Here is a 143,253-nt window from a genome sequence, read left to right as displayed (position 1 = left end):
CGGGTCTTTCGCCGCGATTGGCATATTAATCTACTCTATTCCTCTTATCCTCGAGAGCCTGATCAACAGGCATCTCTCACACCTTGCCTTGCAGTGTCCTGGCTATGAGTGTGTGTGTGTGTGTGTGTGTGTGTGTGTGTGTGTGTGTGTGTGTGTGTGTGTGTGTGTGTGTGGGGGGGGGGGGTTATGGTAATATGTCTGTCACCGCGTCGAGGCGCTGATCTGGAGTAGATCTCGTCTGCTTGTACACGTGTCTCCCGGCAGCCGGCGTTTCAGGCGTGACTTTGGGGAATTCTTTCCCGCTTTAAACAGGTAATTGAAATTGTATAGGCACGGAGCACAATGCTCTGGGAATTAATTAGACAGAGAGATAGAGAGAGATAGAGAGATAGAGACACACATAGAGAGAGAGAGAGAGAGAGAGAGAGAGAGAGAGAGAGAGAGAGAGAGAGAGAGAGAGAGAGAGAGAGAGTTCAGCTGACCCACTTTTTAAGAAGTCCATAACAGACTTCCTTTTGGACTTGAGAACAGCTTCAGGTGTTCTGACACACAGAGGAAGGTGACCATTTATTAGTCTGGCTCGGGAATCCACAGAGAACCACACAGAACCCTGGAGGTCTGTAAGACAACAATTGCAATTTGTATCATTAACCATTATTACAGCTTTGGATAGTCCACATTCCCTTATGTCCATGTCACTGTATCAGTCTTTATAAGCTTGGTGTGAACTGAGTGAGCTATAAAACAGTGCATTATGTCATTAGACTATCATGGCTTAATCCCCCAGGGGCCCGACTCCTAGCTTGCTGGTGGCCATTGGCCCTCGTGTGAGTAGAATACAAAATGTCCGCCAGTACCACCCCCCTCTGAGGGCATATTATGGGAGGTACACCCCGCTAAATTAATCAAAAGCCGTTCATTAGGACTCTTCTTAGCAATTCAAATGGTTCTAACTGCATAAAAGCTGAAACACAGATTTGATTAGGTGGGTTGGGATTTAATGCCTAGCTAAACAAAGGGAGAGGGTGACCTTGTGCTGGAGTTTGTTGGCTGTGAGGGGGGATTGTGGTTCACACACGTGGGGATTGGTGTAACTCTTGCACTGTAGGAAAAACACATTTTTTTTGGAAGGCATTGACTTTGAGAAGTTGGTACTTCCTCCTGTGGTACAATTCGTTTTTTCTCAAATCTTCAATGACATTTGGGAATATTCATAGCTGCTGTATAATAACTGTATAATAAACCAAGAGTTTGACTGAGTAAGCATCTTTTTGGGGTGAAATAATGACACAATATGCACTGAAGATGATGGAAAGGGATCTAGAGATAAAGCAGAATGTAAACAAAGGCTTAGTCGCGTAACTGAAGGGAGCTGAATGCCAAGGTGTCAAATCAGAGGCCTCTCGAGACAGGTGCTCTCCCAGGATTAAAGAGAACACTCTATCAACAGACTTTACAAAGGATCACAAAGCAAAGTCTCAGCAGGGAGAATCAAAGAGCACACCTTGTATATTCATGTATTAGAGACAGACAGGCAGATAGATCACTGGAACACACAGACGCAGACCATATTTGACGAGGAGAACAGCTTTGTTAAGCACACTATATCTATTGAGGGCTGGAGGAGGTGAGAAACGACAGTGGAACAATATAACGGCAACGACATCATTAAGTCAAACTCATTCTCATGCATGTACCGTTCGGGATGCAAGTCTCAACATATCAAATATGCATCCTCCCTGCATATATTAATATTAAGGAGTCACACTACAACTAGTTTGTCAGCAAGTGGGAGGTTCATTCGATTTTTATATTTTAAATCCTGTCCTTTTACGACATCAGAAGTGGGAGTGTCCTTCCATACAAGGTTAGGTTAACCCTGGCCTACCAGGATGGGGATTGAGGAGGAGATCCCAACACCATGGGTGGAACCTCCCAATGCGTATACTCACAAACGACCACATCTTAACGACCTCACAAAGGGTGGTTATATAGAGGCCCTTTAAAAAGCTTGTTCTGTATTCCATTACAGTGTGCAGCATTCCATTCTGCGATCGATATCACAACACAATCCTCCACTGGGCTCTCGATTCCGCCTGAAATACTTTATGACATCACAAAGAATCGAGGGGTATGATTTAAGACGCATGCCAAGCCGTAATCAGCTGCTGTCTAGGAAATGGGATACGCATTCTTAATTCAAAAAAGCCCTTTCATTCGTGACAGCTGAAAGACCACGAGTTGATGGTTACAATTGCACATTTGTCCGTTCCCGGGCAGACACTGTCAAATATCACCCACTAATTTGTTGTAACACCAGTTGTTTTCGCTTTGAGTCACAATCATCATGTTCCTCTTCTCCTCTCTAACGAAGCGGCTCTCTCCTCGCAGCCGTCCTTAATGAGAGCGGCTTCTGCGACTGGCGCAGGAGTAATGGTTCATGAAAAGCGCCTTTCACTCTGTCAGCTGGGGAGACGAACTTCAGATCAAATCTGCACACCCAATTTACACTTCAAAGGAGAACCCTCCTTTTAATTTCCATGAAATTGTGTCTGCATGACACGGTGAGTCGGAATAAAAATAATTGATGGGGTGGGGGAAGATATGGCCATCGCACACCACACCGGGGAAATCGCCATGGTGATTTGTGATGGATTTTCTTTGCCTCTCGGGTTTACTCATGATCTAACATTATGCTCCGTGGCAGGTCCGAATAACCTACAGCTTAACTAATAATTACTTTTAATGTAACATAAAATCATCGTTCACTCTCGCCTTCAGCAACTCGGTCTGCAGTGCGAGAGAAAACACTCTTCTTGGTTCAATGTGTTGCATTGTTCTCTATCCTCTGTTAATAGCCCAGGAATTTACCTGCAACAATTCCACACATAATTATGTGTCTAGACATGGAGTCTCCTCCCCGACAGTCCATCATTTGCTACGTCTTCAGACTTTGTAATTTCCACGGACACGAAATTCACTGGATATTTTTGCGCAAAACCGGCACTAATAGCAAAACATTTAAGTGCAGCCTGTAACCATGCCCATGGCAGGCCATTTTCGTAACCCTTATTTTGTGAGTTTCTGTTATGTCCCGCTTTTGCTTTGAAGGGTCAGCAAGCTAACAGGTTCAAAGGGGAAATTGTTTGACCTTGGAAAGGGGCCAAGCTTTACATCGTCAGCCTCAGTCCTGGCCCTTCCTACTCCCTGACTAGTCGACTCACCCCTATTAACCACAGTGCTGGTTCGATCGCCTCTACTAAACGTGGTCAGCCCCATGAACAACACATCCAATCCAGAGAGAGAAGCGTGTGGAATCTCAAATAGCCCGCACAACGTACAGTCAAGTATACATTGACCTAAACCATGATGCAAATTGGGTCATTTATCCCGTTACCATGCAATGTAAAACAGTGCTAATTGTGTGAACAGGCATAACTGTACATGAATAAAGTGGAAAAACACAAACTACAAGGCATATGAAGACGGATCAGGGACAGATACTATATATACGGGTGGATGGACCCATTTGACAGCGATGTCATCATAGGACAAACACAGGTGTAGCGTATCACACTAATTATGGGCTGCTCCATTAAGCTCGAGTGAGTAGACTCCATCTTCACCATGACGGTGGTCTTGACACACATGCAGGAATCCTACCGGATGAGCGAATACTTTAAACTAGCGTTTTCACTATGAACTTCACAACCTCTTTCTGCTTTAATCAATTAAATGTGACCTGTTTCTTCATTTGTGTATGACAAATATTTAATCATGAAATAATCATAAAATAGTCGGCTCTCCTGTGTATCAATCCACCACATTAGCTTTCTCAGTGGGACAAACTGTTTTACATTGCACTGTTTGCAAAGCAATATCATGGAACAAACAAACAGCAGGTTCTCACTCAGCAGCACCACACTGAAGACGTTCATAAACACTCTCATTATTAAACATTGGAGAGGGGCCAAATCCATGAATATATATTGTAATACATTCATGATGGTAACTCAAGCGCCCTTATACATCAAAGTTGATACACACCATTCTAAGCTGTGTTGTGATTTATTTTGTGTTTTATTATTTTTAACGAAAAATCGATTATATTCTGCTGCAAATTGTAAATTATGTTCATACAGACAATGTATACAGTTCAAGAATATACAAAAAAAAAAATTGAACCCGGAAAATGTTAAACCCAGCAATGTTAGTAGGAGGGTTTGTCTATACATACAGTATGTCCCCATACCAGTGAGGCACAATGAAGCCTGTTCAGCACAGCTTACTGAGGAGCTGAGATAAGAAGCGTGGAGGATCAGAGATAGGGAGCTCCCAAACACAGAAACCCCCGGGACTTAAATGGGGAGTATGGGCTCTGGTCTGCTGCCCCCCGTCAAAACAGGCCAGAGACCTCCTGTACAAGGAGACCTTTAGTTGGTTTCTCAGCAAGGGTTTTACTGTTTGAGCTCTACTTGCATGTTCGGTTTTAGCCCAGTCCAGCACTTTTTTTTTTCCTTGAGATTGCTCAAGGGAATATCGATTAATACAATTAATTATGAGGATTATGATGACGATGATGATGATTCATGTTTATTTTTTATTTTATTTTATTAATTATTATAATTCCTTAATGAACCATTTAAACTACATATTTCCTCGTGGTTAATTCAGACTTTGGATGGGCTATCAATGCAATTTTATCTCACAATCTATATTCTTATCCTGTGTTCAGATGTTGTGCATGAATTAATTGATAATTCTTCACTAATGAGCTGCTGAAATGCAAGCTAGATTAATGTTTTATAATTATGATAAATATCATATATCCTAAATGTCATAAAAACCCACATCCAATGTCATATTGATTGAAGGCCCTTGTTGATGCAGTAGGCCTACGTTATTGTTCGGTTCTAGCCAGGCTGGATGCTGTGCATGCCAACGAGACATTATGCAATTCATCAGAGGTCATGGCATCCTTCTACATGTCAGCGTTTGCTAGCTTCCTCTAATTACCATAATTATCTTAATGTTGTGTATTGTCTTGGGTAATTACACGATTGTGATGTTTTTAAATGCATGCTGTTACTGTAATTGTGTTTGCAAGAGAGGCTGCGAAGGCTCATTAGGTACCGCCAACTTCCAGTGTCCCTGTGTGTGGCGTATAGCACAAGGCATCGACGTAGCAATAATCACGTTTTAATAAGAGACGATGAGCTCAAATAGGAACAATGCGCCGTTAGCAAGTGTGACATTTAACATTGAACTACTATAAGGCGTTTGAGTGTCTGCCAGAATCGTAAACGTGGACGTACGTCTTTATTGTAGCCTTGGTTGTATACGTTTGTGTTTATGTTGGCTTTGTTTATGTGTTGACGTGACAGGTAGTTGGCACGGTGACATCTTCTCTTGAATCATCGACTTAACGCTGCCATTGTTGATTCTTTGGCGGCAAACGAATCCTCTGCGAGGAAAAAGAAAAATACGGCTCCATTACTCCCGGCCAAAGAACTGTAAAATTGGTCACAGGAATGGTATTGATTTGCCCCTCAGTGGTGTTGTGCCTCGACTGTTAACACTGCTTTTGAATTGCTCCCATTCAGTGCTTTGCTCATTCCTAGCAGCAGAGTACACGGTGTGTTACCCAGACAAACTCTGGCAATATATGTCAGGCTCATTATATATATATGTCAGATTAGCATTTTGTTATCTTAAAATAACAAAAATGCAAATCTCGACCTCCTTCAAACCATCAAATCAAAATAAGCACATTCCTGGGAGAGGAAAAGGGAAATGCAGCATAAATGCAATCTTGGCCGTAAAAAACAAAAACAAACACATACAAATCAGTTAAGGAAGCATATTTAGGGCAGGGAGAAATGAACCATAAAAAAGTATAAACTTGTAGGATGGCTATGGCAGCATACTTCAAAGGAAGTCACATTTTTTTGCAGTTGCCTGAGACCAGAGATGTTCTTTGTGGACAAACTTGTTTCATACTGGTTACAGTGTCTGTTTGATCGCTGAACGTCTCATGAGGTAAGACCACTGAGGTGTCCACGTAGACGGGTAATTAAGACTGAAATAAAACACAGTAAATCAACCTTAATCGCCTTGAATTTCTGACCAATTACACACAATGTTCACACAGCGACCATCTGCAGACATTTGGGCAAGCTGCAAAATATCACTGGTTCAAGAAGGGCCGAGAATGAAGGTCCATGAGGTATGAGTTTCATTGCATTATCAGCAATCACTTCATTTAGTTCTTGCGACCTCGCAAAAATGTTATTCTGCAAGAAGTATCCTACCCGCTTTAACATGCCTCACAAGGAATGGTGTGACTGGTATGAAGCGTCCATGAATAAGATTGAGCCGGGCTAGGTCACCGAGGAAGGTCACCTTGCCGCAATCCAGAAGGTTCCTTCACGGTCATCTCCTCCTGGCCTGCAGCGTGATGGAACAGGAGGGCGAAAGCGGACAGGACGGTCAAAGCAACCGTGGCTGCGTGTGCAGACAATGACCAATTTCCAGGAAAAATGCCGGCCAACATAATGCATTACTACTACATAATTGACTTTAGTGGCTAACAAGATTTTCAAGGGCCAGCAATTGAGTGCCAAGGTCACCGTTTGTGTACGCTAGGGTTCATGTCTGCAACCATCAAGTGTAGATATAAGGATGTAAGAAAGGCGTGGAAAATAATTCCATCATTTGTGACCTTGCATACGGCCGCATCGGAGAACCAGCTACCGTACCCCTCCCCCCCTAGCCCTTGCTTTGCAGAGCCTCTTATTTAATAAAAACCTGTTATCTCAGATGTCCGGTGTTACTATCATCCCTTACGCTTAGAAAATCTATTTTTCCTTCTCCTGAGGATCCGAACGAATGGGAATATAATAAACAAATGAAATGGTTTTGAAATCATCTTTGTACCTGGTTTCCTTCCACTGAGGTTCACCTTGCGGTAAATTGAGCTCCTGGGGTTGTGAAGAAGCTCTACGGCTAAATGAGAGGCTTCCGTCTCTGTCTCTACGGCGTCTGTCTCTGGCCCAGTGACTGGGGATTTAATGTCAGCAGCCGTCCAGCAGCTGTGTGTCTGTCTCTTATGTCTCCCGGCCTGATTGATGGTCACATGACTAGTGTTTGGTGAACTCAGAGCCAGCCCACCGCCCTGTCACATGTCTGTGGTTAATGGCCCTCTTCAAAGCTCTGCTGACAGAATGGACAGCAGAAGTTAGCTGCATGGCTAAGCTGACATGAGCCCTGTCACACACACAGGCACACATGCACACACACACACACACACACACACACACACACAGGCATGCATGCATACACACATAACCCCGCACACACACACACACAAACTCTGGACCCAAAAACTAAATTCCCATGGTTTTAATAATTTAAATAATGAATAACTTGAATTATGTCCTTGTTACCTCTGTTCTAGCTTGAGATTTGGTAATGAATTAAAGTGAACATTGACAAAAGACATAAAAAGCTCCCAGACCACACGTACAGTTCACCTCTATAAACCGTGTAACCTCAAATGTGTGATTGTTGATTACGATCAATCAAACCAATCAAATCTATACTAAGTCTATTTTTGTTTCTTAGAAAAATGTACTTGGCTGCGACTCGACTCAACAAACTTTTAAAAAGCAACGCCAAAGAAGGTGTTGAATATTTCAGACGTTGGTCGTGGCGTTTGGACGGGGGTTGGCTGAAGCACAGTGAGAAGACCACCGCTGGCTGCTACTGAGACCTGTCAACACGTCTCAGAGAGAAGCCCAGAACCTGACAGACACACTGGGCCTCCATGTCCCTGTCCTCAGCACAACCTGTGGCCCTCACATCTCCCCCCCAGAGCTGCACAACAGCACAAGCTCAGTGGAAGTGGTGCGGCAGGGTGACTTCTTTCCTCAAAATCTTACCGTTGCCAGGTAACCGTGCGATAAGAACTACACAGAAGAAATGGAAGACGTATTTGGTCTACTTTTCTCTTGTGCTATTCAATTGGAGCCAAACACACTGCAAGTTACATACACATGCAAGCGGAGATAAATACAATACAAAGAATGTATAGAGGACTGGATGGAAACCACCATGACAAAAATGTCACTACAGCCACAAAGGGAAAAATATATATTGTATAATATCAGCGTGACGGAATTGTACAATAACGATTATAATAATGTTGATAATGAACCAGAGAGATAGGTTGGGGCATTATCAATATTGACCCTTAACAATTATTGATTAATGGTTCAATGTGTGGGGTATTCTAATGGTGACCTATGCTCTAAACCAGGGGTTCTCAAACTATATGGGGCCGGGGACCCCTCATAGGGCAGATATTTTTTCAAGGACCCCCTCATAACCGCGACACAAATGTAATCATACAGGCTCTTATCTATTTGTTCTGTTAGATGCTTTTGAACTATTTTATGCTTCAAACATTCAGTGCCAAAAGCCATTGATATAACAGACAATATAACATTGCACAAATAAAATACTCAATACATTGAGAGGCAATTGGTAAATCATGAATCATCGCTAAAGAGTGTGTGTGTGTGTGTGTGTGTGTGTGTGTGTGTGTGTGTGTCTGTGTGTGTGTGTGTGTGTGTGTGTGTGTGTGTGGAGGGGTGGGTGAGCAAGTAAAAATGAACTGCAACAATAGTGCAACAGGCTATTTGATAAGTATAGTATAGTGCTTAAACACAATGAAAATGCACGGATGCAGTAATAAGGCAATACAGATAGAGAGAGTCTAAGTTTTTGAGAAATACTTCATGTATTACGGAAATATAGGTTTAAAAAAGAGAGTTTGCTACAAAATATGTGAAAAATATATATATATTTTTTATTTTATTTTTTACATATTTTGTAGCAAACTTCACGTCCCGGGACCCCACTTTGAGAATCACTGCTCTAAACATCCAGCAAATAGTTAATTAACTCATATATATTGGCAACAATTCTCTGAAAATACAACCTCTGCAAGCGATCTCTATTCTATATAGAAAGCGTACCCCAGTTCAATCATGTTTTGTCGACTTGATCAACGCGTTCTTTCATTATTTTTGACACCAGCACTGAGATTTTGACACACATGCCAACCCACATGCCTTAACATGAAACATGAACACCGAAAACGTGCCATGCTACATAAACTAGATCAATCTCTGTGGACTGTGAGACTGACGGCACCTTAAAGTCTGTCGCGCGTGTGCCGTGCATGTGTGACATGTGCACCGCCAGTCGCACACAGATCTCCTCATTACGGACAGACAAACTGTCTCACCCTGAACAGGGAAAGTGGGCAAGCTCTCTGGCTTCGAAAACACCTATTGCATCTCTCGAACATAAGTGTTTTAGTAGAAGTTGTCTCTTGATTAGGGTGGCTGCACACGTTTCTGCAACCATTCTAAGTAGCTTAAGCGGGGGGGGGGGCAATTAGGCCATCGCAGATCCTCATTAGTCCAAATGCCTGTGGGTGCAGCAACTGATGTCCTTGTTATATTTTAATACATCACTTAAACGCACAACGACATAAATATTTGATAAGACCCCCTTTCCCTCCTCCTCTCTCTCTATGTGGCGCCGTGCCCTCTCCTCGCCTGAGACGTGGGAGCGGAAATGAATTACATCGCCATTAGTCAGGAAGAATCATGAATGGAACGGGAATTTGCGGGAATGTCTAATTATGATGCAATGGAGTTTTCCGTGTGACAGGCCGCACGGAAGCTCACCATCTGGAGGGCTCCCGGGCGTTCAGCGAACCAGTCGTAAACCCTCGTCACAGGCTCGGGAAAAGGGAAGCAGCGAAATGGAGTAGCAACTGGTAAAGCGAGGAGTGCCACATTAGCATAACTCTCTGCGATAAACTGCCAGCTACGGCTGTGTAAATAGTTAGCACTAGACAGGGATGCATTTAGGATTCGAGTAGTGAGCTGAGGGCTATGTTCAGTATTTGATGTTGTTGGGGACCAACATCCATCGAGCAATTCTTCATACAGATCTTGAACATTTCTCGATTTGTGTAACTTCCTCCCTTGGTTTCACCTTGCATTTCATTCAATCAATCATTTTATGAATATTGATTTGCATCATACAGGCTCCAGATGAATCCTATTTGTGAACAAAAAGGCTAGTGCCCAAGTGCATAGTGGTGCTTCACTGTCTTTCTCAATACTCTGGAGTCACAATAAACAGAAATGCAAAAAAAGTGGTTTCGGAAACTGTTGGAACGCCTCCCACTAGCCTCCCAGAGCCTCCCTGTTCTGACACGGCCGCGGTCAGATAGCCTTTTATAAATGATCTTCTGCTACAGAAGTGTTGTGAAGGGCAACGCAGGTGGCCGATGGAGATACGGAGAGACCTGGCCTTTATGTGGAGCCACTCAGGTGTCATAGTAAAGAGGAACTCAGATGGCTTCCTCTGATAGTAGGGTGCGCTCTAAGAACAGTGATTCAAGACACGACAGGGAGCCCTGAATATAAATTGCCCGGGGACGTCTCAACACAACGTTTATTTATTTTACTTTGGTTTCGAAATGTTGAATGATTTTCTTTTTTCTTCTTTGTTGTTTGTTTGTTGTTTTATTGGTTTATTGGAACGTTTTATTGTTATTTTTCTTTTGCTTTATTGATTAGATAAGTCTGACATAACATCTCTGTCATGTGGGATTTATTGAGCGTTTTAAGCTGCTTCCATCAGATTTTACCATTGTTTAGGTCAGATCTTCTTGTTCTGATTCTCTTGTTCAGATTTTTCATTACTGCTTGTACTGTTTTTAACAACTGTGCGTCATTTTCCAATCTTTAAACTGCATTTCCTGTTTTGCTTTTGCTTTGATGTATTTTAGGAAGTCTTTTTTAAGACCTTGGCCAGGGACATGATGAAAATGAGCATTTTGGCTAATTCTGGCATTTTAATACCGTATGTATTTTTTATTTATTTGCACCCTCCTTTCTCCCAAATAAATTAACAAGCTAACATACAGGAGAGCCGCTTAAAAAATAAAAGGAGGCTAACATACAGGAGAGAGGCTCAAATACAGGAGAGAGGCTAACATACAGGAGGAGGCTAACATACAGGAGAGAGGCTCAAATACAGGAGAGAGGCTAACATACAGGAGAGAGGCTGAAATACAGAGAGGCTAACATACAGGAGAGAGGCTCAAATACAGGAGAGAGGCTAACATACAGGAGAGAGGCTCAAATACAGAGAGGCTAACATACAGGAGGAGGCTAACATACAGGAGAGAGGCTAACATACAGGAGAGAGGCTCAAATACAGGAGAGAGGCTAACATACAGGAGAGAGGCTCAAATACAGGGGAGAGGCTAACATACAGGAGAGAGGCTCAAACAAAGAGACCTGAGCTCAAGGCCAAGTGCACTCTGGGTCACAGCGCCGTAATTATTTCACGTGTTTGTGTATTTGTTTGCATGTCTGAGAGAGGCCATTAGACTGAGTGCTGCTTCTCCATCACAGAGAGAGAGAGCGAGCGAGCGAGCGAGCGAGAGAGAGAGAGAGAGAGATGATACTCTATCTCATGTGAAGGCATGCCACCCATGAGGGTCTCCTCATTGCTATGCAGCGTGGTAGGTAGAGGAGGGTGGGGAAGCTATTTAAGCATCGAGGGTCAATGCCCATGTTGAGCTTGTGGCACGTCAAGGACAAACTGTTGCATCATGGGAAGTTGTTTATTTGTCACTGCTAATAGACAGCGGTTTATTCTATTTGGTTCATTTTAATAGTAGAGAAACTAGTCTTACAATGATAATGTGTGGCTTGGAAATTATGGAATGAAAAGATTTTGCCCAAATGTAATCACTAATAAATAATCAAGCATTATTTTATTTTGAATGATCTTGTCGAAATGATGAGCTTGGTACAAAATATGATTTCATATTGTTTTATTTAGAAATATTTACCAATCACATCCATGATGTTTGTGAATTGTCTTAAATTCTAAAGCCAGTAACAATGACTGGCTGGGCTGAGTGGGACAAGGAAAAATAAAGAAATAATAAAAGTCCTTAGAAATTGTCTATCCATGTCTTACACTCAATCACGTTTGGCAATCAGACATGCCTGAAGGGTTTTAATGTGTTGCAGTGGGAGGAAGATAACAGCCTGTTTGCATGTAATCTGTGGACGGCTCACTACAGCAAAACAAGAGACACATTTTGGGTAATAGGTGTAATAAAATGATAACAATATCCCTTCTGAGCGGTATTATATTATTTTGAATAATTATAGCGTTCACAAATTTCCTTGCCTTTTCTTCTTCTAATAATCAATTTGGCTTCTTTTGTGCGGGATCTTAGAGTTTAATACACAATTACACCGTAGAGCATAGGCTCATTTCCCATGGAAGTCATATTTAGACTTTTTTATTGGTTTATTTCTGACAGAATTTAAAGCAAAGTATTGAGAAAGGCATATAAAGGCAGCAACATTTGCTCTTGTAATTAAAAAGGGTTTTGATGATGCAGATATTTGAGCATTAAGTTTGACATGTGCCTTGAGTCATGTTGTGTTTGGATGTTGGCACTGTAATATGAAACAGTACCTACTATAGCAGTAGTTCAGAAACAAAAAGCTGTTTGCCTTTGGTCTAGTAAATCTTTCTTTGCTGTCCATCAAGGGTGGATTTTCCTGTCTGACTTAAAAAGTCTGTGAGGATTTAGGAATCTGAGGGTTTACTTATAAAGGAATTTATAAGTAAAGCTTTGTTGTGTTCTCTTTGACGATGGATTAAATGCATTTTAACAGAACAAACACAACCAAAACCCAACTGAAATCGATTTGTGTGCAATGTTAAGAACATTGAAAAGCTATAAAAATGAAGACTGAGAAAAAATAACTGAACTACACATTTGGCTTTGTGTTAAAGTGTTGCCAGGATGGGCCAACATGCACAGTGCACAGTGACATCTTCTGCAAGATACAGTGCGTCATTATGTATGCCCCATAATCCTGTGAATATAAAATCAACACCAAAAAGGTATTTAAATCAACATTATAATCCCTATATGCACGAGATTTTCTCATTTCCTCCTGTGTAATACACTGCAGGGTTATCCATGCAAATCCATTCCATGGACAGGAGCTGTCAGAGAGAGCAGAAACTGGTAGGGCCGCAATTACAAGTCGGATCACACTGCCTTTTAAAAGCAGTTCTGATCCAACAACGAGGGTGCACGTGTGGGCTGAGATGCACCACATCACAGCGTGGCCCTTTTGTTAAACCTGCATTGGATTGGACAAAGAACAAGCCATGGATTGGCTCTTTGGGAAATATGTCAACACAAAATGGTGGAGGACACATCTGTGCGGTAGTGGTTACTATGGGAAGACTATAGTTCCATAGTTTTAAATGAGACGAGACCCCCCCCCCGCCAACCCTTTCTGCTTACTTCCTATGATGGATGCCTTGCTTTTGTTGTGGTTGTTTACTCCCGATATTTGTGTTGGCAGTGCTGTCGAATATTGAAAAGGGGCTGTAGTGGACATGCTTTTACCCATGTGTCAGACTGACTTGGATAAACAAACTACTTTGCTATTCCAGTCTCCTACACTTCTTTTTTTTTGCCCCGTGGTTTTCATCCTCTCCGAAACACATCCGGATAGAGAATAAATCATTCTGCAGCTCCGCTGAAGTGTCTAGGAGGAAGATGTCCACACCATCAGCAGAAGCAATAGAAGTAAAAGAGATGATGGCCTGTTATGTCAGATCCAAACATTGGCATTAGCTGTATTTTAAAGCATTCATATGTTATTGTGCTACAGAAAAATATAACAGAACCGAAAGCCAGAGTGGGCTATTATAACCAAATAATATAATGTATATATGTTAGGTATGTGCTAGTTATTCGTTGTTTATGTAGTTTGTTTTTTAACGTTGTAATTTAGGTTGTTTTCCTGTAGAGGAAGACAACGAAGCTGTGCATGATTGGTTCTGAGAAGCTCTCTCTGGGTTCCTGAAGAAGGTGTCCTCGTTTCTGTTCTCAGCGGCCTCAGGGGGGCTTCAGTTCATATCCGCCTTCTCGACGGCCGCAGGTTTAAAAAACAAAAGCAATCCATAGCTACAGAAACAGTCATTGTGTGAAGCTGCACTGGTGTGGAGGAGGAAAACGCCCCCCCCCCCCCCCCCCCCCCCCCCCGTCAGAAGCACCTTGAGCAATAAAGACATTATGGCAGATTAGGACTGGTCTTTTAATCCGAACCAGAAACATGATATGGATCCCCGGGGGTTTACATAAATGCATTCCAATCTAGAGTAGGAATATGAGCACAGAAAGATAAGAAATAAGATATGTACAAATGTGCATTGCTACAATATATAAAAAAGGTATACAACGTATATCATATATAAGTGTACACATATTAAAAACCATTGATTCTGACATTTAGACGAAGAAATTGGTTTATGACCTAAGTCAGAGGTATGGCATTATATCAGGTTAGTTGCATGTTCTAGTCTCTCTCTCTCTCTCTCTTTCTCCCTCTCTCTCTCCCTTTCTCTCTCTCTCCCTTTCTCTCTCCCTTTCCCTCTCCCTTTCTCTCTCCCTTTCCCTCTCTCTCTCCCTCTCTCTCTCCCTCTCCCTCTCTCTTTCCCTCTCTCTCTCCCTCTCTCTCTCTCGCTCCCTCTCTCGCTCCCTCTCCCTCTCTCTTTCCCTCTCCCTCTCCCTTTCCCTTTCTCTCTCCCTCTCTCTCTCCCTTTCTATCTCCCTCTCCCTTTCTCTCTCCCTCTCTCTCTCTCTTTCCATCTCCCTTTCCATCTCCCTTTCCATCTCCCTGTCCCTTTCCCACTCCCTCTCCCTCTCTCGCTCGCTCCCTCTCCATCTGGGTTCCGGAATCAGGAGGAGCCGTGCTCTCTCCTCATCCTCTGGTCCCCTCTCCTCATAGTCTGTCTCTGTCTTCAGCACCGGGGCTTTGGTTAATTTCCGCCTTTTCGGCGTCGGTAGCTTTTCTATGGGGAAAAAAAGAACACAACAAACATAAGTGAGACGGCTCTTTATGGGCAACACATTAATCACAAACAAGGACACGTTTGTACCTGGTTGATCGTTAGACGCAGATTCGCCCCGGGTACTGCTGGCGTCGGTATCCGACAGGGGACCGCTTTCAGCGGAGGGATTGGCACAGAGGCTGGACTCCCCCCAGATCGACTGACACAAGTCGAAATACGTCCAGTCCAACCGTCCTCTACCCGTCTTGCCATTATAGTCGTTGACCTGGTGGAATTTTCTGCGCATATTCTTGAGTTTGCTCATCACCTGCGCCTTGGTCCGAGAATAGCCCCGTTCGCGATGCATCCTGGCGAGCTTCTCCAACACGGGGCCGTCCTTCACCGTCCCGGTAATGTGGCGGTGGATCTCGTCCATTGCTCGGAGGGCGAGCAGCTCCCGGACCTCGAAGTCACCCCAATTTCCCGACATTTTGGACACTATCGTTAGATTGCTTTACTGGTCTTGAGTTGTTTTTAAATCCCCCTTGGCGGGTCGCACACATAACACGTCATCAGAACGGAAGGCGTCGTTTCGGCATTGTTCTGCCTCCGCTGCCGTAACATTCCCGCATTGAACGGGCTATGTGACGTGTGTGTGGCTTATTGCCCCTTCTGGCATCCATAACACTGTTATGAAGCGGTTACACACGCAACACTCTTTCACTTTCGCGTCACATATCGCCAGGAGAGGAAAAGCTTTTCCACATGAGTAGTTGATGGATGCTGCAGGAATCGATGTCTTTAATAAAGAGAGCAGAAAGCAGCATTGAGTTTGTTGATGCTTTGGGTCTACTCATAACTTATTAGAGAATCCTACCAAAAGGCCCTCCCCGAGCTCCCCTTTTCATATAAATAAACATCATCTCCATGATGATCACATAGCCTACTTAACTATTTCCTGATTTGTTATTGAAGAATCCACCTTATTTCCAAAAGGAGGATGTTTGACTGCATCTCCTGCTACTGCAGGACTGTTTGTCATACATACTACAGGACTGTTTATCATACATGAATACATCTGCCACTGCAGGACACTTTGTCATACCTGACTACCTCCGCGACTGCAGAAATGTTTCTTCTCACCAAGGACACCTTTGAAAAGTATCCATATTAAATGGGACTTTGCTCAAACCCTATTACTCCTAAACTACCTAAAAGCAAGCAGTTCCTTCCATTAATCCTGACATATCATCATTTATTTTCTTCAGAGTCTGTTACACGCAAGTGTTTGATTGATGATTTAGCAACTGTTTCGTCATATTTATCACATCCCTTGACACTTTTTTGGAGGAACGAATGATCCGAAATATGTTCAATCAATCAATATCTGAATCCTTTTTTTTAGTTAGTCTTTTAATGTGGAAATTCTTAATACCACTAAAGGTGTTGCTTAGAAGTTTCCAAGGTGTGACTTTATTAATTAACTTAATACTTTTAAATAAATTCATGGACAGACAGCGTTAGTTATTGGAGTTTAAAGACAAATGGCCAAATTTGTAATCATAATTATCTCTTAATGCGAGTATGGCTATTACGTCCATTGGGTTATTCTTTTACTCTGACACCACCCCTCTCAGTCAACTCTCCTGTCTTTGGTGTGACAGGTACATTGTGTTTGAGAAAGTGGAGTGCTGATCAACTTTTTATGATTTTTTATAGTGGAAGTCGTCAAGTCATTTTTGTTACTCCTATTTACGGTAATGGATTGTCTCAATGGGCCTGTTGAATGGATGTGTGTTTGTGTACTCATGCATATTTATTCTGTCTGCTACAGACAGTAAACAAACATGTTATAGTTGATGTCGTTATTTTGAGTTGGAGGCCAAACAAAACTCCATGAGGCCAACATTTAGTGGCTGTGTGAGGGCTAAAACGTGCAAGGACTCGCAAGGACCATGTGCGAGTATGACCACCCTGCGATGACCAGTGCTTTGGTGGTTTTTACTTATTTCCGTGTCGGACCATGATATTATATATGGATAAAGATATGGATACACAACTGGGGAAATGGTTCATGTATGGTTGGTTCGATGTAACATGGGGTGGATTGACGTATTGGTTCCTGAGAGTGGTTCATCAAAGTGTTCATCTGACACACACACTCTCTCACCCTCACACACACACATACACACTCATTTGACAGGTAATAAGGTCAGCGGGATATTGACATTTTCATATGGATCATGGCTTACATAAATTCATGTGGCATATGCACTAATGACAGATCCATAATATCCGTATAAACAAGGTTAATATAATTTGTATATAATTGTACATTATAGTTATGATTGATATTTCCACGACAATAAGTATCTTTGATGGCTGGTTCTCCCAACACCTGGCCTAGACAAACCGATTTGCTTTGCTTGTTTACAGTGGTCCAGATAAGAACCAAGTCAGATGTGTGAGTAATGTTTACAGCTGCATTTATGTTTCACATCAGACAGGGAGTGGGCATCGTAACTGTGTTTTGTATGGGTGGATCAGTTCAGACAGCCTAGCCATTCTGAAGAAGTTAGGTTTATTTTGTGTCGCCGCTTGCACCATGGAGTCCAACAAAACCCCAGAGCTGGCTGCTTTAACGTCATTATTGTTCTGCTCCATTCAATTTCTGTCTTTAGTGTTGTCTTTTTTCTCTTAGAGCTTTTGTCTTTTTTATTTGTGTCTTTTTCATATTTTTTACTTTAAAAAATAAATCAATTCAGAATCAATGTTTAATATCAATGTTTTGTTTCACAGTTGGGGATTAATTGTCAATGATTGTGAAATCAAACAACCAAAAGTGACGGTATTCTCTAGCGGACTGCAGGCAGCCGCTGGCGTTCAGAGCCAGAGGCCATCGTTGTCGTCCAAAAGCACATTAAAACAAGTCACAGACGCGTACAGTGGTCTTGGCTTGCAGGATGTAGCCGAATGAAGCGAGCATTCTGTGGTCCGAGACAACAGATCTGATCTTTTGACATTGTTTGTGCACGTGTGCCCTCTTGAAGTCAACAATCATTTTAAGTGTGTCACACTGAGGTCACACTTCATCATAATGTAGGTGGTGCATTTGAAAATTTATTATGCAGAACGTCGTGTCACTGTTCTTGTGTGCTGCTCTATTCTCATGGAGATTTGTTTTTGAGAGCTCTTTCCCGGTCCAAGGGGAGCTCATCCACTAATCAGGATGAGCAAGTTGGCTGAAGTGGTGCTCCTCCCCCCGGGTTCCTCTTAGATGAATGGCATTTCAAGCATGCTCTTGTTATTCTGGATCTTTTTACTATCCCGGTCCAGTCAGGTTTGACTCCCCTGTTGGCACTCTCTTTTGGCTAGGCTACACTCTCCGTCCTCACCAGACCTCTGTAATGCATTCATAATCATTCAGCCTGTCTAACCTTCCTCCTCCCAGAATGGTATCATGTCAGCCAGTATTGTGTGCTCTTCAGCACCGTTCCATCCGCTTCCATCAAATCCATTTAATCATTTATTCAAAGGGTTCTCATGAAGTCTAATGCCAATTAATGTTGCAGAATACCTTACGGATTAGCTCATGGATGTCAATAGATCAATAGATATTTCATTAAATCACTTGTTTGTCATCAAGACTGACAGTCAATTACTCAGATTAGCATATCAGTGTTTAGCTGCATACACAACGTTTAGTCAGGTTCCAAACCTTGTTGTGTACGTTGTGCTCTTCTGCTAGGACAGGTCACCCACAACCGTCACTCAATCAAACGTGGACACTCCCCTGGCAGCCTCCAGGCTCAATGAGCTCCCCCTACTGGCTGATTGACTGAAATGTAATCTATAGTTAAGCCAGAATGTGACGTCTCATCTCACAAGGTTACACACCTGCACTGAATCAAAAGGTTTTTGCCATTATATGCTTATGTTACATATGTATATATATAATATGTTATATAATATTTTATATATATATATATATATATATATATATATATATATATACAGTATATATATATATACATAATTATCTTGTATGGAAGTATAAGTGTGAGTTTGGTAACACATTTTGTTACACAAGCCAAGCCGTTGATAAATAAATAAATAAATGTGAAGCAAGTCAGAAATTGATTACTGTATTAGCAGCCAGACGTCTGGCCTGCTTCAAGGAGACAAAGTTCAATGAATTGCACTCAGAAAAACAAACATAACCACATTAAAATGATGGTAATTTGTTACCACAGTGGGCACACTACATTTTTTCTATAATCAATATTTGGAATGGATTTCTGTGAGATTAATTTCAAGGTCATCCATACAGTATCATTAAGATTCTATTCAAATTCATTTACGAGACAGAGGAAATTATAAATTATTAATACGTGTAAAAATGTGCTTTGGTAAAATTCCTGATCGAAGTGCCTATAATCAAAAAGATGGCCATCATATTTCATAAAGGTCAGCCAAAACAACCTGTTGGCTGTGTTTCGATTTGTTCACCTTAATGTCCTGTGTGGCAACCGCCAAATACTGGATGAGACCTAGTGACATTCAAATGTATCCTAGTCATAGAAGAACATAAAAGGTCAATATTGGGAACAGTGGTTGCACGTTTAAGTGTGCGGTGCATTTCTGCCGAGTGCTATTGCACAACACAAAAGAGCCGTGGGTAATTTATGTATTTATGCTGTTTTGTCTTTCACGGTGAGTCTGGTAGTAGAGCTCCAGAAGGTGAGTTAATTGGATGCAGATTGGCTCTGTGCCTTTTAAAAATGAATAGAAAAAATGTTTCCTGGAAAAGCGACTATAGAGATATTGTGATTACATCTCGTGTCATCAGCAGGCGGCGTTTCCGGGTCTGCCAACAACACACACACACACACACACACACACACACACACACACACACACACACACACACACACACACACACACACACACAATTATGTGATAGTGAAATCGCGGTACATTTTCACAATACGTATTCCATGTATGTCCTTTGCATATGGAAATATGAGTGAGAAGCATTGTTGGTCAAAAAACAAAAATAAAAATTAATTAATAAAAAAATTAATAATAAAGAAAAACACAACAAAAAAACATTTGCCCACAAGTGAAAGCGCCCCAGCGGGACCTTGATACATGTGTCTGCATCAGACACCTGTCCCACGTCACAAGCGACAGATGAACTTTGAAAGCCTTTACATGTGATTTAATGTTATTCGGTCTCTTGGGGTTGACGCAAGGGGCCTTTTGACGGGACGACCTTGGCTCCACTCAGTGAGACAGCGACAGTGTCTATCTCCCCACCCCACTTTGTGCATAACAAGGATAGATAAGATACAGGCGTTCCCAGCAACGGACGGTCCAGACGCTACACACACACACACACACACACACACAGCCCCCCCCCCCCCCCACACCACCCCGGTCCACAGCCAGGCGCATGGTAGAAGGGGAGGGCAGGGAGTGGTCCAGGTTCTGTGCTTTTTTGCCTCTTTTGTGCTCTGACGCTCTTGGTGTGTGTGTCAGGAATCATTATGTTTTAATTGACTTTCCGTGGCTATTTATGGGGCTTTGAAGATGGGAGCAGTGGAGTATAAGCTTTTTGATAACTACTTGTTTCTGCTTGGCTGTGTTGCAGCCCAGGCAGAACCTAAATGCCATCGATAGTGTTTTGTTGTGCTTCATCATGTCAGCGTCTACCCTATTGAGGATAATGTGCCGCTGACTTAATAGTCTGTATAATATGTGTGGCACTCTATACACTAATTGAAATAAACATATATTTAGCAATGATTCTAAAAGTTACAAAAAAGTGCAACATAGCATGGGGTGGGCAAACGGAACAATTAAAAGTCTTAACAGAGTAAAGTAGGCCATACTTGTTTCTTGCTAATGAGCAGCCTTTCCCAGTTTTGTCCTCCAGATCGAATTCCAAAACACTTTCCCCCATTTCAATTAGCATTGAAAACGTTTTTAAGGGATTTCAATCTCATTTGAATAAAGGACAGGATAGAAAGTCATTTGAAAAGCTGAGTGTTTCTTCTTCACCTTCTCTGTAATCAGATTCATGATTCATGGCCATCCACAACCTTGAGCATGTGCACTGTAATATTTAAACATCTTATCCCAGTCAATGACATTTGAGGTAAGTGGTTGAGGCTTGAGAAAGGAGAAAACACCATTGCATTGAGGAGCTGGTCCCAGACCCAATGACACTTCATAATTACACTGTGATTCGATTCCAGTACCACGGCAATGCTCCACAGCATTTTCCACCCCGACACGGTTAACGGCCCCGGGGGAAATGCAGCTCTGTGGCCCGATCACATCTCGATCACAAAGTCTTACCTGAACTGCGTACGGAGGAACACTCAGTGGAGGAGAACGGTGCATTCAGATCACACAGAGGGCAGGCGGTGTTGTGGAGTGCCCTCATCGTGTTGAGACACTTGTTTTTTGTTAATTATAAAAGTAATCAATATTCTCAATTGAGTCTGTAACGGAAAGCTGTTTTTGCGACGCCATTGATGAGATTTTGCTTACTTCTTTCTGCTCGATTAGTTTTACAGATTGGAATTTTTCACTTGCGGCAATTGCTGATCCCTACTTTTATTTGATCTATGTTTCTCTAAGTATGTACCCGTTCCAACCCTCTCCTCTCTATATATAATAAGAAAACCATCCAAGTAAGACAGATCATACAGTCTCGGCTCTGGTTCAGCTGGCGCTTGAAAACACAGAATCCTGGAGAGCTCTCTGAACCTGTAATGTTCCAGCATAGTCCGACAGCCTCCAAGGGCTCCTCCGGGCTATATTTAGTACAGCCCAATCCCCAACACTCAGCCCGCAGACATTCAAGGTAAAGCTCCCCAAGAAACCCTCCGGGAAAAGGAGGAAACCTTGACAACGGAGCCATAAAGATGTAGCGGTGCGTTGTGGGCACGGCTCCCAGGGCCAGGTGGGCAGTTGGTCATCTGGAGTGGAGGTGGGTAGATACAAGATACAGAGAGCCACGTGGAGAAGCACTGCTACCGCAAATGAAAGACAGATAAATAACATGGAAACACACTTGTTATGCAGGCAAGGTTTTGCAATATGTGTGCCATATTCAATTAAAATAGTCACCATTGATCACAATTTAGATTTAATCCTTGCTCAAGGTTCAATTCATTCAATATTTTGTAGCAATCTTTTGTAATATCTTGCAACAATAATGACCCTTCAATAACAATGTCACATTATAACACACATTAAAGGTGACATATCATACCACCAGGTGTGAGTGTGATTAGCCATTACAAGCCATTCTGAAAATCGGTCTCTTCTGACATCGCAAGTGGGCGTGTCCACCTAGATGTGTGACAGATCATGGATAGATGAGCAACGTTTGCTATAGTCCACTGGGTAGGCTGGTAGAGTGATCTATACAGCACACATATAGGTGGACACGCCCACTTGTGATGTCAGAAGAGGCAGATTCTCAAAACGGCTAATCACACTCACACCTGGTGGTATAATATGTCACCTTTAATATTATAAGCTCCCCTTGAACACTAACCATGTATTCATGAAGCCACGCCATTGGCTGACGGTGCTTTGATAGCCAACACGGGGACCATGGGGATCACGGGGATCTATTCTAGGATGCAATCTCCCCCATTCCTTCCGCCCCATTCACTGTCCAGATAATGGAGACCCCGAGAAGTATGGTTCAGTGTCGCTGGTCGGCTTCTCCCACTGTAGACACAGAGAAGTCCACTGCATTCATCACAACTAACAGAGCCCCTGCTGGTTTGTGATGAGAAAACACCTGTGGAGCTCCGATGGGTAATGAATGCTGTCTGATCCGCTGGCCGTGATTCATGAGGTGTTAGGAGGTTGGTGGGCTGAGGGGTGCGGCGAGCAGGTCTGCCTGTTGCCTAACAGGAAAGCCGGTTTCTACTCCGTCATGCCATCGCAATCGGCTCACAGCTTCTCCTCCTCCATTACTGTCTGGTACCCCCTCGGCCACCCCATGGTCTTGGGGGCCGTGCCGCACGGGGACTTTCGCCCCATACAGGAGATAATGGTTTGACTGCTGCTCACCCCATCAGAGAGAGAGAGGGAGAGAGAGAGAGAGAGAGAGAGATGGGGAGGGGAGAGATGAAAGAGAGAGACAGATAGAGAGAGAGAGAGGTATATGTGGAGTAGAGAGGGAGAGAGACAAAGATTGAGAGAGAGAAGGAAGAGAGAGAGAGAGGGAGCGAGATAGAGAGATGGAGAGAGAGAGAGAAAGAGATGGGGAGGGGAGAGGAGGGGGAGCGAGGGAGGGAGACAGAAAGAGAGAGACAAAGATTGAGAGAGGGAAGGAGAGAGAGAGTGGGGGAGTCAGACAGAGAGAGGGGGAGAGAAAGAGGGAGTGAGACAGAGAGAGGGAGAGAAAGAGAAGGAGAGATTTGGAAAAAAGCAGGGTAGAGAGAGGGAGGGTGAAGGGGGACGAGAGGGAGAGAGAGAAAGATTGAGGGAGAGAAGGAGAAAGAGAAAGATTCAAAGTAGTTCAAAACATTTCCGAGGCTTGACTTGACATTATAGGGAGGCAGCTCTTAACTGCCCGACCATTGCAGAGACATAAGGCCAAACACTCCATTAGTGCAGGCGGTGGTCCTCCAGGGGAAATCTTGAAGAAGTGAACCGTAATAATGTTCACCCTGGAACGCAGTAACAATTTAAATATTTACAAATGTTGTTTTTCTCGCTTTTCAAGGATTGGGCATCCAACTGTAGTGCATAACCATATGCAGCTTTCTCAGCACTCTGTCTAACTCAGTGCTCTCTGCTCTCGCTCTGCCTCTCTTTGGGTCTCTGCTTCGCTCTGTCTCTGTCTTTTGTGTGTGTGTGTGTGTGTGTGTGTGTGTGTGTGTGTGTGTGTGTGTGTGTGTGTGTCTCTCTCTCTCTCTCTCTCTCCAAGGTGGATGAGTAGGAGTCACGTGTGCAAAAAATAAGATGTTTTTTTGTGAGGAGCAACATCTTTGTGTGTCTCTTGGATTTTCTGCTGAATATAGCAATCTATGTTGATGTTTTTTTAATCTTAAGTAAACTTTAAACTCAATGTTGCTCAGCAAGTCATCAAAACTGCAAACTTTCGTTATTTTTCTCTAAGAGAGGGGGTGACAGCTAAAGAGAGAAAGCATCAGAGAGAGCAACAGAGAGAGAGAGAGAGAGAGAGAGAGAGAGAGAGAGAGAGAGACATAGAGAGAGACAGAGCGAGAAATAGAGAGAGACACAAATCCACCACATATCCACCGGTTTGGGGCTGAAACTCCAACAGTCAATCCTGTTGGTTTTTCTGTTAAGAGTGATGTAAGAGAAGAAGGGGGGGGGGCTGCATTCAGGTGGGGCTCAGATGCGGCGGGCAGAGACAATCCCCTCACACACTCCGGGGGGAATAGACCTGTCAGTCTGCTAAGACCCCGAGAGAGCAGCCGGCGGAACCGTGCCCACCGTGGGCCAACCCTCACTGTAGCTCACTGCCGCTCAGACGCCCACCTGCTGACGCAGAGTGGATACAGGCAGGAGACAGGAGGCCATTTACATTCACATTCATATTCACATTCACGTTTACATTGAGGGCATTTAGCAGACGCTTTTATCCAAAGCGACTTACAATAAGTAGGCTACATTTGTGAGAAGAAAGAGATATAATACATCACTGTCTGTACATTAAGGATGTTCATAGAAACAAGTGGCAAGCGCTTACAATTGCTAGGTTAACCCATTCCCTGTATTCAACAAAGATAGCTAGGATAAGATGCTACCCGATGCAAAGTACTGTTTTTAAGGGCCAGGACGTACAACACACAAAATGTGTGTACATACAATGACTGCGAAAGAGGGGTGTTTTTAGGAAAGTAAGGGAGGAGGAGGGGAGGTGGGGGGTAAGGGGGGAGGCTATGCAGGTAAATTCTGAACAGGTGAGTCTTGAGTCTCTTGCGGAAGCTGGTGAGCGACTCTGCAGTCCTGAGCACATGTGGGATGCATGCCTTTTTTTCTATAGGTCATGTGTGTGGACATTCAAGGATTATGAAAGAAAAGTTTGTTTAACCTTTTTTCACCCGTTCAAATAGACATTTGTCAATGTGCAAATAAGCTGATTTGGGATCAAATTCAAACAACAGAATATGTTTAATGAAGCTATAACATCTAGTATTGCTTTATAATCCTAAATCATCATGAAAGCGAATCTGTGAGCCAATAACCACTCTCTCCATTAATCCTGGCGGCAATAATGTGGTGGTTAAAGTGCTAGTTTTTTATATTCCTAGTAATCAAAAGTGTTCAGGGTTTGTCTTTCAATAAACCCCACACCTTGAATTCCATCGTTAACTTGTTCATGAGACCACCATTTGCATTCAATAAATACACCAAGAAGATTGAACACACACAAGCAAACTACAAATACGTTAAATCAGATGAGGTCAACACAATTGTAGGTGGGCTAACTAGATTGTGCCTGGTGATCGGTGAATGATAGGGCATGATTGACGTGCGATGGGGTGGAGGGGAGGAGGAGGAGGAGGAGGCAGGCGAGGGGAGCGTGGTGGTGCTGGAGGAACGGAGAGGCAGGTGGGAGCAGAACGCCACAGCACCGCTGGAGAGAGGAGCGCTGCGTAACGGAGCGCGCTTCGAACCGACGAGAAGGGGGACACCCCCGATTCCCTCGAAGACCCTACCCAAGAAAATATTTCGATTTTCGATTTTTTTTAAATTGGCGCAACAGCTATTCACGGGAACGAAGTTCGACATATTCCCCCCGAACATTCTGGCGTTTTGATAAGAGGAGATGGTGAGAAGGGAGGGGAGAGTGAGATAGATGGACGAAAGAAAGCCAGGAACCTCACCGAGATTCTAAGAAATAACGCAGGGTGAGGATAGTTGATTGGGAACGATTTTTTTCATTTATTTTTTCGGATTTAATTAGCTTTTCTGTGATTTTTATATTGCATTTATTAAGTACAAAAGAATGTGGACGAATTCATTTGAAATAGTGTGAGCTCTGTCTATCCCTAGGAAGCTCTATGCGCACACACCATACTCTGCTCCTCCGAATAACTGCGCTTATTGGCTCCAACAGGCGGTCCATGGAAGCCAAAGCTCCGTCCAACACCTGAAGCCTGGTCCAGGATGATGATTTCAGGAATATTTTGAGATAAAGAAAGTAAACACCAGCTGCAGAATCTGGGAAGACCCCGTTTCTCTTCTATTTCCCCCCTGCAATATTCTACAAGAGAAGAACTGCAACTAAAAACAAGGCGACCACCAAACTCCGGGCAGCTATATGAAGATCGCGACACGGTGGCTGTTTTTCCCTTGCAGAAATGCCCGTGCGTGCGGTGACCACCAGGTTCATGTACAAGGGAATTTGCACTATTCCAGATGTCCTCTCCTATCGGCCCCCTGTCATACTGCCCGAGGACGAGGTGGAAGGTAAGGGCTCCCGCGCTTTGATCTAATTGGGTGGTTTCATTTAGGCTTCATTCATGAGAGCGGATACACTGGAGAAGGGCCTAGAGGAGACTCCAGAGATATTGAACTTAAACATCACAACAATAGCCTGTACTATATCAGTCTGGTGTTATCTCTGTGACAGCGTGTGAATGAGCATGAATCAATTTTTCTGCCTGGGTTAATTGAATATGGACTACTTATTTAATTGTATCTAGAGAGTCATTGCATTCATCATTGTGGCCTAAATGTAGTATTTTCTATAACAGAGTGTATATGTTAGCTTGAATATTGATTTAAAAATTAGGAAAGGACTATATATTCTTGAGAAGTTATAGTTCATTGTTGCCGTACCGCAATGAACTATAACTTCTCAAGAATAAGGGGGAGAATAGGCCTCAATCCATATCATTTGACCTGCCAAATGAAATACGTGTCTTTTAACTTGATGCTTGTAACTTAAGAAATTCAGATTCAAATTGAAATAAAACCACAACTTTGTTTACAAAGTAACTATACACAACTGAACGGCTTCAGTTGCGGGCCTTCGACAGGAAGTTGTCTTTTCATCTTCTCGTTGCACAATACAAAGCGGTTACAAATGAGTTTTGTTGAATCCAACGCCCCTCGCCATTAGAAGAAACAGCTGACAGTGATTTGGAACATAGCAGACTACAATGCTCAGATAAACATCAGATTTCATATCTCAAAGTCCTTTGTGCAAGGGAAATTCAATTTCCCCCTTTTCTGTTTTCCTTTTGCCATGAACCCCAGTTGCCCCTTTCGCCCTTGCATTGTGCTTTTCCCTTTTCAATGAAATAAAACACAATCAGCACGAACAACATAAATCTAATTAAACGGATGACCGATAGAGCGCAAGAGTGCAATTGCGAGAGAACCTTGCTTTGTGTGAGAGAGAAATCCACTAGGGCAGGGAAAGGGCCATTGGAACTTCGTAGGGCAAAGACATTGAAAACCAATGTAACTGACAACCCCATCTGTTTGTTAATTTGGTTAATTTACTCTGGGTAACAGTTCTCTGAGAAGACAATTTTTCCGTTGGAATGGCGCTGTTTCAAAGTCTCACCAAAGCGTTTTCTCCATCAGCGTTTTCTCCAGCAGGCACACAAAGGCCTTTCCATTTCACTGATCAGACTCGCTATGTGTTTCACAATACATTGCACCCTTTTAAACAAGTCATTGGGTTCAAAATAAATGTCTCAGAAAAGCAGAGCAGGCGAGCAACCAGGGGGTGGCGAGTTTGATTCTTGGTTATGGGAGTGAGGCGTCCCATGGGCAAGACACGCTGGCCGTTGCGTGGTTGACTCGGCCGTGATCACTGGGCTGTCCCTGCTGGGGGTCTGGTGTGGCCACAGGGGGTGTGACGACGCTGCATTTTAATGCAGTCATTAGCCGGCACATGTTTTATGGAAGAGGGGTTCTGCGTTTCTGGTGTTCTGTGGAAGCGCCTGGCCAAGTGTAGAGTTGGATATGAAGGCGATGCTTTGGAAGGTTCTTAAAGGTGACATATTATTCCACCAGGTGTGAGTGGGATTCGCCGTTACAAGCCGATTTGAAAATCTGCCTCTTCTGACATCACAAGTGGGCGTGTCCACCTAGATGTGTGCTGGATTGATCGGTCTACCAGCCTACCCAGTGGACTGTAGCAAACGTTGCTCATATATCCGTCATACATCTAGGTGGACACGCCCACTTGTGATGTCAGAAGAGGCAGATTTTCAAAACGGCTTGTAACGGCTAATCACACTCACACCTGGTGGTATAATATGTCACCTTTAAGGAAGGTGCTTAAGGACGGCGATGGGGTCATGCAGTTCTCTGGAAGTGGTTCATGCGGACGAGGCTTTGTTACTTATTTACTGCCTGGGTCTGTCTTTTCCCAGTGTGGCCTAGGATTTGTGTTGGCTCGCTGCCAGCCGGGGATGTTGTGGAGATGGAAGACTGCATGGCCCCAAACAATGCTAGAGCAGAAATTGGCAATCTCCCTCCCATGCTTATAAAAAAAGAAGGCGTCAAAAACAAGTCTGCGTTGCTTCAGAATGAGGCTGGTGCCACACATACACTCCCATATTGGTTCAATCAAACTGCCGCTATTCCGTGTCATGTATACTTTGTATAGATAAATTATTCTCCACAATCGAGTGCCACTTACTTACTAAATGCTCTCAACTACATAAGCAAGGCGAGGCAGCATGATTTCTAAGGCACAGCCCATAGAGTGGCAATTCCAAAGTGCTTTACCAAGTCACAAAATAGCTTGCATAGCTAAGAACCACCCGCTTTCATCTGCTGCTCTCTTTTCTCAAGCCCTACTTGTGCATGCACGGTTCCTCCATAATGGAGCCAGTGGATCATTGCTATGGATAATTTATCTAACTTTCCCATTGTGTCTTGATCTCTCTGGCTCACCCTGAGCAGAAGGCCTGATCAGAACAGGACCCTGGACAGCAGGGGTCCCGTCTGTGTTTGGACAGGAGGCAGATAACCTATGCTTTGGAAAGAGGAAACCATTGGAAACCATTGGAAAAAATTGAAACGCTGGCTGTGGGCGTTTGTCTCCAGGATTAGATTCAGGCGCGGCATGGGCTGCTCACTGGTCAGGTCTGGTGGGTCCATTTCACACGTGGTCAATTTCTGCGCAGGGGTTTTCCCGTCTCACACTGCCATCTGGCTAGGTGATCAGACAGGTAAGCACCTAAGACCAGCAGAATCACACCCAGCGGTGTGGCAGAAACATCGGAGGCTCAGAGCAGGGTAAACAAGGGATTTGATGGTGGAGTTGGATAGATAGGGACTTCGGTGGCGTGTTTCTCTATGGCACCTCAGTACCGGGGAAAGGAACGTATGGGTTGAATTGTGTCTGTGGCTCTGTCTGCTAATCGCTGTATCTACAACAGCACAAAAAAGAGCAGGCATTAGTAATCCTTGTGAAAATGTAAGCAAAAACAAAGTACCCACTGGACCGAGAACCCAAACACAGCTGTAGACAATTGCAGTGTGTAACACGTGGGAGGGCTGAGTGCACAGACAAGTGGCTGAACCGTGGTGGAATTCTTGAGGGAAAATCACCCAATTCAGAGAGGTCAAGTGCATTACGACAGTAAAGCTTACATTTGAATTGCTTTCGTATATTTACTATTAGTAGTATCATTAGTTTGAATTAAAACATTTAAATGAAAGTTTTGAATGAAAACATTCAAACTAATGAACTGATATTCTGCTTAGAAACTGCTCAATGGACTCATTAGAGAATATTGTAATAATTGTAATTAGTGAGCTTGGTTGGCACCTGGTGGTAGGAGAGGAGGAAGTGTGAGATTGTTCCTTCAGTAGAAAGTTAGGCCAACCCATGCTGTCATTCTAACGCCTCATGCACAGTTAATTTCCTGGAAGTAGGAAATGCTTTAATTCCCATTGACAAGTACATCATTTATCACACTTTGAGCATGGATGCTGTTTGTCAACAAGACCTTAATTAACCTGAGCGGGATGTGAATCAGGGATTCAAGCTCCCTGGGGGTTTCATTTAACTAACGTCAAGCGTCTGCAAACAAGAGGAGCAGTGCCATTGCACAATTAGAGGTGTGTTTACCTGTTGCTCCACAGCACTTAAAAATATCCGCAGAGCAAATATTGAAATACAGTGGGAGCACATACTGCATGTTTATCACCTTACTGGGAGGATAGTAGAGCTGGCTGAACGGATGCATTTTCACACATTTTATTGGACAAATCCTTTTAGAAACAAGAGAAAACAAAACAAATACTGTAGTACCTCAGTATTATTTAACTAGGTTTTTTTTTTTTTTCATAGTTTGTAATTTAGAAAAAAATAAAGACAAAGTGATATACCAAAACCTAATAGTAAAAATAATTTATTCCATTGTCATACACATTCTATCTAAAAGATAAGCTATTTCATGTTTACTCTGTAGAGGACAAATACATCACGGTATATTCAATAAATACCAATATAAATACTAAATAGTTGAAACAAGATGAAATAGTCAATTTTATCACGCAGACATAACACAGCCACTCATTGCAGTTTAGTTGAGTTGGTGGCAAGGGCCTGGCTCAGAGACTCAGATCTCGTTTTACCAATCCTCTGCCAAAATGTCCCTTTTACTCAGCCACCTGGGGGAAGTCTGGCACATGGCCTCCCCCAAATGTAGAGAGATCTGTGCTTGTCATTGTAACAGCTGTAGCTCCTGGCATTCTGTCTCTACCTACCTGCTCACGCTCTCAACACCCAACAACTCAACCACTCCTTTCTGTATGACGTCTGCTCGGCCAAACAGCCGATGGAGGCTGCCCTGCATGACCTTGAGTGGCCGTTGTCAGACTGTTGTTCTTGTTTAATTGTCCTTGTTTCAGCATCGCCCCCAATTCCCCTCAGGGTCTGGGCTGCGTTTGTTGTTGTATCGACGTCTTTCCTCTCCGTGGCTGCTGTAAGGGGATCCCTCTTGTGTGTGTGTGTGTGTGTGTGTGTGTGTGTGTTGCAGGTTTATCCCTTTTCCCCACTCTGGCTTTTTAGAAGTTTTTCTAGGCCAGTTTGAGGGATTAGGATTTAGGGAATGCCATCGAGTTTCATCAAAAAGGGGGCTTGTGGAGGCTTCTGAGACCATGGCTCTACAAGTATTGCTCTGTAAATGTGTTGGTATTGACGTTCTCGCATTTTTGCATGCAACTGTTCTGAACAATTTTTAGCAGCAGCACCTGGATCTGTAATCTTGTCCTGCAGCAATGGTTCAACACTTTCTCTATGCACAGCACTTCATTTCAAGCATCCCAAAGCATATTGTAAAATGTAAAACAAGGCACAATGGAATACACACACACTTAATTAGCTACATTTTCCAATTAGCCATCGTAATATGGTCTGTTCACACTAGATTGGCTACGTGACTTCTATTTTGCGGAGCGAGAGAAAAACATGCAACAAGTCCACATGGATGAAATTATATGCCACGTGAGGATCAGAGAATTTCCATTCTAACCCTCAAGTCAAACTTGAAAACACAATCGCCAAGTGTCACAATTAATATGCGTGTATAAGGGGATTTGACTTTGGAATTTAACCCACAACATTGACTGGCAGTCACACTCATGCAGGGTCTTTTTCCTGCCTGCTTCGTTCTTGGCGCATCACGACAGACAGAGTATTTATAGATCACAGCACGCAGGAGAATCCCCAAGACAGCAGGCCATTGTTATGGAGCATAGATCATTCTTCACTTTGTATGCAAAGCTGTCTTCATCCATGGTAATAAATGAAGTGCTTATGCTAGTTTGCCGCTGTGTAAATACAATTTATAACTAATCTTGTTCTTGGGGTTTTTTGGGACTTGTTCTGGAAGATATTCATGTCGCAAAGGCATTAACAAATGCACCCACAGGGTATTCAGCTTAAAAAGTATAGTTGTGTTTTGTGTGATGATGATTTATGATTCATTGGAATTAAAGGGTGTCCTGTAAGCAACCCTACTCATTGCATTCAGTGAGCTTGTAAGGCATTGTCAATTTAAGCTAACATTCAAAGTCACAAATTCAAATCACATATTTTCCACCGGAACGAGAATTTAGTGTGACCCCCACATGATGTCATCAGTGGCATAGTCATTATTTTTGTCATTTTTGTTTGCTTTCATTTATTTACGTGTTGTTATTATTACATTTATTGTGTTGTCATTTTAATTACATATAGTTTTTCCCCTTCTATCCCTTTAATGAATGGCATATTTGTTACAGGACATTTTGAATAATCATAATAATAAATAAATAATTGTCTTCAGTATATTGTCTGCACCAATTTTATAATTGTATTATTTAAGAAAGACTAGTAAGATGTACGATTTAGCCAAATAATTAACACATTTACTTACTGTGTCATACACAGTAAGATAAAGAAAGGGCTAAATATTACTATTCTATTCTATACTACAGCCAAAATCCTTGTATGTGTATTAGAATTCGGTATTAGAATTTCTCATGGTCATATTCATGCAACAATAAATCACGAAGAGTAAAAACCAAAGGACTGGGAAACACAAGTGTTACAAGTGTATGAAACAAGGCAACATTTATGTCCTGTGTTGTAAAGTGCCAGTGAACCCCAAAAAAACTTTGTGTCACTCTTGTGTACAAACGCTTAGCATGTTGTGTATGATCTTCAGCATAGTTAGCTCTGCCGTTGTGTCACTGTGAATTACACTGTAGTGTTACTCAGAAAAAAACAAGTGTGTTTACCTGTATGTGAACATTCTAACCTGCTCAGAACATTCTCCAACGAAAACCCACAAATAAGAGTTAATGAAGATGAATTCAGAAAAGTATACTTCTGTTATGGTACGCTGATGAAAAGTAATGCATTTCTCGATTAAAACAAAAGGTCACCGTATAAATTATGTTACAAAAACAGTTAACACTGTCTGCTACATTCCTTGTAACCACCTCAGCAAACACACTTGGGCCACCCAGAATGAGCAATGTTCTTGTCGTGACTTCGAAGGGCCTTCTAGGTGGCACTTTGACATCACAAAGAAGGTTCACTTTCACTGAGAGGGTATGCTAATGCCGCGCTAGCTGTGGTCAGTGTTGTCTGGCCAGGGAGTTGATGCTCCGTCCCACTTTAAGCAGGGCATTTGTCTACTGCGTCATACTGTGTCTTAAGCAGTAAACAATGGTTCATAATGGCCGGGCCAAAGTGACCTCATCTCTGCCTGTCTGACGGCCTGTCCGACCAGCTCACACTCCGGTCCATATACAAGACAAGTGAGAAATACTCTCACTTCCATTCAATGAGAACCGGGAAGACTCTGCCTTTGCTCCCTTTGTCCCCAGGGATTTCAAGCTTATAATCCTTATAAGACCTGCAAACGATCCCACGACTTCAGCCTTATATGTTGTAGTCATACCACAGTATTATTGTTCAACGGAATCCATGATGATGAAAATGTGATGATTAACCCCTCGCATGAACTTGACTGACTGCAGAGTGCGGGGTGAGCAACAGTCATGAGATTAGAAATTAGAGATCAGCGAGTGACCTTCTCAAACGTCTCTCCCAATCTTCAAGTCAGAGATCATACATAGTCATGAGCATATGTGTCTGCCAACGTACACACACACACACACACACACACACTCACTCACAATATTAACATATTCAGCAGGAACCAGTATCTCATTTTCCACACCATCATTGGAAACACAAATAAGACATCTGGACAAACAGAAGGCCATTTTTAAACAGGGAGAAATTCCCTTCCAACAATGACGCATAGGCATGCATGTTTTTATTGAAGCCATACATTTTTTTTGGTCATTAGCACAAACATGCATATGTGTCTTTTCTGTTTGTTTCAAACGCCTGCATGTCAGAACCTCCTCTGTTCATAGCTCATGCTTCAAACCGGTGCTGTTTGCGTTGCCGCATGAGCCCATCGCACATGCCTGGCGGGCTCCTCCATGTTGTGTTCTGTGTTGAGTGTTGAACGCACTCCAATGCTATCAATGCTCCGTTTCTCTGCCAAACCCATCAGCTTTATCTCGCTCAGGACAGGACAGGACATGCCACCTGTTGGTGGGATTTAGGCAAGATTTAATTTGTGTGTGACGGCTCTTCTGCAAGCCTCTGTGATCATCGGCTACCCCAGAGAAAAACACTTGGGAATATTTGGGAAACGAGGTTGTTGTGCATGTCGTGAGGATCAAGTTCTCTCCTTCTGAACACAAGAGAGGCCCACGAGGACACGTTCTGCAGAGCTGACCAAGAGATGACGGTACACACCAGACCTCCCAGGGTTTTTCAGGGAGGTCAGGTTCCAAACATAAGGCAGGGTGTCTTTCGGGGGGACACATCTCTACCAGAGTACAGGATAGTGTGTGATGCTGGTCAGACACATGGTTGCGTGCTAAGACACAAAATTCCATTTGGCTTACGACCCGGGAGAATCGCTGTGATTACTAAGACCAACACAGCCGCCATCAAACCTGAGCGCTCACGTGACGCCGGCGAACGCATAAGAAAGAAAGAAAAAGAAAATCAAGATTTGGTGATAATGTCTAATTTCGCAATTCTCCGTAAGAGCTTGCTATTCGAAAAACACGTCATGTCGAGAGCCATTTCCACCTTCTTTGATCCTTTTGAATGCGCAGCAGACTGCAACAGTAACCCAGAGAGCTCATACATGGGCACCCCAGCCGAGGCACACAAATAATGGGGGCTGCTCCGAGCCGTCCGGCACCCCTCAGGCATAAATCTGTCTCCATGCTGTGTAAATGGAGAACGCAGAGGGAGTAGCTCTAGCTGTACGACTGGTACTTTCAGCCAGAGCGACCACAGGAGGCTGTTGTAACACATTTAATTACCAATGACATGTAATTATATTACTCATGGTGGGGCTCATTCTGTCTGAAATGTCCTGCCCTGCGCGAAGGCACTTCATTAAGAAAGTAATTGGCCCATTCATTAGAAAAAACTGGTCATGGTTGTGGTTCATCAAGGTTAGAGCCCGGCCATCATGGCTGTGTTATGCTTCACTAAGTGAACATGTTTATTCATAGTAGCATAGAGGCCATATGCAGGGGTATTAATAAAAAATGCTTTTTTAGACTGTGACTCATGTTCAAATTATATGAAAGATTCGTAGCATATCTGCTCTACTTTGGAGCTTTTTACTTTTTCAGCTCTGTCTTTCCGCTCTCAGCTTGTAATTGAAATGGATGCGGTAGGAAACTTGTGGTGCTGTTGTTGTTATTCAGGGATTAATGAAAGGAATGAGCATTTGAAAATAAGCCTTTTGTTATATTCTGCGTCAGTGAACCATTGGAAGTCATATTCTTGGTTCTGAATAAATGGACCAAATTAAATCAGACAAGGACAAGACTGTGACTCACCCTAGACGGCTGATCAAATCATGTAATACAAACAGCTTTATGGGCGTGTATCAGGGAGCAATTAAAATATCAACATGAAACTGTTCGACAAACACACCTAAGAAGAATTAGCTTCAGCATTCATTTGGTAGCTGGTGTCTGTCAATATTTATAATTTGTTCACAGGTTGAAATATTTAGATCACCCGTCCCCATCTATAATAAGTGGAGCCATGTCGGACACTGGTATAGATGTGGCTGTCCTCTGTATGATGTCACATTCATACGGACTACAAAACTGTTCTTATAAAACAAAATCTAAGGAAAAGCACACACAATTTTGCATCACCGCAAAACATTTAGACTGAACATCGAGCATCTACTTAAAAGTGTACCAAGATGTTCGGCCTGTATCGTTTGAGACAGGATGTGGCATTGTCAAAACACAGGGGTCACGGCGGCCCGTAACACGGTGATCGTATTCAATATCTTTACGCTCTCAGCTTCGGAGTTGCTGTGGACAGCACATTTTTAATATTCCACCGTTTTGTACTTTTCGGTACTGAGACGATGATGTGCCTCCGTTAACCTGGGGGTCTACCTGGGTCGCTGCCCCTTCCAGATTAGAACCAAATAGAAAATAAAAAAGTGCTTGAACAATTTGTAGCCCCTTTGTCTCTAAAGTGGCAACCGGGGGCCCGGTCGGCCCCACTCTGTCTCCCAATGAATAAAGAGAGGCTTACTAAATGGGACAGGACCAAGAAATTGTCTGCCTAAATTGGCTTGAGAATTCATTCTGGGTGGCCCAAGTGTGTTTGCTGAGGTGGTTAGAAGGAATTCAGCAAACAGTGTTAGCTGTTTTTGTAACATAATGCATTTATACTGTGACCTTTTGTTTTAATCGAGAAATTCATTACTTTTGATCAGCGCACCATAACTGAGGTAAACTTGTGAATTTCTCTTCATTAACTCTTATTTGTGGTTTTCGCTGGAGACGTGCCAAATGAACAAAAAACACCTAATAAATCTAAAATATGCAATACTTGCCTTTTGTATTATGGATATTAGCAGCCACTTTGTATGTCATAAGCTCAACACACTGGAGAATAAGGGTTACGCTGATATTTCATAACATAAGCTTCATTCTTATTTTGCTCCAATTCTCCAAATTAAACCTAGTTTTCAGTTTCATAGACATGCGCCTGATATCTGCAATCCTATCTATCAATCTCACAATGCGAAGCAACAATAATAACAAACCTGCTTTATTCACACTTATTATTTATTGTCAATGACGTGTTTGCCAAACACATACAGATGTGTATCTGTAAACATGAAGAATGTACCGAATGGGAAATATTGTTCCATACTCCGTTGCCCGATAACAAAAGCCAATAATAAATCGTAAAGGGCTGCCCTTGTCTAGGACGGGGTCAGCAGTGTTCCCTGCAGTAGTTGCTCTTCAATTTCCCCCCAGCGCTAGCTCCTGCACGTATAACAGAGCTGTGATTGAGGGTCGGAGCTGGGGGAGCTGGGGGAAATCCAATCAATGAAAAAGAAAGAAAAAAGAACTATATTGTGAACCTCCGTATTGTACCACTCCAGATAAACCTGAGGATTGAATACCTTTTTGACTGGATTCCCTCTCAATGTTCTGTGCAGCCAGACTCTTTCAAAAGGGAGGTTTGGGATCTTCAATGAATTTCCACTTATGACCTGATCATTTAGTTTCGTCAGGAAAGAGAAATTTTACCTTTTATCAGGTTGGCTCACAATAGCTCCGGAAGAAACCTAACAGCTCCGGAAGAAACCACCTTTCCTGAACTAGACTGAGACTGGCGGTGAGATACGACTCCTGGTCTTTTAATAAACGTGTCACGTAGAGACTCGTTCGAGAGACCTACCTTAGAGTAGGTGTATGAAAAGAGGTCTCCCACGTTCTACATAATGATATACAGCCATTCAACCACTCAACCCAAGCTGTATGTCCCTTGGGTTGTGGGGGGGGGGGGGGGGGGGAGTGCAGGTAATATACTGGTCAGTCCCCACCTACACTTCTGGCAGGTGTCAGAAAGCTTGGCAGAACATCTGCCAAGCTTTCTGCTGGGGGCTGGAGACGCAGTACCCAGCCAAGAACCTTGACACAGAACGCTAATCCATTTTTCATTGAGTAATTAGCATCCAAACACCTAGATTATTACGATCTGGACATTATCAACGTTCACACCAGTATCCCAGTACCCAAAGATAAGTGCTGGTTCTACAAAATACCCAATACTAGTTCCATGTTAAATTGGAAAAGTAAGGTTATATAATAATGCATATCGTTTGATGCTAATCAATCGCTCGAGCATGGTTTATTTTAAAAGCTGTCTCATCATTACTGTGACGCTAGACTAGCATCTTGCCAGGACCCTTCTTCTGGATAATCAGCTAGCAGTAGCTGGGAAGGGAGAGCAAAGTTAAATTTAGACTTAACTCAGATATTTAATTATTAACTGTGAATTTCATTTTTAAAAAAAGTATTGGAATAAAAATAGCTACTGCAGCAGACTGCCTCACATCACCAACCTTGAGAGCATTTAATTAGCGTGCCACAAACTGTTAAAGGGTACTAAAATCTCATGAAGTTATGCTCTAACTCTTCGCTAATGCTGGACTGATGCTATTATCTTGCGCTTGCTGACTGAGGGTAGTTTAAGTCCTTAAGAATTCTCCAACTATTTCAAAGAGTTTCGGTAAGAAGTTTGGATTCAATCTTTCTGTAGGCCTCAACTTTTTGGATGTAAAAAAAAGGACTCCAATGTTCTCGATATTGTGATAAATATAATGCATGGCATTTGAGTTGGACTAACGGTTTTGAGATAGTGCTCTCTCTTTAAAAAGCCATTAAAGGAGAAAAAGATCACAGAGCAGCTGGTGCCATGAAAGATTGTTTCGATGCGTCTGAAAGGTTTTCTCATGTTTACAAATCTCGGAACGATCGGTGATTATAATAAACGCTTGACGTTTGCAACTTCTGCTACTACTTCGTGTTTGTCTAACTCCGGAACCGCATCCACATTAAACACGAGGAAGCGTGGGCTCTGCTCCTTTGAAGCACAGCCATACGTCTCCCCCACTTCAAACAGAATAATGCACAGCAGCCGGGTGAGAGGATAGGGGCCCTAATGGCAATATGTTCACCACCACTTTCACCTCGGGGGGGGGGGGGTGTCCCCCGGCGGGCGCCTCTCCCTGCTCACCTGGGCTGATGTCTCCTCCCCCACCTGTCTCCCGCAGAGATCCGCGAGGCGTTCAAGGTGTTCGACCGCGATGGCAACGGCTTCATCTCCAAGCAGGAGCTGGGCGTGGCCATGCGCTCGCTGGGCTACATGCCCAACGAGGTGGAGCTGGAGGTCATCATCCAAAGACTGGACATGGATGGTGGGTGACTCTCTCCCTCTCCCTCCCATCTCCCCCTCTCTCGCTATCCCTCCCATCTCCCCCTCTCTCTCTCTCTCTCTCTCTCTCTCTCTCTCTCTCTCTCTCTCTCACACATTCTCTGCCTTCCTCTGTGTTTCCGTCAGTATCTCTAATAAAAGACATACGACAAATGTGTGATAAACTGTCTTAATAACTGTTGGCGGTTATGATGTGATGAAATAAGTAATAAATATAACGATCGGCTATGCAAAAAATATCATTATTATATTATTATGTATTCCTATCAGGTGATGGTCAGGTCGACTTTGAAGAGTTTGTCGCGCTGCTCGGACCCAAACTGTCCGCCACTATGCCCGATAAGTTCTACGGAGCAGACTTTGATTCTGTCTTTTGGAAGGTATACAACCCCGTCGTTATCACAGCATGTGTTCATCGCTGTTTGTTTGCCATTTATCAGATTCATGCCCTACTATGACCTCTTTTGATTACTTGGAAAATTTGATTTTTACTAAAGGCTTGTATGTTATCTTGATTGGCAAATTCTATTATAGCAATCCTAATGCCAGTCAAGACACGCCATGATGAGTTTAACATCATTGTGTGTTTGACTGGCATTATGATGAAGGCAATATTTTCCTACATCTACATTTTCTGAATAGAGAAGTGATAGAAGAAATGATTTGTAGTGTAATCACTTCTTAAGAATGTCATAATATTTTGAATAATCATAGCCTGCCAAATTTATGTTAATATAAACATATGTTGTTGTTTTTATTATTTAAGGCTGGAACCTAAAAGGTGCTGTAGTAGGTAAGAGTCCAGTGTAGGAAAGGGAGAGAGAGAGAGAGAGAGAGAGAGAGAGAGAGAGAGAGAGAGAGAGAGAGAGATTGACTAGCAAGATGGATTTCCTGCACAAACCATGGAAAATATGCCCTTATTGGTCAGAAAAGAGCAGGGAGCTGTCTAAAATCTAAATGACCTCAAACAGAGGCAGGCGCAATCAACTGAATACGAGAAAAAGATATACTCACAGCACATTTCATTCACTAATAACTTAAGGATGGCTGTGCCATTTCAAACAAATTACACTCAAATGATAGCTCTTAAATCTTACCTACAGCACCTTTAAGATCATGTATTATTCATCTATGAGGTAATGTCCTGGCTGAGTTGGGGTGAGGGGGGACCATTTGTCTTGTGACAATGGACGCTTACAATGCTTTGCGATGCTTCTTCTGCGGATCCAGTGTGACATGCAGAAGCTCACGGTGGACGAGCTGAAGAGCCTGCTCTACGACACGTTCTGCGACCACCTGACCATGAAAGACATCGAGAACATCATCATGACGGAGGAGAGCCACCTCAACAGTCCCGAGTGCCAAGTGGATATCGATAGTACGGTTCCATGATACAATCAGTGATCAATATCGCAAGAGCTTTTGTTAAAGGAGAACCAGATCCCAACTCCACTTGTAATTGGTTTGCGTTAGATGACCTCTCTCTGAAGGTTAAAAGTTACCTGCTCCTGCATGCGTCACCTCTGGCTGATAGGGGTGCCTGTGTAGTTACCTGCTGTTTAAGTGTTGATTGTGACACACCTGGGCTTAGTGAAACTGAGTTGAAGTGGTGTTTCCAGGGGAGCCGGCAGCCCTGCAGCCCCAGAATGAAGCATAGAAACGCAAAGCACTTTTTAATGATGGGGCCCGCGGGTCTGGTTCTCCGTTAATGCTTAATATGTAAGATAGACTCCAATACGATGAACATAGATTTGTGATGTGTTGGTTGGTGTTCTGATGTATCTTCTCTCTCTCTTCACAGCAAGCCCAACACAACAGGTGAAGCACACCTGCGTGCGGAAAAGCCTGATTTGTGCCTTCGCCATTGCATTCATCATCAGCGTCATGCTCATTGCGGCCAATCAGATGCTGCGAAGAGGTATGAAGTAAAACCAGTGTCCAATAGGATTCGTCACCAGGGGTTATATAATGACACAAATGTTCCATGGTAAATGTGAACCCGAAGATAATTCGTCTTTTAGATTTTAGATTATTGATTGTTATTATTTCAAATGTTTTTGGATTACGATCCAATTTGACCAAACACTATGACATCTACTTGGACAATAAAGACATCAGGTTTGTTGGTATATGCGAGCCAATAATAACGCAAACATATTAGACTGAAATGTAAGGGTTGTGAATATGAAAGAAGGTCAAAAGTGCAGAAATAGAAATATAAAATAGAATAAATAGAGGACGAGCCTGAGATTGTTTTATTTTATTAAAGGGCTGAATGTATCCTAAAATATTCATTTTCTATAAAAGTCGAAAAAAATTGAATTATATGATTCATAGGATTAGTTGGAAAATTGTAATGTATTAGCTATTAGTAGCTATACTGTTACCATGCAATATGGGTAGCAATATTTAGTTGTTTCATTTGAGAAAGCTGTCAAATACTAACTAAAAAATAATAATACTACAAAACTACAATAAACACAACCAAAACTATATAAACTGCAAACCACAAATTGATCAATACACAGGCGAAAACTGAAATGGGCTACATTAGCACATACTGCTTGTATGATTTTGTAGCGCCCAGATGTGTTGCCACCCTAATGTATGCTTGATTTTCAACATGGTTTGTAAACGAGAGAGGGACTGAACAGGCTTCACTGTGTAACACAAGATAAAGAAAAATCAATACCAAAAACAAAACTGGATAAATAAGTGGTTGATAATAACCTTTTGTTTGTGCCAAAGTGTACAACAAAATTACAAATAAAATACAAAGGGCACGGCACAACAATATAGAGCAGATCTGTTGAGAATCTGTGTAGCAATACATTTATGCAACACACATAAAAACCAACTCAAAGTGGGAATTCTGCTGAGCATTACATATCTGTAGAAAGTACCAATGCTGCATTCATATTTGTATCCACTGTTAGAATGACCATGTTGGCTATGTTTTCAACTGAATTGTAATAAATCCAATGTGACGATATCAGTAAAATATCATACCTGTATTTTATTACCAATAAAAATGAGGGTATTGACAGGCAGTTTACCCCAAATAAATTTCAACACACAGCTCATTTGCATGTACACTACATTTGAAAGTGTTTGTATTTAATGTAAGAGCAGATTCCTGATGTATTTCAATGATTATGCAAATTGTAAAGTGATTGTTTCAAAAATATCTATATCTAAATGTCTAATTTTGTGCGGACATTGAGACAGTCAAAATACCAACATTCTTTGTTTTTTTTTAACACGCAAACATATCATGAACAAGGTGGTTTTGTTGGGTTAATAAATGGACACGAAAAAGAACATATTTTCACTATTGTTTAAAATGCAACATAGTTATATTTTCTTACTTGAAAGAGTGACTCATTAAACCTGGGTATTTTATGACGAATGTCAACATAATATTCTTTGGGAGGGGAAATCTATCAGGTTCTCATGCGTCATTTGGTGTCCAGTTGACCTGGAGTTTGGTGGGAACGCTGATAGAATTACTCGCGTGTCTCTAACGCCATGCACTTACATTAGCTCAGCATTACTCTCCTGTCAAAGATTTATTTTTCTTTTACAAATCTTCGTCATGTCAAAATGACTTTTAAAAATAACGATATATTTTTCCTCTTGCCGTTTTTATCCTGAAGTTTGTTAAATCTTTACCATAACAGAGAAGAATGTGAGATGAGGAGGTAACAAGAATGCTAGCACGGCATTATGGGAATTCTATCTTGTATCTAGTTCCTGTTTGTACGTGAAAACTATTAATGTGATGTTACTCTACACATGTTATAATAATAGGGTATTGCATTTATGTGTGATATATACTGTAGCTATTGTATCAATAATGACAGTTAACCATTACTCTGTATCTTACTCAGTATGTTACAGTGTATGAAGGTTGATGAAGTATAATAAGAGGATATGTCGTCTTAAGATAGACAATATATCACAGTGTCTTTGGTTTGCACTGTAGACGTTTTCCGTTCTGTGTTTCATATAGTATTACGGTCAAACACTGTGCAGAATCATGTCTCATCGTAGCTACTTAAATGTTTTAGACATTTATAAAGATCCATTTGGTGAAATGCACTCTTCGTGAAAAATTTAATAAACTGCTGCTGAATGTCAGTCACTTAGACTGTCACTAATAATGTTAGTATTAATAAATGTCAATGCAATATCTAGTTACAAAATGGAATGGAAAATCCCTGTGTGAATCAATAAAAGTCTTGTCTCTTTGGATGTTACCGCCTAACGTTTTTCTAATGTCCAGGAGAAAGTTGTTGTTCCTATGTTACTTTGGTTACTGCATCATTTAAACATTCATGTAACCGCTGTCTTGATGCATGGAGTCCAATAAAAAGAATCGCATAAATGTCCCACCAGATGTTGTTATTCTTATTTTTTCACAGGTTTAACGGCATAATAATAATAATAATACCCAAAAGGGCTCTGGGAGAGCGAATAATAACAACCTAATATAAATATTACAAAATAAAAACAGTTATGATGTTTGAAAAAAATAATTATATATCAAGACCAACTTAAGTGCAAGAATACAAAGCAGACTCATTCGGTTAAGGAGCTGTATGTTTGAAGTAAGTAAGTAAAATTAGTCCTGACTAAGTCATGCCTCCATTTCGGATTCAGGAAGCAAAACGTTGGGGATGAGGTCAACAACGCATAAAGTCACGAAGGTGGGACACTTTACGCTAATGAACTGAAACTCATGGTGCTGAGACCTTTATATGTTAAACTAAAGCTGGAGAAAATAAATAATTGAGGTTTGCAGGGAACTCAGGATTGTGATCCATCCAACTGATCCATCCAACTGAGCTCGTTAAAAAGTATTTCTCATCCTCTGCCCCCTTGTCTTCAAACTCCATGTTCTTAATGAGTGGAAGATGTCCAAATCAATTACCCTAGGGGCGTTTTAAACAGCTATTAAATACCGTAGAGAGATCCTCTAATGGCAGCTCCAACTTAGTCATTAGTTATTGAATATTGTATTTGTGGAGTTTCATTGTTTTGGTCCGGATTGCTGGTTTCTTTTTCAGGTTTCGGTTGTAAACAAGACCGCCGCTATGAAAGAGACTCACGACCACGGCCTCATTAAGAATATATTTAAATTAGATGAAAAACGCAATACATTTTGAAGGCAGTCTGAAAATCAATGCACTGTCCTTCATTGGCCGTAGGCCTAGTGGCTTTGCGGAGAGAACTTGCTAGCGCACCTGTTTACACCTGCAACCTGGCTACCAACACGGGTGTAGGAGCCTTTGGCACACAAGCGGCAAAAGCACTTGGAAATGCCAAGCAGCAGATGGCCTCATTCTACTCATCGGAAAACACACTGTATGCCTTCAGGACTCAAACTTAAGCAAGAAAAACAGAATACATTTCCTAACAAAGTGCCAGTGTCATGTTGAATTTGATTCTTCAAATCAATGAAGGTTGCAAATGTGTGCTATTGAATTAAATCCTGACGAGACATGTTTTATCTTTCTGTGTAGATTTGCGGTTTAGCAGTTAAGTGTGCGGATAATGAATGTATCTGCATTTTAATTTTCCTCAGAAACCTGTCAAGTTATGCGAGGGGGGACATACAGCAACTGACACCAGATAAATGTCTGCTTGGCTTGTAATCAGAGCAGTGATTCGCCACGGGCAAGTATGTTCCTCAGATGAACTGTGCAGCACACTGGAAGTTTTGTGCCCACAGTGGTGATAGTGAGCTGTCTGTTTGTTTGCTCTGAAAAGCAATTACTTCCAACGAGCCATGTCGTCATGTTATGGTCCCCTAAGTTGTTTTTTTCAAATAATATATGCTAATATCATTCTAAAAATGCTTCTCTGCTTGCTGTTGAGGGATAAGCTGATTCACAGCTGTCAGATTTAATGCCGGCTGGAAGCCCCCGTACCCTCAGAACATTTTCAATGGGGTGGCCAGATGGGTCCAGTGTAAGTATCGCACTAAAAAATGCTATAAAAAAGCGAGGAAATTCAGAGTATGAAACTGAATAGTTTCACAAGAAGATAATGTTTTACTTACATAGATATGAGCTGATGGATCATCAACACTGTCTCGCTATGTTATGGCTCTGGCCATCTATCTTTTCCTTACCTTTTGTGTTTGTGTTGTGTTGACTGATGTATTGTTGATATTCAGCCTCTCTTGCCTCAGGGTGCTGCCTGGGTTGCTGGTTGCCCTCTTTAATGTGTTGGGATTAATGTTTTCGCTCTTTTCCTGTCACGACTTTGGCTACACACGTCACACATCTTGTGTTACACTGGCTCATCCGGTTTTTCGTCATGGCTTCAGCAACCAGGTCCAGTTTTAAGGATTTGGCCATCCAGTTTGAAAAACATTAAATTTCATGTGTGTCCAAATGCCAAAAGAGGAAATGGTTCAGGCTGCAGTCAGTGGTGCCACTGACTGAAGAACATCTTATATCCAACTTATAGTTATATTCAAGGTATTGTTTGAGAGGGGTCATTGTGACTCCCACATCAATATTCACACATTGATGGTTCAGTCGATGGCTTCAACTGAACTTTCAGAATTTCCTGCAACCAAGATATGGGTTCTTGTATTTGGGGGATGGGGGAGAGAAGAGAATATATTAATTGTATATCTCAGCTTTCTGAAGGCCAAAATATCTGGTATCTTATTTAGTATTTAATGAATGTTACTCACCTCAGTATGAAGCAGCACATCTATAACTTCTGTAAAATGACACACGCTCCAACACTCTTGAATTTCCTCTTGGGGATCAATAAAAGTATCTATCTATCTATCTATCTAACACTCCAACCGGCCGCGACGCAGACAAACTCTTTGTGTCAACTAGGAATACTGGGATACAACCTGGCAACACAGCGAAGGACTAGGGCGTCTAGGAACCAGAACGTTACTGGTTTGATCCCCCATAGGTTCGAGGTGTCACTGAGCGAACAACTAACCCTCACTGCTACCAACTGTTGTCCTTGCATGGTTGACAGCGTCAGCCGGTGACACCTGTGTATTTTGAGACCACAAAGCTGAACGATGAAACATTTTCACTGCAGTCATCACTTTTGTTATTGTGACCTTTTCACTTCTTTCTCCATGAAGTTGATTTAGAGAGAAGCGAAAACCACTAGGAGTGTCTATCATACAGACGTGAGGACACTCCCACGTGGTGTTTAAGGTCGATTTGGTCATGTAATGGCTAATAGGTTGACAGAGTAGGTTTAAATGTATTAGTGTTCCCTATTGTTATTCAACCACAGAGAAGTCTGAATAAGAATGCACAAAAGTAGATTATTTTTCTCTCTTCACTTTTGAATTATTGCATTGAGTTCTCTGTGATCTTTCATCCTTTGACATTCCTGCCCTGAGCATTTCTTTATGTATGCGGTTACATACGGTATAGGGGTTTTTTTGGTCTGACTTTGTCGGTTTCTACAATTCTCTGCTTTTCCAACAATTTCCAACAATTTCTTCATTCAAATAAATCATTTGGAAGTAGTCTCATGCAAGCAACACTTTCCATAACCTGCTTCATCCCGTGACAGCCCCTCTGGGTCTTTATGCTCAATATCTGTCTCCCCTTCTTTACTTTTCGCATGCCAAGCAATCTGGCCGCAGGCCTGGGCTGTTTGTTATTAACAAATTAATGAATTTCTCAGACTTAAACCCACCATCCCCTCCCCACTTATCTGTCTTTGTAACTCATCCATCAGATTAGACACAAAGTCTCGAAAGCTTTCTATATTTCTTGAGGCTTGAAGTTAAAACGCAAATATTAGTCAATGTAATATACTCCCTCTGCTAGTTGCTATGCAAAGTTTTGCTGCAAAGTTTTCCATTGCCCTTACTGGGATTTCAACTTAAAAGGAGGCAAGGCCATTTGGATAAACAACCCAAAGTAAACTAGATTTTGAAAGTATCCAAGAGAACAAAAACACTTCCCATCAGGCCGCACTCCAAAGCAACTCATTTATATAGTGCTTTTATCCAAAGCGCTTTACAGTGTTGACTGACATTCACCCATTCATGCACACATGAACACACCGAGGGCAGAGTCAACCACGCAGGGCTCATCAGGATTAGGGTGAGGCGTCTTGCTCAGGGACATGACACTCAGCTAGGAGGAGCCGGGGATTGAACCAACAACCTTGCGGTTACAATCCAACCCGCTCTACCCCCTGAGCTAATACCGCCCCTAACACCCCTAACACCTGCCTAACTTGCTAGCTTTTTTTTTCTTTGAAAAGCATTTCAATCTACCTTTAAATCAGTCCACATATACAAAATAATCTTTAAAGCACTGGCACATTTCATTGTGACACTTTTCTTTGGTTCAGTTTATTTTCGGAGAGCCCCAGCTCCAGTCAAAGGCCTCGGAGCTCTGCCATCATCAGCAGAAGTGGGTGGTTGTCACTATCTAGCAGCGGCATTGACAGGACAAGAGCCTCAAACGAGGCTCGTTCCTGACATGAAGAGCGCCGCATGCAACCAGAGGAGAGGAGTATTCTTCTTTAAGGTTTTAAAAGCCGCTCGTACATCTAATGTCATTCCAGCTCGAATTCTCCCAAACTGTGCTCCCGCGGTAGAACCGTGCGGTCGCAGGGAAGCTCGGACCGTATGCCGTTAGCAACCAGGTTCTTTAAAACAGATCGACCAACTTCTGAGACAGCTTGTTGGGTCACCCAGAGAAACTTTCAATTTCAATAAGACACATTCAATTAAGATGTCCTCCACTTAACTCATTCACCCTCACCCAATCTCTCACACACACACACACACACACACACACACACACACACACACACACACACACACACACACACACACACACACACACACACACACACACACACACACACACACACACACACACACACACACACACACACGTCTGCATCAGGCTTCACTTACTTTACTCTGTTGTTTTCTAGGTTCACACGTCAGATGTTTGACGACTGATAGGTCTGACAGATCGGTGGGCGGAACGAAGCCTGGTGTGGACGTGTTCACTGATTCCTGAGTTTAGCCCCAAACAAGTCCCCGTCCGACTGACAGCTGAGTGCCCCCCCCCCAGGGGACACTTGGCACCCTTGGTGTGGAGAGGAGAGTACTCCTAACAGTTGGCCCTGTTATATTCTAGATGTTACAGCCTTTAGGACCAGAGATCATTTGTCACATAATGTGTATTTTTTTTGTATTTTTTGGGGTTTGAATAATCAGCTACCTGCGAAAATGCGATCAACGAGATTAGCCTAATGATAGCGCCTTTTTACAGAAGGTGTTCATCACAATAAAACGCATGAATAAATGAACTGAGGTTATGAATAATGAATGCATTAGTCTTATTAATTTTATGAATTTAGGCTGTGATGTTCTGCATGCTCCAATAAAACATTCAAAACTCGAACCAAGTTATGCATTCTCCTAAATAACTGGGGCACTCAGCCAGCTACAATTAAAAACCAGAAGCAGTCAATTTAGAAAAGCGCATCTCTTCCAACACTAGCAGAATTATTCCCACCAAGCTGAATAAAACTACTAGCTGGGACGAACCGAGAAGCACACAACAGAAAACACAGTGAACACAAAGTAATGTTAGACAAAATGCTAAGCTAAACTTTCCACATATTTAATTGTCAGTTCTGGCATTCAGGTCTGCATACTAATGGTGAATCATCCACTGCATTATATTTACAGCGGCAAGAAATATATATAAATGCAGCCAATTATCACTGAATATCTGTAATGGGAGACTATTGTGAATATGTAGGCCTACAATATATCTCCAGCATGTTTTAAAATTCCAGCACAATTTATTTAGGTTCCGCTGCTCTGAATTATTCATACACGGCATAGTGAAATCCCCAAGCTTTATTTATTCCTTTAGTTTAGGTTTTTATTTTATTTTAAGAATGGACCTGGGTTTCCAATATTTAGGCTCCAGTTCACTAAGGAAGAACGAAGTGGCCCTCATCCTGGCTACAGCACAGCAAGATGCATGTGTTTAATAGGAGTCACTTCCTTTAGATGTGGAAGGGTCAAAACATACAATGATTCTATCTTTGGTTTGTTGTTCACAATCTCCTTTGTTAGTGACAGACCCACACAGCAGATTCACGGTTCTGAATAACACACAGGGTTGTCCGACCCTAACGACTTAACCTTGATTGATGGTATTCCAAATGACCGAAATGCAAATGAGAAGATGAAACTGGTGTTAGAATTCAAAACCTGATCATTTTTCTCGAGCAATACCTACCAGTGTGGAACAAAATGTTCAGGCAACATGTGGGCAACGTGTTCGTCTATTACAATAACAAACAGAGCTCCCCAAGGGCACTGGTGATATGGATCTCATCATGTGAGAGGTTTTCATCCATCTTTCTACACGACACGGTGTGTAATCTGGTATTCAGATCAGCCCCTTGGTGACGGGCTGAGGTTAAGGTGGTAAAGGGCACAGAGCGAGGCGTGGTAGTGAAAAGTCCAGTGATGTGACGGTCATTACAGAAGCAACAGGCTTCCAGCATGCTAATGAATGCACCAATGTGGTTGGTGGAGGGGGGGGGATGTCTAGAATATAACAGCGACATCCATTTGCGTGATATGAACTTAGAATTGTGTTCATTATGAAATGAGATGTATCCTTATGTAATAAGGTAATAAAGTACCATTATCAGTGACAAAATTAGGTTTAATAGTATCTTGCATGTGAATATTCAGAGGCTCATCTGTCATAAATTATGTTGTGTGAATGCTGTACTTAATGTTGAGAATGCATTATAACTCTTGAAATTGATGAAGAAATTAACATAATATTGTGTAAGTGTTTTGCTTGTGCTTTTAAAAGCGAAAAATACAATACGAAACTATAAAATAAAAAAAAGTTAACAAAGAACTCACTGTAAAACCAGTCAATTTTCACACAGCTCAAATTGTAAAAAAATATATCAAGGTGACAGAATGTTGCATCAGACATACAAGGTTGTGCAAGATAACAACAGAATCACTCAAAACAGGCAATACCACCGCTATGACTCACTGAGTCTGGAAATAATGCTTCCCTCGCCTACGCCCCGGAATGTGGGCCATATGTATGGTTGTATTTACGGAACCGTAAAAGGAAACACCAAACCCAACAACACACCCCTGTCATGTTGCACCGACACATCCCCTCACGTTACAGCTGTGACCTTGTGAAAGGTCGCGTCTCAGCGGCTCTATATGAATTATTAAGTATCGTTCATCCCCATTCTGTGTCCGGGTCGACCCCCCACCCGCCCGGGGGAGGGGGCCGGAGTGAGGGCGGAAGGTCAGGGATGGAGAGCAGATGCTGGACGACATCGCTCGCCGTTTGGTCTGCCTCATCTTCATCCTCCTCTTCCTCGTCGTCCTCCTCCGCCACCGCTCTGTAGGGAGAACACATGGAAAAGGGCTTGAGGTGTGGCTAATGGTGTGGAGGAGTAAACATTAGCCACGCTCGCCCGTGACTGATGAAGTACTGAGGGCCACTGATGCCAGCTCCTACCCGCCGCTGCTCTGGGCAGGTCTCCTCTTCTGCCGCTTCGTCAGCCATTCCTCCACGCCCCCCGCCGCCGAGCCCCTGTACTTGGGGTCCTCTCTGCGGCTCCTTTCGTCTAAAAACAGACAGGAGAAAAAATGAGTCACTCTCCGTTGTTACGTAAGAGAATTGCTTGAAGCACAGTACCTGTTTTGGGGGATCGAACCATTGCTTCTTAGTGCTGATTCTACCGAGTAGCATTTTGCATGAACGGGCCTGCCACAGTTGTTAAAAAAATAGCAATAAAGCACTTTAATCTTTGTGCGAAGACATTTTATAAAGTACTGTTATGGAGATTCACTGTTATGTTGTCCATAAAAACTCTGTACTGACCGACACACATTTATTCCGAAAGGTGAAAGTGCTACATTGCCCTTGTTTGCATTCAGGCACGCTCATGCAAAATGCTCTTTGGCAGAATTGGCACAACAAAGTAATTATATGTGTGACTGCTGTTTTAATAAAGCCAGGAGAGACCGTTACAATGGTATTATCACCAAGACCAGCATTGACCTTTAAAGCAGATGCTGTGATCCATTTATATTTGTCAAACAAATGGCGACGGTTAAGCATATAACACAGCAAAAAAACATTTTGTATCCACCATGAAGACTTTAAATGAAAAATTAAATTATAATTTTTATTGTGATATACAGTGGCAACATGTGTTGGAATAATGCCATGTCCAACAAGCCGCCTTGCAGCCTTGAAGTAGCGTAGTGAACAGCACCACCTTGTGGTTACAACTCACCCTCTATCTGCATTCTTAGCTGTTCCATCTCTTCTTCAGACATGTGGGAAAATCGGCAACTGGGGCCAAAGCCACAATTTCCTAATATAGGAGGTAAGAATGTTACTGAAGATAGCTTTGGCACATAAATACCAAAGTTTAACATCTTTGTTTTTCACTTTGTTCCTACCTGTCTGTAGAAACTTCCTGCAAGGTTTCTTTGCTTGCTCGTCCTGTAGAATGGCTGCATTGTCTTATTGTAAAAAAAATAATGAAAGACAAAGACATGCAAATAGGTCATATGGACTGTCCCCTTATGCTTCTAATAAACAGAGGTTAAAATCTGCAGAGAAGTAAGTAAAATACTCAAAATAAATCTAATGTGTTTTGTAAAAATAAATATCATCACATATTTAACACACACACACACACACACACACACACACACACACACACACACACACACACACACACACACACATTCTTCAAATACCTTCAGCATCAATCAATAAACACAAATAACCTTCCTACCTCTAAAATGATCAAACCATGCCTTCTTGGATCTGTGGTGCTGAACTCCGAAGAGGTGTTTTTTCCGGTTGTGCATGTTGTCCTGAAAGGACCGGTCACAGTAGTCGCAGTAATACCGCCTCCCCATGGTTCAACTTCTAGGATTTAAAAATAATTATAATAATATTAATTATAATAATAGTAGCAAGTTGTTAACTTACATCTGATCCGAACAGATAAAAGCTGTTCAATATCTCAACAACTTAAAACGTCAAATAATAACTATTATACTATCAGTATATATAGTGATACTGTTATGTATATATTTGCTGGTCCGAGTCGTTGCTCAAAACATGTAGGCCCTACGTGTTTCCCAGGACAATGTCCTGTCCCGAGACACCTGTCTTTTCCTATGTTCGAAAGGAAGCACCATTTAATCTCTCCTTGAACCGATGACGTTTTCCACAAAAGATTAAGGAAAGGAGGCATAAAGGATAGGAGATTTGACTATTCGTAGAGGCCCGCCGTGTCTGCAGGGATCCCACCAGCAAGTCGTCAAACACACATGACCTGGCTGTAAAGCTAAAGCTATTCCAATGGTACCCAAAAGATTTAGACGAATTCAGTTCCACAACAGTAGAAAGCGTACACTCTTTTCAGGCTGAAATGTTTCAGTGAATCACATCAACGCGTGCATACTTAGCGTAGCCCTGCACTCATAATATACCAGCAAACGGTTAGATCTACAAAAATAAAGAGAAATAATTCAGAATGATTGATGAACATATCAGTATATGATCCTACAAAGATACAGACTCATGGAAAATGAAACTTTACCTTGTTGTGTTGTTATCTCAACGAGAAGTGACGTGTTTCAACGTAATTTCCTTTTTTGTGACGTAGAACAAAAATACTGATATTAATTAAAAATAATAAGTGGCCCTATTTAAAAACTAAATTTCATAGAATAAGTTATACGAATAAGAATTAATATCATATTTGGGGGGGACAGGTCTTTGTGTTGATTTATCCCGTTTACGAAACCAAAACATCAAGCGGAATTGAACCTGCTCGGCTTCCGCTTTCCCCGAACCTCCACTCTGATCTCAACATGGCGCTGGCAAAGACCGTATACAGCTTGCTGTTCCGGAGGACGTCCACCTTCGCTGTCACTATCATAGTGGGAGCAGTGTTTTTCGAACGCGTGTTCGACCAAGGCGGCGATGCTGTGTTTGAGCAGTTGAACAGGGGGGTGAGTGTGGTCGTTAAGCAGCTAATACCTCATAACCTGACCTTCCATGTAGAGGACGAATGGACGCTAGCTTAGGATTAGCATGCAGGTAGCTAGCTACATAACACCAGATAACGCAAAGTAACGCCAATCTATACGTCTCACCATGTGTATCGGTTAAAGACACACTTGCAAAGGAGGTGTGTAACGTGTAATATGGTCGCTTTGTTTCAGAAACTCTGGAGCCACATCAAACACAAATACGAGGTGAAGGATGAGTAAGATGTCCTGCTACTGCAAAGAAGCCCTTCTCATCCCCAATGCTCCATCCTATCACGCATCTCTTCCCTGATGATGTGGACAATTTTGGGACTGTCCGGTCCTGGCCGGCTGCGACACACCTGGTGGAGGTTTTATGGACTGGGCAGAACACAACCTAGATGGATTCACTGGGCCGGTCAACTTGTCCTCTCTTCTGTCATAGTTCGTCTCGCTTTCCCTTCTCCCAAATCGTGTCCATGACTTGTTAAATTAAACACACCTGTAAATCTAAGATCGTGTAATGGTTTTTTTCATAGTGACCATACGAGCGAACCATGTTACTGTTTTTTTTATGACATGTTGATTGAAAACCAAACTTATACAAGGGTTGTTTACAAACTATTACAACTAAAGCGATGAGTGTTTGAGGCAGTATCCAAAAGTTAAGAATAAAGGACATTTTAATTTACCATGGCATGAGTGACATCTTCAAATAAGCGATACATGTGTTACCTGGTCAAATATGTCATCAATAAAATAGGCAGAAGAAAAGAGAGCCGTGGTTGCACCAGAGCATTATTGAATATGTAAAACCTTCTACGCTTCTTAATTCCACAGAATAGACTTTTAAGCAATCATGGAGGTGAAACCAAATCATGTAAACTGATTTTTAAAGAGCACTTGATTGTAATTTGACTAACCTTTTAATGAGGTAAACAATCAATCACTGCAGCTGTCTCTGGATAAGTTTATGCAAGTTCCATACATCAAACACATGTATTATTTTTACGCTGATCCTTCAGCTTCAGCTAACCACATATGTTGTATGTGCAACATATGCTAAATGTACAGAATATGTTGTACAGTTTTCTGACAGATCTGCACCGCAATTCTGTATTTCTCTAGCACCATAAACTCTTAGTGTTGGCTTTATATGGAAGATATAATTTTCCAACCAACTTTCCTTTGGTAAAACGAGAAATAAAATTAAAAAATTGACTTCCGAAAAAAACTACTTATTACATTTTAAAATAAAATTGCAAGGAATATATTTCCCTTGTAAAAAGCCAATTGTGTATCCAATACATTATTGGTACAGATTATATAACCCAAGGGTCAAGGTATGAAGCACTGCGTTACCTTGCTTTCCCTGCAATAAAATCAAACATGAATTTTAATGCTAATGTTTCAGAATATTCATATATTTAAGAAGTTAGTCCAGTCCAGTTCTGACTTTTATGAACAATGATTTCTTTGTATCGATGCAAAACTGCCTATCAAATGCAGTGATATTGCCTCATGTTCACTTACTAATTTTCATTGATTTTGGAATATATATTAATATAATAATATATTTCCTTCCTGAGGATTTTTTATTTGTACTGGCTTCGTCGTGGTCTTCGGATGCACTTTTATTACATTTCTCAAGCCCTCCTTCCCTGGGCTGTCAGCCTTCCTCGGCAGCGAATCTCCATTTGGTGGACCGCTCGTCGTCAGAACCGGAGAACTTCTCGTGGTGCCCTCCCGGGACCCCGCCTGGCTTGGTTCCTGCTTCTTGTTCCGTGCCGATGGCTGAGACGGCCTGCCACTCTCCTGTCCGCTCTTGAGGTCGTTCCTCTTCAGAACCGGGTTCTGCGGCTGGGGCGCCATGCGGCGTGGTGGAACAACGTCACAGTTGGATTCTGCGCCGTCTGGATGTTTACCAGACAATGTTTTGGACGCCGCAGGGTCTCCGTCGGTATGTCTTATCTGCCTCCAAACGCTCTGCACCGCCCTGCTAATGGGCTCTAGTGGGAGAAACCCTGACGGGCTCCTCGTGGAGGTGCTTCGCTCCGCCGGGGTCTCCAGCTCCTCCACACTCGGAGTCACAGCGGAGGCGACTGACCCTGTACCGGTTCTCCTCTCAGAACTCCTTGTGCCATGTTGAACAGCGTCCGTATGGATCTTCTGTTTCGGGCTCTTGGATTGGTGGATCCAAGACGCCCTGGGCTTTGTGGACGGGTCCGGAGGCCTGGGTTTAACCCTTCCTGCAGCATTGACTTTTGTGTTTTCTTTGAGAGGGTCTGTCCCGCCATCACCTTCTTGTTGGGAGGCCGGTGGCGGTGCGGAGCCCCCCAGCGCGGGTCCACCAGGGGGTGCACAGCCCACACTGGGAGGGTTCTTGGTCACAGCGTGGTAGGTCGGTTCCCTGGGGTCATCTAAACATGGCTCTGTTATTCTAGGGCTGACCTCGTAGACGTGATCCGTCTGGGCTTCCAGCTCATCGTCCTCAGACAACAACAATGTGGTCTCTGTTCTGTTGGATCGCTCTGCGTTTGATTTGCTCTCCATGGCTGTTTCTGAAAGAGGCATTGAGAGAGCAGAATAACACAGACATTAAAACACTCACCATTGAGAAAATGTTTAAAACTAACAATCCGTAGGTGATGTGGGGCCACTGCTGTTCTCAATTTAGCAATTATGCGACTTAGTAACTTGACTCTAAATTATTGAAAGTCAAACTCTCAATCAAAATTTTTATTAATGATAATAAAAAAATATTTTTACTCTCGTTAAATGTTACAAGTTTGCTGCTCTGAATAGAATATCTTTAATTGCCTCTCCCTAGAATAAGAAACCTAACCTTTTCCGGACGTGAGAGACGTTATTTCCTCGTTAATGATATGCATTCTTGTGTCCCTCAGGGTCCACACTTGAGTCTGTATCATTATAATTGTTTAGTTGCAGTTGAACATGCACACAAAACGTAATGTCGGGAGAATTTGGCATCTTGGACAAGATGCTTCCTGATGAAGTGGCGATTACTTTCCTTCCACTGTAAACAATCACTTCCCGCAATTCAAGATAATTCAGGTCAAGAGTTCATTGCTTTAATTAAAAGCCAGGATATCAGTTTTTTTAGGCCAATTTAAAACGTGGTACGTTTAAATTAGCTGACTTGAGTAAAAAGTAAAAAAAACAACCCACACAGATATAAGCTCTAGCAACAACCAGAACACCTATAAAATGTTGAACCAATAAAGGCAGCGAACAAGCAAGTCTTTTACAGGCTCACCGTGCGGGCTGGAGCAGACGGGGCTGTTTTCTGTGGTCTCCACCGAGCAGCGTGATCCTCTTGAGGAACAGGAGGGGGTCGGCTGGTCCCCTGTAGACGGGGAGGGGGTCTCGATGAAACTGCAGTCCAACGTGTTTTCAGGGTCATGGTGGGATACTGTAAAACGTAAGTGCATGTTGTCGTCATTCCATATATATATCGCTGTCTTCTGCGCAACAAGCTGCCAGACATGCATAGCTTACAATAAACTACTGAGTAAGAAATATCACTACTTTCCCACTATTACAAAACAATAATTCCATTCCATATATATTCCATATACTGTCATATGTTATTTTTTGTGATTATTTTGAAAAGATAAATTCATTTAGTGATCAAGAGTGTTACAACTATTACTGCGCCACAGAAAAGCTTAATCTTCCTGTCCCTGTGGAAAGAACTGCAGTTTGAGGTAATTTTGCTACTTCCTGTTAATGGTCCACAGGGGCCCTTGTTGGAATGTGTGTGTGTGTGTGTTTGAAATGACTGAATGGGTATACATAAGTGGGACTGTTGCTTTTGGGAAAAAAAGATTTAGATGAGCTTTTTCCAACCTGGTAAGTTAAATGTTAAAAAAAAAGAAGCTAAAAGTTACATGTAACATGGGCTTTGCATATTTGAACAGTTATCATGAAAACATTGTTTTGAAGATAAAATATGAATCGATACCATGATTGGTTATCATGAAACATTGTTCTGTTTTTGGACTACTGTTGAAGGTAAAACCAGTGCACATACCATTAACAGTTAGCATGAAAACAGTGTACAGTCATTGGACTACTGTTGAAGGTAAAACCTGTATCCTTACCAAGAACATTGGGCAGCTTCTGTCTTCGCAGTGGAACCCGAGGCAGCTTATAACTTATCCTTGTGAATCCACCAAAGAGTCTTTGTTTGGCTTTATTCTCACGGCTGCTTCAACAGAACCGGACAAAAATACTTAATTTAAACCTCTGTGTACGTCATAGTACACCTGTCAAATACTTGATAATATCATTCCTGTGGGCCTACTTAGTCAATATTTGTCTCACCTGTCGATGTATACATGACTGCGCAGCAAACCCCAGCAGAGCAGGGACAGCAGCAGTAAGAGCAGGATGCAGAACAGCAGCCCAGCGGCCACTAAGCCCATTCTCTGATTCTGTTCTGGAGGACCAAGCGTCAGAAGGCTCCGTTCAAGACAACGCATCACGTTCATCGTGAAACGCCAGCCCCTATTCATTTCAAAATGTAAAAATGGGAATTGAAAGATGGAAGGTAGTAGGTGAGCATTAGGGTGAACTTACGTAGGTTGCATGTTCCCGACACTGGATCGCAGTCGTTGTCATAACAGGAGCATGTTTGGTTACAGTTTACGCCGTATTGACCAGCAGAACAGCTCGCGTTACAACTGTACGAACAAAGAACAGAATAAAATACATGGTATAGGATGAATATTTTATTTACATGTGTCATTTATCCAATGAACACGTTTATAAATATGTTAATGTATCCCCAATGATTCAGTTCAGCATTATAATACTGTGATACAAGCCTGATATTCATCCTGATTTTCTGTAAAAAGTGGGATTCAGCGGCTATAACCTGACCACTCTAATGCTCTGGATAACTCACAACACTCCATGGAAGCCGGGGTCACAGACACAGTGCCCCGTCACAAAGTGGCATGTGCCATTGAAGCAGTCCTGGCACTCGCTGACACAGTTGTCTCCATATGTTTCATTGGGGCACTTGATCTCACACCTGTGGATACACAAAGATTCAAATAGTTCAGGCAGCTGTTGACTTATTAGATTAAATAGTGGTTATTATAATAATACCTTTGCCAATAGCTGACGGATGGCAATGCCATTACTTGAACACAAAATACACTCAGATAATAGTCATGGTTATTCTCATACCGCTCTCCTAGCCAGCCGGGGTTGCAGTGAGGGCATGTGCCATCCATGCGGTGGCAGAAGTGTCCGTCTTTGCACGCCGGACACACCTCTTGGCAGTTTTCCCCAAAAAAGCCGTTGGCACACTTCTGGTCACACCTCGTGCCGTTCCAGCCCCGGTCGCAGGTTACACAGAGACCCTCTGTTACCTTGCAGGGCTGCTGGCCTTTACAGTGGCCACACCTATAGACAGACCGGCGCATTCACAGATGTGGGACTTTGGAAAAACATAGGGGGATACATACTGCTGCTGCCGTTTATGCTGAACACAATGAAGAATAAACAAAGAGCGGCCACTCAAAGGTGTTCACACATTATGGGATGGAGTGTACAAACCCACCACACCACAAAGGGAATGTCATTGCTATAAAAACAGGCACTGTAGACATCACGCTTTTAATCGACATGTGTTACAATGGACATTATGTGGGGAATGCATAATGGCTTTCTCTGAGGTAAACACTTAGGTCCACCTACTTGTTCCTGCAGTTCTGCCCGTATGAGCCCGCTGGGCACGGCTCCCTGCAGAGCTTCCCCCGGAACCCCGGCCTGCAGGCGCAGGAGCCGTCGGCCTGGCTACAGTGCCCGTGGACGCACTGGCACGCCCGCTCGCACTGCCCGCCCCACCGCCGCTCGTCACACTGGCAGCGGCCCGTGAGCTGCTCGCAGGGCGATCCGCTGCACGTGCAGCGGACGTCGCAGGCGCGGCCGTACCACCCGGCGTGGCAGTGGCACCGGCCCGAGGCCACGTCGCACTGCGAGTCCTGGCTGCAGGCGCAGGCCTCGGAGCACTGCGGGCCCCAGAAGCCCAGCCGGCACGTGCACACGCCGGTGCCCTGGTCGCAGGTGCCCTGACGGCAGCCGCAGGACAGCTGACAGCGGGCGCCCCAGCGGTCGGGCCGGCAGGTGCAGGCCCCGGTCACGTCGTCACAGCGGCCGTAGGGGTGACAGGGGCAGCTGCCCTTGCAGTCGGGGCCCCAGAACTGGGGTGGGCATTCTGCGAGGGCATGGGTGAGGTGTCGGTGATATGTGTTGTGAGTCAATATTTTTTCAATGATAATTTCATGCATGAAAACAACTACAGTGTGATCATCTGTTGAATGATCAAAGAAACAACACCCCCACCCACACCCAAAAATCATAATTTCAAAACTGTTCTGTGTCTACATTCCAGGTTGCAGCCCTATATCCACTCCCCTACATCTGAGATTGAACACACCTCAGTGGGAACTTTGGCAACTCTAGATAAACCCTTATTGAGCCAGGCCACAATGGATACAAAACGATAGCATACGTAGATGGTTGTAAACAAAGAAACACATAAGCATGGACAAGTAGGCCTACATTGACATGCATTTAAAGTTGTAATCCAGAGCTAAGTCTAAATCAAATAAAGTTTGTAAAAGACAATCTTCAATGAGGATGAACAAAGATGAATGAATAAAATATTCATTCATTCAAATATTTTTTTCTCACTCATATCACAAGTAGCTCCAAAGTAACCATGGCGACAGCGGCATTCATTGGGACGCACACAGACTTCATTCTCCGCGCAGGTGAAATTCCCTTCACATATTGCTGAAATAACATTTATTAGGACGTCATTAAAAGAAGGCGAAGAATAACAAACAACGATTACAAATCGCATCGGAATAACCCATGTGTTGTGGTCGTTTGATGTTGAGCCTACCCGCTGAGCATTCGTCTGCCACATGTCTCCAACCACTGCAGCACTGGAAATGTCCAGGACTGTGGAGACATGTTCAGGATTCAACGTGAAAGTTTCAATGTTTTTTTTAATTTACTAATTTCTTTACTTGCCACTGAGCATCATGTTTACACTTAACAACTTTATACTGGAAAGGACGACACGACAGAAACATCTTTAGCCTGCATATGTCAGCGAGCGTCTCTCAGCTGAATTGTCAACATCATTCATACAGCCCTATGAAAAAACGGAGGAGTCATACATAAGACTTTCAATCAGGTTAAATACAAAAAAAGAGAAATACTCACATGTTCTCACAGACATTTCTACCCCTGGGATTGAGCTCTCCGTGACACCGAGTGAAACATAACAGAGCGCCCACAACATACAACGCTGTTCTGACGGCCCGCGTCTCCATCATCAGATCACAGCATCATACATACACATATGTAGCATATAGGACAATTTGAATATGGATCAAAGCTGGTCAAAGATATGTTAAATAGTCCTACATCACTCCAGGGTTAAAGCCAGAACTTTTCAATGCTGGTGGGGGGGATACTTTCTGCCCTATCTCCTCCCTACTCGGACAGACCGTCCAATAGAAGCTGGAGGCGGCGTGGCAAGTAGTAGCTATAGGTGGGAAAATAATAGAGTGGGGAGATGAGTGTGAAAATATGTAGACTCCATTGATCACAGTACCTTTTCGAAAATGTTTGCATCTGAATCACTTGTGAAGAATGCGAACGGTATGACACGTTTGATGTTGTGATTGAAGACACATCATTTCACAACGCATAATAATAGGCCTACGACACCCCTGGTGCGTGTCTTTGAAACGGTGAATATAGTGATTTAAAGTAAAGGTAGGGCCATGCTCTGACAGCAGGTCATAGTAGGCCACAATAATGTTTACCCCGATTCGGTTTGCGGCTTGTTGTTAATGTATTTTCACATCGAAACAAACCAACAAGCAGACCACTCTATTAGGTAGCCTTAGACCTAATTATAGTATTTTTTTAATAAAATGTCGACTATTGTGTGTCTGTGTAGGCCCTTTCACATATGGTTCTAAAAGCGAAATATTTAATATTCATCATCCTCTTGTGAATCTTTATTCGTTTTTCTGGCTAATTTGAGCATCGATGTTGTTCACTGTTATCGATCAGAACCGAATCAAACACTTACGCACACAGAAGTCATACCGCAAAATGAAAGTTTAGAGTGATGTATTACTACCACCTAGTGGAAGAAATTAGAGAGTTCAGTGGGAATCTTGAGCTGGGATGCATGAGTGTTGAACTTGGCCACATTAGATACAAGATCATATGAAAAACCGAAAAGCATGGAAAAGTAGTTAAATGCATCTAAAGTTGCAATATAATGTAAGTAACTGTTGACTCCTAACATAGCTAAATCAGATAAAGTTTGTAAAAGATCATCTTCAACAAGGATGAGTGCATTAAATGTAAAGGTTAAAAAGAGACTCATCACAAGTAGCTTCAAAATAACCATGGTGACAGCGGACCTTCACTATTTCTTCACCTGCTACTGAGAAATTAAAAAGTAGCCAACTCAAACTATTTTAATCAGGATAAAAGTCTGTTGAAGACAGACCAAATAGACCTACATCACTCTAGAGATACTGACAGCACACAAAAAAAATCACTTTCTGCTCTAGAGAGACCAGTAAAATCCACCTATTACCTACTCATGATGAAGCAGACACAGCCCCCTATAAATCAAATGTAATGATGGAATACACCTTGCTTAAAAACAAGTAAATACAGACAGTTTATTTACAGAAATATGCATAAGTGACAGCAACCGTACGAATAACAACTGTACGAAAATGCCAAATACGAATATAAATAAAGTTGGTGCATCCTGAGAGAATGCGTTACAGTGAATTTCACGTGAGGAAGAAACTAGGCCTGTACACATGTAACATGTACACAATTAAAGAGTGGCAATACATAGTGTACAAAGAAAGATGTGTTTGGCGAGAGAGGGAAACCTCCCTTCCATTGAGTTATTTTAATGTAAGCAAGTGAATTGGAAGCATTGACCGCCATCAGAGAGCTACTAGGCTATGCAATGATCGGCAATAGCATTGCTACATGACAAAAATATACAGACATTGCTATCATCCAATTTAATTTGATATCGAGTTAGTTCCGTTATCCTTTGGGCAATTGAAAAAAACAAATAGGGCATTGTTTTTCTTTCTTGTTTCTTATTCATAGGAACTTGAACCAAGGACTTGCTTGAGCTTTTGAGTAACATTTCTAAAAGTTATCTCTGTCAAGGGTTACCTTTCATTTTCTGTATAGTTTCAGTATCTTAAACAATGTTCACTGAACTATTGAAGAAAAGATTTTTAACAAGACAACAACTGTAATAATTGAGCTGTAACACTGCAGAGCAGGTCATAAATAAACAAGCTGTGTTAGTAGCTGCATCGTGGTCCGTTATCATGAACAATGCTTAGGACAGCATCTACTCACTGACTGTTTTTTGATTGACCTAACTCAAACACATGACACCAAACCAGTGCTGGCTGGCAACACGCAAACACAAAGACTGTGTTATGCTCTGAATCTCAAAAGGGCAGTTGCCGATCGCTTGGGTCAGTTGACTCGGCAGGCTCGGATCATGAGGAACTGCAGCAGGATGAAGAGGGGCGAGACGATGAGGCCGTACCAGAGGTCCCTGGCCTGCTCCTGCTCCGCCAGCTTCTGACACAGCAGCACCTCGCACACCAGCTTCAGGCTGAGCACCGTCAGCACCCAGAGCAACCGCAGCACCGCCAGCCGCTTCTCGTTCTCCTGGTACAGGCGGATGGACACGATGGCCGTGAAGTAGGTGCTGAGGCCGTCAGCGGCGAACAGCGGCACAAACACCAGCCACCAGCTCAGCGTCGGCGTGAACATGTCCGCCCGCAGCGCCACCAGTACACTGAAGATCAAGATGGCCGCCAGGTGGAGGAAGAGTTCAAAGGTGGCGAAGCCCAACCACTGCACCAGCTCTCTGAGGGAGAACAGCATTGTGGCTTGGGGGGGGGGGGGGGGGGGGTTATGAGACTAGATACAGGAGAGGATGAAGAATGAAAGCAGGGGTCTGATTGGCTGAGGCCAAGTCAGGGGCTGGTGTGTCAGTCCAGACTCGGGATAATTGGGAATGACAGCAGAGACACGTTGGACGGCAAGGCACTGGAAGTAGCAGAGGAGTCTAGGTTACATTTTTGAGTCTGGTAGGCGAAGAGGGGCCCAAGGTTGGCTGCAGAACCAGGCCAATACAGAATCCGTCAGTATCTCCATAGGCCTTGGGCCTACAGCAAAAGACAGAATAAGAACCTATTTAGATGACAATGATATCCCTAAAACACAAGACAGCTGACATTACTCTACGTAGAACGCAACCATGTCCACACCTTACTACAGCATAATCACTAGGGGAAGTACGAACGCTGCTATATCAGAATGACATATAGTCATGTAATGTTAGATATCGCATCAAGCTGGTCTCCAGAGACTTACCGCTAAGTTACAGTTCATTAATACAACTCAACACTACAGTTCCTAATACAACTCAACACTACAGTTCATTACGTTAATACAACTCAACACTACAGTGCTATGAGCCAGCCAAGTGAACTGACGTTGAGCAATGAAACGTATTCAATAACAGTTTCAAAATCAATTAGTTTGTGTTTATAGTGGAGTAAATCGTAATGATGTTGCATTGTTTTTTACCTGCGTTTTGTCCATTTATGTGGTAGCTAAAATATGATTTACGCTGGTGAGCTGTCTTCTCGTCGTCGTCAGTATACTCTCGCGAGATCTCAACTCACTACACCTCCTACGGTGGCCGTAAGCTGCCGCATAAAGTAGCAAACCGGAGCAAGGAAGGAAGGAAAAATCCAGGGTGTAAGACTTTCCAAGGGTAGGTACATTTTTTGCTTAATTAAGCCTAATTATAAGTCACCTTTGTATGCAAATGTTATGTCAGCATTTGGTAGGAGATTTACAATATAAAGTTTGATTATTAATGACAATCAATACATAGCCTACTGCGGAAATTGTTACTGTATTTGTATTTATCTAGCGCCGTATTTCACTGTGAGTAATGTAATAACAAGGTAATACTCTGATGCCCACTTATAGAAGTTGTTTTCTGAACTGGGATCTATATTCAACGATTTACATTTGATTATATTGGAGATGATTTGTTATACTATGCAATGGTCCTTACTTTAGTCAATATCTATTGTTTATTGAGACCGTAACACCTAATGCACCTTCCTTCAAAAATTACGTTGTTATATATTAGTAAATATTTGTGTTTATTGAGACGGTAACTCCTAATGCACCAACCCTTTTCAACAATTACGTTGCTATATATGTACAGTTAATCATTATATCGCGACACATGGTATTCCTATTTGGGACCGTCTGGTCGCCTGCTCTTTTGGATAGGCATTATCCCGCGTGGTTGAGCCGGTTTCACGGTTACTTGGTGATACCAGAACAGAAACCCGTGGACACAATGTGCTATGCAAACACGGCAAGGTATGTCAATGCCTTACTTTTTGGTTAACTCTTTGTTCTTGTTATTTTCCAGCCGGTATCTAAAATGCAGACGCCAGTCGAGTCTGTGCTCCACAGTGGTTATTTTCACCCAACACTGAGATACTGGCAGTCATGTGCAGCGGATTTAAGACCTGAAAACCTCATCTACCCAATATTCATAACGTAAATATATATATATTTTTTTTTTACAATATAATGCAATTGTATCATGATAATTTGTCTACATAGAACAATCATCAAAGTTGGGAAAACATAAAAGGAGAGTTGTTTATTGATAAACTGTCAATGGAGATTTGACCAAGTTGTAATTTTTTCTCCTTTTTTTCTATACTATCTCTTTTACAGAGACAGTGAAGATGCAGTGGAGCCTATTGCAAGCCTTCCTGGTCAAGCCAGGTAAGTGTCGTAAACAGAAGACAATTTATCATAAATTTTATCTTTTGTTTGAATCATTAACATTAAAATGAAGACTTCACTAGTGTTAATGTGTAGAAGGATTTGTCTTGTGTCATGTTGATTATTATCACCAACATTACACTGCAGTAAACGATTAACAAAGACCTTACTAAATCAGTAGAATTGCCATCAAACACACCAGATGTACTTTAATTGTTATGAGAAGCCGCTGAAGTCCAAGTCTGTTGTGTTTAGATAATAACAGTCAGGGGTGGACCCAAAGCCAACTACAAGAGCTGAACGCAGATAAGAGGGGAATCCGTTAGGTCACTGCGCCTCAACATCTTCCTCCTCTTATCCCCATGTTGTGTCTTGGATTCAGTCATTCATCTCAGTTTCGGAATATCTCTGGGAAAGGTTTACAATCTTAACTACATGATCACAATATGATGTGATTGAGTCATAGTCAGAGGGGATCTATAAGCCTAAGCAAGTTTCTATACTGGACATTACGGGATAAACCCAATAATAGTATTGTAGAGTCAAAACGTCATTATTGATCAGCATTTTTCATATGTGTGATCTTCAATCCCCAGGTATGGCGTTAACAAGCTTGAGGGAATGCTGCAGCCTCTTGTAGCAAACGGCTTAAAATGTGTGCTGATATTTGGTGTGCCGGCAAAAATAGAAAAGGTAAGGACGCCCTTACTGGGAATTGTGTTTATATCATTTGGATGGATACTATGGTCTTCTAGAGTTTTCTGGTAAATGGATACAAATTTAGTTGTTAAGTGTAATTCACAAAAATGACATTTTTTGTTAAAATTGATTAAAATTGTTTTTGGCCCTAGCTAGTCTCCTCATGTTGTTTTGGTACATACACAGCACATCGCATATGAACACTTGTTCTACCGGTAGGATGACCGAGGCTCTGGGGCAGACACGGACCAGACGCCTGCAGTGCTGGGCGTGAGGAAGATCCGCTCTCTGTTCCCCAATCTGCTGATCGCCTGCGATGTCTGTCTGTGTCCTTACACTGCCCACGGACACTGCGGTATGCGCACCCTAGATTTGTAGGGTTTTCTATTCATTTGGATAAGGGCGCTAACAACTATCGTGTGTGCTGCTGCTGTATTGATGAGTGTGGTGTCTGATGTCGTTTCAGGTATTCTACGTGAGGATGGCACATTGGACAACGACGCGAGCTGCATACGTTTAGGGGAGGTGGCGGTAGCTTACGCCAAGGCTGGTCAGTACTCTGTAATGTACCACCATGGGTTTCTGTTGTAGCATGACTAATGTTCTTCCCAAAAATAAACATATTAATACATGAGGATGTTAAAATTGAATTACATTTCCAACAAATTTGGAGTCGCAATTAGTTAGGTCATGTTAACCTGAAAATAATCGGACCCTATTCATGATATTGTAAAGATGACATCCTTGCTGGGTTTATGATTTCCTGCTTCGCCCTGACAGGCTGTAACATCATCGCCCCCTCTGACATGATGGATGGACGGGTGAGGGCTATCAAACAGGCACTGATGTCCAATGAAATGGGCAATAAGGTACGCCGGAACATGCAAAAAATGTCTAACTTAAAATCACAAACAAAGCTTTTTGCTGATGAAGTATTTATGTTATGTAATGTAGTATGTCATTTCACTTGACAACAGATTTAAATTGTATGAAATATTAAATATTCAGACAAATCTCTAAAAGCCTTAAAGTAGTCGAAAAATAACAAATAAATCATGGATCGAAAATGGATGACTTATAATTGTGTGTTTTTTAAATTTGTTTTAGGTTTCAGTGCTGAGCTACAGTGCAAAGTTTGCCTCATGCTATTACGGCCCTTTCAGGTAGGTGTGGCACATTCCGAAATTCAAATAGCCTAAACCCTGCCGACATTGACGCTAATTTGTTAATGTGTTGGTTCATGCAGAGATGCTGCCCAGTCCAAGCCTGCATTTGGAGACAGACGCTGCTATCAGCTGCCCCCTGGTGCCAGGGGACTGGCATTGCGGGCTGTGGTAAGATCAAATGCCGAATTTTGATAATGTATATTCTATGTATTGTGCACAGTATGAGACATGACTGTGTGATGTTGTAATGGTTTAGGAGCGGGATGTGAGAGAAGGAGCTGATATGCTGATGGTAAAACCTGGGCTCCCCTATTTGGACATCTTGAGAGAGGTCAAAGACAAGGTAATTGACTATTATTTGGACTGCGACTCAATTATGTTATTCAATTAATGCACAGACATACTTTGACTGGAGCTCACTTGATCAGATCAACTAGTTCTGTCTGATCTTGGGTTTTTCTGTCTACTTTACAGTAACTGAATGTAAATTGATTTGTCTGGGACCCTTCCTGGATGGGGGCTCCTACCTTCTGTTCTGTGGTCCCTTCTTCCAGGAAAACCAAACCGCCTTTAGGCTAGTCCTCAGACACTAGCCGTATAGATGAACATGCATGCTTCGGTCATACTTTTTGTCATTTAGGGGCGGGGCTAAATGGCTGCTACGGGTTGCGTTTAACCCATAGAGGAACATTCAAGTACATATTTACATCTTATCCTAGCTACGTTTTTTTTTTTTTACTTTCAAGGCAAGATTAGGAACCGGATCAATCCATATCACTTCTCTGTAACCAACTACTTTGCTTTTCATCTAAATATGTTTGTTACTGTTTTGTTTTCCTTTATGGTTTTCAGGTGGAGCTACCTGCTGGTTTGCTGTCCACAATGTTTTGTAACTTGTATAGGCGTAAAGTGATCCAGCGCTGTATGAACCATGCCTGACCTGACCGCTGTCTCCGCAGCACCCGATGCACCCACTGGCGGTGTACAACGTGTCGGGGGAGTTCGCCATGCTGTGGCACGGGGCCCAGGCCGGGGCCTTCGACCTGAGGGCCGCCGTGATGGAGTCCATGACGGCCTTCCGCAGGGCAGGTGAGATCAGCTGTTGGGTTTCAGTAGGAACTCAATCTGTAGGCCTTCTCATTCTCAGTTGATACTCAAACTACTTGCCTACTCTCTCACTCACTCAGTAGATACTCAGATTGTAGGCCTACCCACTGTCAGTAGATATTCAAACTCTAGGCCTACTTACTCTCAGTAGATATTCAAACTGTAGGCCTACTCACTTTCTCAGTAGATACTCAGACTGTAGGCCTGCTCACTCTCAGTAGATACTCAAACTGTAGGCTCACTCTCTCAGTAGATACTCAAACTGTAGGCTCACTCTCTCAGTAGATACTCAAACTGTAGGCCTACTCACTCTTTCAGTAGCCCTTTGTCTCTGTCGGATGTGAGCAGCTACTGTTAAGCAACATAACCGGACCAAAGGTAGTCTTTCGAACTTGGTGTCATTCTGGCTGTGTTCTGTGGCAGGCGCTGACATCATCATCACCTACTACACACCTCAGCTGCTGGGCTGGCTGAAAGAGTAAAGGCAAAAGAGACCGGACATGCGGCAGGACAATGTGGACCAAGAAATAAAGACTCCATTTTAAAAGAAGACAGAATGCATACCGTCAAATGGGGGGGATTTTAAATATTTATCCTGCGTTGTAAAGCTGACGAAAAAATATCCCGTACCAAAGTTATTTTTTAAAAAGATCCTTTGTTTTATGCCAAGTCATTGAGTGTTATATGAATGTATCTTGTTGTTGCCTCCTTGACTTCCAATAAAAAGCAACAAAAGACAATCTTATTATGTTGTTGACCTGGTGGTATCTTGTTTAATTGAATAAGCTTTTTTTCCTTTCGGTTATCTGAACTCCGGCAGAGAGGGTCCTTTTCTGCATGTTTGGCAGGCCTTAGCATTGGTAAGGTCAGGCACTACAGTGGGGGTCACTTGCTTGACTCATGCTGTCGTGTTGACATGAATGGCAAACTGTCAGTCACTCTCTCCCGAGTTCCTAGAACTGACAACCCTACAAAGTCCTGATTATCAAACTGAAGCTGTTCCAGGAAACACAGAACTTGTGTTTGGCGAGTATACGTTTGGGACTGACACAGGGGGCCCTTGGCAACCGCTCTGTATGGGGTCCTTTCTACGTCACGAGTTGTGATGGTGCTCCTTCATACGAACACTGGGGGCATGGTCTGAGATAGCCTTACATGGGGTATCAGCATCCTGTGGGCCACATCCTGACCAGCAGCCATGTTTCTCTGGTTCCTCCACCCACTCCAACTGCAACGAATAATGTTCATGCAAAGATTCTAAATCTTTTTTTCGTAGTATAACATGCCATTACATTGGCATGTTATTATGTGTTCAATATTTAAAACTGCCCTGCTATCATGGCCTACATTGATACCGTTTCAGTGGTATTTCAGCTGGGAGCTAACATACCATCTGTGTTTATAAGCCTATGCTGTGTATTCCCTATCCTAGGATATCAATCATGCAAATAAACACTTTGAACAGTGTCTCATTGCTGGGTCAGTGTGTGTGTGTGTGTGTGTGTGTGTGTGTGTGTGTGTGTGTGTGTGTGTGTGTGTGTGTGTGTGTGTGTGTGTGTGTGTGTGTCTTTGTACACTGTGATGGTGTACACTGGGGGCTGAATTTAGCCCCAGTGGTAATCTATTTGATGTTACCTATGTTATAGTAATTTTGCAATACAAACACAATATACAGTTGCCTATGGGTATGATTGATTTGGGGGTTTAAAGATTCAACGGAGCTGAGACACTAAAAAAAAAAAAATTAAGATTACAAATTTATTTTATTTCTTTTTTTTATTTAAGACGCTAAACATGACCCCTTAATGTGTGTGTGCAGTGTTTCTGAACATCGCCGGCAGGGGGCGCCTCTTTGCCGTGTGCCGCGAGGACCAGTTGTATGTGACGTATAGGGGGAGTGCGGAGGGTTGCTGTGATTTAAGTCCCAATCATCTGGATGGATGTTATCACTCTCAGAGGCAGACTCTGTTCAACATCAGCTGAAGAGCTGCTCCACCACAACAAAACGGATTTAGGGAATATATTAGCCCACACAAGGATGCTACCGGGATTAAAGCTAAAATGAGTTGGAATAGTGGTTGTTGGTTGTTGGCGGCTGACTTTATTCCCATTTAAAAGAGAGTTGTGGGGTATACAGACGCGTCCCTCACTTTAAAAAGGTGAGCGCGCGGGGTGAAATCTCTTTACTCGGACTCTGCCGCGCGGAAAACAACCAAACCAAGACCATGAGATTTAAACACGACATGGGATACTGTTTCTTCGTGGCAATGGTTTGCTTACCTTTCGCAAGAGGTCGAGCGCCACCCCGGACTAATAACATAACCGTAGCCGTGATGCTTCCAGACAATTATCAGAAATACCCCTGGGCTCTGGCGAGAGTTTTCCCGGCGATCCTCATGGCACGTGAGGACCTCCAGGAGAAGTACGGGCTCCTCGTGGGCCGCTCCATGAACATCCTCAACTTCAGCACGGAGGACCCGGCGGCGGGCTCCTGCGTGGAGAGCAAAGCGCAGGTAGTCGCCGTGGACGCCAAACTTTACATCCGACCCGATGTGTTCATCGGACCGGGGTGCGTGTACCCCCTCGCCTCGGTGGGGAGGTTCGCGTCTCACTGGAAGCTGCCGTTGATAACGGCCGGAGGCCCGGCGTACGGGTTCGACAAGCGGGAAGAGTACCGGACGATCATGCGCACCGGACCGTCGACCACCAAACTGGGAGAGTTCGCGAGCATGCTTCATTCCCACTTCAACTGGACCACTCGGGCAGTGGTGATCTTCCACGACCTGAGGCAGGACGACCGACCCTACTACTTTCTCTCGGAGGGGATATTTCTGAATTTGAAATTTGAGTTGAACGTGACGATCGAAGCCCAGCCGTACCAGGCCCACAGCAAAGAGTACAAGGACCTCATCACCTGCATGAAGGATAATGGAAGAAGTAAGTCCCTTAGACTCGTCATACATCATGAGCTGGATACTTTTTTGTGGATGTGTGAGAAAAAAAAATCTAGCATTTAATCCATGTCTTATTGTTTTGACCCAGGAGCTTGTCAGATATTAAACCTACAATATGACCCCCCCCCCCCGGTTTCCCAGATGTTAAGCAGGGTCGACAGAAATAGATGCGGGGAATAGCCTACTTAGACGAGGAATGTTTAGGCTGTGGACAGTCTGTTGCTTTATTGGCGGGGGACCACCTGTGTTTTAAGAGGGGGGCATGCTGTCGTCGGCCACTCACTGTGTGTGTGTGTGTGTGTGTGTGTGTGTGTGTGTGTGTGTGTGTGTGTGTGTGTGTGTGTGTGTGTGTGTGTGTGTGTGTGTGTGTGTGTGTGTGTGTGTGTGTGTGTACGGGAAGAAGGGTGTGTGTGTGTGTGTGTGTGTGTGTGTGTGTGTGTGTGTGTGTGTGTGTGTGTGTGTGTGTGTGTGTGTGTGTGTGTGTGTGTGTGTGACATGCCAGACATTTTCGAGACTAGAAAATGCATCAATGATTGAGCTACCGTTTGGACTTCAAAAATTATCCTGTGTGCTGTGGTGTTGAAATAAGAAGAAAGTAGACATAGGTCCATTAGGCCTACTGTTTTATTGAATGCAAATCAGTTGTCTACACAAGCTTAAATCCAACGTAGGGCTATTATATCTGTCGTTCATGCACTTAGGCCTAGGCCAATTATGTATGGGGATTACTATAACGATATAGCATTCACATTTTTTAAGTGGTAAATGTAAAACAAATATAGTCCCGTATATTTATTATGAATACGGTAATCAGGGTTTAGTCTCAGTGTCAAATTAAAAGTCCAGGATCCAAGATTGTGATACGTCATAGGCGTTTATAGGCCTAGCTATTTAATACAATAAAGTTAGGCCTACTGCTATTGATTGCGTTTTTATCAAGCTAAATTATCGACATGTTTTTTTGTTGGCTCGTTGAACATTGACTAAATAAATCGAACGTCGCCTGTTTGGATAATGAAGCAATACAGCTAACGTTAACCATGGATAGGCACCAAACCTCTTCCTAGACCCCGTTAGAGTCCCTCCGGGGTCCCGGAGGGTAATGGTTTAGTCCGGACTTGTCCTGGCTCGGCATTCCGCCGCTGCTGTCCCGCCAGATACCCCCGCGGCCCTCCTTCCGTCTTCCGTCATCGATTGACAATGTCCACAGAGATGCCTTTTGTCTGGACCAGGGGTCTGAGGCTAACGAGAGGGTCAGGTTAGGTCTACACCTCTGCGGAATAACAGCCACTGTTCAGTTGGCAAATGTTCGAGAAGTCATTAAATATGTATTATCTTCATCTGTCTTTTGTTGATCTCTTCTTTAATGGTATGGGACCAGTTCTTCTTAGTGGGATTTGTCACACTTGAGATGTTTGGAAAACTGTTGATACCTTGCAAAACGGAATGCAAACATGGATCACTGGGGATCACTAACTCAGATCTTGAGTTATTGTTAACAGAATACAATGCACACAGCCTAGCCTAGGTCTTGCCAGTATTTAAACCAAAGCACGTTTTCTGTGTTTTGCATTACTATCGATAGTGGGCCTAGATTGTTATGTGTACAGTAGCCTATGCTGCAGAATAATTCTTACTGAATAGGATCTCAAGCATGTAAGCTTCTCTGAGACAGATTTAGCCATCTGCCAACATTGATTTTTAAAGCCAACAGTGCTCTGTTGGAAAACGACGGGGCGAGCTAATTGGTTAGCTTATTCCAGTGTTATGTGCTGTTAAAAAGAGGAACGGATACAAATCTCAGGCCTTCACAATATGGTTATTATACAACGCATGTTGGTGGACATATGATCATTCAAATAGCTGGCCAATGTGTGCCATGTGTTCCCTTGTTGGTTGAAAATTACAGATTATTTTGAGTCACTTAATGCCAAATAATGTCTCTGGAATATTGGCACCGATTTGGTGTTCATCCAAGTCAAAGCCAGGCATATTAAAAAATTATTCAAATTGAATAACAATCAGATATATCTTATAAGGTTTTACACGTCTTTGGAGGGGGAAAAAATTCTAGTTTTAAACAAATGACACCTAAACAATTTGTTGTGGTGGTTGCTTGAGTCCCTGGTGCACTCTGAGCAGGTACCCTGGCCCCGGAGCACAGGCAGAGCTTTTATCCCCCACTACTTCTGTGTGTTATTGCTGGTCTCCACCCAGCAGTCAGCAGGGCCACTTGGAGCGGGTTTAGTTATACGCTGGAGCAGATAGGAATCAGGGCCTCAGCGAGCACTCTGCTCGCTGCCGGTCTGGGGCTCACAACATGTGAGCACATTTTACCGGGAGAGCCTGGCAGCCGCCATGCTGGCATATGCTGCGAGTGGAAATACTGCTTGTAGCCAGACTGGCCGGTCCAACTCCCACTGGGCAGAGGGAGAGTAGTTAGGATGTTGTGTGGTCATTAGAATGACGGCCCGACTGGAGGGGTGGGGAGAATCCTGTCTTTGAGCAAGGCGTGGAGCCTCCCTGCATGGTGTCAGTTGTGTGTCGATGCTTGATTTGTTCATTTACATGATTACATGATTTAAGCGTAAATTAATGAAATGTTGACGGTAAACAACATAGGTTCCTGGTGCATTTCGGAATAGGAAATGAGTTGGACCGAGGTGCTATTCACTCAAGTGTTTCCTGGGGACACCAACACAAATAATATAAATATCTTGAGATATAGCGTTTGCAGACAGTTTACTGTTGTTTTGGTGCCAAATAGGATTACTGAAAAACGGGCTCAAGTTCTGCATGTGTTTTTGAGAAGGTGCTAGAGTTACTAAAAGATCACTGTTTAAGAGCGTGCCTACAGCTGTTTACACAGAAGGTAAACAAGTTGCCACATATAGGTCTCAATTTACCAAATCAAGTAGTACTAAACCGCATGATCCATTTAGAGGCAAGATGCAGAATTATATAATGCTAATTAAACATAATAAGGATAAATAGTGCTCAGTAATCGCCAAAAATGTTTCCAAAAAAAATTCCTTTAGTATATTCTGACCTGTTCAAGCCCTCGCAAAAGGGCAAGTCTACAAATAATTACCAACGTTTTAACATTTGAAAGGTTCGAAAAATGCCAAAGATAAATGTTGGTCCCAAAGGGTGAGATTCAATTATCATTTTAAAATGATACAAAGCTTCTGAAGCAAATATATTGGAACTTCTTAAACAGACTTTTTTTGAAAGGGTCACAACTAAGTGAAAGTCCACTTTTATTACCAAGTTACCAAGTTATTACCCAGTTACCTCCTTTTCTTATGTGGTATGAAATTCCTGCCATCTCCTGATTCCATCTACAGTTGTGTACATCTGTGGGCCCCTGGACACGTTCCTGAGCATCATGAAGCTGTTTCAGAATGATATCCCCGACCCTGAGAACTACGCCATCTTCTACCTGGACGTGTTCGCTGAGAGTTTGACAGAACGCAAGCCCTGGAAAAACTCTGACCCGGACTGGACGGATGCCATTAAAGTCTTCAAGGTACAGTGCACCTGACCTGCCTCCACGCACGGTCTTGCACGTCTGCACAACAGCACACACACGCACGTGCACACAAGCACATACAAAAACGTGCATGTGTGCGTTTGTATGTGTGTGCGCGTGCACGTGTGTATGCATGTATATTCATACACAACCACTAACACGGACACAAACACACACAAACACTCACTCACACACACACACACATACACAAGCGCACAAACACACACACACACACACACACACACACACACACACACACAGCTCCGGTATCTAATTAAAGCAATTGAACATCTGTCAAGATATCAGTGGACTCCAATGCTCTAAGTAGATTGAGGGACAGATTACTACACCACTTTTTGAGGAGATATCTTCATTTGTTTAGATAAATTGTAAGACTATGTATTGTTCATATTCCTATATATCTCGGTTCTAACTCAACCAAAATTATAAATATATATTAATAATATCATAATATAATATCATAATATAATATCATAATATAATATAATAATATCAGTTCATTTGGAAATCAATTTCAGAAAAAACTGTAATATTTTAATATTGGCCAGCCTTTATGAATATGCATTCACAAGCTATCCAGTTTAGATGCACCGTGATCCTGAATCTATGTGATTGTGTGTGATTGTGTGTGATTGTGTGTGTGTGTGTGTGTGTGTGTGTGTGTGTGTGTGTGTGTGTGTGTGTGTGTGTGGTATATCTACAGCTGCAATTCCACTCCATTAAAAACAGATTGATGTAATGCTGTGTTAAGATATAACACAGTGGTTGGGTAGAGAAATAAAGAAAGTTTGTAAAGAGTTAAGTCACAGTGACTACTTACAAGCAGGATCAGATACGTCAGTTTAGGAGTTCAGCTTAAATGATTGATATGATGATGTTTAGCATAGGTCTCCCGTTTCTTTTCACGATATAGAGGGAATTACAGCTCCAACAAGGTCTAACTGAGCGACAGACTGGGCAGTATCCTAAACACTGAGATTCTCCTCCAAACAAGTGGATGAGCACGAGTGGATAAACATTCAATGGTAATCGCAACCATGAATAAATAGGTTCTGTGTACTCTTTAGAGTCTGTGTCTAAGGAAACTTCATCACTTTTTCCCTCCGGGTCGGTAAAGATTTTCCCAAAAGGTTCATCCTCAGCCTTCTCCTCTTACTCCCATTTTCAAGAGTTTCATTGTAGCGTAGCCTTAATTAATCAGGACACAGTCTTACTAGAAGCCACTTAGTCCTGCAAAATGAGCGTGTTGTTAAATATGTAATTGAGCACAGATGTGCCGTTATCCCAATTTGTATTCCTAAATGTCACTTGCCTTACAGCACTCAGTTACTTACACAGTGTTTAGGAAATTACGTTAAATGGCTTTGCTCTGTTTATGGAAAATGTAATCGGATTGATTATTAAGACAGTCTCTGTCATGATGTATGACTCCGAGATTGACAAAAGTTAGACACTGTCAAGGGTTCTCTTGTTTTGGGCAATCAAGCCCAAAAAAAACCCCTGTCAATACAGAAATAGTCTGTCACAACTCACAAGTCAAACAACAACAACAGATTTGCTGTTTTTAATCCCCCCTTTTTTAGTTGAAAGCTAACTTTCCCGCCGTTGCGGTGAACTCATTCTTCAGCGCTGACACACAAGCAATGCCAAAGAATTTCCCACTGTAGTGCATGGCCTTTTGGCTAGTAAAATCTGATTTCATTCCTTATAATCTATCTTATTACAGGGTTTGGGGTTAGGGTCTCTGGGGACCCCAGAGAGCACAGTAGTAGTGTTAGGATATCGTGTACATTTGTTGATCTCAGTTTATACGTGATGCTAACCGGTAGGAGAACCCCCTGTAGCTGCGTTGGTTTGATGACTTTATCGCACTCTCCCCTTGGCTCCCCTTGTCTTAAGGAACATTATGTTTTGATGCCTCTGAGGAGCTGGACAAAAGGCCCCTTGACACAAAAAGGTGATTGTGCGATTCAAATGGTAGATCATACCAAATGTGTGCGTTATATTTGATGTCTCCTGAAGCGATCTGATGAGTTCATTAAACATTTCAAATACGTCTTGTAATTAAATGCAGTGCTTTGGTTTATGTTCAAGTTTTGGACATCTTAGGCGAGATACAAAGACCCGTAATGACTTGATACCAGTGGTTCTTATAGAATTGTTCTTAGCTGGGTGTCCTCAGTCGTCACTAACCCTAGCAGAACGTTGTTTGTATCCCATGACCCTAACTCGCTACCATCTCTGACGGTCTCTGAACGTCACACAATGCTCCTTTTCTTCACGCCCGCTCCCTGTGTTTTATGTGTTTTTCCACCCCCAGTCTGTGTTCGTCATAACCTACCGGCCGCCAGACAACCCAGAGTACCTGGACTTCCAGAAGAAGCTCCATGCCCGGGCCCTGCAGGACTTTGGTGTGACTCTGGAGCCCTCGCTGGTACGTCCTTGGACGTCTTACTGCAGTTTCAGCAGCGCCCAGAACCACAAGGTTTATGGGCTGGAAACCGTTTTTGAAACTTTATTGCGGTTCTCCGTTAACAAAGCACGAAGGCCCGCTGTGTGTTTGGAATTGTCTTTAACACAAATGTCAGCGATTACGGGTGAATGATGTACACAACAATACAAGTGAATTGTGCTGGCTTTTTACGACTGCATTTATGTCCTTTATTAGGCGTGAGGTATGGGGTGTATTTTACGAGATTTGCTCCGTTGTTGAGATTACGTACTTTGTACAAACGCGTGTCCTTAGAAACATGGACTTGACCCGTGTTTATGTGGTGATTTACTGTAAGGCTTTAACACTGTTTTCAAATGACGTCAATCAAACCTGTGATAGAAAATTCCTTTATCTTCATGCATTATTGGTGAGTGTTATGCACTGGCCAAAATGGAACCCTTTTAGCGTCCGTGTTTCTCCTCGTAGATGGACTACATTTCTGGGAGCTTCTACGACGGTTTCGTGCTTTACGCCATGGCCCTGGAGGAGAACCTGGCGGAGGGCGGGGCCCAGAATGACGGCATCAACATCACTATGAGGATGCAGAACCGCCGCTTCTGGGGTAAGCACCTCTTCTCCTCCTCCTCCTCCTCCTCCTCCACCTCCTCCTTGTTCTCCTTCTTCTTGTTCTTCTCCTCCTCCTCCTCCTCCTCCACATCGTTGTCCTCCTCCTTCTTCTACTTCTTCTTCCCCTTCCTGTTCTTCTTCTCCAGCTGTCCCAAGATGCCATGAAACTAGTCACATCTTGTAAAAGATGAAGTCTGTGGAGCAGTAGAGAACGCTGTCAAATTGTATTATGTGTTCTATTATGGAGTGGGTTATGGGGGCAATGGAAAATGCTTCTGATATGCTGAAAGTTGTCTTTGTTTTCTAGGAGTAACAGGCCTAGTTACAACAGATACCAACAACGCCCGGGATATAGACATCAACGTGTGGTCAATGACCAACCAGGAGACAGGAGAATATGGGGTGAGATCATTGTCTTAAACTACAACCTCTGGTAACATCACCGTCAACAACTTCAAGACAAATATTTCAGTCATTAGGATATCATGGTCAGTTAGAAATGACAAGTCAATCCAAGACGCAAGAGAGCTGCATTTTAGCGATATGCTTTCTAGGATGTAATTCTATCACATTTATGTAACAGTCCTTGTGACTTTCAACAGGAAAACATTTCCATTAGTTTGTTTGTCGAGTCCACTCGATACTGTCATTATAATTTATTATACTCTCATTTAGAGCGGGATCGCTCTGACTGCTACAAGAGGGTTTATAGCCAATGAACGGATGGTTGTGACGCTACGGCTGGGTTTACTGCACTGTATGTAAACCGACACCGCCCCACTATAGCTTCTAGATTCTTAGAGAGATAACCTATGCATTGGAAGATAACAGCATCAAGTGAAAGGTGCTGTAGGTATAATTTAAGAGCTGTTATTTTGTTAGAAATCGCTTTGCCATCTGTCAGCTTTTAGTGAGTTAAATGCGCTGTGAGAATATCTGTTTTGAGTTGATGTTCGCCTGGCTCTGTATGAGACCATTTGTACTTTAGGCCTCTCCTGGCTCATTTCTAACCAATGAGACCATCTCTGCCCTGATTGGTTCAGAGTTAATTTTGCCTGTCAATCAAAGGTGCGTGGAATGTAAAGCTTGTCACTGGTGGAGAAAGTAGTGAGGAAGGGAGAAGAGAGCGGGGGGATTTTTTGGTTTGGTTTTGGTTATTCTTACCTACAGCACATTTAAGGGTTATTTGGTGGAATAGTTGGAATAGGTGGAATATCAATAAATATTGTAACATGGGATCATTGCGGCAAAACAAAAAAAGGTGATGCTACATTGCTACACTGACAAAAGCAAGTAGCTCTAACTTTGGCTATCCGTGACAGATTAGTATAGGGAAAAAATATAGAGTTATACTTTTTAATTGGGCATAATTCCAATGCCAAAGAATAACAGTCCTTCTGAAGACAGTACTTGTGCAGTTGTTTGTTGACGTATTCTGTATAAATGTGAAGTAGTACCATTGTAGAGAAGTTTGTGGTTCATTACTTTATATCTCAAGGTGTGAAATTAGGGCCACAAAATACAAAGTCTTAATAAAAACACGCTTTCAGGCAGACAGATAATTTTCTCCTTGTGCCTTTTTTACTGTAATTACTAAAGTGTAAGTAAGTATCTCTTTGAAAATACATTCACTTTTTGAAACATAAGAGGCCCAAAAGCCTGACCTTCCACAGGGCAGTTATTTGTGTATTTTACAGTACTGTGAACTGCTTTACATGTGATTTTTCTCAAGGCAGGATAAGTAGGTTAGCTTGGGTTAACTTCAGTTAGAATAGAGAAGCAACCCTAAGAGACTGTAGTAATAGCAGTTTGCTCTAATTCTCTCTATTTAATTAATCAATGGCTGATCCAATGGCTGGGTAGATGGTGCCCTGGTTTATACCGAAAGTATTTCATGTTGTCTCCTCAAAACGACTGCTGAGGCTTTTCTTAGAAAGCCCCATCAGCAGAGCGGGAGATACCCTGGATAATAAGCAAGATACTCTGCTTGGTCCATTATAGTCAGTGGTACAATCACATTAGAGAAAGATAAACAATCTGTTTAGCCGGGTTTGTAATTTCACATCAGAACTACCATTATATTATTTTGCGAATGAGCATCATGTTGAACATAAAATAAATATGTTGATTTAACATTACACAATAACACAAACATTACAATATAAACATACAATTCAATTCCAAATATCCAAGTAGATTTAAAGTGATCTTTTTTAGATTCATGACATTTTAGAAATCAGTCGTATCCCGCTGAACCCACATGTTGTTACCAGGGTAACAAGTTATCTGTGTCGGTGCCACCGTTGCCAACGTATTCCTATGGAGTTGAGCATTGAACTCCAACCTAGCCTTGACACTGCTTCTTGTATCTTCCGCCTTGACACTGCGCTCAATGTTCAAACATTCCAAACTTCATTCATTTCTAAACCTGAATGCATGTTTCCATGGTTTCAGGGTCAAAAGCGTTGACACCCCATCTGTTGACTTGACTATGGCTATATTCCTAACGCCTAACCTAGTGTCCAGGGCTTTTTTTCGGACGCTCATCGTGTGTTGACCGCTTGGGCCTCATCCACGACCACCATGCTAGTCGTAGTAGTCTCACAAAGGGCAGTGCGCCAAGAGCCGCACCAAAGCAGCACCGCTGTACGGCCTCAGGGTGCCGGTGGCTATTTCAAGAGTGACGGCAAGCGATTCCTTCATGGCTTCCAGCAGCCTCCCTCGGTCCCAGCTTCCTCCAGCTGTCCAGCCCCCCCCTGTCCCCACAGACAGTCTGCTCCCGCCCTCGTCGAGCGACGCCAAGAGAAAAAAAGCTGGTTTAGATGTTCTGCGGGGGAAAGGTATTAACTTCTGTTTTCCTGGTTTCCATTGCGGCTAAAAATCACTTCAGCACTTAATGTTGTCTCCAGTCGTATTGTGCTTGGATGGCCCACGCTGTACTGGTGGAGGTTTTTTTTGGGCAAGGGGAGCACATTGTAGGCCGGCCCTAATGAGGAAGCTGATTCAATTTGCTTCTGTGTACCACATGTCCTTCAAACAGAGTATTTTCCCCCATGTTTCCACGCTTTCCCGATGTCATCCACCGTCTCGGCATGGCTTGTGTGCCAACCCTGGCACTCGTTTTGCTGACGGTGAACTCCTGAACACTGAGACGGATTTTGCGTCGCTGCTATAGAGTTGCTGCGCTCCAAGAAGTCTGAGGTCTGCATTCCGCATGTCCTATGCCTCCTCTTCCCTGTCCACAGACGCTCCCGAAGAAGCTATGCCACTGGAGGTCTTGCTTCAGACCCTGTCCCATTCCTTCCTTGGGGGGTGGGAGGGGGGTACATTATTCCAGCTGCTGGAATCAGGGAGACATTATTCTTGGGACTTGGCAGAGATCTAGCCGCTCTCTGACAAGTCCAACTCTACCGAGGCAATGCAACATTCCTCTACATGTTCTCACGTACAAGCTGATGGACAACCACTCTCGCTCCCATGGAGAGAGGAGGCCAACGTCCATGTACCAGGCTGTCGGGCTGTAGGATAGCATGGACAGATCAATGCTCTTCAGACCTCTGATAAAGAATGGATCAGTTAGGTTTAAAATTAGGTGTTTTGCACTAAACCCAAGCCCTCAAGCCATAACCAGTTACCTGACTACAAAATCCCAGGAATCACAAGATGATTTCTTTCTTTCTCACTAGATGAGAATAATGAAAAGGACTGTGTAGTTTAAACTGAAACGAAGCAGATATTTTCAGCCCTCATATTCTGTGTGGGAGTGATGGCTCTGCAAGGTTTCCACTTGGAAGGACCTGTGTATAAATGTAACCTCTTCAGCCGTCTAGCTGGAGCAAACGGTAAACAACGCTGGTCAGAGACACAAGAGTCATGTTTCACAGTGGGACACACAGGAACGCTGTTCACAAGCCAGCGGCCAATAGGATGCATGCAGCACCCCACCACCACCACCTCCACACACTCCACACGGACGGAGCATTTACAGGATCGTTTAAATTATCCTACACGGAAAAAAGTTCTCATTAGAAATGTACACACACACTCCCTTGCATAAATTGAGACATCATATGTGTTGTTGTGCTGGTTTGCCCCGTGTTTACAGTTGGTTGCCTACTACAACGGAACAAACAAAGAGATCGTCTGGTCACAGACGGAGAAGATCCACTGGCCCAGTGGTGGCCCACCCCTGGATAACCCCCCCTGTGTCTTCTCCACGGATGATCCCTCTTGTAATGATGGTACGGATTCACCCCTCTATCTCACTTAGTCCCTGACGGGGAAAAAAAACTGTTCAGCATGCATTTATTTAAGTGGCTTGATGCTTGAAGTGTTTTATAATGAGGCAAGAAAAAAATGCTTTTAATTGCTTTTAAATGCTTGTCAAAAATCTAAAAAATATATATTGTTATGGTAGTGAAGTAGTGATGAGACGTGGGGCGTGTTTCTGACAAAAGACACGACCATACATACTGATGTCAGACTTATCTGCTGCCGTTAACAAGCTAAGAAAAGGAAGGGAACTGCTGTTGAAGTAATGAAGTTGAATGAAAACAGCCCAAACCAGCCATGATCGCAACACCGCAGCAATGGTGTGTTTCTGGAAAGTAGGGGGAGAGGAAATCAATCTTAATCCATCCCATAATCAGAGGGCATCTGGACACAATCTTCTACGTTTTACCAGCAGCAGCCTGCTTTAAGAGACCATAACTGGTGGAATTAGGTCTGAAAATACATTCCCCGTCGTCCATTCTTTGTTTCTGTTTTACTACCGTTGCTTTACCACACACAGATCACACAGAAACCTCATTTGCAGAGCAAGGCAGATTGGCATTTGACCAATACTTTATCACGTTGCATGAATTACACCCTTTATCTGTATGTGTTGGTGTGTTTTAAGTATAAAGGAGTATAATAACATTGGTTTCTGAGTGCGGGAGGGTCTGTTGCACAAGGCGGGGGTCAGGCTCCATAATGAACACCTGCCGGCAGCCAACGGTAGAGGGTTTTGACAGCATGACAGGTAAAGAGAGATCGTGGTGAGATGTCAAAGCAATCGCTCCGGCGGTCGATTGCTCCACTCTGGCAGGTACACTGCTTTTTAACACGGTCAGTAATGGCCCATAATGGTATTAAATAATGGAAACATGGTACACACACAGCTTAATAGAATACCTTTTTGAGGATTTGCCTCAGAGTCAGGCTTTTTATGGGTTTGACGACTAATCCCTTCACCCATGGCTGAATGGCATTGACGTGGGATAACACTGAGGCTTTACCGAAGCTATCTCTCAGCAGTGTGTCAAACGATCCATATCACCCTGTGTGTTTGTATCTGATTGGCTGCAGGTCATCTGCCAGTGCTGGGGATTGTCGCCGTGGGTTCTGGCTTAGCGCTGATCGTGTTTGGGATCTCCAGCTTCCTCATTTATAGGTGAGTGCTGCTGCTGCTGTTGAGACAGCAGCCCTTGGAAACATGTGTCGTGTGACAAAATCTGTTCAACAGGAGACAAGATGTATAGGAAGACTAGGACTGACTGACTGACAGGTAGGTAGACAGACTGACAGCTAGATAGACAGAGAGGAGAGAGAGAGAGAGAGGAAGAGACAGAGAGAGAGAGAGAGAGAGAGAAAGAGACAGAGAGAGAGAGAAGGAGAGAGCGAGAGAGAGAGACTGTGTTTCTAAAAGGATTTACGGAGCATGCAACTCTATGTGGCACAGAGGAATTTACATGTTTGTTGCCAGAGCAACAGCACAGCAGGCGATGTTTAAAAAAAAGTATGGGATCTGCTAGATTCCAAGTGAGTTTCCAAGCAATGGAATGCCTGTTTCGTTACCTCATGAAAAAACGGGCCTACATTTCAAACATCAATTGACTCACTTTAATCTTAATTTGCGTCTTACATGGGATTGAGTGGTCATATATTTTAGTATGTCATGTTATATGTTTTAATGTGTATTTGGAAATGTTATTAATTGGTGTGTGAAAGAGATGGGTGGGGGATATACCATGCAGAGAATCCAGGTATAAATGCATTTTCATTAAAGCAAAACTATAGTTTTGCCACAAGTAACATAGGTTACTTGTGCGGTAATTATTCCACAAATTGGAACCTCTTTAATTATGCAAATTGTTAATCATGTATGTCTTAAGACATTAAACAGGTTGCAGGGTGGCGAAATCCTCGATAATGTCATGGATGCCTCTGAACGTAATCAGAGAAAATTGGTTTCTATTTTTTCCCCTTTCCATCATCCTGAGAGACATTTCACATACATTTTCACATATTACACATATACACGTATACTGTCTATGCAGACAATCTTTGTTTTTATTCAACTATAACAACACAGGGTACTTTCTCTTTTGATGTCTGGAACCAGATAGTTTATAGTGCATTACTAATGTACATAATGATTATTGCAAATCATAATTATTGTCCCATAACGTCGGCAATCTGATTTAATTTAGTACAATTGCGTATTAACACAACAAGGTGTTAATTGCCACCCAGTGAAAATGGAATTTGATCAGAGGAATAATTGAAGGGAAATGGAGCAGCAGCCGTCAAATCTGAGGTAAAAATCTATTAATTCAATTTAATTAAACCAATAATTATCTTTTTCTTTTCTTCTTTTTTCATTGTGCATGATTAAGTGAGCATGTTGGCAGTGTCAAATGATGCTAAGTTCAACTCCAGCGAGCGATGACTCCTGTAAACCAGTTCAAATGTCCTCTCTGCAGGTTCCATATGCAAGGCCAGTACGGAGGTATTATCTGATCCTGCATCTCGGTCAGTTCAACCCAATCTGCTACTTCACATTTAATTATAGATCAAAGATTGCCATATTCAAAAAAATGTCATTAAGATTATCATATATAAAAAATGTATTGAGGCGTCTGGTGTTTTTGCAGCAATTATTTATCTAAATGTATTCCCATGTTTATACAGTTTCTATATAGTATGCACTGGTAGAGAAGGCTACACTAGGCCGACATGTAGATCTAATTTTCTTACTAGAATTGATGGAGACATTAGCGATGTCATTTTAATTTTTTACATTTTTTTCAATAAAATAAAACAACATGAGTAATTCAGTTGTGTTCTTATTAAACCTCAGGTTGCATGAAGCAGTGATGTCTCTCACTTGTTCAGCGGCCTTCCGAGCGAATGGCAGGTCGATACTGATCTGTCTATTAGCAACACTGTTGTGAGATGTTCATGATCAGAAAACAACATGCTGTATTCAGCTGCCGTGCTACTTTTACAAACGTGTCACCCACCGTCTTCCTTTCCATCAGGCCTCTACAGTGCCGTCAGGCCTCCTCAGAAACATCATCTGTTCTTCAGCACAATTTTTTTTCTTTGTGGCACTTTTGCCCGTTAGTCAGTTTGCTAATGTGTTTTCTTCCTGTTAAAATGCAGTTTTTAGTTGGATCACAACACTGGCTCATTTGTGTAACAGATGACACAGTGAATGGATAGGTTTTTATGAGTGTAACATTGTAATTCAGTGTATTTCTATTAGCACTAATAAATATAGTTGTTTAGTGTAAAGGGGATAGTCAAATGCAGTAGATTGATGACATTGTTGAAAGATATCTATATATATATTCTGTGCCAGGCGAAAGTGTTTTATTTTCTTGTAACATTGTTTTTGGTCAGTTAAAGTATCCCCGTTGAAATGTTCCTCTGGAACATGCCACAGTGAACGGCTTCTTCCTCAAGTGCTGATTGTGTCAAAATCGAATAAAGCGTACTGTTTGTCATAAACCATGGAAGAACTCTTTCATATGTTCCCACCGCATGTCATTTATTTAATCTCTTGGGCGCCTGCCTCTCGCTCTCTTTTTCTGTCTCCTCTCCCTCCGTCTCTCCGTCTGCGCGTCTCAGTGTCCGTCTAATGAAGATTGACTCGGTTGACTTGCGCTTCAGAGTCTGGGGGGGGGGGGGGGGGGGGGGGGGGTTGGTGCAGCGGCAGGCACTAAGCGGGGCCAGAGTGTGCCTCTGTTGTTTTTAATGGTGGGCCTGGTCCAGCGGAGGTATTCACATATGGGATGTATGAAACAATAGCCCCAGTGTGGAGCCCCGCACTCTGCTCCTCGGGCTGCCACAGGCCTCCAAACAGGGGGGCTTTAAATAGAAAAATTACCCCTTTTTTTTTTTCTTCTCACACACACACACACACATGCACACGCACACAGTCACAGATGTACTTTTCCCCCTTCCCCCGACACACATGCACACAAACAAAGAAACAGACCTGCCTCAGGTCTGGGAAGCAGGTCTGTTTGTTTTTTTGTTTGTGTGTGTGTGTGTGTGTGTGTGTGTGTGTGCAACTGCGGGTTTAACAGTGTTTCCTGCAGTCAAAGGTCACCAAAGGCTCGCGGCCGTCCTGGGACGTTTCCATTCGCCGCCGTCGGCGCAGTGGTCAGGCACAAACAAGCGGGGACATCCTGCAAGGGCTAGACGCTGATCGGTCAGGACTCTCTCTCTCTCTCTCTCTCTCTCTCTCTCTCTCTCTCGCTCTCTCTCTCTCCCTCTCTCCCCCTCTCTCTCTCTCTCTCTCTCTCTCTCTCTCTCTCTCTCTCTCTCTCTCTCTCTCTCTCTCTCTTTCCGGGAAGGGGGGGGGTAGAAGAAACCAACGAGGGCCACATTTCGGAGGGGGGGGCAAAGAGGGGTTGGTTCAGCTGAAGGCTAAAACACGGTGATATGCTAACGCTGCAATCATTTCCTGCAGGCATCTGGAAGTGTTTTACACCTTTCAGACCGGCCTGGAATGCCGTGCGCACTGTTCCCGGTTCCTCTTTTCAAATATTTCTCCACGAAAAAACAAATCCGCTGCCACCACCACCACCGCCGCCGCCGACCCCTCTCCCTTTATATGTGCGCTGCTCCCACACAATTATTCGACTGCATGAAGAGATGGCTTGAGGTCGATTCGTACGGTAAATCAGTGCATGGGAAAGAAGCGCATTTCCACTGAGATCTTTACCAGATGTGATGGTGCTGTTGGTACGGTCTCTCTCGCTCTCTCTCTCTGTCTCTGTCTCTCTTTGTCTCCTCTCTGTCTGTCTTTCTGTCCGTCTGCGTCTCCATTTGTTGGTTTATTTGTTTTTAGTCAGTTCGGTGTGTGTGCACAAGATTGCGTGTATGTGCCTATGATACGCATTTGCACATGCACACAAGCACAAATATAGTCAGGCACACATTTAAATGCACAAATACACACACCCACACCCACACCCACAATACTGACTACGCATCAGGATATCTGGATAATTCTATGAGGAGGAAGACAGCATGTAATTGAGTGAGAATGGGATTGCATTATCCAATCAAAGCCAAATCCAATATTGTTTTGAAAACAGAAGCCTGTATATTATATTACAGACTCAAATGAAAAGTTGACATCCGCCCAGGATCACCCCCAGCCTGCAGACCCTCCGTAGCTCGTTCATCTTTATGAAAACCATCGTGAAATAAACATTACTGTCCGCATCTTAAAAATATCTCATTGCCATGAAGCTGAACCTGTTGTTTCACAAATGTTATATGTTTATTTTTACAAAAGACTGAAAGGGATTCATTATGTAAAACAGGTTTTGATCGTTCAGAGTTGACCGTTGCATTTTTACATGCTGCATCATCCCTGTTCTCCTTAATGTGACCGCCGGGTTGTGTCCTTCTGAAGGAAGCTGAAGCTGGAGAAGGAGCTGGCCGGGATGCTGTGGAGGATCAAGTGGGAGGACCTGCAGTTCGAGAGCCCAAACAAGTACCACAAGCGGGCGGGCAGCCGCCTCACCCTCTCACAGGTACCTGCCCCCGACCAGGCCCTGTCCCGGGGCTCAGAGACACCCTGAGCAGGCTGGCATGTATCAGCCCTTCAACAGTACCTGTAGATGTGGTTCAGATGGAAATATCTTGAGAGGTCTAATGACCACGGTCACACCATGCAGGTATTATAGCAACCGGTCAACCGATCATCTCAGGTTTCCTCTTTTCCACAGTCGTGTTATCTTCTTAATGTGCACTCAAAAAACTTTGCCTGGATCCGAATCTTTGTAAGAAGAAAATTCATTATTCTTCATTCAATTTAAATACATTTTTATAATAATAATATTTGCAGATCAAAAAAAGAAGCCTGCAGCAGGCAGCTTACACACAACAGCTGCGTGGCTTGTTTTTGTCAATTTAGCTGAAGCTCGGGACATTTCTCCTATCATTCGTCTTGCACTAATTAGTTTTGTTTTAACTTTGAAATGTGTCATTTTATACGAGGCTAGATAGAGTGCTGAGCGCCATACTGTGTTGCACAACAAAGACTAATACAGCCATTCAATGCATGACTTATGCAAGGTTTATGAAAGGGTGATATAGGCTGTGTTTAAGTCCCAGCTGGATTTCAGTTTACCTGGATCAGCTTTGCTTGTAAGCATTGCTTGCATGATGGCTTTCCCCTATCTCCACCTCCATATCCGTATCTTTACCTGCCATACGTGGATTAAAGCTTGTCCTGAATACACTGTACTCAATATTTAATATATTATATAATATATAATATGTTATGACATGTTCTGCCACACAAACAAGGTATTGAGTTATGGACGTAGAACCTCTAGGGTTACACATTCACATTTTCCAGGTGTAAAATAAAACGACGACAAATCTAGTTTCACAGGCTGTGACGCCACAAACGCTTTGAATTAATTTCAAAATTAATTTGAAACTTCAAACTACTCCAGATTTATGCTTTCATGCACAATGACCTCACGCTGTAATATTCTGGCAGCCCTCGACGCCGTTTCTTTCACGATTTTCAGCTTATTGCTCGCAGCAGTTTCTGTTTTGTTTTGTTTATTCCATCAGTAGCCCTGGCGCCGGGCCTAACGTGTGCTTAACAAGTTGTGCTGGCAAGTTCCACCCCCGGCCTCTCTGCCAATAGGAAGGCCTGGCAGAGAGGTCCGGGGTAGCAGGCGCTCTGTCCATGATTACCACTCTGTGGTGCCCGCGGTGGTGTCACCACCATGCAACACGTGAAATGACAATCGTAAATTGTCGGTACGTTTTTTTAGAATTGGTGCTTCACTAACATGAAGATCAGGAATAAAGATGACACAACAAATAAGGGCAAAAAGTTAAGAGCCGACAGACTGTCCGAATGCTTTGTTGGCTTGCACATTCTTCAGAGCCTTCCCAGCGGTCTAGTGAAGGAGACTGGGCTTGTGGTGGCTGACACATATTAAATGATTGGTAAAATAAGCCCTGTTCTGGCCCAGCTCCTTTACACACACACAAATGTGGCTTTATATATATATATATATATATGAGAACTATATTGAAAAGGGTGTGCATTTATGGATGCTCGTATGCATGTAAAATATATATAAAATATTTTTTTCAGTATAGTCTTCATTCTTGGGGATAATACTGTGGAAAATGGCAATTTTCCACACTCGTGTATTTTCCAGCAACTGTTAAATTGTTGCCAATATTCGCATTCTATACAAACGTGGAGACGTCTGCCTCGTTCGTCCACTTACACATTCAGTCATTTCTTCCCCCTGTGTGAGCACACCGCAGATATCACCTCAAGGACTCGGAGCGTTTACACCATGAATGCCGCCCCTGCAAATGTGAAAACCCGTCTGAGTTTATCCTGCCTTCTTTTAGTCAATAGCATAAAAACTGCATTTACTCTGTCATAGCACACTTGATTCGTGCTCTTACAGAGCCTCTTCTAGCGAGCGTCTTGTGGCTAACTGGCACTTTCCTCCTTGCCCCCGTTCACCCCATCCAGAGAGGCTCCAGCTACGGCTCGCTGATAACTGCCCATGGAAAATATCAACTGTTTGCAAAAACGGGCTATTTTAAGGTAAGGCTTCGTGAGTTCTGACATTTTCGACTCCTGCGCCCGCTCACTCCTTTTGCCACCCACACATGTGCACACACACACAAGCACCGCAGGCGGAGGAGATTCAGAGGGAGAGAGAGAGAGAGAGAGAGAGAGAGAGAGAGAGAGATGGACAAAAGAGAGAGAGGGAGAGAGAGAGATAGGATAAAAGAGAGATAGAGAGAGAGAAAGATCGGACAAAAGAGACAGGATATGAAATAAAGAGATAGGACAAAGGAGAGAGAGAGGGAGAGAGAGGACAAAAGAGGGAGAAAGGAGAGAGGAGAGATAATAGAGAGAGAGGCAGATCGGAGAGAGAGAGGTTCTGAAAAGAGAGAGAGAGAGAGAGAGGCAGGTAGGACGGAGTGAAGGAGGATAAGGAGGCAGATACCAGAGTAAATATACAAGCGCACAAAAGCGTGATGAATCTATAGAAATAGACAGACCGACAGACTCAGCGAGAGCAGGATATATGGACAGAAGGAGAGTGAGAGTGGACGAGTGAGATACAGAGGGGCAGAGAAAGAGTGGGCGAGTGGAGTTGGAGGCGTTTAAATCGAATGTATTATTCCCTCCAGCAACCAGTCTGGAACACACTGCTAACTGGTTGCTCTTAATCTCTCTTCTCAATAAGATGGAGGTGGTTTGTGTCATTAATGTAGATACATATTAATGCTGGGGATGGGTAGCATCAAAATACATTACATTTTTAATACATACATTGCTCTTCACCTAAAAAGCATCAATAAAAATCGATTTACCAAATAATTGTCATCGGTTAATCACTGATTGCCCTGCCCAAATGATAAGGATACAGACATAATACATAAAAAACATCTATAACATTATCTTTATGATTTGCTTCTATGGGGATTGTCGCCATTTAAAAAATTGACAGTTGTATTCCTACTGCTGGGCGAATTAGACTGCCATTTTTTGTTTCTGTTTACTTTATTTTGAACTTATGGATTCATACAGCGATCACTTTATGGTTTCAAGGAATAAACATTTGCAGTGAGATTCTCCTGGACTTGTCACTTTCAGTGTCTGGGCACATTTTGGTATGATGGATAAGATAGGAGACTGCCAAACACAGACGGCAATTAAATCTGGATTACAGTCACTTGGGTAGCAGACGATCACATTGGCTGGATGTGCCTCTGCCAAACAGACAGTAATTAAATCAAGGATAACAGTAACTACAGCAACAGATGAAGTGTGTGAGCGTGTGTGACTGAGACAGACAGTCCAGTGTATGCGTATTCCATCACTCCTGGTAATGACTTTATATTGAATTTATGCACTGCATTATATGAATGGTAGATATAAACATAACGTCAAATAAACACACCAGAATCTGGAGACTGCAAGGTTCCTGAAACAGGCTAAGTGGCGTTATAGACCACATGTTGAAGTGAAGCCCGCGATAACGTCAGCACATTGACCAGATATGATCCTGCCCCGCAGACGTCTAGCACCAGGTAGTGAGTACAGATGGAAACATTTATCATCATGATAATCATAGGACATTTTACAAGGTATCGATGGAGATCACCATATGCTTATGAATTCAAAATTCCCTCTTGGCAGTCTCAAAGCTCAGAGTCATGACATTGAAGTATATGGTTAAAAAAATAAAACATGATAACAGACTGAAAGCGTTAACGTTTCCAACAATACAATATCATTCATAGACAAGAAAGGACAAACGTAATAGTAAGACAAAAGGAACTTTAGGATGATGAAGATTCATCTGTGCTGCATGTGATCACAAAGAAAGACTGCTAAAAAACATGTTTTATGCAAATGTTTAGCACTGTTGTGTGAACAGTTGTTTATCTGTCAGGGATTGTTGTCTGTAACTCCACAGCTATTTTGTCTTGTTTCGCATGCGCTGAACACAGTCTTTGTCCTTTTATCACACAGGGAAATCTGGTGGCCATCAAGCATGTGAACAAAAAGCGGATAGAACTGACGAGACAAGTGTTGTTTGAGCTCAAACATGTAAGTTCTCCTTTCATCACCGTGTGTTTCTATCTATCTAAATGCTTGATGCTACGCATCCCATACTGGTGTTGCCCTTTTTTGAAGTGGCATCAAACAAACTCACACACAACTTGCATCTCAATGTCTGACGTTTGTCCATTTTCCTTATTGGTGTTGAACTAAGAAGCAAGAAATATCTGTTATATGATATAATTATATAGAATTGTGTACTGTACTGACTTATTAATGTATGGCTATGACTATACCCCACTATACTATCGTCACTATCGGGAGGCATTGTTCTTAAAATGTTGCCGGCAAAGAACAAAAGACCGAAGGGAACTATTTCTAATTTATTTTCACCACCAATGGACGAAAGAAAAACAAGTCACTTTTCACACCTTGCGGAAGATGGGGAAGGACGTGTTTTAATGGCTTCACACCAGATAAAGGACCTGTTTAAAAAGGATCAAGGAAGTTGCTCATTATAAGTCTGTTTATCGGGACCAGTGCAGGATATGGCTCATTACTGGAAACATGTGCCTTACTGTTAAGGGTTAACCTGCTAGAGAGAGAGCCCCATCAACGCTGCCTACTGGAAACGCTCCCTTACGTCTTCAAAGGAACCGCGATCAGCGATAAGAAGCTACTGGGAGGGAAAACACGGAACTGATGGGAATTACGTACAATGGAAACATGCTCCAATTATAGACCCGAAAGACTCTCAATTCATGTCAAATTATGCAAATTCTCAGTGACATAATGCATATTTCATTTTTCCCCTATTTTATCATATTTGAGTCTAGTATCAAATCAAATAGAATATATATATATATATATATATATATATATATATATATATATATATATATATATATATATATATATATATATATATATATATATATATATATATATTCCATTCCATATATTAACTTCCCTCTTCTGTCTTGACCTGTGTATGTTTTGCTGACCCGTAGGGTCCCTCTCCCCCACTCTATGCCATGCTCTCTCTCTCTCTTCCCGGAATCCTGCACTTTCTTACATTCATCTGAAACATTTCTTGGGGTCGCTTTCCTGGCCTCTGGGCCGGTTCTTACTCACTAAGAAAGAGAGAGCGGGAAGGGAAGGAGAGAGAGAGAGGGGGGGGAGAGAGAAGGGGGGGGGGGGGAGAGATAGAGAGGGGGGGAGAGAGAGAGGGAGAAAGAGGTGGGAGAAGGGGGAAAGAGCGGTAGAGGGACAGAGCGGAGGGGAAAGAGAGGGAGAGGGAGGTAGAGAGGGGGAGAGAGAGAGAGAGAGACAGAAGTCAGAGCTGGCATCTTCCCTACAACCCCGGAGCCCTGATCGGCTGTTAGACCACAGCTCGTGAAAAAGCCAACCAGATGGGGAAGAGGAGCCCCTGCCAACGGAAACTTAACCACTTGTCTTCCAGCGTCTCTCTCTCTCTCCTCCTGCTCCTCTTCCCCCTGCCGTCTCCTCTTGCTGGCGTTTCAGCGGGGGGAAATTATATAGGCCAAAGGTATAGGCCGACTTCTCCCTGAGCTGCGAAACAGGAGCGCATAACTCCCTGGTCTTTTGGTGTGAGAGCAGCTGTCTCTACCTCTCTCTCCCTCTCACTCCCTCTCTCTCTACCTCTCTCTCCCTCCTTCTTTCTTTACCTTCCCCTCTCTCTCTCCCTCCCTCCCTCTCTCTCTCTCTCTCTCTCTCTCTCTCTCTCTCTCTCTCTCGCCCGCTACCTTCCTGAAACCGGTCCAGAGTCAAAACACACAGTGTTGAGGTTTCTCTGCAGGCTGTTTTAGACACGTTGCTTCAGACAGGCTGCTATAGAGTCTGTTTACATTCGCCCGTGGACACCGCCGACCGTATATGGCTCTCAACGGCATATGCATCCTTTTTCCGCATCGTCCTTTATCACGTCTCGGTTGCTTTCGCCGTCACTCGGAAAAACAAAGCAAGCGTCAACGTCAAACGTTTTCCCCCGTGACTTTATTTAGAATCCGTCTGGCATCTCTTTTAAAATCCGAACTTGGACGCCTGCCCAACGTCACGAAAACAGAGCGTGGAATCGGTGGAACACTTTTCCGTGTACTCTTTTTTTTTTTTTTTTCTCCCCCCCCCCCCCCAACATGTTTTGCCGGCCCCTGCTCTAATATTACCCCTAGTACGTCCTCTAAACACCTCACGCTTTTTTTTTCTTCTCCAACCCTGCCCGCTGTAGCACACTGGCTCATTCATAACCTCCAAGGGCAATTTATTCACAGGCACTGGTGTCAGCGAGGTGCCCTATACAGGAATGCTTCTCAACACATAGAAAAGACGCCGTGCCAACCCGGTCTCCTCCGCGAATAGACTCATTCTGATGAACCAGTGGCAGAGCGTTGAAATAACTCTGATTTTTCTCCCCAGAGCGCGTCTTCCCGGGCCCTCCTCTCCGCTCAGTTCCGTGTGGGAGAGGAGGCGAGAGGAGAGAGGACAGAGAGAGAGAGAGAGCTCCGCACTCACGCTGGTGTTTGTGGTTATTTTTAGATGCGCGACGTTCAGTTCAACCACCTGACGCGGTTCATCGGAGCCTGCATCGACCCGCCCAACATCTGTATCGTCACCGAGTACTGTCCAAGGGGAAGTCTGCAGGTGGGAGCCCGCCGTTCCGCTTCTGGTGTCAGGGTTTTGTGTCCTGATTATCAGAGGGATTGATGTCTTGGTTTTGTGTGGTGGTTCATGTCTTTGTCGGTCAAAAATCGGTCCATTCATGATGATTATAATGTTTCAGAACAATGCGTTTATGCATTAGCCCTTTTCAAAGTACTGAGATGGTTTACAGACGGAATCAAACCACGTAACAAAAAACCCTGGGTATAATTTAGAATAAAAGAGAGTAGCAATTATTAATAATATTTCCCTAGTTAATTCATTGTTAAAGGGGACATATTATACCACCAGGTGTGAGTGTGATTAGCCATTACAAGCCGTTTTGAAAATATGCCGCTTCTGACATCACAGGTGGGTGTGTCCACCTAGATGTGTGCTGGATAGATGAGCAACGTTTGCTACAGTCCACTGGGTAGGCTGGTAGAGACTCACACTTGGTGGTATAATATGTCCCCTTTAATATGATATCCTTCAATCCTCTGTCTACCTATCCATCCATAATCAGTCCATCACCCGTTTCCATTCATCCCACCTGGCATCTCTCCTCTTCACACCAACCGCTACCACACAAAAGAGCACACGTCCTCATGTTCTCTCTCTCTATAAACTAAAAACATTCCCTTTTTAGTATTAGAATTGTCAGAGGAGCAAATGCCGTGCTTCTGAACAGGTGGATGGATGATTTGATGGCTGATGGCTGTCGTAGGAGTGGAGGTGTGGGGATACTGAGATACGAGTACTTTTCTCCACCCCTCTGGGGGAAATGTGGTCAGTAATGGTCTGGTCTCCGCTGTGCTTTAATGCCGTCCTTCATTCAGAGCAGGTCTAGTTCTCTGCTTATCTCCATCTATTATGTTGCCATATCACTAAACGATTTTTCTTTTTCCCTTGCCAACAAGTGATGGGTGTGTGTGTGCGTGTGTGTGTGTGTGTGTGTGTGTGTGTGTATGTGCATGTGTGATGGAACTTATCTTCAATTGTGGTTTTAAAAGTAACATGGCGTTGGCAAGGTGACCTTTCCAGGAATTAAGGGGGCTAAAAAGTTGAGATTGTTTGTTGAAGAAGTAGATGGGTCCAAATAAAGTAAAATACAGATACCAGCAAGTAGGGTTAGGGTCATAGATATTGCCCGTCACTTAAAATGCACTGGGGGAAACAACATGTTTTTCTGTTGTACCATGAGTTACAGGCCAAATAAGGAACGGAAAAAAGGAAGAGTGATAAAAACGTACCAAAATATAATCTGGAACCATTATCACTATCATTATGTCAGGTTACAAATGTTCTCAATATCGTGGTTTTTAATAATTTACAATGTAACAGGATGAATGAGTACAATCCCAGAAATGCATACATGCTTTACTAGATAATGGCCAACCATGTTTAGTTGTTTGACATTGTTGTGTTGGGTGTTGTTCCTTGCAGGACATTCTGGAGAACGAGAGCATTAACCTGGACTGGATGTTCCGATACTCCTTGATCAACGACGTGGTGAAGGTACGTACAACCACCCAGGGAACGGACGCCAGACCAAATCAGGCATTCAGACGCATCTACGAGAGCGTCTCCCGGGCATACTCGTTGTAGTTGTTTGTAACGTTGCAAACTAAATGCAGACGTCTGCCTACGGGAGAGGGTTTGAATTATGCCAACACACTGATCTCCCTAATTGACATTAAAAGCACAACATTTGGGAGAGGAAAGGACCAATAAATATTCTATGAATAAATCATGTCCTCAATTGTTGCTATTTCATATGCAAGCATGTTCAAAACATTAGACAGGAACATCCTTCTTCAGGAACATCCAAGTCTTGGAGGTTGTAGTTAATTCATGTTGGTGCAAAGACAAATGTTTAGTCTTCCTTTCAAAGCAGCCTCTTTTTTTGCCAAGACATCTGTCTCTTGGGTAAACCTTGGGTAAAACCAAGCATGTGACACGGCACTGCAATGGAATCACCACACCACAATGATAACTGGATTGTAAAGCTCCGGTGAGAAACGTTCACACAAAGGATTAAACATTAAATGTGATATCCGCCATAATAAAAACACAGTAATGGTGTACTGTAAATCACAGGCAGAATGAACTGCACGCTGCCACCGGCCTTTTATCCATCATCACACATCACACAATCAACACACGTGTATGTGTGTGTTTCTGTGTTTCTTCATGTGTGTGCGTGTGCGTTTGTGTGTGTGTGTGTGTGTGTGTGTGTGTGTGTGTGTGTGTGTGTGTGTGTGTGTGCTCATGAGTTGCTGCTGAAAATAAATGCATGCAGTGTAAGCGCTTCATTAAAATTCTCCTCCTCTGTGCCAGGGTATGAACTATCTCCACAACAGCTACATAGGCTGCCATGGAAATCTGAAGTCATCTAATTGCGTGGTGGACAGTCGATTTGTTTTGAAAATCACGGATTATGGCCTGGCAAGCTTCCGCTTCTCCTCTGAGAACGATGACTCACACGCACTTTATGCAAGTAAGTTAACTCAAGCTGTCAGATAGGAGCTTGTAGAAACATGTTTACATATGCACGTGTGTATATGCATGTATGTGTGTGTGTGTGTGTGTGTGTGTGTGTGTGTGTGTGTGTGTGTTTTGCATCTCTGCCTCTGTGTATGTCTTGGCCAGTGATTGTGTGTGTTTGTGTGTCTGTGTTTATATATTTGTTATCGTGTGTGTGCGTGTGTCTGTGTGTGTTTATATTTGTGTCTGGGTGTGTGCGTGTGTATGTGATTGTGTGTGCATATGTGTGTGTTTATATGTGTGTGCATGTGTGTGTTTATATTTGTGTTGATATTTGTAAATGCACATGTGTATGTGTGTGTGTGTGTGTGTTTCATCGTGTGTGTGTGTGTGTGTGTGTGTGTGTGTGTGTGTTTCCAGAGAAGCTGTGGACGGCTCCGGAGCTGCTGATATATGACCGTCACCCTCCTCTGGGGACCCAGAAGGGTGACGTGTACAGCTTTGGCATCATACTCCAGGAAATAGCCCTGAGGAACGGGCCCTTTTATGTGGATGGCATGGACCTCAGCCCCAAAGGTAAACAAGCCACCAGACTACTATCGCATTAGACACACACAGCATAAACAAAGGGAACAACTGTTTTGTACCAACCCTGACCCCCCCCCCCCCCCCCCCACCAGAGAGGCAGTCTCACCACAGATTATCTGAAAATAACTTCAGGCAAGGAATTACTCAAAGCAGACAGAGGGCAAAAAAAAAACAACAGAGACACGTCAGAAAGAAAAGGAAACGACAAACAGGGGCCGAAACAGGGGCCGAAACAAGGAAATAACAGATAGAAAAGACCGGTGCCTCACAGGGTGTTTCCACTTACACAGCCTTAACCGCTGCCTTCATATCACCAACAATAGTAACCGATTAAAACCTCAAACCTCCATCACAGTCGCCCTGATGTGTTGTGGGTGAAGTGGGCAGACTGTCTTCAAACACAGCCGTGGCCGTTTGGCCATAGCCGATGTGGTCCTCGACTGGGACACACGACACGAAGCGTCACTCATGAAGAACTGCCGTCGGGAGGGAGGCAATCGCCAGAGGAACGATTCTCTGTTTTGTTATAAGCGAAACATGGTTGATGCAGAGCTGCTGTTTCGCGACGAGGAGGAAGACGATATAATCAGTGTGCCGTACCTTTTAAAGAGTAGGCGTTTGAGTGAGGGGGGGCAACGGAATGTACGGCGTTTGCATTCACCGCCGTGCCCCCGCACGGCGGGGTCACTTACGTGTCCGTGCAGGCGGACTCGCTCACACAACCTCGCCACAAAGGCGTCTACCTTGAACAAACGACAACAACAACGAGGGCGCAGGAGGTAGAAACGGCACGTGTGACCTCGTCTGAAGTCCTCCAATCACATCTGTGACTTGGACGCGCGGTTCAAGCGCTGCAGAACCTACAGATGTAAGAGCTGCACAACACACGGCAAACCGCCCTATGAACCGTCATCTTTTAAGGACTATGAATCAGGTTTTATGTTCCCCGTTGCATTTGAGATCAACTACCCAATCAATGTACACTTGTTGACTTAAGAAACATTAAAAAATGATCTATATATATAAACATTAAAAAAGGAACTATATATATATATATATATATATATACACTTGTTGACCAGGGGAGGAGAACAGCATCCAAAGTCTGAGCCTATCCCAGCGGGTCTGGAATCAGATCCTAAGTCTCCGCTGTGTACGCAGGCCTCCGGGCTCAACAGGGCTGTGACTGTTGCGTGTGTGCGTGGTGATAGGGCTTCAGTTGGGGCATTTGTCGTATGAAGGGCTTCATGTTATTACCTTAACCAGCACATTATCCTACCTCAATCTTAAATAATTTGGCCTGCTTACGATAAAGTAAGTAAGTGACCCACCCACAACTTAACTCCCGATTCCCCTCACAGGCAGTCACTCTGAGAATTTGAAAGAAAACGGTGTATAGCGGGGCAGCTTGTAGTCAAAACAAAACAACATGGTGGGTCTGTAAGGGCGCCTGACTCTATCTGATAAGCTAAGCTAACCAGCAGTGTGGAATAGCTGTCATTAGATTGGCCTCTTAATGACTGGATAAATAGATCTGTATCTAAAATTAAATACAGGGGATTCTTTGTTTTCAAAGTGTAAAAATAATTATAGAGTTGAAAGTGATTTCATGATGATTATTATGATTATTATTCATCTTTGCCGTAGAAGTACTACAGTAGTAATGTCACGGATGTTGGAACTGCTGTTTTCATCTTTAGCAGATATCCTGGCAATATCCATATTATCATGATTAACTTGATTAGTTAAATGTAATCCAATAAATATTATTAAGAATTTAAGCAAGCAAAGAGAAGAAAGACTTATGAGAGGGCTTTGCAGTGGCAACATGGGTTGAATTAAATTGCACTTCAATTGAGAATGTAGTTCATCAGCTATGGAATTGAACCTATTGGTGCAGTCGCCAATAGAACAGTTTGCACCAGAGTGGGAGTGGGAGTCAATAATCAATGAAGCATATGCTTTTATGAGTCAAATAAGAAAAGGGGGGGGGGGGGAAATGCAACAGCAGTCTATGGTGGAGCTGCAGGCCGTGTTGTCGTACTGGCGTTCCTGTGGAGAAGCACACCCAGTCCCCTCACAAGCTTAGACTCTTGTGGTCACCCGCCCAGAATGAGATAACTCACCCAGCACCCCTCTGCCAGTGAGGTTCAGCCCCATGCCTCATACAGTATAATACTAAAGTTGTAATGTAATGGAAGAGCAAAGTGGAAATAGAATCATAGGCGACCTAGTAACGCAGATTGGGGTAGACCTGATTGTTAAATAGAGGACCTTGGAAATTTCGATCAGCAATCACAAATCAACGATCAAAACAACACATCTTATAACATAATCACTTCCACAGCAATGTTCTTTCTCTCTCTCTCTCTCTGTCTTCTCTTCTCTCTGTCTGCTTCTCACTATCGTTCTCGCTCACTCTCACTGGCACTCTCTATTCCCTTCTCTCTCTCTCTCTCTCTCTCTCTCTCTCTCTTTCTCTCTCTCTGACCACCAGTGTCTCCTGCTCTTCCTCCCACTAGAGATCGTGCAGAAGGTGCGTAACGGCCAGAAGCCGTACTTCCGGCCGTCCACTGACCACAGCCACCACTGTGAGGAGCTGACCTTCCTCATGGAGGGCTGCTGGGCCGAGGATTCACTCGAACGCCCCGACTTCAGCCACATCAAGATGTACATCACCAAGCTCAACAAGTGAGCACTCTGCTTAAGAATGACTAGCCAACTGCAACCTGCGTAGAAATGACCGACTAACTACAACCTGCCTTAGAAATGACTGCCTAGAACCAGCCTAGGTATTAGAAAAGACTGGGGTCACTCTTTTTTAAGTGCCCCAACTACTTAATGTTACTTAAAGGGGAACTGTCTTACTTACTTATTTTCTAACGTGAGAGAGTACTGCTTCCTCAGCGTGTTGTGAAATAGTCGCGGCCTGCAACATCCACTCCCCGGAAAAAGTAGTCATCGGTTCAGGAATTGCGTTCTCCAAAAGGGACTAACGACTTGGTCAAACCTAGATAACTGACATGACCTCATATGGGGTTTATTGTCCGTCCTTCCTTCCCCAAATTGTCACCTTTGTAGTAAAAGTGTTAATGCGTTCATACGTTGCATTGTGACATTACTGAACATCCCGAAAAATCAAGACGGACACAGCCATGAGATTCATTATGAATTTAACTTTTCGGTTTAGGCTTTTTTGGTCGCTCGGAAAAAGGTCTCTTCAGACAAGCTTCAAATCAGTACTTCTGATTCTTCCCTCCTCATGCACCCAGCACCTTCCTCAACAAGTGACACCAGCAAGTGGCTGTTTGTGATTGGGCCTCTTCACGGAAGCCCCTTGCCGCACCTCTCCCTATATTGCGTCCAATGAGAGCATGAATTATTCATTGACGTATTTTCTGGTTTATTTTTATGGCTGCCGCAGCAAGCCCCGCATGAATGGCAGCTCTGAAAGCTCTAATCACACTAGAACACGCTCGCCCACACACGCACACACGCACACACACACACACACATACATGCATACAGTACATACATGCTTGTTTGAAAAAAACAGACTCCCTAGTCTCCAGTCAGTTCAAGTTCAGTTAAGTCCCTAAAACCCTGGAGATGAGGCTCATATTTGTTGTGATTCAAAAAAAGCCATGTTGTATCCATTCATGTATGTCTCAGTGAATGAGGGGTCTGTAATAGCCGGTGTTAATCCGGTCTTTGCTGTGTATCCAAGAACAACAGAGGACTAACTTCCTTGTTGTTGCTCCGACCCGTCGGTCTGCAGTAATGACTTGGGTAATCTTTTCAAATCTGCTGAGATCTCAGCCTGTGAATGAACAGCTGCATGTCAAACAGCTCCGATCGTCTCTCTGACGGACACACGGATCGATTAGTACTGTAGATGTTTCCATATGCACGCAGACATCTATAACATACTACAGCATAGCATAACAAAGCATGACAAAAAAAACACACCACGACAAAACACAACCCACCACAAAACGCAGAAACACAGCAGCACAACACAAAACACCACACCAAAACACAACAGTAAACACCACAAAACACAACAGTACACAACACCAAAACACACACCACCACTCCACCACACACAAACAGCAGTGACAGCTCCCCCTGCACTGTCCTACTCCTCTGCCTGTCATGTTTGTGTGTGTGTGTGTGTGTGTGTGTGTGTGTGTGTGTGTGTGTGAAGGCCAGTGATGTACTGCGTCCATCTGCCAGTGGCGGGCCCCCCCCAGCCCCCCGTTATGATGGATTTTCTCAGATGTACTCAAGGATGCGCCGTCACAGCGTGCGTGAAACCTTTCCCCTCGGCCCCCCGCCCCCCCCCCCCCTAGTGGCCCCCCGCTATTTTCATTAGCCAAATGTATGTTGTTGACAAGACATGACGGACGGTTTGTTATTTTTGGTGTGTGTGTGTGTGTCTGTGTGTGTGTGTGTGAGGGGGAGGAGAGGGTGGGGGAGCTGAAGGCAGGGAGACAAGGGAGGTCTTCAGACTGCAAACGACCCGGGCTTCACCCAGCCCCAGCGTGAGGACACCCGACCACTCCGCCCGCCGTGAATAGCTGACCTCCTGGCTGCGCGCGCGCTCCGCACGCCGCCGGGTCGTTTGTCATCGTTCCCCCCCGCTGACACGTTCGGCTTGTTTGGTTTTTTCGCACCCGTGCGCATCACATGGGTCGTTTCAACCAATCGGGTTTGAATTGTTCGATTTTTCCGTTTTCTGTTGTTATTTCGCACATTTAAAAAATATATATTGTGACTCTTCTACGGAAGAGGATTAGGGCCACGTGTAAGAAAAGAAATTGAGTTCTGACTTTATTCTCTGAATTCTGACTTTGATCTCAGAATTCTGACTTTAATCTCAGAATTCTGACTTTAAAGTCAGAATTCTGAGAATAAAGTCAGAACTAAATTTTATATTTATACAAATTCATATTTATTGAGTATGGAAGAGGATTAGGGCCACACATAAGAAATAAACTTGAGTTCTGACTTTATTCTCAGAATTCTGACTTTAATCTCAGAATTCTGACTTTAAAGTCAGAATTCTGAGAATAAAGTCAGAACTCAATTTTATTTCTTATGTGTGGCCCTAATCCTCTTCCATACCCATTCATATTTGTATATATTATTATATTATTTATATTCCAATGTCATTATAAGGATAAACGCCTATATATTTATTTTATTTTAATTTCTTTATTAATTAATGTATGCATGCATAGTTTAACAATGCTTTCATCACAACATGCGTGAGCGCTTGACGAAAAGCCCCGCCTTGACAGACGCCCAAGGTCACCCTTGGGACCGAGGACTGACGTTATCACACGCCGTGTATTTCCAATCCTCCCAAGAAGCTCTCAAGATATAGGGGGACGGGGGGACGGGGGGACGGGGGGGGGGGACAATATCCACCGTCCTGTTGGGAGCGATGGTCTTCACCCAGGGTCACTGAGCCCCTCAATCATGGGCACGTTCTCCCACGTTGACCAGTGGTGGGATGGGAGTGGCACTGGGAGGACCTTCCCCTGCGTAATGGATTATAGCCACTCTCTCTCTCTCTCTGCATGCGCGCTGGCAGCCAGGGGACGCTACGTCGATCCACGCAGCGGAGCGCATCACTCACTCGTGACATGACGCTAAATGCTGCGCTACTCTTCCCCCACCCCCCCCCCTCCTCGCGTTCACCTGAGCATGTAGGTGTGTGTGTGTGTGTGTGTGTGTGTGTGTGTGTGTGTGTGTGGAGGATATGGGAACCGGGAGATAGTGGAAATATGGAAAGATGCCAAACATGGATGGTTTTAACCACTATGTTGGTATAAGACTGACCTCCTTGCGTGTGTGTGTGTGTGTGTGTGTGTGTGTGTGTGTGTGTGTGTGCGTGTGTGTGTGTCTCTGTGTGTTCATGTGTGTTCATGCCTGCCACGTTGTGAGTGGCACTATGATACATTATACATATTATATCATCTATAATAAAATACATTGTACCATTAATGTTACTGCTGAACCATAGGTGCTACTTAACCTAATAAAGACATTTTCTTGGACAAATGGAACGATACGATACAACTTTATTAATCCCCCGTAGGAGACATTTGTTTGTTGCAATAGCCCAGCATCAGTAGAAAATCACAGGATAATAATAATTAATATACAATACAATAAGAATACAAAATACTTATCCAAACAAAAGTAGACGCTAAGGGAAAATGCTAAACGAAATGCTAAAGTAAGGAGAAGACAAGACAAACAGAACAAACAACAACAAATAGGGCAAACAAAATAGACGGTATAAACACACAGTGGGAGAATTGAGAACTTGAGAACCCCTGCCCCCCAAAAGCTATTTTATAACCTGTCATCATTATCATCATTATCATTATCATCAATGTATCGATTGGTCAAATCGATCGCCCCAGTCAGTTGTTTTTGATTGGTCACAATCAAGAAGAAACACCAAGACTGTAATTTAACTTAATGGTGAAGAAATGGACGTTTCCTAGAGGCTGAAGAAGGGTCTATTTCACTGTGATGTGTGTCTGTTGTTCGAAAAACTCCAGCCAATCAGATTAAATTAACTAGGTGACGCTCTTCCTATCTTTGTTCTTGCCCAATTTGATTGGAAGTAAACCAAAAACATCCTTTCCTCTGCGAAAAGCCTTCTGTGCACATTTCTAATCATCTTTCAGCATCGTTATTCAGTCAATCTCTGGTAAAAACAGAGATGATTGGATCGACTATTGCTTATTCTTTCCTCGGGTGCTGCAATATCTAAAGACGGTGGGACTCCTCTCATCGCCATGAACTTTAACTCCCCTTTCCTCCTGCTGATCGGTCCTTTCATGTCTGTATTCGTGGGAGAGCTTCACAATGGGCCCCAGGCCAGACTGACTGAGAGAGAGAAAAAGGACGTGGACCTGCGCGATCAGCACTGTCTCACCAGCTAGTGTGTGTGTGTGTGTGTGTGTGTGTGTGTTCCTGCAGGGAGGGCAGCACCAGCATCCTCAACAACCTGTTGTCCAGGATGGAGCAGTACGCCAACAACCTGGAGAACCTGGTGGAGGAACGCACGCAGGCCTACCTGGAGGAGAAGCGCAAAGCCGAGAACCTCCTCTACCAGATCCTGCCACAGTAAGACCATCGCCCTTCTGCAGGGACCGCGATCGTCCAACATGCATGCTCAAAGTGTTGGGAAGATATTGTTCATCACATGTTGAAATAAGATTGTTTCGTTTACTATTTACTAGTAGTATGCATAATTGTCTATTTGAAAAATAAATTGAATTGACGATTGTCAATCTCCAGCACAGCAGAAGTAGGCTTCCTCATGTGCGCTGTATTTATCTCTAACGTTTATGCAAAGCATGGAAATCACCCCGGTGTCTGAACAGTTATCCTCCATGGAGTGCAGTAGTGTAGCAGTGTGGCTGCTATAAAGGGTGCATCAAAGTGACAGGCAAGCCTCTCGTTAAGGGGCTCCTGGAGAGATAGGGGAAGGCGGGAGGAGAGAAAGGAGGGTTGAAGCGTTTAAGTCCAGATGGGAAGCTCCCCTGACCTCACTAGCTGTCGGTCTGGATGCCTCGGCTATTACCTCATTTAGCGCTCCTTCTGTTTCATGTGGGAGAGTTTTACTATGACTGACGTAGAGGGGAGAGTGATACTTCGCATTTTGATGATCGTTAGACACAGGCTGATGGAGGTCTGTAATAAGATGTTGGGAGTGGGCTGGGTTCCGTAGAACACACATTTGTATAATGAAAAGGAAAATAATAATATTGATATATGGGTGCAATCTGGACATACGTAGAAATATTTAGACCCAATTACACCTAAAGGGTAAAGTAGGTCTACCGTTAAGTGTTTTCAAACTAAAGTTGTTCTGAAGTCAACATACAGCGTACAGTTATAGTAACTGTGAAATGTGTTTGCAAATCAAAATGATGATTCATCGTTCAAAATGATGATTCATCACTTTGATGAATCATCAAGTATGGGGGCATTTCCATATTATCCTTCGCAAAAGACTTAATTTCCCGTCCATGGTGGAAACAATCGACTCCTTCATGATATTCAGCAGTGTGGAAGCCAGTGCAAAAACCTTCATGCTCATTCAGGGGTTTGACCCGTGAACGTGTGAGTGACTCACCGCCGGTCCCCGTGTGTCGCGGTACAGCTCTGTGGCGGAGCAGCTGAAGAGAGGGGAGACGGTGCAGGCGGAGGCCTTCGACAGTGTCACCATCTACTTCAGCGACATCGTGGGCTTCACCTCCATGTCGGCGGAGAGCACGCCACTACAGGTAACAACGCCTCCAAACAATGTCAGGCTACGCTCCCCGGCTTTGTTCTGGGTCGGGTTTCACTGCACTTAGCTGAGGAGTTGGCTTCTGGAGGTTAGTTAAAGGCTGAGTGCACCCTGGATTCAGCGGGGGGAACTTATGCCCAGGAGATTCAAAAAGTGTGCTATTTGAGGTGAGAGAAAGTCGTAAGGTTTTATCGTTTTTTTACAAAGCATTTCTCCCTTATAAGAACTAGACACATTCTAGTTAAAAAAAAACACTCGATGAGACCCAAACAGAACGGGGTTAGGCTGCAAAAATGAATGTATCCTTGTTGATTGAAATGTTGATTTGGTGCAAGACAAAGGCAGTAGGCAAGTAGGCAAGTAGGGTACATATGTGACAATTTATCCCATTAGAAGGCCAGGATAATAGATAAAAGATAAACCAGTACTAATATAAAGGACAGTAAGTATTGTGTAACGTGTGAGTTTTGAGTGGGTCAAAGTTTAGCATTAGCATTGGCAGTTAAAACATAAATCACTTGCTCATCGTTTTGATCTTATTAAACCTATTCCTCAATTCAGGTAGTTCCCCCAACCATTATAAGCACTCTACTTGTCTTATGTGTTATCTTCATTTCTTAATCAAGCACGCACATCGGTCGAATAACGAACCAAAAGTAATGAATGCGTTGTGCTCGCAGCGGCTCCAATTCCTTTGTTGTGGATGCGTGACATGTATTCAGCATCCTACTTACTGCTCTGTGTCATAGCACCCACTGGAAACGCACCCACCCGGCGGCTACGACTCAAAATAGTCTGACTGAGGGAAGGGAGAGGGCATTGACGCAGAGTTGAGTCATTCGTTGCCTTATCTTCAATAGTGAGCAATGCTAAACGCCAGCATAGGGGAAGACAGCAGAAAGGCAGCGTGTTCTGTCTTTTAGCGATAAAAGCCCCCGAAGTCACACCACGGCAGAGGGGGTGGGGGGGTAGGTCATTACAGGTGCGTATGACTTGACAGGAAACCCAAAGATAAAAGTGAGAGTGTTTATCAGCCGTAGTTGCGCAATCCGTTTACAGATTTAGGACGTCTGCATTTAGCTAGTGTTGAGATAAAGTTGCAGGTTCCGGAATTTGATGGAATGCTATCTGACGTGACTCTTAAATGTCTTTCTTGCGTCACATGTTGAAGTGTGTAAACGTATCGCTTCTGTTCATCTTTAAAACGATCATACAAAATGTGCACTTGTTGTTTTTGTTTTGTAAATATCAATATATAATAACATTTTCTGTTGGCACCCTTAAAAAGTTTGATAGTTTACATAAATGGTGGCCAGATATGCCCTTTTACAGAAAATATATTAAAATAAACAAGCATAAAGCAGGGGAATTCTAAGAAGCAAGACTCACTTGGTCAGCTGAAGAACAGCCGATGCTTTGAGTCAATCAATGCAGTTGATTTGTGACTTAGTCAGGGGACCCCAAGTTGGGCCCGACCCAAATATGGGCCCTGACCCCAAGGTTGGGAACCAATCAGTGGCGATTTCTTTAAGACTGCAAGGGAAGCTCAGGTTCCCCTAAAATTTCAAAAATGAAATGGTCAAATATATACTGTTGTGTTAACATTGCATTGACTAAAAATGTGTTAGAACACGTCCATCTCGAAGATGAGGTCGTTCAGAATCAGCCGCCTATCGCAGGTCGACTGACTCGATTTCCTTCTCATACACTCCCGTAGCGTCACAGTGCATTTGCCTGTTGAAGCTCAGTGTCCATCCACTTAGGCTGCATAGAACAGCTTTTTTTAGTGCGTCGAAAGTCGACAGTCATTGGATAATGCTGCGATTATGTCCCTCCCATGGACGCTCAGCGTCTCTGGGGGTGCATGGAGTAGTGGGCTGGCCTGGACACTGGGCTTCTGCGTGATGATTGGAGGGTCTACGAAAGACTGAGTTGCCGTTTGATTGACAGCGATTTTGAACTATAAAACGTCGCCGGAGCTCTCTTCAGTCCTCAGTCCCGTCGCGGATTTTGCAAGCGAGTCGAAAGACAAACTGCAACCTGTTTCTTGATTTCTTTGATTGGCGAAATTTCACTGGAAAAGACAGCTAGTTGACAGGGTCATGACAGGGTCACAGAGCATCTCCTTGAAAAGGAACAGAGAGCCACAGAGCAGGGTCACAGAGCATTTCCTTGAAAAGGAACAGAGAGCAGAATTGACATATAAATAAATTGACAATTTACATGATGAGCTTAAATGAGCTTCCCCTCTTTGAAAGACCAGCAGCCGCCACTGGAACCAATGTATTATTAACAATGTTTTTCATTCCCATCCGTCTCGCCATTGTTGTAGGTCGTGACCCTGCTCAATGACCTGTACACCTGCTTCGACGCCATCATCGACAATTTCGATGTATACAAGGTAAACACACACTTGCATTGTCTTTTCCCGCAGTCATCGTTACAATGATTGAACCAAGGCTGAACCTCTAAACGTATGTCCGACGATCAGACATGCAGTGGATGTTTACGTCGATGTATGCCGCGTGGCACCGAGAAGAAGGAAACTCTCGCTCATGTACACGATGGTCCGCCCTGTGTCTACGTATGCCGAATGGTAACGCGGAGCGTCTGTGGCTCCCTGCCGTCAGGTGGAGACCATCGGCGACGCCTACATGGTCGTGTCGGGGCTGCCCGTGCGCAACGGGAAGCTGCACGCCAGGGAGATCGCCGGGATGTCCTTGGCCCTGCTGGAACAGGTCAAAACGTTCAAGATCCGACACAGACCCAACGACCAGCTGCGGCTCCGAGTCGGGATACACACAGGTGGGTCTAGAGTGAGGCTAACGATAGGAACACATAATGATGCTTACAATAGGAACAAACAGGTCAGTCTATAGTGATGCTAACAATATGAATGCACACAGCTTTAATGATGCTAACAATAGGAACTCAGAGGTAGGTTTATAGTGACGCTAACAATAATTGATTGAATTGATATAGCGCTTTTCTAGACACTCAAAGACGCTTTACAGTGAAGGGGGGACCTCACTAACCACCACCAATGTGTAGCACCCACTTGGGTGATGCACGGCAGCCAATTTGCGCCAGAACGCTCACTACACACCAGCTTGAGGTGGAGAGTGAGGAGGTTTATAAACAATAGTTTTATAGTGATGCTAACAATAGGTCTATAGTGATGCTAACAATAGGAACATACGCAGGTAGGTCTACATAGACGGGCTAACAATAGGAATTCACATGTAGGTCTGTAGTGATGCTAACAATAGGTGTACAAGTGTAAAGCGACTCCTGATAAAAGACTAACATGTGACCAAATAAATGCTCTACAGCTACAAGGTCCCAAAATCAATACAAAGAAAACCAAATGATATGCTTTGGTGGGAAACAGATAGCTTGCAAGCCACAGAGGGTATGGTCAGGGGATCTGTGTGGCGATAGCTGCCTAATCTAACCTTTACGACGACTTATACATACACTGATGTTACCAATGAAGATTAAAGGAATACATTCGTCTTCCCCATATTCATTGCTGGGATAGTGCTGATGTTTCGCACTAGAATTGTTGTATTGACACATTAAGCCCCCTGGGGTATCCAGTAATTAGATGCTGTCGTATGTCCTGTTTACTGACTGGACAGACATTTATTGTCAAGCTAAACAGGGATGTGACCCCGGTGGTATTTAGCGTGAATCAGAGTGCGGCGATGTGGCATTTGGATTGTGTTTATAGTCTCATGCAAACACTTGACCTACAGCCGGGAGTTGGCTTTTCAACGGCGTGTGTAGGAAGGCCGGCACTCAGCATCGTCTGGCTGCATGCAAATCAGCATCAGCACCGTTTCACTTCAGTCGTCACTTCACCGTCCCAGCGCTGAGTCATGGAACCACAGCCATGGGATGCTCGTTATTTCTATACCGGTACGATTTGAACCCTGTTTTATTTTTGCATCTGCAGGGCCTGTCTGTGCAGGCGTGGTGGGGTTGAAGATGCCCAGATATTGTTTATTCGGGGACACTGTCAACACCACATCCAGGATGGAGTCTAACGGGGAGGGTGAGTTTGACACGTGGATGTCAATGCCGGAACACTGCTTTTCCCCCCGTCTCGTTCGTGGATGTGTTTCTGTTATGTAGTTTTAATGTATCAGTGTGTGCATCTGTTTATCCATCTGTGATATCTGCTTTAAATCAGCAAGTGTTGTCGAATTATTATCCAACAAATGACTTTGTAGATTCACTGTGAAGGACATTATTTCACAACAATTTGATTACATTTTTTCCATGTTTTTCATTCCTGTGATCTGGTGATCTGTCAAACAGTCCTAAGGCAGCCTGGGATTGACAACATGATTAAAGCAACCTGTTTCATTTACTGATTCAGATAAATTCAAATTATTTTGGCTTCAGCCTGTTTAAACATGGCAAACAAACGCATTCCTACGCAAATACAATCACATCGTCTCCCCAAAGGGAGGTTTTTCATTAGTCATTTCTTGTAGAAACAAGAAACTTGAGAAATACGCAAATCCGACTTAATATTGCACTGTGACGATCACACATGGTCTATAGGTTGGATGTTCTTAACAAGCCGCGACAGGGCCCAGCCGTGTCCTAGGGATGGTTTGGATGCCTTTCCGAGCGTCTAATCACATGTATTGATTAGGGACTTAGTAGCTTCCTGTATTGCGCCGCCACGGATAAATAATTGATAGCACTTACAGCGCAGCACCCATAGCCCGCCTTAGCGCAGTAAGCAGTACCCCAGACCAGAATCCCAAATCACCACTGAGAGCTGCTAGTGTGTGTGTTTGTGTGTGAGTGAGTGATTGAGTGAGTGAGTGAGTGAATGAGTGAGTGTGTGTGTGTCTGTGTGTGTGTGTGTGTGTGTCTGTCTGTCTGTCTGTCTGTAGAACACATCAGTCTTTCCACTTTCCACTGCTTTTGGTCGGCCTTGTGCCTCTGATGTTCTGCTAAAGAACAATAACCACACTTAGTCCTATTCATTTTGGTTCAATTCATCAGGAGGTTGTCCCATTGCTCTGAAAACACAGTGTGGAACGATAAAACAAGACCTATGACGTGTCTGGGCGAAATGTTAGATAGAGTTGCTGATGTGTGTCAGATGCTGTTATTCTTATCATGTCTGTGGTGTTGTCGTTCCAGCCTTGAGGATCCACCTCTCCTCAGCCACTAAAGAAGTGCTGGACGAGTTTGGTTACTTTGACCTCCAGTTACGCGGGGATATAGAGATGAAGGTGAGGACACACACGCACGCGCACACACACACACACACACACACACACACACACACACACACACACACACACACACACAGTATAGGAGGCCATCAAAACCGGGCCATAAACTAGACAAACAATCTGAGCTTTACTGTGACAAGTGTGAATACAAAAAAAGTTGACAAAAGTTCCTATTGTCTTCCTGTCTTTCTGTCTTTGTCAAACATTTCTTAATGTCTGTCCAAACCTTGCAAAACCGAATGATGCCACAACATCATTCATTCCAATTCCGATAACACAGACGCATTAAACATCATTCCTACGATACACTGACTGACAGACAGACGGACCTGGTTGTCAGGGTGACCGCTACAGAAGGGCATGACATCAGGCTCCCCCCCACACACACACACTCCACCCTCCCCCCCCATCCTCCTTCATCAGGCCCTGATCAACCTATTGATTTCTGTGCTTTTCCAGGGCAAAGGCAAAATGAGAACCTATTGGCTTCTGGGAGAGAAGACGGACGTGTATGTTATCTGAGAAGCTTGCTGATAATGAGGCAACGGGAGCCGCCCAGCCCAGGGACAACAACAGCTGGGCCCAGCCCCTTCTTTATTTGTTCTAGAATAAGTCCTTATAGCTGTCCTCCCCTGCAGAGTGCAAAGTCAACCACACGGGGGACTTTTCACGCCGAAATAAAACTTGGGGAAATTGAAGGTATGTTTATTACCTGGAGAAAACTTGGAACGGTAAAAAATATATATATATATATATTAAAAAAGTATTTGTAAAAGCTGTTTTTGTATGAAGAATCTTTCTGTATTGGAGAGAGAGAGAGTACTTTTGAATGATAAATTCATATTTTTTGTGATTTCTAGATTTAAGATTTGTATGAATAAGGTGTTTGGGAGTCCATCATGTGTTAGTATCTCCTGGAACATGGGAGGGCACAGTGTTATGATCGTCAATGCAGAGATCAACGTTCAACAGTGGTGTTATACAGTACAAGATATGTGTGTATATATGTATATCCAAGACACTGTAAGATATTTTGTTCAATAAACCAGAGTAAAACATGAATTTGTCGCTTTTTCTATTCATTTATTTACTTTTAACATTTATGTGGGGCGTTCAAGGAACTTTCCTGGCCCACTATGAAACCAAATCTATCTAAATGTATTTCCACACTGACTCCAAGGAGATGTGATAACCCGCCAAGCCACCCCCTGTGGTGTCCCTGAGAATATCTGATGATGCCCTGCCCTGGTAGGAGGAGATATGGAGGCTGGTAAACAAGCAGAGCTTAACCATATGAGGCTCATGCGGGGGCACCTCTGGACACGCTAACCCTCCACGGGAGTTTCTTCTGGTGAGGACGACACCGGCGCCATGGATACGTCCTATGCTAATATTAGCACCGCAGTGTTTCATGTCGTTACAGAGTCGGCGGTATTTAATGCGGGAAGGGGATCGATCAACTGTTTGTCGGGGGTATTGAAAATGCAAAGAAATTCCATCAAACAGAATCTACAATCAAATATTAGCAAATATGGGGGGCGGAGGCAGGGGGATTTTGCATGTGAAGAAAAACGGTGTGTGTGTGTGTGTGTGTGTGATTATAAAGATAGATATAGAAAGCAGCTACTAAGACACACAGTGGCATCGCTGGTCTCCCAGGCCTACCGCTGCGATGACATCCTCGCTCATTAGAGACACCTACAATCGAAGTGGAACCTGGGGGCATGACCCCTGCAGCGTCCGTTTGTGTGTGTGTGTGTGTGTGTGTGTTTCCCTGTGAATGAGTGTGTCAAGATCTGTGGGCACATGTCTCCCTGTGTGTGTGTGTGTGTGTGTGTGTGTGTGTGTCTGTGTCTGTGTCTGTGTGTGTGTATCTGTGCATGTGTTTGTGCGTGAGTATGTGTGGGATTTGTGGCAACCGTGTGTGTGGGAACGTATGTTTTCATCTCTGCAGGGGAGCAACTTTTCTGCACCTGCATGACTGTAATTACCTCCCACTCACCCACACACCCACACCGACATGCTGCTCACGGCTCGTAATGGTTGAGAGAGAGAGAGTGAGAGAGAGAGAGAGAGAGATATGCATGGAGATGGAGTGAGAGAGAACCAGGGTCACACCTGAATACTAAAGGCATGATAAAGTGACCTATAAAACGTACATGGCAACGCGGTCACTCTACACAGCGTCTTATACCTGAGGCTCTCTGGCAGAAATATAAGGAATAAATGCATGTGTGCGTTGCAGCTGAATTGTACCAGGGAGCATAAATGGAAATCATAAAATATATTGATTTCGAAGTATGGACAATATGAAGGTGGAGGGTTTCTTTGTTGCTGTTGTTCAATCAAGACATTCCTCAAACGCATGCCATCTTAGACCAGTTGAAAAGAAAGGGAGATCATTTCACACAACAAATCACTCATTCAGGTACAGCAGTATGAAGTAATGTATAGAAAAACCTATGTCTTTCCTTAACAATGAGATAACCGTCTGTTTTGCTTTTGGGAGGGAAATACATTGATATGTGTGATTCAAAGGCTCTTGATTGCTTATAATCAGCATTTTAAAAGTAGCACTGGGTACTGGGCTTGATGACATAATTCAACTCATAATTTCAGGCATTCATACCCTTGGTTTCAAGAAAAATCTAAAGTAAAATAAGGCTGATGCACATTCATAAGATCTCAGTAAAATGCTGTGGACACTGTTTGGATGACCAGTGTGTTCTCCTTAGATGTTTGATTAGATCAACACCAGACACTTTTCTTACTGAAGCTAAATCCCAAGAGAAACCCTGATTACATAGCTTTACGTATACCACATGCTAGCCCAGCACGTAGAGGATATTTCCTATCTTTCCTATCTATCCTAAATAACGATATCTTTGTGTCTGTCTCTTGTTTTTGTATATTAACCATCACTCATTCAGGTACAGCATTCAGTATGAAGTAATGTATAGGAAAACCTATGTCTTTCCTTAACAATGAGATAACCGTCTGTTTTGCTTTTGGGCGGGAAATACATTGATATAGACTAAATTGACCTGGTCGCCATAGCTACCTGCCTCCATACTCATCGGAGTATGAAACAATGGATCTTGGGCTGTGCCCAACGGCACAGCCCTACGGACTGACAGGACCACGCATCTGTGTGTCCTTCACTACCTCACGCCCCTAGACTGCATCTTTATATCTGAGATGGAGCATAATGTACTACAAAACACACTACCGCCTGTAGACCATTATCTCTACTTTGAGCTAATTATCTAATTGGCAGTTAATAATAATTGACTGATTACATGTAGTAGTCGTTTTGAACATCATTCATTTGCTGTATTAAATGTTGAAGCAGGGGCCAGCACGATGACAGACCAATGTGTAAACAGGACAGATGCATGGGCAGGTTAGTAGCCTATCTATTAATTAAGTAATTATCTGGGAATTGATGAAAGTAACTGTAGAGTCTAGAATTTCTCATTCTCTCAGAGGTGCTCGTCTTTTAATAACGCGTTTGTTGAATCGGATAGTCATCATGTGGGTTTTCTGTTTTATTAACATGGCATGTTACAAATGCTGTTTATTTGTTACATTGCGAATGCTTTGCTCTTTGATGCTATAACAGCTCTCCCATTGGCAGCAGTGAGATGGTTGAGGTCGGTGTGCGGTGCTTATCGCTATAGGTCCTTTTCTATGCTGATGATGGGGTTGGGGGGTGGGTGGGGCTACTGGTCATTTAACTGCTGGGTTATTGGGGTGCTGAACTGAGCGCTCCTCTTGAAAGGGCTGTCCGTTGTTCGAACCACGGTCATTCTCTGTAAACAGAACAACAGAAACAGTGTTTCAATGTTATTCTACTTTAGGTTAGGCTACTTACTTTAGCCTTTAGTTCTGCGGCAACAAAGAAAGTTAATCTTTGTCAATCAGCAAGCCGAGCATGTGTTTACAGAGTCACAAGCATGTGCATGTGCAAGTGGGATAAATTATAACATTATATTCCTAATCCTCACAATTCAGGCTGGCGTTTTGGTTTTGGTACTCGAATATACCCATACATAAATCTAACACGGAAAATTAACTTGAAAAAACAGTGCATAAAGCATGTGCAATCTAGCCAAGGCATCATGGGAAAATATATAGTGTGTGCGTGTATGCGTGCGTGCATGTGTGTTGTGGTTTCTTTGTTGTGACAGACCTGAATGTGCTGATGATTCTCGCTCCAAAATGTAATCGCCTGGTCGCATTTGTAATCATGATTCTGTTGACGAGAAAACAAAAACACGTCAGGAATTGGATTTCGCTGATTGACTAAAGTGCATTATAGGAGGCCTGAAAACATCCCACTCACATAACAGCGAAGAGAATGGCAGCAAGGAAAACCATAATGTTATCCTTCTTCCCTAGTTGTCATATTTATACACTGCTTGGCTTGAGACGTAAGATTGGAAAGGATTGGCAAACTGTTGCTCAGCTTGACGCCAAAGTAAATGGCCATTCAGTTGGCTAGGCCAAACTCCTTCTAGGGAATTAGGATGAACATTTACTCAGTTCAGTGACAGTGCCTCTGTCACTTAATTCATGAGTGCACACTGCACAATGTAACTGTATGATGGCAGTCATAAAGATTTGCTCCAACATCTACTGTTTGGTCATTCGGTATAGTGCTTCAGCTCTACCTGAACCATTTGTTTCACAAAATATTTGAACAAAAGGGATGGCTACAGTGGACTGAATAACACGCATCACAAAAAGCGCAATGATCACATTTCCGATACCTTCGTCGGTGTGGGAGGAAGAGGCACAAATCCTCCGCCGGTGAAATCCCTGTGAGTGGTGGAGGAGAAGTCTGTGGCGGGAGTCACGGGGTTGAACTCTGCATGCACCTTCTCACTGCAAACACACGGGCGAGACACGAGTAGTACTTCGACGTCACAAACGGGCCCGAAAGCACTGTGTGTATTTTGTGATGATTGGTGTGTCAATAGCATATGCATACAAACACATAACAAGTCATCGTTGTGCTTTATGTACAGAAAATTGCATTGTGCGAATGTGTTGACTCGTGAGCACAAGTTAAGATGTTGTCGTGGGTCCAGAGATGGGTTTTTAAGATAGCTCTGGTAATGTTCAGCCATTATCAGCACCATCAAAACAGACCCATTTCCAAATAAGCCACTTACTGTGATTGAGTATTCGTCTCAAAGGGTTTCAAAGCAGAATAGATTCTGGCCAAGGCTGTTTTTAGAGGTGAAACATTAAATAAAGTGATGGGAAAATAATTAATGATAATGACTCTTCCAACATAAAAATGTAAAACATTACCTTATTGTCTGAGCGATCAATTTAGCCAGAAGTTCTCCTCTGATACCTGCAACACGAAGAGGCCAAAAAAGAGATTAAACTGAGGGAAACAAAACACATGTGATGTTTATTTACCATGGTACTAAATGCTGTTCAACACCTAGGGCCCGTCCCAATTCTCCCCCTTCCCCTAGATTTGAGCCCTATCCCTGGATTCTGCGCGTTCCCGCGAAGGGGTAGGGTGTCCCAATACTTAAGGGAGCAAGGGGAAGTGCTGTCTTTCCCTTAAAATCAACCCATGAATGCTAGCCAGCTCGGTAGCTGACTTGCAGCTAAGGGCACTCAAAGCAAGGGGAGAGAAATGGGACTGGGCCTATAATATAATGACATCTTCCCAGCGGTTTGTCCATGAACAGCCCTATTATGTATAACATGATATATGACACATATGACCAACGTACCGCGCTCCCTCACCCCTGGAGCCACAGGGGCCGTGTAGGCTGACTTCAGGGTGCTGATGTCTTCCATTTTGCTCTCCAGGTTCATCGAGAAAATGCCCCGGTGTCCGTCTCTCTGGATCTGTTCCTGAGACGCATTGTCCGCGAGAACGGCTACTGCCCTCTGTATGGACACACAGCAACACTGCTCATGGCTCATAGTGTGTGTGTGTGTGTGTGTGTGTGTGTGTGTGTGTGTGTGGTGTGTGTGTGTGTGTGTGTGTGTGTGTGTGTGTGTGTGTGTGTGTGTGTGTGTGTGCAAGTACATGACATTCAATAAATGTTGTATGATTTAGCTTCAGGTTCTTGCAATATGAATAAGAAATAAGGAAACGTTTCCACACACACACACACACACACACACACACACACACACACACACACACACACACACACACACACACACACACACAGAAACACACATGTAAAAGGTTTAATTTTATTTATTTTTTTTACAGATTTTAGGAAGCTTATTGCCAACAACAATCATTGATAAATGACTATGATTCTTTATTATGATTCACTACGGCGAAATACACAGGCCTAAACTAAATATACTAACCTCTTCCACCCAATTGTCCAATAGACACTTTCCAACTTTCTTCTCCATAGCGGCATTCGGCGTCCTCGTTGTCAATCAATCCATTGAACTGACGGTGTCAGAGGCGCGTCTTCCCGATAGCAACGGGTTAGAAACGATAACAAGGTGATCGACGAGCACCCGCGAGCCGGTCAAGGACGACTGTGGACACTGTTGTCCGGCGGATCTCCATGACAACGCTGTATGACTACCACATTCCTTCCGGAAGTTGATACAAAGTGCACGCCGGCTGAACACCACGTTGGCGGGTTACGGTTGTTATTAGTTACCTATCGACGTGTACCCGCTCTTTCACCGTACACCCACGATGAGATCGAGAACATTGCGTTTTAAAGTGAACGTTTTGTTTCCACTTAAGTGTGTAGGTTGACCCGGAGACACGTGCAGGTGGAGTGAGCAGTATTAAGTAGTATTAGAACTGAGCCATGAATGAGGATGACATTGAAATGTTTATTGATTCTTCCAAACTGGTCAGAAAACATGAGGCTGCAGATTCATGTATGAAAATCTGCATCTGATTGAATAAGTCGAATGTTCTCGACTTCAACTTGTGATACAGATTTTTCTCTTGAGATGAATTCGAGGAAAATGTGAGAAGGTGTGATTCAAAGGCTCTTGATTGCTTATAATCAGCATTTTAAAAGTAGCACTGGGTACTGGGCTTGATGACATAATTCAACTCATAATTTCAGGCATTCATACCCTTGGTTTCAAGAAAAATCTAAAGTAAAATAAGGCTGATGCACATTCATAAGATCTCAGTAAAATGCTGTGGACACTGTTTGGATGACCAGTGTGTTCTCCTTAGATGTTTGATTAGATCAACACCAGACACTTTTCTTACTGAAGCTAAATCCCAAGAGAAACCCTGATTACATAGCTTTACGTATACCACATGCTAGCCCAGCACGTAGAGGATATTTCCTATCTTTATCTATCCTAAATAACGATATCTTTGTGTCTGTCTCTTGTTTTTGTATATTAACCAGAATCAAAAAAAAGTATAGCAACTGCAAACTGTAACAAAAGTAAATGGGGAGGATGGGGGCTCCATACTGTGACCTATATAATCATGTGATTCTGTTATCACATGTGACCTCATGGGAAATGTTGACGACTATTTACGTCATGGTAACACATTATGGACTCTCGAACTCTTCCCTAAAAAAACGGGGGGAAAAACTTGATTTACAAAATGGAAGGCATTATTCAATGAAAGTATGTCAACTCTGTGCTCACTGTGAGGAGTAAAAGGACGTGGATGACATGTTAATACGACAACTAAAGCCTAAAGTGGTGGGACGTCACACACACACACACACACACACGTACACACACACACACACACATATACACACGCAACCCTCCCACCACACGCACACACACCCTCCTAGTATTAAAATTGCACTCTGGTGTTACTGGGTCTCGGCCTGGTTTCAGAAGGGGATTATCAACATGGCATGGATAAACACGTTTCTCCTATCATGTCACACAGCTACTCCTGCTCTCCCCTCTGAACAAAAGCCCGGAGAGATAATGCTGCTATTTCGGTGTTTCAGTTGTGATTACATGTTCACTGACCGATCTCCATGGTGACCAGCGGGCTGCCTCTGCAGCAGATCTATTGATGAGTTATGTAGGTGTGTCTTTTTTTTGTTTCTTCCATTTTCTTTTTTTCCCCAGAAGCCCTTAGAGGCTGAAGTACGGCTTTGCCTTCGTGGCTGGCCTGCTATTAAAATTATGTGAAATTCCTCTTGTCGTCGAATGACTGTCTAGGTATTGTGTTGGTTGACACCGTACTCTGTTGTTCTTCCACAATAGTTGGACTGCCTCTTTCTAAGCCTCCATCTTCACTTCAGGTGTTCCCCATCAGTTCATATTTTGATGATATTACTATTGATTTGTATTCGGTGCTCTGCGTTATTAAATTAGAATAACGAAATGCATTGAACACAGTTTCATGGGTTGTTATAATGAACCTGTATTCAACCTTCAGAGTGTTATCAGAGTATCAGCCATTCGCTAGGCCGTTCCCTCTTAACTCTGCATTTGCATGGAGCATCTATCTGGTCCTGGGAGTAGGAAGGGGGGTCTGGGGAAGGCCCAGGGTATTTCCACACACTGCCCCCGGGATGCTGAGGGATCCCAGGGGGCAGCTGGAGCACAGCGCTGGGGGAAAGGGGGACGACTGGGGGAGAGACCTAACGGACACAGCTGAGACGGCTATGTTTAGATATTGGGTCGGAGATGGTTCACTGTAGGTATTATGAAGACGGCTACGTTAAGGTATGAGAGGTGGTTAGTATAGGTATTAGGTTAGAGATGGTTATGTTTTGGCATGAGGTTAGTGGTGGTTAGTTTCGGTAATAGGTTAGAGGTAGTTAGTTTAGGTTATAGGTTAGGGGTGGGTAGTTTAGGTTATAGATGAGGTGGTTAGTTTTAGGTAGCAGGTTAGTGATAGTTAGTTTAGGTAATAGGTTAGGAGTAGGTAGTTTAGGTAATATGTTAGTGGAGGTTAGTTTAGGTTATAGGTTAGTTTGGTAATAGGTTAGAGGTGGTTAGTTTAGAGGTGGTTAGTCTAGGTAATAGGTTAGAGGTGGTTAGTTTCGGTAATAGATTAGAGGTAGTTTAGGTAATAGGTTAGAGGCGATTAGTTTAGGTAATAAGTACGAGAGGGTTAGTTAAGGTAACGAGTTAGAGGTGGTTAGTTTAGGTAATAAGTACGAGAGGGTAAGTTAGGGTATTAGGTTGGAGATTAGGTTGGAGATTCGGCTCGGTGCGAGCAGCTGTGTCCACCAACCGTTCGCTCTCTCCCAGGTCTGGGTGGACTGTGCGTATGCCCTGTTGCCAAGACGACCATAAAAGCTGTTTTCAAGCTTCAACAAGCTTTTCAACAATTTCAAGGAAGGAGAATGGATGGATGGATAAAGGGATTGACGGAAGAATGCATGGTTGGATGGATGGATGGATGAATGAATGAAAGAAAGTTTGGATGAAGGATTGGAGGGGTGGAAAGACGGACAGGCAGACTGACTGACTGGTCGGATGGATAGATGGACGGCTGGACAGATTAAAAGTGGAAAGGGGGGGTAAAGAACCTTAATTAGCCTTAATTAGCCATCAAAAGCAAGAAAACAAGACACATTCTGAATGCGGTAATGGCTGGACTTTCAACAGGTTCATAACTTCATCTGCAGCTCTGTTTCATTCTAGTGTTTGACGTGTGGCCGTGTGGATTTAGCTGGAATAACACTAGAGTCTGGGCTGTCTTTTACTGTGTTGTTATAGTGTCATGCGTTTGGACGCAGCAGGATGTGAGTCACTCTCTTTGTTGAAAACATGGCATATCTTCACACCCCTACCACAATCACTGCACACACACACACACACACACACAAAAGCACACACAAACGCAGACATACACACACACTTGCACTTCCCGGTAGCACTGTCAGAGTCAATGAAGCATAATCATACACTCAAATACCTACGCGCACACACACACACACACACACACACACACACACACACACACACACACACACACACACACACACACACACACACTCACACAGACACAACACCTTGAGCTAATTCCTGCCCCCTTGGCCTTATGGATGGGCCTCTCCTCATCACTTCACTTTCTCTGGTTTCCAGGAAAGGAAGAAAAAGAAAGAGTCCCTAATTGTAGGAAGTGGACTTTTCTGCCCGTGCCTGCTAAAAAAAAATAAGACAAAAAGGAGTGAAACATTTTGTGCAGATGAATAAATGAAGAAATTGTAAACGTGAAATGTAGGGCAGCACACATTTTTACATAGTCTGGTAATGGTTCTAGCTACATTGTGTACTATGATTATGCATGTAATTCTGAACACATAACCTCGTTGATGCATCATTTGTTTTTTCAAAGTCATGGTTTTTCAGAATGAGAATATGAGAATGTGTAGTAACTCATGTATATATAACATTCAGCATATGTATTTGCATTAAAATGAAGAACCACATTACCGTTTGCTACAATGGCTTTCAAGCGTCAAAGCATGATGTGTTTAAATTGTAAACGCTTTATGTGATCAACGAGTACACCGTATGAACAGAAAATGAACAGCGATATGTATTCATTTTGGAGTGGCAATCTCGAAGATTTTAAATGTCTATTTCTTTCACAGAATGAGGTAACACAATGGTGATGGAGCCCATGGCCCACTGATGAAAGCCCTTGCATTTGAAGTATTATGTATTATTCAACGAACTGGGTGTTGATGGCAATCACCCAGTTTTGCCATTATTATAATTAATAAATTAAAATCATCAAGCACTATAGGTTCACAAGGTGGCAGTGTATCATGTTCCATATAATCCTTGAGAAAAACATCTTAATTGATCCGTGAAAGAGTTTTTCACACAACAATACCGTTGCCTTTTGTTGTGGCTCACAACAAAAGTGACTCAAATCCCTTCCACAAACACTCCAACGTTTCAAGAATTGTGTTTGCTTTGTGTTTGCCAAACACCCATCTGAAGAGCCCTGAATGAACGAGGTTCGCCACAATGCCACGAGAGGACACCTCATTTCAGGGAACAGCTCCGTCCACACAGAGGGCCACAGGTGAGTAATGCACCCGTGTTGTTTTAAAGGGCAATGTTTCTTTGGATTAATGTCTTCCCCTTTGTGTGCCCCTTCAACTTGTGTCCTTTGTGTTCCCCTTCAACGAAGTCCTACTGTTCCCCGATGCATCCGACCGACGTACCGCCGAGCTCTGAGGCGTGAGCTCGTTGCTGGTCTTCACCAAAACACTTGAGATCATCCCCTCTTTCTACACCTTTGAGATAATATCCGGTTCTCCGCGGGGGGAGAAAAGCCGACGCAGACGCCGAACACAAGTACGGTCCCAACCCGGCTTTTTAATCCCATAGATCTGAGCGCTATAAAAGCCCGGCCAAGAACCACCAAAGTTCAGAGCAGCAACGCCAGAGCATCTCCTGCCTCATCTCCTCCTTGTCGCCTGCAAACCAGCTCTCCGGCGAAAAACAGAGCCAACGAGAACCCGCCGCCGCCGCCATGAGACAGTCCGCCGTGATGCCCGCCCTCTTCGCCGCCGCGCTCTTCTTCCAGTGCTACGCCTCGGCCGACACGGTGCCCGTGAGCAAGAGCGTTGACGACGGCGACTCCTCCTTGGAGCAGGACGCCCTGAGCTCCCTGCTCCTCGGCGAGGAGGAGGCCGCCGAGCAGTCCCTGGCCGGCGGCGACCCGGCCATCACAGTGGGCAGAAGCGGGAGTCCCAGGGTGATCGTGATGATGGCCGACGCGGCGGTGCTGAGGAACCTGAGGGCTCTGTCCTACTACAAGCAGCAGCAGCAGCAGCAGCATCAGCAGACGAAGGCCGGGGACAGCAGCCTGACGCTGGAGCACCGGGAGCGGTTGATGGGGCTGGAGCCCGGGATGGCCCTCCGCAAGCGGGACACCATGAGGTGCATGGTGGGGAGGGTGTACCGGCCCTGCTGGGAGGCATAGAGACTGGACGGAGGCCCTCTCCTCCTTCATCATCGTCACTGCCGTGGACTCCCTTACCTCCTCCTCCACCTCTTCCTCCTCCTCCTCCTCCACCTCCCCTACCTCCTCCTCATCCTCCTCCTCCTCCACCTCCCCCTCTTCCTCCTCCACCTCCTCCTCCTTCACCTCCTCTACCTCCTCCCCCTTCACCTCCTCTACCTCCCCCTCTACCTCCTCCTCCTCCTCCTCCTCCTTCACCTCCTCCACCTCCCCCTCCTCCTCCTCTTCCTCCTCCTCCTCCTCCAGGGCTCCTGCTCCTCATCGTCTGTCCGCCCTTCCGGAGGCGACTTGGAGATTCACTGGCGACTTCTTCAAGCAAAAACCCTGCCTCATTTTGACACGTCAAATACAGAATACTCGTTATATACTCGATATGAGTCTGCAAATAAAAGTAATTTCATTGTTCTCTGTACTCTGTTCTGAATTTTTTGATGACAGCTTTTCTTTTGAAGAATTCACGGTCTGCAGCCTTCGGTAATGACCAAAATGTTCAATTGGAAACCACGCAAAAGCAGCAATTATCTTCATACGATGTGAAAATTACCGAGCGATTGCTACAAGACAGGAGAAAAATACAGCATCATCGACCTCAAAAAATCCACTTCATCTCTTAGGTGTACCATTGTAAGCCTGTGATCAAGCAATATTACTGCTAGTCAATAAGATGTGGTAATCGTTAGGCTATCATTGATAGTTAGGATAGTAAGATAAGATGTACATTTCTAAATAATATCGATCAAAAACACCATACAGACATGATAAATAGGCCTGAACATAGTTAACAGATTACTCCAACACAACATAGCAAATTAATAAACCTTTCAAATTGCACCCTCACGGGGCAAACACTATGAGATGCCAAATATGATGCCTCTTTTAAACCAGCACTCCACATGTATGCACATGAATGTATCCCCAGTTATTATGAGTGTTGTTTGATCACAACCAAATGCTTCAGTAAATACGTGCGCTAATCAGTCGGTGTGTGTGATAAGATATCTTATCTCATCCAGATGTGCCTGTGTTGAAACACAATTGAGGTTTAAGCTATCGTGAGCTTGTGAAATCAATGTAAAATATCTGTCAAAACATTGCCCACTTCAGTGCACATGTGTGTTCAGCTGGAATCATTTAATAGAGAATGACCTTTACGGAACTGAGGCAATCAGAGGTGGGAATTAGCCTTGCAGCGTTGTATAGACAAAGTAATCAAAAACCTTAAGTTGTTGCAATGGATAGATGATCTGATGTGGTGCACTCTTTGATCTCTGACCATGATTAAAAAAAGTTTAAAAGACTGAGCACCGGAGTGCACACAACACACAAACTATTGTTTGTGTGTTGTGTGCACAGCTCCTTGTCATGTTATAGTCATAACCATTATATATGTGTTTCATATAAAGAAGCACAAGGTAACTTCTCTAAACTCTAAACCATTATTTGGTTGAAAATACATCAGTTAGAGAAAAAGCAATTATAAAAGAAATGAAAAATGTTTTTAAACACGAGACTATGAGATCATAAATACCAGAAAAACTGTACAAATTGGACGCCTTGTGTCGCAGTCAGGTCCATAACGATCGCTCTAAAAGCCTTAACTGAAATAAAAAGCTCTGGTTTTAGAAGATTGGGCTCTTGTGGGAAGCTAGCAGCAGCAACAGCCGCTACTCACACTGTCTTTTCAACACATGATTTCATTAAAGCGGGCGGTTGAAGCGCTGCACTTGTGACCCAACACAGCTGTTCCACGTCTGGCTTTAAACACAATCTCACTTTCGGCCAGATGATTGACGATCATTTATGTGTTGTCGTCTGCTGTTTTATTGAGTGCATTTGTGGTTTAGTTGTTTGAAAAACAGTTTGAAATGTTCCTAAGCTTGTTTAATCCAGTCCGATTGCAAGTGACTGAGTGACATTGGCTTTGATTCCTGCCAACAAATCAGTTAGTTAGTTTGGTTTCACAGCAGTTTCCGCGGAACATAAACAATGATTCATGATTTTATTAGTTGACTTTGAGACGTGTGTTTACTACACTTTTTGGACATTTTCAATGGGTGTGTTGTGGATACATTCCTTTTTGTTACATACTCGTTATTTCACATTTGTAGATCCTTCCTTATAGAACACTTTAAGTATATAAGGAAATTAGGAAATATCTAATAACAATCTTTTTAAATACAACTACTTGGGCCTGTTTATTATTTATAGATTCATAGTTTTAAATGGTTTTGTTTTTTGTCTCAATAACTGATTGTGTAATGGAAAAGTTATAAGAGCTGTAACTGATGCACTGTTCAGTCCAGTGACTTTGACACCCAGGGGTCAAAGTACCAGCTCCACTGTAAACGCATCTTCAATTCTGTTTCCATAAGCGGAGGACAAGTGTGACGCATCCACTCTACACTAGCAGGTCCCAGATAACCACATATAATAGGTTTTATTATACAATAACCCAGAGAGTACGTCATCTAATGCAAACTAATGTACACAATGTATGGGTTTGGTTCTCCATTTATGATAAACGATGGCAGCTCTCCCCCTACATTCCTTTCCTTTGCAGGAACAAATAACCAAGGCTCTTGAATGGCCAATGGGCCTTGTTCACCTAGCGGCCATCTTGGTTCTACACCCATTGGATCATTGTGTTTCTAGCAGTCTAGCCTGCAGATTATGTCTAACATCTGGAAGCTGTTGAACAAAGAAATGAAATACCCAGACAACTGATATTTTGATTACAACCTTTCTTATCATACCAACAATTTTCATTGGTTCAGTTTGAACTCAAATATGAATTAAATATTTAAATATTTATGTGCTTAATTGATGTCCATTAATGACCCATAATCAGACCTATCTGTAAACAATAACATGATTGACTCCAATGATTTCAGAAGAAGCATGGGAAGAAGTTGGTGTAAGATAAACAATCAAGTTTATTTGGTTTAGATTTTTTTATTGTTAGGAGGTTTTACGACTTTATTTAAACCTCCTTTGCAAACATTAACAGACATTTATAGACGGCTGTGAGCAGTGCGTATTTATCTCCTGAAGAGTGATATTGCACAGACTCACTATCACTACATGTAGATTCTTCTGGAAGAATAGTGGCTATAAATAGCCAAGGAACGGCGGGGGAAAGGTTAGCCGTCCAATGGAGTTGTCTTAACAGCTTCATTATCTGGAGGTGTCAGGCATGGGCGTCAGTACGCTTCACAGGTCTGGATGAGGTCTGGATAGGTAAGCACAGTGGAGAGGTGGATGCAGTCATGCTATTGGCTGATGGAGGTTTCCTGCACATGCTAAAAGGACAATCAGACAAGAACAGACAATCATTCACAGGTGTGATCGCAGAACTACAGCACCATTAATAATGTTAACACTTCTTTTTTAATATAAAATGTTGTCAAAATGCGCCATTTGTTCTAGGCTGTCCTCCAATCCCCCACCTTGGAAATGCTTCTTATGACGTTGAACAAAACCTTTGAATAACTGTTATTATTTAATGTAACAAATGTTATTCCCAAATAAAACAAATGTATAAAAATAGGTCATACAAACTCTGTAAAGATACCAGCCAAATGGCATGTCACCTAAGTCAACTGAAAACAAACAAATCTTAAACGACTTATCTCTGCTGCTGCTTTTCAAATTGGGGAAGCAAACCCTGGATGCCGAGAAATCAGAGCAACAATGTTCCCATTGTTGGCTGTGGTGGCTGGCAGTATGGGACATGGCTCTGACAGCTGACATAGGGAAAAGAGGTGACCACATGAGGGCTAATTATAGCCGAGGAGTAGGTCTACCACGGCCTGCTTCCTCCTATGCGCTTGTGTTTATAATCGTGCGTGCAACAACTAGCCTCAGCCTCCATCGGGGCAGCAAGGGGTAAAACAACCCAGCATGAGGAAGTGATTTGGATGCTGCGATTATCTTGTTACAGAGAATTTCAATATCCCCAAATCCCACAGTATTTCACCATGCAGAAGCCAACTGCAGTTCAGTTTCTCTGAGCTATTGAAAGCAGACCAACTAACTAAAAGGACCAAAAAACAGTTTCCTATATTTAAAATAGGTTTTGTAGGTAATGAGTGTTTGTGGTATTGCTCATAGCAGGGTTACTCTTCAAGAACAGTAACTCCTTGTGCTCTAGTCCTCCATTACCTGAGCAGACTCTTTGCCCTTTAACAAAAATGCCAATGGAATACAAATATCTTTGAAGGACCAAACCCAGTAATAAAGACGTTTATTCAATATGGACAGGCCCTTTATCACCTGTGTGCCTGTTAAAGACTTTAAAAATACCATTCCACAGTGGAAAGTTATTTAATTTCCCCTATATGACCATAATGGTATTCCAGTGGGAATAACAAGACACTCCATAACCGCAAAGCCCTAAACTCCCAAAAACCTTCAGTTTGACTCAGGAATTTCTCAACTGTTTGAGAAGGCGCACATATAGGAGGGGTCGCCCTTCCCACACTTCCAGAACAAAACGTCTACTTGTGTTACATTTACACCTGTCTGCCCCTTGTCCCCGTCCCGCATTCTCCCTCCCCCTTCCTCTCCACAGCCTCCCGACCCCTGTCAGGTGCATTGGTGTCTTTCAATGGACCAGATTCATCTAGCAGCCATCTTGCTTCCATCTTGGGTATGTATGTCCGGTATGTAAAATAATTACATACGATTGTAAAAATGTAAAATGTAAAAAAAAAAAAAGAGTCAAGTCCTTATAATGAACTCTGATTTCCATTCAATGTATTGAAATTAAAAAGTGTACAGACAAAATACATATAGAAACAACAACATGCATTTGGGTTTATGATCTATTTCCAACCGATTTCTAATTGGTCCAACAGCTGTGAATGAAGGGAAGCTCATCTCGGACGTGGCTTCCTTCATGATGCTATTGATCCCAGAGCCGGAGGTTTGTCTGTTAGACGCATCACAGTTTAGCTTTAGAGACAGTGTTTTGTTAGCTTTGTGAGACCATCAGGCTATTCAAGTTTGTAGTTTGCAATTAATATCAGACCTTGGCTGGGCAGCAATTGATTTCCAAATATGAGCACAACCTCACATCGTTATTCAGTCTATTTCAGATAGAGCCGCTCAGTGGATCAGTAGACTTTCCTCGGGCCCTGCCATTGTTTTTGTAATTCTGCAGACTGTGGCACTCCTTGCCCCATCATCGAACTGAAACTCCATCCCCCTAGCTCTGATTGGTCCTATCGTTTTATCCTTTTTGGGGTCTGGGGTCAACTGGGGTCACACTGACCAGAGAAACAGAATGTGAAAGTGAAATATTATCCGTCGCACTGTTATTTTGTTATCAGTATTATTATCAGGAGTATCAACGACTTTTGAACAGTATAATTTCCCACTGTCTCTAATTTACATCATCGTAGGAGTAGGACTACAGTGCATAGACCAGGGACAGACAGACGTGGCTCTCACTGACCGCAACCTGATACGTGGTAGGCCTACATTATAGAGGGAGGGGGGGCTCATCTCAATCTGGCGTTACCTAATATGATCAGGCTAATAGTGTGGTCAGATGGCTGCATGACACCCGACGCCCATATCCACCCGGACCTCCTCATAACGGCCATTTAAAACAAGGCCTAATGGCCGTAACAGGTTTAGCTTGACTAGCAATTTGTCACTCACAACGCTGTGGGTTATTAGCCTGACAGGCCGAGTGGTGAGGTGTAGGCTTACAGTTGAATAAATAATGGAGCTTAAAAAAGCAACAAAAAAAAAAGCTGATATATTCAGTTTATTCTGCCAACATAATGAAGATGTCATAAAAAGAAAGGAAAAGAAATGGCTAAGCGTGTGCACTTTGTTCACTGATCTAATTTTATTACTATTATATATTTTATGTTGATGATGCAACAGTACAGAACAATCTCAGGCGAGGGAATACACACACATACAATATACTACTACTGTAGACAATCTTTATTATGTATACATAAATATATATATATTACTTGTGTTCTTATTATACACATCTCTTTGGTCTGAAGACTCATTCACTGTGGTTTCTAACCCAGATCTCTCAATGGTAGAGAATATGAAGAATATGATTGGTTACATACGGCTCCATTCACAACCAATCACACTGACCCATTCATTCAGTCAACTGCTGCTGCATTGACCTGCAGACACACACACACACACACACACACATGCACACACAGCGGATGTGTGTCTGCCTCTACAGCTGACACAGAGTCCTGAGACTCTCTGTCCAAAGTGTCCCCTGTCTGGCTGGTCACTCTAATGGAGGAGGAGGAGGAGAGGGAAGGGGGTAGGGAGGAGGAGGAGAAGGGGGAGAAGGAGGAAGAGGAGGAGGAAGATGAGGGGGAAGGGGTTTGGGAGGAGGAGGGGGAGGAGGGAGACTTCTGAATAATTTAGGTGGACTGGTGCACTTTATAACCTGGCCAGCGAGAGAGAGAGCAGGGACGTACTCCCTAAGTGCATCTGGATAATAGTCTAGCAGGAAACTAGTCATATTGACTCATATAATCAATAACCCTGCTTCTGTTCACCCGCTCCCCTGATGATGACCCTGTGCGTGTGAGCACGTGTGTGTACGTGTGCGCGTGCGATCGTGCATGTGTGTGTTCGTGTGTGCGTGCGTGCGTGTGCGCGTGTGCGTGTGTGTGTGTGTGTGTGTGTGTGTGTGTGTGATGTGATGGGGAAAACGTGTTAATTGTTTTAGGTATATTTATTAGTATAAGTATGTAAGCCTTCATGGTCTTGTAAACATTGACCATCCTCTTGACAATATAGATTTTCAAAGGAAGGTTCGCCATCGTTCAGGAAAAAAGCTAATAAATAACAATAAACTATTCCCACCAAAAGCACTATCTCGGGATCCATAAAAGAGCAAAGCAGAATCCACTCAAACCGATGCTGAACTTCACCTCCGTAATGATATATTGAACTTGGCATGGAAACGAGCAACCCCGGAGCGCGCATAATCGTTTGCTGACACGTCGCCCTCCAAAACATCCTGCACGCGCACCCCGGAGTGAGGGATTGATCATCGCCTTGAGTGACAGGTCATGGAGTCGCATCGCCGACCAATGACGCGGCAGAGCTGAGAACAACGCGGGCGGGGGGTGGGGGAGACAGTGACCCCCAGAGGTAGATTTACAATGTGTCAGCAGCAGCAGCAGCACCAGACCCATCTCTGGCCCTTCTCCCCAGTTTGGGGCCCGGGGAGGATGATCCTCGGGAAGCACAGTTGCAGAGTCTGCCAGCGAACAGGCTGACTCTGCACCATTGAGATCGGGTTACAAACACACAGAGGCCGTTCCTTATGATCAACGATAGCGGAGGAGGTGTAAAAGTGTTTGTCTTAGGATTTTTATTCGATTGTCATCTTATTCGCTTTTTGACATGGGTAGGCCTACTGGAAACTAAACTGAAAAGTCACAGGATTGACCAATAGTAGGCTACTGAGCAATATATATATATAAAGCCACTATAACAAAGTTGCACACGCACAGCTAGCAATCACTTACGTTCATAATTGTTTTTAAATACACAAGGCCTATATATAATAAATGAAAACATGAACCGCAGTCATATGGTCGCCTGCGTAGGGATTGGAGGCGTGGAGATCTTCCACTCTGGTACTTCACACACAGACCGCGTTGATTTAGAGCTGGAGAGAAAGGCACACCCTGGACATTCAATGGAGCCATGGATGGATTGGTTTTAATCTGCAGTAGGCCTAATTCGTCCATTCAAATGATGCGAAAAAAGGTGATGGCTGCCGTGAGCGGAGTAGGCCTACGACTGAAGTGACCCAAAGTCATACACACGCTGTGGGTGTTTACCTCCACATGCTGACTTTATGGACCTTGTAACGTCCGGGAGGGGAAACGCGTTATTTTGGGCCAGACAACTTTTTTGTGCGCATCAACAAGTGAGCTTATTGGCCTACCTGGTTTTTGGAGCGTGAACTCTATTTTTTGACTTCACTGATATACTAATATCTATCCAACAAAACCTAAAATCACTAATAAACTAGAAATGGAGAACGCACCATATTGGAGAGCAGCTGGACTTGTTTGGGGCTTCACACAGGAGTGGGGATCCGTCTTGTAAACCGATACGGCCGCCCAGGCATGACCTCAGCCCTCAAGCATGAATTCCCACATGAGCCATGGGTTTAAAAGCCTCCCTTTACAGACACACAACACAATTATCACTCGTCTCCATGGAAAGATGAAGCATATCCCCATCTTTATCTGCAAAGATCACAATGTATACAAACCTGTTGTAGCCTACTTCACTTCTGAATGCAGCACGGTGGCGAAAGTGAAGTTATACCCAATTCAGAACTTCTTTAATCCTATCAGTCGGCCTTGACTGTTGGAAGCACATTGGCACGGGTCTCATTAGAAGTGCTCGATACTAAACCACATGAGGGATCCAACGATTATATTAAACTCCAATGATGGGAACCGTGCCGTTCACAGCTCAGATTAAAAGTAGAGGCATAAGAGGCCCGTGGTCCCCATGGCCGGTAAGGTGTATTGTGACTGGAACGAGTGAGAATACATTGAAACGCAGATGCCAGTGAAGCTGCATGGGATCCCTACAGTGGAAGCTGCTGGCAGATGGCCATTAGTTCACTAAACGGAAGCGCCCCTAGGAGAGCTTTGATGCAGTGTGGCTCCCCCACGCGATCGTCCACAGCCTGGCTGCAGTTGATGATCTTTGTAGTTATCAGCTGCAATTTATTTTCACATGGTCCATGACCGTGATTTAAACTAGGCGGGCTACAAACAGGCTTTAGGCAGGGTTAGGGTTATGTAAAGTTTAGATGCATGATTGAAATTATGTAGGCCTACAAAATCTCCCCAAATAAATTTGAAACGGTTCGTGGCTTTAACTGTCAACTTGTCAGATAATGGACGTGATAATTCAAAGAACGCCTTTTAAAAAGGCGTAGGCCTATAAATAAGCCTTGAGCGCCCTCTGGTGACCATATGAAATTGCACAGCGAAGATCGTCTCGTAGAAATTTTTATTTTGAATAAAAAGTTAAAATTCACACAAGACTATAAACTTTTTTAAAAACAAAAGTTTAGCCCGTCATATATAAAATGATTCAAAAGAATCTGCTTCAGTTAAAAACAAAAAAACCTTAAGTTATCTGTACAACTACAAAAAAAATCATTTGGTTGCCAAGTTTGTGATAAGCGATGATTTCAGCTGTGCAATGGTCGAAATCTTCATCATCTTGGCCGACGCATACTTGTTCTTGACAGCCTAAAAATCAAAGGAATGGAATCATTATACTGCCAAAAGTGTCGGGTAAATTCAGTAATACACCGGGTTGGGGTCCTGCTTACCACATTCTTTGTCTGACCATCGTTCACTTTGACAACATTCTTGGCAATGAGCTGGATCACAGGAAGGAGTTCCTCCGCAGTGAAGTTCATGTAGTGTGCCAGTGTCGTATCCTGAGGAAGATCACACAAGTCAAGTTTACAAAAGCCCTGACTGGAACTAGTGTTGAACCTTATGGAGACAGATAGCCCCATACACATTACGTCGTCAGGCATTATACTACCACTAAAGAATATAGTGCCGTGTGCCAGTAGAGCCTTACCCAGTCTCCGCATTTGAAGACGCTGAGCGAGAGTGACAGGGCAGCGCTGGCGACCTTGGAGGGCGGGATGTGGACCATGTCGTAGTCCACCATGCACAGCTCCAGGAAGTACTTGGCCAGGGCGTGTTGCTCAGCGGCCACCTGTGGACAGTAACCATGGCAGCTTACCAAATGGCGTCGGCGTACGCACTGTGGGTGGCCGAACATGTGGGAGGCACCACAAACCCACCTCTGCGATCTTTGAGCCTCGACGGAGGAACTGGATGGGCAGGGGTCTCCCCAGGCCAAAGTCCAGCACCCTGAGCACCGTCATCTCCATCTCCCGGATGTTGGCGGTGGTGTAGGTGTGGTCCGTGACGTAGGCGAAGTCGTAGATCTCGGGCGGGTACATCTCCTCGTATTTGGCGGCGATGAACATGGCCGTGACGCCGACCAGCTGGAGCCGCTTCTTGGGAACTGGGTGGTCCTGTTTGGGGGGGGGGGAGAAGGACTGTTACAGTGAGGACACCCCATACAGTTCAAAACAAGATGGTGGGTTTGCACAGACAAAATGGATGCTTTGCCTGTACTGCCACCGTGTGCTCAGTTAAACACTACAAACACTGCTGCCAGGCCCCAAAAAGATACACATGAATTTACCTGAAGAAAGCGGTCAATAATGCCCACAGTCATGAAGAGAGTTTCCTGGAGGAGACGGAACTTGACGGACACCTGTACGAGCCAATCAACGAGGACGGCACGCATGTTTCCGGTCACTTCCTGCCCCAGCAGATATTTCGGCTTTACAGCCTGCTCCAACTGGGGAGGGGTTAAGGACATTAACATGTGGAATGGCTAAGATGCAGCCAGCCCAAACATTTACATACAGGCATTTAGCAGCCCTCTCTACCTTCAGAGCAAACCCCACCATAATATTCAAGTAGACAAACCGTACCTCGAGCTGTCTAAGGTACTTGTAGATTTCTTTGACATATTCACTACAGAGCATGGGGTTATTGTAGTCGTCAGCATCCACATCTTTGATGTCAAGCAGGACGTCAGAGAAGGCTTCGCAGAGTTCTGCTGGCGCACAGCCCGAGATATCCATTGGAGAAGGAGATGGGGGCTCAGGCATTTCCTAGCAAATGAAATACATTAGCTTGGTACACATAAGAGTGAGAACAAGAGTGTGTAGGTTCGATAACAATGTGTGCCCGCCCCCCCCCCCTCACCTTAGGCTCCTCTTTGGCAGGCTCTTCAACAGGGAGCACAGGGGCCTTCTTTGTTTTGGGCTTGGGGATATTTGTCTCAGCCTTTTTAAGCTGCTGCAAATGAATTACAATATTAACAATATTACCGTGTCTTTGTCGATTTGAATTTGAATGCATTACAAACGCGGCATTCCATTTACCCTTTGAGGTCCCTGCACGGAAACCGCAACATTGCCGATTTCCCCCAACGCTGCCCTGGGCCGCAGTGTAGGTTTGGTCGTTTGGACGGCCTTGCCAACAACGGCATTCTCAGAAGCAACACGATTCTGCAAAACACATTCAGAGTCAAGGAAACACGAGGGAGATGGAGGCAGAAAGAGCGAAACAAAAACAAGATGATGATTGAGTCATAATCTAAACATTTTACAACATATACTTGAAAAAGGTCAATAATATGGAGAACTACATCAAAAAAGATAGGAAATGGATTAAAAATAAAATCTTACCCTAGTCACGCGGAAAGCCATAGTTAAAACACTGGGTGGATCGCTTGGTTCGTGAGAAAGGAGAACTCGGCACTGCTGCTGGACAATAGCAATGCTTGTATCGCCTCAGTTTAAATGCTAGCTCGCTCAAATCTGATTCGCTCAGAATCAAAAGCTTCTGATACCTGATTGGACAGAGGGAGCCCACATGCATTGAAGGCGTTCCTACGGCGATTGCATGGGAAATACAATTCCGATATGTACACGTCACTTCCCTTTGTAATCTTTAAACATTACAGAGAAAGTAAATGTCTAAAAGTATTGACAGAATTCGCTCACAATATATTTGCTTTTTGAGCAAAAAAAAATAATTGTGGAACACAAATTAAATCGTGAATGATGTGATAACAAGGGGAAGCCGAGTACGAACATCAAGGAAATTCAGGGTTAGATTAATGGCAACATAATAAAAACCTCTATAATAACCTTAATATATATTTGATTGTCCTATTCAAATAAAACGTATGCATGCTATGTTTTGTGATCAGAGCAAATTATATGTTAGTGATGAAATCACAAGCGTTGTGGAATGTGAAAATGAAATATTGGCCTTTAATAATTTTGTCATCCTAACCCTAACCCTAACAACGACACCGAAATATTGTATACATTTTCTATGGAATTATTTCACAGGAAGGTTATAGAGAAAGTGTTTTTCATATACCAGAGGATCCAGTCTTATAACAAGCAATAGCTTTTTCGGTAAAATGTCCATTTCGATGATAGCTAATTTCACTTGACTATAGAGGCATTTTATGAAAATTCAAATAGCATCAGAAGTAGTAGTAATAATAATACGAAAAGTGGTATTGCGTCTGTATACAAGAATTCCTTCTTATAATGCAGCACAAACACGATACAGATGTAAAGGACCATAAAGGGTTTTCAATGTTGTGACCGTTCTGTAAACATTCTGCTGAGCCCGGCTCCTCCAATCAGAACCCGAGTCCTCCGTGACGTCAGCAGTCAGCAGCATTAAATACAAGTGGTCTCCAGTAAGCGACATACTGAGCACAACACCACGCAGAGCCCTGTAGCTGGTAAGTACGCTTACAATAAACTTTCTTAAAAGTCTCCCCGACAGCCATAAGTCGACTTAATTAAAACACGAACTCGTGACGTGTGGTTGGCGGAGAAATAAACGTACTTAATCCACATTTAAACTTTATTTAACCATGAAAGTGGACCCAAAAGCTTAAAAAACAAATAGGTAACGTTAAACAATAAAGGTCGACAAGTAGATAGAAACTGGAAGCAGCTCGTTTCTCCTGGGTTTCTCTTGTGGCAGAATGGTTAAGGTAGATTTCCTAGGGAACGGTTTGGTTTTACAACCCGTATAACTTTTATAACAATGGAAGAGAAAGGCATTTGACGCCAACAGTCACCGTAGTAAAAAAAACAACAACCAGTAAGTCGTGGTCACGGTGGACTAGTTAGGACGGGTGGATCGGTTTATTCACGACACATTCTGATCCTGTAGCTACCAACCAGTAAGTCGTGGTCACGGTGGACTAGTTAGGACGGGTGGGTCGGTTTATTCACAACACCTTCTGGTCCTGTAGTTACACGTGTCTCTCGGTCCTTGTTAGGTCGTCTGTGTCGTTAGCATGGTGGGCTAAAGTCTTCAGAGTCTCGAAGCTCTGCTCCCATTATGTGGATCTGACGACATATGACATGTCGTCAAGTCGCGATTCTCTGGCACTTTATTGCTTGATTCTGTTGACATATTCGGTGGCTTACGTTACGAGGACTAACCAACAAAAACAAAGCACAACAGACAAAGCCAACATGTCTAGACTGCTCTGATGTAGCCACTAGGCTACAACTAGCTGCTAACATGCTAACTCATCATGGCAAATTCCGTGTGATCCGGCTGTGATAACTTGTGTCTCTCGGATGTTTTTATCCTAAAACACCCTTCGCGTTTCGGGGTTGTTTTTTTGTGATTGTGGTAGGGAATGGCCGGTATGATCCGTGTTGTGTGGACCTGCTAGCATGACTCAGTGGATTCACAGCACAACATCAACACAGCATTCCATGCAGGAAGTGCCTTGAGGATCCATCATCGGTCGTGATGGGTGTTGTCTTTTACTTGAGTCGTCCTCGATATTGATCTCCTGGGATTGAGCGCATATAGCATGGTGATGTACGTAAATGAGATGCTAAAATGAAAGAGGGATCAATACATATAGTTTAGGCAGCCGTCCCCATTGGCTGGAGCAGTGAAGCTCTGTACTATTCTTGTGCTTGGAATGAACCCTATCGGGATTGCTTAATATAGAAGCGTGCTGTGAACTATAAAAGCTAGTCGGTTTGTGTGTGGTTTTCCGATCGCCGTGTCCATTGCAGTCTTGTGACAGCAGGCTGCTGAAACGCATGTGAGGTCTGGGTTGTGAAGAGATTATTGCAGCCAGCCTTGTAAACATGACGGCAGCTTTCAAGAGGAAGTGATAATCTGCATCTACTTGTATAGGAATCAGTGTCTTTCTCAACCCATATCGCTGACTCGTCCTTTGTTTAAATGTATCCATGACTCGTTGATTAACACACATTTACACTCTGCGTTAGCTGTCTTCCAACTATTTAACGAAACAAATTTTGTTTCAAATAGTTAAGTTTTTTTAAACCCTTTTTAACTAATGTAAAGGTGTGACTGTTTGATCTCACTACAGGGTCACTCCTATATTTTTGCATGTGCACAACTGATTTTCACTTTTTAAAATGTATTTATCTACAGGTCACCTCGGCACCAGGCATCACTATGGCCCAGGAGACCAATCAGAGTCCAGTTCCTACGCTCTGCGCCACAGGTTGTGGTTTCTATGGCAACCCAAGGACCAATGGCATGTGCTCCCTCTGCCACAAGGAGCACTTGTCCAGACAGAACAATGGAGGCATGAGTTCCATGGGGCCAATGGGTAAGACTTCAATTCCTATAGTACTCTATTAATCACTTAAAGGTGCTGTTTAAGAGCTTTTATCAGTGTAATTTCATAGAAATGGCCTAACCATTCAGCTATTAGTGAGTGAAACGTGCTGTGAGAATATCTGTCTCTGGGGGACAGTGCCTGCCTCTGTACGAGACGTTAAAACATCTTGACTGCTTCTAGCTAATTTCCGACCAATCAGGGCATCCTTTTCCTGATTGGTTTGGGGAATCCATCTTGCCTGTCCCTCACAAGTGTGTGACCGTATCACTTCTCAGTGGTGGGGAAACCATCAGGGCGGGAGGGCGGGATGTTGGCTTTCAAAATCTTGCCATCTTCTGCTCTCTTCATAAAGTTGCCTACAGCAGCTTAAGTAACAAACTGTCTCATGTATCGGTGGTGACTCACCTCGTTCCTCTGAGTGACGTGTTCCTGGGTCTGCTCAGGTGGCGGTGGGCTGTCCCTGGGGTCAGCAGAGGCGTCCTCCCGGAGGAGGCTGGAGGCCACCCTCAACGCCGTGGCGGCGGCGGAGGCCGCGGCAGCAGCTGAGGACGCCGCCGCCGAGGCAGCCGCGGCGACCGCTGAGGCCGTAGCAACGGAAGTTCTCAGGTGTGTGGGCATTGCAGGATATTAGGTTTCCAACAGAGTAAAATATGTTCTCCCGTTGGGTGTGTTCGGTCAATTATGTCTCTTTTATTTCTTATGGTTTAATGAACTGGTACCAGAAAGCTAGGGTTCCCCAGTTGCATGTATTTATCTTTAGATGGAGCAGAAACCTTCTGTGTTTGGGTTGACCCCATCCTCACCTGCAGCCCTCCAATCACAGAGTCTTTGGTTTAAATGTTTGATGTTTATGTTTGTTTTGGCAGTACACTGCATGAGGTCCTTCTTGGACTATGTCTCAGTGAAAATAAATAATAAAGATGCCAATTGTTTAGACTATGTGTGTTGCTAACAGGCACATTTGCATCTTTTTGATGATAGTTTATCATTTTTGTTATGAACAGGCATACATAAAACACTCCCCTCGCCAAACATCACAAACGTATAGTACACATTAATTATAAGTTTACCTTGTACAGCAATATTAGCATTTAAGTCAATACTTGACTATGATTGTTAAAGTAGTGTTGCATAAAGCTTTAATTTATATTATGAACCATACCATAGGTGAAGTATGAAATTTTGCCACGTGTCCATGAAGAGCAATTTTATGATTGCCAGGACCTGATACCACAGTATTTTACCGGAGGCCAACCCTGCCTCTTTTTGAAATTTGAGTAGCTTTCAGTATGAATCATAAAGCATTCTAGTTCTCTTTTCAAGAGAATGTGCTTTCTGCTTGTAGTGGCAGATATTTTGGCGGCCCGCTTAACCTCTCATCCCCTTTTGTCTCATTAGTCATTCAGTCGGTCACCCTGGCCTGACTTGGCCACACTGCTACTTTTGTGTACATCTATTTTTATTATCATCTCGGCGCGTTGCTACAGCAAATGCATTTGGAGAGCTTAAACCGAGTCCAAAACTTTTCTGTTCATTTATTTTCCACTACAGCGGAGGGGCCTCTCTCTCGATGACTCGGCAGATGTCAAGGCTAAGCCTCTCTTCGGGGGATTGTGGGACCTCAGCCAATCAGGAGTTGGAGGAGCCTGGTTGGTATTTAATATCCCTGTGGAATACCAATAACGACGGCCAAAGTTGAGTAATCATCCGTTTAAGCTCATGCACACTGCTGATGCTGTTGTTGTTGTCGTTTCTCTCCAGTGGTCACCCAGCCGACCGCCACGGCCTCTCCCCTTGGCGCCGCCGGAGGGGAAGGATCAGAACTAACTGAGCTGCTCAAGCCAAAGAAGAATCGATGCTTTATGTGCCGTAAAAAGGTTGGACTTACAGGTGAGCTAGTTGCATCTGATTAGTTGGCAGTTTCTCGTCACCATGTCCTCTCGGGTTCAAATGTCGGGCTTTCTGAAAATACTGATGGGGGGGGCAGGCAATGTTCACAAAGACTTGATATGGCTCAACCCTAGAGATATTTTATTCTTAAAATGCAGGGCCTGAAATGCATAGGCCTACTCCAAATCATGAATGAATGGTAAATATAAAGCCCTGAGTGAGTGCAGATCATGGGATGTTTATCTTATATGGCCGTAGTGTCCGGGACGTCACAAATCGTTTACACTAAACTGTTTTAAGGGTGTAGAGTTGCCTTCTACCAGCAGCCGCAACTCATATATATGGAACCTGCATATTTTGCACATAGAGGGAGGGACTTGACTGGTCGGCCAGCACTACGCTATGTCCAAAACTCATAAACATTCATTCAATCCTTAAGAAACTGCTGCCTCAGTATTGAAGGAACATACCGTTGCTTCCACCTGAGCCTCACAAACGGACGCCCATGTCTGCCTTATAACGACCGGGCTCGAGTGCAAGCAGGAAAAACAAAGTAAATTGTACTCCCCCAAGACTATTCTAAGTTAGAGACGAATAATCGTCTAATCACTAATGCGGTGAGCGAGTAGCCATTTAGGCCACTAGATAAGCACGTGTTCACACTCGAATGGTAAAGTAAGGGCAGCAATTCAGCCAGAGCTCCAAAAGCATTAGCGGTCAGAGCTGTCTGCAGACATCAGGGCTTTGAATGGGGGGGATACAGCCTGACCAATCCTTTGAAAGCTCTCGACCAATCGAATGGCGTGACATTTTTTTTTTTGGCAAGGCAAAGTGTGTGTGTGTGTGTGTGTGTGTGTGTGTGTGTGTGTGTGTGTGTGTGTGTGTGTGTGTGTGTGTGTGTGTGTGTGTGTGTGTGTGTGTGTGTGTGTGTGTGTGTGTGTGTGTGTGTGTGTGGCGATGCTCTTTCCTGTCTGTGAAGGACTGTCTGTGACTAATCCGCTGGGTCCCTCCAGGGTTCGACTGCCGCTGCGGGAACCTGTTCTGCGGTGGGCACCGCTACTCGGACAAGCACAACTGTCCGTACGACTACAAAGCGGAGGCCGCCGCCAAGATCCGCAAGGAGAACCCCGTGGTGGTGGCCGACAAGATCCAGAGAATATGAGCGGCGCCCGTGGACGCACCCTGACTGTACCCCGCCGAGCCCACCGCCTTGGACTAAGAGAGATGGCCCCCCCCCCCCGAGCCTAGCTTGTATTCTGAAGGACCACTTGTTGCAACAAAAAAAAACATTTTTTGTTTATTTTATTCTTCTTATTATTATGATTGAGAGATTCTTTTTTTTTTTTTTTTTTTAATTTCTGCTTGTATTGTGGTTTTTGAGAGGGGCCGTTTGGGGAGGTGTTTCTACTGGAGGAACACGACGTAGTATGTGTGGACAGACCTGCCGGTGACGGAGCTCCTACGGGGGGCTGGTTGTGATGGCGAGAAAAGTGAGACAAAAGTGTGACGCCGCACGCATCGTGACTGCGGTCGGCATCCAATCGGATCCGTTAAGAGACGTCGTCGGGCCTGATTGGGTGGTGCCGTCTCACGGTGCTCATGGAGGACACCTTGGACCCGCTGCCTTATGGAGCTAGACTGTGACGTCTGCGGTTATAGCAGCAGCACCGCCACCGCATCCATACACCGCGGAGGCATTTGGGCAGAACGGACTGTCTCGTCTCCTCACTCATGAACATTGTTTTCCTGGCGTGGTAATGAAATAAATGTATTGAACCGCTCCACATGCGCACACAAACATAGAAACACACACACACACCATAAATGGAGCAGAGTGTGGAATTACGTTTCCTTTCTTTATTTTCCTTGCTGGCTGGCTCCTCTGGCCATGTTTTCGCAACTGAGACACGGTTACGGATTAGGTTGACTGTTTAAAAGAAAAGGATTTCCCCCTGTGTGTGGTATTGAGGGCTGGAAGCTGCGATGTGCTTTGTATTCATTAACCTGGATGGCAGACGCCTTTCAGGCCCGTTTTTCTGTTCGACAAACCATCCATTGAAAACAGACTTCTATCCGTTAAGACACCTTTTTATCCCGTTTATGTTTTTATTTTTATTTAGATTTTAGAAAGTGAGGATAACATGGGATGTGGTAGCGTAGGTAGGCTAAACTTAAATTAATTTTCACAGGTTTGAATGGCTCGCTCTACTAATTTAATCTCCCTGTTTTTTGTTGCCGTGGAAGCTGACACATTTCTGTTTTTGCATTCTTTGTATCAAGTGAGTGTGAATTGTGTGGAGGGACATAGAGGGTTCTCTGAGGGCAGTTAACGTGTGCCACAGTGACTTTGTGAATCCATGGATAGCATTTTATTTTCCTTCTGTTAAATCTGTTGTGGGTGTGTTATCGTTTTTTCTTTTTAGTTATACGTTTGTACAAACAATCTTTATTTATAAACTGCTGTGCACATAATCTTCCTACAAATATTACTGCAAATAGCACATCATGTAAATAATAAAACCATCAGAGATATACAATAAAACCAGGCTTGTTTTTTTTTTTTTTAACGCTTCACCCCTGAGTGTGATGTGCTGAAGGGGCTTCCATCATCAGCATGTCAACAACCGCAAGGCCCGTCATGCATTCTCCTTCTGTATCCCTCATGCCCACTGTCCTGTACTCTTAGTGCATCTTTACCGGCTCTCGGTGTGTATTGTACCACATGTAACTGAAGGTAATCATAGAAAGCAGCATGCCACTTTATGTGGTCCAAGTCATTAATTGTACCCATGATTGACTTTATTTAATTGTATTTATTTCACTAGGGAAATAAGCCTTCTCATATCCAAAGCCTCTTTGTGATTTGTCTTCCTACTAGATAGATATTGGATCTTGCACCCGGGTGTTTCTGCACAACATTGCCAACGCTGCACATAGACCTATGCTACATACTGCTTGGTGACTAACCGGTGTGTGTATGTATTATTATTATTGTCTCATACTAAGAAACCTAGTCAATGTGAATACTAGCCTTGACTTCATCACACAACCAACAGGGTCAAGCATTTGCCGGTACACCTTCACTCACACAATGTGAACCACGTATACAATATCTGGCCGGCATGAGCACTAATTAAGAAAGAAGGTTAGAAAATACTCAACATCAAAGTTATTAATTTGTTTTCCAAGGTAGAGGTTAGAAAGGTCATCCATTAATTTCCTGGCCTCGCTGACGTGTTGTTCTGGAACAATATCTTCTGTTGGAAGACAACCTCTCTTCTATTATTTAATGTGACTCAGCTGTTCATCCATGCCTCCTTTTGATCTTTTTTTAGCGACGGTTAGATATAAGGTTTCTTTTCGATTCAAATGTGATGTCCTTATTAGGTTATACGCTTTGTCGGTCCCCACTCCCAGAAATAGTGGATCCATGCAAATGATGTATCGTTTGGGTTGCTTCCTGGTGCGACCGTGTCAGGGTCTGACTGGAAGAAACCGTAGCTCTCATTAAAAGTTTAGAGTGTCCCTCCTCAGTCTGTCTGGTTTCCGATGACCGAGGGAAGAGTGAGAGTGTCTGCTGCTTGAGTGATGCGGCCATTCAGCTCTAATGCTAAACTGTGCTTATTTCAATAGGGTCCTTACAGTAGGAGTGTAACTGTGTTAACTCGCCCACTTGACACCTGCTTAATTTTTTTGTTTCGGGCCACAGTATGATGAAACCAGAAAAAAAAGACAAAGTGTCTGTTCATTTCATCCTGTCGCTTTCAGCCATGAAAACAACCCGAGTGTTTTGCAGCGACGACCTGTCCAAGCGGATGATATGGACTCCTCAACGCCGTCATCCTTCATCCACGGACAGACGACCACCTCATCCCTCCACTGCTGACAGAGGCTGTGCTGGACCGTCACGTGCCGCTGTCGTCATAGCGACGGCGGCGTGGAGGCAGCCGCCACGATACCTGAGTTGAGGTTGAGGCGAGGTGAGCCAGGATTTGGCGGACGCCAGCCCAGAGCACGGTAGAGGAACGAGGCTGACTCCCTCTCCGCTCTCAACATGCCGAGGAAAACAACTGTCGCCGACCTGGAAGAGGGTGAGTGGGTTAGGATATTTTTATAAAGATCTTCTATTATAAGTGTTTGTATATATCATACAAACATTTGTCATAAATTTATGTTTGTCTTTGTGTGTCTTGAAAAGTTAATAATTAGTATTTTTAAAGTACGATGAATGGAATATTGGGAAGTATGCATTATACTGTACGTGTAAGGGGGAACATTTTCCATAATTGCTATCGTTGGATCTGAAGCAATTGCTCAAATGTACAAACGAGGGTTGGTGAGGTGGACCCGCTCATTTGTGTGGTAATATTAATAATCATGTGATTATTTGCGTGTGATTTTCCAGTCGGAATAGACATAGACACGGAGCTGAGCAACAGCGACGGTAAGTGGATATGTGAGTGGAAGTGTAAGCACGTGACACGCTCCATTAAGTCCCACAGTGCCACGGACCCCGGTGTAACGCAACCCCCAGGAGCAGGCTTATCCACAGCTTC

The 143,253-nt window shown here is 43.4% G+C and overlaps 12 protein-coding genes across 15 annotated transcripts in view; 7 read left to right on the top strand and 5 right to left on the bottom strand.

Moving 5' to 3' along the window:
• Nucleotides 1-26,339: 26,339 nt before the first annotated feature.
• Nucleotides 26,340-40,738, top strand: cabp7b (calcium binding protein 7b; the record flags this gene model as incomplete). The annotated part of the gene is made up of 5 exons (XM_084486278.1): nt 26,340-26,448; nt 38,649-38,792; nt 39,080-39,189; nt 40,040-40,187; nt 40,611-40,738. The coding sequence occupies 5 exons, from the start codon at nt 26,340-26,342 to the stop codon at nt 40,736-40,738; spliced, it is 639 nt and encodes a 212-aa protein (XP_084342404.1).
• Nucleotides 40,739-49,358: 8,620 nt separating this feature from the next.
• Nucleotides 49,359-52,486, bottom strand: zmat5 (zinc finger, matrin-type 5). 3 transcript variants are annotated; one of them, XM_084486079.1, is made up of 6 exons: nt 52,472-52,486; nt 51,656-51,792; nt 51,315-51,377; nt 51,146-51,226; nt 50,362-50,470; nt 49,359-50,242 (listed from the first exon to the last, which is right to left on the bottom strand). In XM_084486079.1, exons 2-6 carry the CDS (start codon nt 51,780-51,782, stop codon nt 50,077-50,079), a joined length of 546 nt encoding a protein of 181 aa, XP_084342205.1. In that variant the 5' UTR covers nt 51,783-51,792; nt 52,472-52,486; the 3' UTR covers nt 49,359-50,076. The 3 variants fall into 3 exon arrangements, with proteins under 3 accessions (XP_084342205.1, XP_084342206.1, XP_084342204.1); XM_084486080.1 differs by lacking the exon at nt 52,472-52,486 and adding an exon at nt 52,284-52,427; XM_084486078.1 differs by lacking the exon at nt 52,472-52,486 and adding an exon at nt 52,334-52,379.
• A 241-nt stretch (nt 52,487-52,727) lies between these two features.
• Nucleotides 52,728-53,418, top strand: uqcr10 (ubiquinol-cytochrome c reductase, complex III subunit X). The gene is made up of 2 exons (XM_084486912.1): nt 52,728-52,886; nt 53,100-53,418. The coding sequence occupies exons 1-2, from the start codon at nt 52,746-52,748 to the stop codon at nt 53,145-53,147; spliced, it is 189 nt and encodes a 62-aa protein (XP_084343038.1). The 5' UTR covers nt 52,728-52,745; the 3' UTR covers nt 53,148-53,418.
• A 1,046-nt stretch (nt 53,419-54,464) lies between these two features.
• Nucleotides 54,465-60,286, bottom strand: LOC311367573 (scavenger receptor class F member 2-like; the record flags this gene model as incomplete). Its single annotated transcript, XM_084486399.1, has 11 exons — nt 54,465-55,465; nt 56,182-56,337; nt 57,029-57,135; nt 57,252-57,366; nt 57,507-57,610; nt 57,835-57,963; nt 58,122-58,340; nt 58,635-59,154; nt 59,634-59,735; nt 59,848-59,906; nt 60,174-60,286. The coding sequence occupies 11 exons, from the start codon at nt 60,284-60,286 to the stop codon at nt 54,465-54,467; spliced, it is 2,625 nt and encodes an 874-aa protein (XP_084342525.1).
• A 1,370-nt stretch (nt 60,287-61,656) lies between these two features.
• tmem203 (transmembrane protein 203) lies at nt 61,657-63,690 on the bottom strand. Its single transcript, XM_084486963.1, has 2 exons — nt 63,621-63,690; nt 61,657-63,196 (listed from the first exon to the last, which is right to left on the bottom strand). The coding sequence occupies exon 2, from the start codon at nt 62,910-62,912 to the stop codon at nt 62,496-62,498; it is 417 nt and encodes a 138-aa protein (XP_084343089.1). The 5' UTR covers nt 62,913-63,196; nt 63,621-63,690; the 3' UTR covers nt 61,657-62,495.
• Nucleotides 63,691-63,762: 72 nt separating this feature from the next.
• Nucleotides 63,763-68,570, top strand: alad (aminolevulinate dehydratase). The gene is made up of 12 exons (XM_084486141.1): nt 63,763-63,810; nt 64,489-64,619; nt 64,803-64,853; nt 65,450-65,546; nt 65,772-65,907; nt 66,019-66,102; nt 66,333-66,421; nt 66,660-66,715; nt 66,799-66,886; nt 66,975-67,061; nt 67,678-67,807; nt 68,249-68,570. The coding sequence occupies exons 2-12, from the start codon at nt 64,501-64,503 to the stop codon at nt 68,305-68,307; spliced, it is 996 nt and encodes a 331-aa protein (XP_084342267.1). The 5' UTR covers nt 63,763-63,810; nt 64,489-64,500; the 3' UTR covers nt 68,308-68,570.
• Nucleotides 68,571-69,789: 1,219 nt separating this feature from the next.
• npr2 (natriuretic peptide receptor 2) lies at nt 69,790-111,509 on the top strand. The gene is made up of 22 exons (XM_084486178.1): nt 69,790-70,762; nt 74,127-74,308; nt 76,653-76,766; nt 77,253-77,388; nt 77,701-77,795; nt 81,499-81,634; nt 82,743-82,827; nt 87,091-87,211; nt 89,197-89,271; nt 91,216-91,293; nt 93,802-93,906; nt 95,350-95,421; nt 96,244-96,403; nt 96,811-96,966; nt 99,501-99,669; nt 103,981-104,127; nt 105,170-105,293; nt 107,631-107,699; nt 107,929-108,103; nt 109,257-109,355; nt 110,465-110,556; nt 111,019-111,509. The coding sequence occupies exons 1-22, from the start codon at nt 70,051-70,053 to the stop codon at nt 111,079-111,081; spliced, it is 3,165 nt and encodes a 1,054-aa protein (XP_084342304.1). The 5' UTR covers nt 69,790-70,050; the 3' UTR covers nt 111,082-111,509.
• A 2,772-nt stretch (nt 111,510-114,281) lies between these two features.
• spag8 (sperm associated antigen 8) lies at nt 114,282-116,964 on the bottom strand (the record flags this gene model as incomplete). The annotated part of the gene is made up of 6 exons (XM_084486173.1): nt 114,282-114,371; nt 114,752-114,814; nt 115,332-115,446; nt 115,879-115,924; nt 116,319-116,478; nt 116,917-116,964. 6 exons carry the CDS (start codon nt 116,962-116,964, stop codon nt 114,282-114,284), a joined length of 522 nt encoding a protein of 173 aa, XP_084342299.1.
• A 5,053-nt stretch (nt 116,965-122,017) lies between these two features.
• pmchl (pro-melanin-concentrating hormone, like) lies at nt 122,018-122,470 on the top strand (the record flags this gene model as incomplete). Its single annotated transcript, XM_084486308.1, has 1 exon — nt 122,018-122,470. The coding sequence occupies one exon, from the start codon at nt 122,018-122,020 to the stop codon at nt 122,468-122,470; it is 453 nt and encodes a 150-aa protein (XP_084342434.1).
• Nucleotides 122,471-131,563: 9,093 nt separating this feature from the next.
• On the bottom strand, nt 131,564-133,921 carry ccnb1 (cyclin B1). 2 transcript variants are annotated; one of them, XM_084486142.1, is made up of 9 exons: nt 133,839-133,921; nt 133,533-133,658; nt 133,354-133,446; nt 133,077-133,259; nt 132,782-132,940; nt 132,372-132,608; nt 132,143-132,283; nt 131,883-131,993; nt 131,564-131,799 (listed from the first exon to the last, which is right to left on the bottom strand). In XM_084486142.1, exons 1-9 carry the CDS (start codon nt 133,857-133,859, stop codon nt 131,704-131,706), a joined length of 1,167 nt encoding a protein of 388 aa, XP_084342268.1. In that variant the 5' UTR covers nt 133,860-133,921; the 3' UTR covers nt 131,564-131,703. The 2 variants fall into 2 exon arrangements, with proteins under 2 accessions (XP_084342268.1, XP_084342269.1); XM_084486143.1 differs by having other exon boundaries at nt 133,354-133,443.
• Nucleotides 133,922-134,890: 969 nt separating this feature from the next.
• LOC311367357 (AN1-type zinc finger protein 5-like) lies at nt 134,891-141,269 on the top strand. Its single transcript, XM_084486182.1, has 6 exons — nt 134,891-134,917; nt 136,615-136,795; nt 137,251-137,413; nt 138,359-138,456; nt 138,569-138,697; nt 139,711-141,269. The coding sequence occupies exons 2-6, from the start codon at nt 136,639-136,641 to the stop codon at nt 139,857-139,859; spliced, it is 696 nt and encodes a 231-aa protein (XP_084342308.1). The 5' UTR covers nt 134,891-134,917; nt 136,615-136,638; the 3' UTR covers nt 139,860-141,269.
• A 1,470-nt stretch (nt 141,270-142,739) lies between these two features.
• tmc2a (transmembrane channel-like 2a) overlaps nt 142,740-143,253 on the top strand; it is a 12,260-nt gene continuing 11,746 nt past the window's right edge. The window contains exons 1-2 of the mRNA XM_084486398.1: nt 142,740-142,788; nt 143,103-143,141. Of these exons, the coding sequence (XP_084342524.1) occupies nt 142,752-142,788; nt 143,103-143,141 (76 nt within the window). The 5' untranslated portion in view covers nt 142,740-142,751. The remainder of the gene's footprint in view (nt 142,789-143,102; nt 143,142-143,253) is intronic.

The sequence above is a fragment of the Micromesistius poutassou genome (assembly GCF_964030765.1).
Source record: "Micromesistius poutassou genome assembly, chromosome: 22".
In the NCBI taxonomy this organism is placed as follows: Eukaryota; Metazoa; Chordata; class Actinopteri; order Gadiformes; family Gadidae; genus Micromesistius; species Micromesistius poutassou.
The sequence above is the reverse complement of the archived record's forward strand: the minus strand, read 5'-3'. Positions and strand labels throughout refer to the sequence as shown.

Bases quoted from the DNA above. Each gene is read 5' to 3' on its own strand.
- zmat5 (XM_084486079.1), bottom strand. From the start codon at position 51,782: ATGGGGAGGCGGTATTACTGCGACTACTGTGACCGGTCCTTTCAGGAC. The intron at 51,378-51,655 runs GTAGGAAGGTTA...TTTTACAATAAG, and splicing joins ATGGTTTGATCATTTTAGAG to ACAATGCAGCCATTCTACAG. The intron at 51,227-51,314 runs GTAGGAACAAAG...CTCCTATATTAG, and splicing joins CAGGAAGTTTCTACAGACAG to GAAATTGTGGCTTTGGCCCC.
- uqcr10 (XM_084486912.1), top strand. From the start codon at position 52,746: ATGGCGCTGGCAAAGACCGTATACAGCTTGCTGTTCCGGAGGACGTCC. The intron at 52,887-53,099 runs GTGAGTGTGGTC...GCTTTGTTTCAG, and splicing joins TTGAGCAGTTGAACAGGGGG to AAACTCTGGAGCCACATCAA.
- tmem203 (XM_084486963.1), bottom strand. From the start codon at position 62,912: ATGCTGTTCTCCCTCAGAGAGCTGGTGCAGTGGTTGGGCTTCGCCACC.
- alad (XM_084486141.1), top strand. From the start codon at position 64,501: ATGCAGACGCCAGTCGAGTCTGTGCTCCACAGTGGTTATTTTCACCCA. The intron at 64,854-65,449 runs GTAAGTGTCGTA...TTCAATCCCCAG, and splicing joins AGCCTTCCTGGTCAAGCCAG to GTATGGCGTTAACAAGCTTG. The intron at 66,716-66,798 runs GTAGGTGTGGCA...TGGTTCATGCAG, and splicing joins TGCTATTACGGCCCTTTCAG to AGATGCTGCCCAGTCCAAGC.
- npr2 (XM_084486178.1), top strand. From the start codon at position 70,051: ATGAGATTTAAACACGACATGGGATACTGTTTCTTCGTGGCAATGGTT. The intron at 76,767-77,252 runs GTACGTCCTTGG...TTCTCCTCGTAG, and splicing joins TGACTCTGGAGCCCTCGCTG to ATGGACTACATTTCTGGGAG. The intron at 105,294-107,630 runs GTAACAACGCCT...CCATTGTTGTAG, and splicing joins CGGAGAGCACGCCACTACAG to GTCGTGACCCTGCTCAATGA.
- ccnb1 (XM_084486142.1), bottom strand. From the start codon at position 133,859: ATGGCTTTCCGCGTGACTAGG. The intron at 131,994-132,142 runs GTAAGGCTCTAC...GATCTTCCTCAG, and splicing joins TCTTCAAATGCGGAGACTGG to GATACGACACTGGCACACTA. The intron at 131,800-131,882 runs GTAAGCAGGACC...TTTGATTTTTAG, and splicing joins ATGGTCAGACAAAGAATGTG to GCTGTCAAGAACAAGTATGC.
- LOC311367357 (XM_084486182.1), top strand. From the start codon at position 136,639: ATGGCCCAGGAGACCAATCAGAGTCCAGTTCCTACGCTCTGCGCCACA. The intron at 136,796-137,250 runs GTAAGACTTCAA...GGGTCTGCTCAG, and splicing joins GAGTTCCATGGGGCCAATGG to GTGGCGGTGGGCTGTCCCTG. The intron at 138,457-138,568 runs GTTGGTATTTAA...GTTTCTCTCCAG, and splicing joins TCAGGAGTTGGAGGAGCCTG to TGGTCACCCAGCCGACCGCC.